At 52.2% G+C, this 122,016-nt stretch overlaps 6 protein-coding genes across 22 annotated transcripts; 2 read left to right on the forward strand and 4 right to left on the reverse strand.

Moving 5' to 3' along the window:
* Nucleotides 1–2,233: 2,233 nt before the first annotated feature.
* Nucleotides 2,234–17,957, reverse strand: Med25 (mediator complex subunit 25). 8 transcript variants are annotated; one of them, XM_075953292.1, is made up of 17 exons: nt 17,760–17,957; nt 17,639–17,684; nt 17,380–17,504; nt 10,985–11,083; nt 10,596–10,716; nt 10,169–10,331; nt 9,934–10,064; nt 9,459–9,740; nt 9,016–9,144; nt 8,019–8,104; nt 7,891–7,948; nt 7,680–7,787; nt 6,256–6,444; nt 5,911–5,982; nt 5,591–5,809; nt 5,307–5,481; nt 2,234–3,746 (listed from the first exon to the last, which is right to left on the reverse strand). In XM_075953292.1, the coding sequence occupies exons 1-17, from the start codon at nt 17,891–17,893 to the stop codon at nt 3,481–3,483; spliced, it is 2,403 nt and encodes an 800-aa protein (XP_075809407.1). In that variant the 5' UTR covers nt 17,894–17,957; the 3' UTR covers nt 2,234–3,480. The 8 variants fall into 8 exon arrangements, with proteins under 8 accessions (XP_075809407.1, XP_075809409.1, XP_075809408.1 ...); XM_075953291.1 differs by having other exon boundaries at nt 3,344–3,746; nt 9,016–9,147; XM_075953296.1 differs by lacking the exon at nt 2,234–3,746 and adding an exon at nt 4,781–4,909.
* A 4,293-nt stretch (nt 17,958–22,250) lies between these two features.
* On the forward strand, nt 22,251–26,296 carry Fuz (fuzzy planar cell polarity protein). Of its 3 annotated transcripts, XM_075953131.1 has the most exons (11): nt 22,251–22,703; nt 22,905–23,026; nt 23,129–23,213; nt 23,371–23,439; nt 23,596–23,700; nt 24,394–24,591; nt 24,682–24,777; nt 24,922–25,028; nt 25,096–25,160; nt 25,234–25,308; nt 26,042–26,296. In XM_075953131.1, exons 1-11 carry the CDS (start codon nt 22,593–22,595, stop codon nt 26,254–26,256), a joined length of 1,248 nt encoding a protein of 415 aa, XP_075809246.1. In that variant the 5' UTR covers nt 22,251–22,592; the 3' UTR covers nt 26,257–26,296. The 3 variants fall into 3 exon arrangements, 1 of the variants encoding a protein (XP_075809246.1); XR_012908343.1 differs by lacking the exon at nt 25,096–25,160 and having other exon boundaries at nt 22,254–22,703; XR_012908344.1 differs by lacking the exons at nt 24,922–25,028; nt 25,096–25,160; nt 25,234–25,308; nt 26,042–26,296 and having other exon boundaries at nt 22,252–22,703; nt 24,083–24,591.
* Nucleotides 26,297–26,306: 10 nt separating this feature from the next.
* Nucleotides 26,307–59,465, reverse strand: Ap2a1 (adaptor related protein complex 2 subunit alpha 1). Of its 3 annotated transcripts, XM_075953129.1 has the most exons (24): nt 59,257–59,460; nt 44,037–44,105; nt 43,809–43,951; nt 43,477–43,670; nt 36,731–36,860; nt 36,216–36,317; nt 33,983–34,091; nt 33,153–33,303; nt 32,684–32,852; nt 32,449–32,586; nt 31,997–32,179; nt 31,185–31,282; nt 30,825–31,056; nt 30,581–30,748; nt 30,336–30,496; nt 30,039–30,104; nt 29,717–29,773; nt 29,462–29,544; nt 29,245–29,334; nt 27,506–27,629; nt 27,300–27,416; nt 27,137–27,206; nt 26,877–27,011; nt 26,307–26,724 (listed from the first exon to the last, which is right to left on the reverse strand). In XM_075953129.1, the coding sequence occupies exons 1-24, from the start codon at nt 59,321–59,323 to the stop codon at nt 26,647–26,649; spliced, it is 2,934 nt and encodes a 977-aa protein (XP_075809244.1). In that variant the 5' UTR covers nt 59,324–59,460; the 3' UTR covers nt 26,307–26,646. The 3 variants fall into 3 exon arrangements, with proteins under 3 accessions (XP_075809244.1, XP_075809245.1, XP_075809243.1); XM_075953130.1 differs by lacking the exon at nt 30,039–30,104; XM_075953128.1 differs by lacking the exons at nt 26,307–26,724; nt 26,877–27,011; nt 27,137–27,206; ... (1 more) ...; nt 27,506–27,629; nt 30,039–30,104 and having other exon boundaries at nt 29,051–29,334; nt 59,257–59,465.
* Nucleotides 59,466–65,366: 5,901 nt separating this feature from the next.
* Nucleotides 65,367–91,408, forward strand: Tsks (testis specific serine kinase substrate). 3 transcript variants are annotated; one of them, XM_075952422.1, is made up of 11 exons: nt 65,367–65,536; nt 65,840–66,050; nt 81,614–81,709; nt 81,887–81,970; nt 82,743–82,853; nt 83,384–83,670; nt 84,407–84,601; nt 85,027–85,200; nt 89,484–89,619; nt 90,533–90,657; nt 91,085–91,408. In XM_075952422.1, exons 1-11 carry the CDS (start codon nt 65,367–65,369, stop codon nt 91,239–91,241), a joined length of 1,746 nt encoding a protein of 581 aa, XP_075808537.1. In that variant the 3' UTR covers nt 91,242–91,408. The 3 variants fall into 3 exon arrangements, with proteins under 3 accessions (XP_075808537.1, XP_075808538.1, XP_075808539.1); XM_075952423.1 differs by having other exon boundaries at nt 82,770–82,853; XM_075952424.1 differs by having other exon boundaries at nt 82,770–82,853; nt 90,490–90,657; nt 91,085–91,240.
* Nucleotides 91,409–91,742: 334 nt separating this feature from the next.
* Nucleotides 91,743–108,937, reverse strand: Cpt1c (carnitine palmitoyltransferase 1C). Of its 2 annotated transcripts, XR_012908276.1 has the most exons (20): nt 108,717–108,937; nt 107,933–108,087; nt 107,221–107,360; nt 104,496–104,667; nt 104,086–104,187; nt 103,868–104,005; nt 100,557–100,634; nt 100,287–100,394; nt 100,122–100,206; nt 98,571–98,766; nt 98,287–98,469; nt 97,421–97,526; nt 96,545–96,661; nt 95,905–96,069; nt 95,337–95,471; nt 94,748–94,900; nt 94,080–94,193; nt 93,883–93,975; nt 92,320–93,309; nt 91,743–91,798 (listed from the first exon to the last, which is right to left on the reverse strand). XR_012908276.1 is itself a non-coding variant. In XM_075952553.1 (19 exons), the coding sequence occupies exons 2-19, from the start codon at nt 108,071–108,073 to the stop codon at nt 93,127–93,129; spliced, it is 2,409 nt and encodes an 802-aa protein (XP_075808668.1). In that variant the 5' UTR covers nt 108,074–108,087; nt 108,717–108,937; the 3' UTR covers nt 91,743–93,126. The 2 variants fall into 2 exon arrangements, 1 of the variants encoding a protein (XP_075808668.1); XM_075952553.1 differs by having other exon boundaries at nt 91,743–93,309.
* Nucleotides 108,938–109,153: 216 nt separating this feature from the next.
* Nucleotides 109,154–118,852, reverse strand: Prmt1 (protein arginine methyltransferase 1). Of its 3 annotated transcripts, XM_075952639.1 has the most exons (11): nt 118,624–118,747; nt 116,463–116,516; nt 115,900–116,001; nt 114,502–114,657; nt 114,338–114,401; nt 112,618–112,760; nt 112,141–112,228; nt 111,935–112,050; nt 111,223–111,373; nt 110,660–110,781; nt 109,154–110,174 (listed from the first exon to the last, which is right to left on the reverse strand). In XM_075952639.1, exons 1-11 carry the CDS (start codon nt 118,657–118,659, stop codon nt 110,091–110,093), a joined length of 1,116 nt encoding a protein of 371 aa, XP_075808754.1. In that variant the 5' UTR covers nt 118,660–118,747; the 3' UTR covers nt 109,154–110,090. The 3 variants fall into 3 exon arrangements, with proteins under 3 accessions (XP_075808754.1, XP_075808755.1, XP_075808756.1); XM_075952640.1 differs by lacking the exon at nt 116,463–116,516 and having other exon boundaries at nt 118,624–118,852; XM_075952641.1 differs by lacking the exons at nt 116,463–116,516; nt 118,624–118,747 and adding an exon at nt 116,156–116,248 and having other exon boundaries at nt 109,948–110,174.
* Nucleotides 118,853–122,016: the final 3,164 nt, after the last annotated feature.

Below are 122,016 nucleotides of genomic sequence, written 5' to 3' on the forward strand. Positions count from 1 at the left end.
ACCTCACACGTGCACACAAAAGCAGAGCAGGGGCTGGAAATCAGGTAACAGTAATTCATTAGCATGCAGGAATTCTGGGTTCCTTGTGAGCATAGCAGGAACCAGGCGCGGTCGCGCAGGCCTGTAACCCCATATCCAGAAAAGTTTCATATCTAAGGCAGTGGTGGTGCACGCCTTTAATCCCAGCACTTGGGAGGCAGAGGCAGGCCTTTTTTCGGGTGGTGGGAGTTTGAGACAGGAACTCGCTCTGTAGACCAGGCTGGCCTCGAACTCACAGAGATCCACCTGCCTCTGCCTCACAAATCGTGGGATTAAAGGCGTGCGCCACCACTGCCTGAAGTGGCTGTCACTTCTTTGTTTTCAGAAGATTTTCTAATTTTGCATTTCTGTGACTGTGAATGAATCTATGCGAGTATGCAGTGCTCTGGGGAGCCAGAAGAGGGAGCGGGTGATCTGGCTGACATGGACGCTGGGAAATGAATCCAGGCCCTCTCTTCTTAACCTCTGATCCATTTGTTGGCGGCCAATGTCATCTCTGCTTTATAAACAGATTCTGACTGACAGTGTTGTTTGTGGCACTGAGCCCCCAAAGCTGGACAAGCACTCTACACACTAACGACAGATTGTCTTTGTTTTGGTTTTGAACTTGGTCTTGCTATCTGTCTGTCTTGTGTTGGAACTGAGAAGACCAGGCTGGCCTTGAACTCCTGTAGTTCCTGCCTCGACCTCCTGAGTATCCTCTTCCAGGTGAGAAAAAAAAACAAAAAAAAACAAAAAACCCTGGCTGCTCTCTTTTCTCTCTAATTTTTCTGTCCTCGGCTTGTGCCTGGCCTGCTCCTTTGGCAAGCTGAATTCCTGTCCTCCCCCTGGTCAAGGCTGTAATGCTTCTGGACACGGTGGCACACGTTTGGTTTGGGTTTGTTTGTTTGTTTTGAGGCAGAGTTTCTCTGTGTAGCTCTGGCTGTCCTGGAACTCACTCAGTAGACCAGGCTGGCTTTGAATTCACAAAGATCCTCTGGTCTCTCCCTCACAAGCGCTGGGTCTAAAGGTGTACACAGCCATGGCTGGCCTGTGACACTCACTTCAGGAGGCACTGAAGGTCAAGGTCAGTCTGGTCTACTACAGGGCGCGACCACCTCCAAACAAACCAGTGCTGAGCTCTCTGCCGGGCTCCCTCTCCCATCCGACTGTCCATGTGAGCTGGCTGGTTTGTGTTGTAAGGTTTGGCCACATTTTGCTTTGAGTGTGCTTTGGTTAGTGACCACAACCCCTCCTGCATGCTGCACAAGGCTTCATGCCTTTAGAATCCAGGCCAGGGCAACACTGACCCACGGGGAAGGTGAAGCGGAGAGGCCAGCCTGTTGAGCAGCTGGGACGACAAATCTGTGTCTCAACCATCCTTTCTTTGTGAGATCTATTTTTAATTCTGTGTATGCATGTGTGCAGGTGTCCTTAGAGGCCAGAGGAGTCATTTCCTCCTGGAACTGAACGTTCTTGGTCCAATTTGGCACCACTACCTGACAGGAGACACTACAATGATCACTCATAAATACAGCAAAGTGTGCTTCCAGAAGAGTGCAGGCACAGTGAGCACACAGGCGTCCGTGAGTCACATGACCTGGCTGCTGGCCACTGAACTCAGATCCTCTGCAAGAGCAGTCAGTACCCATTCTTACCTGCCAAGCCCACCACAACCATTCTCAACCAATCCCTTCTGAGAGCAAACCCAGTTTCCCCGGAACTTCTGCCCAGTGCCTCCCTGTACCGATCGCTTCTTCGCTTTCAGAAACCTACCTGCTTCTCCCAGCTTCCTGTTCCCTGCCCACCCCTCACACACGGGATCTCATTCTTCTAGAGGTCACAAATGGTGGCCTGGTGGTCTCCTGAGACTCACAGCAGATTTTGTTTGGTCCTCAGTGTGTGTGGTTTTGGTTTAAAGGCCGCCAGGCGGGGCAAGCGCTCTCCAGGTTCGCCACAGTCCCTAGCATCCCATGTCTCAGAGCCACGGGCACACAATGGCTGCGTGGCCAAGTCACCACCTTGCCTTCACGTCTTCAGCTGCCACCTGGGTCCCCTATTCTCTTTCAGTTTGTGAGAATCACCCGGGAAAGGGCCCTCCCAGCCCCTCCCAGCCAGACCCCAGGGCAGGTGCAGAAGCTCCCCGGCTAGCAGGGCCAGGCTGTCCCAGGAGGGGGTGGGTCAGTCAAAGAGAAGGAAAGCCCATGGCCAGAAGGATAATCAAATTGGATCTTTACTGATCTACGGTGAACGCATGGAACACAACACAAACATGTATGATACTAGAGTCCATACTTTAAATTCAAAATTGAAAAAATACAAATTGAAAAATAGAAATATTTAATTATTAAAATTTCTCTCTTGTAATTCTCTTGTGCCTTTGAGAAGAGGCTAAAAGGTTGACACCTGCCCTTCTACACCCAGATATCAGTGCTGGGCCTTGCATGGGGCAGAGAAACAGGCAGATGAGAATTCAACCTTGATCCGTAAAATGGAGTTTTTGATTTAGGTCTGTAATGAAAACAGTGACTGTCACAAGTGTGGGCAGCCAGACATTTGGGACACTGCTGGGCGAGGCTGAGGACCCTCGCCATCCCGCAGAATTGCAAGCACCCTGGAGCACTGCAACTTGCACTGGGGTCTGCGTTCACACAACCATTAAGAGCGAGTTAGCCAGTGCTAGCTCAGGATCAAGTAGAGCACGGCCCTTGGGGGGACTTGGTCTTGGGTCTCACAGTGTAAGGGGCTGGTCCTGGCACCTCTCATTTCAGACACAGCTGCAACGAGGTGAGCAGTCCACTGTTCCCCGGCAGTGGCATCTGTCTGCCAGGACCACAGCTGTCATACATTCAGGAGCTGTTTGTGAACATCCCTGCTGAGACACATTCAGTGTTCAACACAAGTTTCTGACCTCCAGGGAACAAGCATGGCTCTGCACACTTTGAAATGAACCAGGCATGCTGGTTTGGATTTCCTGCATGTCCTGGTCTCAGAAGGTTGGCTCAGTTCAAGCACAGGAATGCCAGAGTCAAGCTGTCGTGCATCTGAATTCCTGGTAATTGAGGCGAGGACCTGATCCAGGTCCTTGACAAACAGTGTCACTTGGGATCGAGGTATGGGATGGCCCCTCATGATGGACGACCCGATCACCGTGATGGGGCTGTAGTTGTGCTTATGAATTCTGATGTGTGTGCCTGCACAAGAGTAAGTCACTTCAAAGCAAGGAGCTGGCGAGGGGCCGCCTCACAGACTTCAGCTGTATGGAGATCACCGCCACCTCAAATAAATAAAGCTAACCGTGTGGTCAGAGTTTCCGCACAGCCATGGATCAGGCCGCTGGACCCCAGAAGGCCTCCGACTCCTGAGTTTCAGCCTGCGAAAGCTTGTCAGACCCACAGGCCAACCTTGAGGATGCAGTTCTGTTCAGGACACGCGAGTTCTTTCCACGTCACTCCATGGCTCCTATTCCTGGCTCTCTAGAGCCTCGCTGGCTCGGAGGGCCCTCTTCAGCTCCTGCAGGAGCATGTCGCGGCTCTGCGCTGTGTACTGGTCGTAGCTCTTACTGTGCTGGGACTCATAGTGACGCTTCAGGTTGTACTCTTTCAGGACTGACACATTTTTTTTGCATATTAAGCACGTAGGCATGCTCTTCACTTCCACAAAGAAATAGTCTCGCTCCCACTTTTCTCGAAACACGCGGCCCTCTCCTTCTTTCTTTCGTTTGGCCACTTTTGAAGGAGACATGGGTACAAGAAAGATTTCACTTTTCTCTGAATGCTACCACAGAACCACCACGGTGCCAGCCTCGTGACTGAGGCAGGGCCCTTGCCTCACCATGGAAGAGCAAGAGAGAGTGGTGGGGACTGTGGCGAACCCAAGAGCATGAGCCCCATTGATGGGGCAGACCCAGCTACTACTGCCAGGCAAAAGGGTGGCCCCGGGTGTCAAGAGGAGCATGTGTGTGAATTTCACTTGAGTTTCACAGCTAACTGGAAGGAAGAAAGTGGCAGATGCTAACACAGGGAAGGCCAAACAAAACTCAACTGTGGTGTCCACTGCCACTAGACTGCGGCCTCTCTCCTGGGATGGGTGGGTGACCTGCACGTGACAAATACCTCACGCCATCTCCAGGGGACACCCTGCAGGACACAGGCTTCCCCACTTATCCACCTCCAACTGGAACCAGTGCCTACTCTGTGCATAACCTTGACGGCTATGTCTTCAAGCACAGCATACACTGTCCCAAAGGGACATCCTGACTTCCTGGTGTGGCACATGTCACCTGAACAGGCCCGTGACTTTGCTTCCTGCCTACCCTGCTCCTACATATCAGCGAGCCTTTCTGACACTAGCCCTCTGGCAGTCTCTGGGGTCCAACATCCCCAGGACGAATCTCAAGCATTTCAGCCTGGACTCCACCTCTGGCTCGTGTTCCAGGAGCACCCACCTCCTGACCCTGCATGTCCCTTTTCTGTGGCTTTGGCTATCTGAACCTAGGTCCCTCCTGGCTCCCAACTGCTGCTTCTCCTTCCAGGCTCCTCGGAACCCTGGCTGGGTCAGAGGCATTCTGGGCTCTGTAACCCCTTGAGTGCACATGAGCCGTGCACTACCTGCCCACCTGCCTCTGAGTCTCCCAGAACCAGGCCACACCATGCTGCCTCCAACTCACCCCGTGGCCCAGCATCACCCAGCCGGGGCCTTGGGGAGTCTGCAAGGCGAGAGCAAAGACAGCCCTAGGGGCGTCAGTGACGGGAGCCGGGCATTGTTAAAAGGAACTTTATTGGGTGTTGGGTTCAGATGAGGTCCATGAGGATGTCGTCCTCCATGACGCTGGGCTGCAGGCCCGGCTGGGGGACCGGGCCTCGGGGACCCCCGCTCAGCAGCATCTGACCTGGGGGGCAGTGGGAAGGGACTGCATCTCCCAGTGGTCCCTGGGGCCATTGAGGACCCCGAGTCTCTCATCCCACCTCTTCTGGAGACCCAAGGTAGTCAAGTTTCTAGTAAGCTCCAGGGACCGCCAGAGCCAGAGATCCTTCTAAGCCCAACTGGATGCACACTTTCCTTTGACCCTTTGGGAGCCCTTCCCCCAACAGCTTCACTGACCCTAAGACATCTTCTAGCAGCCCAGGACAGCAGGGAAGGATTGTGGGATGTCTCACTCACTGAGGCCTTGCTCCCATGGCTGAACTTCCCCTCTAGAGCTATGGGAGGCCCTTTGGTAATGGGGTCCTTGCCCGTAGCTGTAGGGACTCCCAGTCTAGACCCCTGCCCTCCCTGAACACCCTTACCTGGCAGTGGAGCCCGCTGGGGAAGCTGTGCAGGCCAAGACTGGGCAGGCGGAGGGTGCAGGAGTTGCGGCCCCAGCTGGGGTTGCCCCAGGCTCTGATGTGGTGGTGGAAGCAGAGCAGGGGCCCCTGGAGGCTGCAGGTGGTGAAGGGAGGCCTGGGGTGGGGGTACCCCAGTCTGGAGTTGGAGAAGACAAAGAATGGCTCAGAGGAAGGCCATACTGGTACAGCCCACCTCTTCCTCCCAGAGACTCTGGGTGAGAACCTGCAACCCCCTGCTGCCTCACCGGTGCCGGGTTAAGGAGCAGGCTCCGCAACTGGGGATTGGCTCCAGGGTTCTGGGGACGAAGGATGGGTCCAGAAGGAGGTGGGCCAGGGGCTGTTCCTGGAGGACCCTGGGGAGCCCCTGTGGGGGCCTGGGTAGTGCCTTGGGGCGGGGGCTGCCCTGTAGCCACAGAGGCCCCCACAGCACCTTGAGGCTGGGACTGTGGCGCCCGGAGCTGGAGCTGGGGAACAGACAGCATGAGGAAGGACAGACAGTAGGTGGCTGCCCCAACTCCACCCAACCCCCAGCCCCAACCCCACCAGTCCCCACCCGAGTCCTCACTAGATTCTGCGGGGGCCTCGCTTGGTCCTCCAGAATGGGGCCCAGGCCTGGAGGTGCCTGCTGTGCCCCCATCTGCACGGGGACAGAGAGGACAGGTCAGTGGTGAGGGAAGGCTGTCTGAGGCCATCGGAGGACCTGGCGTGTAGGAATAGGGTGCTATCCTCTAGGGACACCACGTAGGAGGTGCATCCCACCTGCCTGGTCACTGTGGAGGGACCAACGCTGCTTTGCTGGGACACAAGGGACACATGGACGGAGACGACCTATCTTGGCACTAGAGATGAGGCCATGACGACTGGGCTCTGGGGTGATGAGAGGACACTGGCTGGCCGCCAGCACACTCACCCCTCGCTGCTGCTCCAGCTTCTGCTGCTGGACCTGCTTGTGGTTGGTGATGACCTGGCGGATGCCGTTGACAAAGCCACTCTGGTCGTAGGGGATGAGGCCCATGAAGATCTTCTTCTTGGATGAGTACAGGAGCATGAGCACGCGCACCTCGCATGGGGCTGTGTGTGGGAAGTGCACGCAGCCCGCCTGTGGACAGAGACTCTTCAGAAGCAGCCTACCAGAGAGGCACAAGATACCCACCTCATCCTACAAAATTCTACAAGCCCTATGGGCAAGAAGTAGGGAGGTCTCACTGCATAAGGCCAGGGAGGGCAGGCTGGCTCGGCAGCTGCCCTGGAAACAAAAGACTGAGAGTGACGGCACTCAAGGGCACCAGCTGCCCACCGAGGAAAGACAACAGGCGACCCTGAGTGCCTCCGCCTCACGTCTCTGTGCAGTGCCGGGCTAACTCCCCAAGTCACCCTGGGGAGGATGCCAGGAAGTCGGGGCTAGACCCTTGAGGACGGGTCTATCTCTCTGCCAGTGCCCACCAGCATGGACTAGAGAATGGCAACATCACAGGGCAGCTATCCTGGGAGTCAGAGTGTCCCCAGAGTGGCTTTGGCTGCCTAGGTGACTTCTCAGAACCTGCAGCTGGCGCCCATCCACATAAACCCCTCTCCTTTCATAGTGCACCCAGACCAGGCAGCGCCGCTCAGGCCAGGGTACTGGTGAGTGCCCTCCGTACAGGGGTGCAGCCTAGGGACCCAATTCTGACTCAGGTAAAAGGAAGGGAATTACAGTCATTGTCTTAAAGCACCCAGAGGCTGGGGTGATGTCACTGTGCCTATGAGAGGCTGGGGATTGATGTCACTGAGCTCCCCCTCTGGGTTCTGCTCTACAGCAAAAACATTAGTTCTTGCTACTCAGTCTTGAAACATGCCCCCAGAATTCAGTGTTTGCACTGAGGAAGCCAGAGATGAGCCCCACAAGAGGATCCTGGGTCCAGCTGAGCTTCCTGACAACAGCCCCGACAGAATCGCTGTGTGCTGGGGCCACAGACACGAGAGAGTGCAGCAGGCCACAATGTCAGCTGAGGCTGATTCCCCCAACACAAGCGCCAACCCACTAGCACCCAGGAAGGTGGGCCTCCAAAGATGGGACAGGCCCAATGCCACAGAATGGGAACAGAGATAAGAACAGGGCAGGAGAAGCTAGCCCTCCGGAGCCTGACACAGGAGGATGTCCAGGTGGAAGTCTTACCTTGTCTCAGATCAACAACAACAACAAAAACAAGCACCATGGGACAGGAATGCGGCAGGGGCCAGAACATGTGGTCAGGCGAGGCCTAGGCTTATCTGCAGCCTCAGGGCCCGGGGTTTCTCACCAAGTCAGCAGAGAAGGGGATAGAAGTTAGTGCCCACCCCCTGCCCGCCACTCACAAAGCCATTGCCCATGATGCGGTAGAGGCCTTTGAGGGACTCCAGGTCCTTGTTGGTGAAGTGGAACTGAACCATTCTTGAGTTCCGGAACAGCGGCCCCAGGGTGGTCTGGAAACATGCAGGCGTCACATGGGGGCAATACATGGTAAGGGGAAGCATTATGTGGGGAACGAGGGCAGGGTCAGGCAGGCCTTGGCCTGGCAGGACGTACCAGCAGCTGCTGAGGGATGAGCTGCATGATCAGTTTCTGGGGCCACTGCTCAGTCTTCCTGCGGGAGAAAGAGAGGAGAATCAGGAGAGGCCAGGCTGAACCTGCCCCCACCCCTGACAAATACCTACAGGTTTTCTCCATGGTTCACATAGACCTGGCAAGGCAGAGACCTTGTCAGCTTGGTGTTGGCATCCACGGATGCAGGCTTTGGCTTCTGAAGGAGAAAGGGTGATCAGCCAGAGCCTCCTTTCTCACCTCCACAGCCCCTGCAGCCCCACATCTCCTCTACGTCCCAGCAGCCTCACACCCATGCTCCCAAAGTTCACAAATACTGCCCCCCTCTGGGCCCCAAATCTTATAATCGCTATCCCTCAGAAGCCACAATACCTAAGGCCCTGCTGGGAGGCCAAATTCTAGGTTTTGCTGCATGCACACTGCATGCACATGTGCATGTGTGTGCGAACAAGCAAGGGGGGGAGGCTGGGGATGGAGGCCTTGTGCCTGGCAGGTAACTGTTCAACTACTGACCTTCAACATACATTTTTTGTAGTTGTTTTTCTGAGATAGGATCTCACTATATATCTCTCTCTGGCTGTGGCTGTCCTGGAACTCACTACATAGACCAGGCTGGCCTTGAACTTAGAGAGATCCACCTGCCTCTGCCTCCCAAGCATTGAGATTGAAGGTGTGTGCCACTACGCCTGGCTTCAACATAATTTTTATTTGTTTGTTTTTTGAGACAGGGTTTCTCTGTGTAAAAGAGACCAGGCTGGCCTCGAACTCACAGATCCACTTGCCTCTGCCCCACAAGTGCTGGGATTAAAGGCGTGTGCCACCACTGCCCAGCTCAACATAATTGTTCTTAAAACCCAGGTGTGGCACTTGTGTGCACTTGTGAAGTAGAGGCAAGTGGATCTTTGTGAGTTCGAGGTTACAAAGTGAGTTCCAGAACAGGTTCCAAAGCTACACAGAGAAACCCTGTCTCAAAAAACCCAAAAACCAAAACAAAAAAACCCAAAAACCCAACTGCGATACCTGGTTCACAAATCCTAGCCTTCTTCTGGACCAGCTCTTCTGGGAGCTACCCACTTCCCACATACCCAACAAGTGCTCAGACCCCCTCACCTCCTGCCACTCGAGAACCCCACTCCAGGCCAGGAGCTTGTTCGACACTGACTGTTGTCCACCAAGTGCAGGAGCCCCAAGCTGGGCCGGTGAAGGACCACTGACCCCACCTGGAGCTACCGTGCTTGCCTGCTGAGGAGAACACATAGCAATGAGGGGACCATACCATCTCAGGGAGTGGCTACCCTAAAAGGGGCAAGACAAAGACCCCTTCCTTTACACTACCACCACCACCAGGTGTACCAGGGACCATTAAGTCATTCATGAGAAACCAGACCCCAGAAACTACAGGCATCTCAGAACAGCTTGAAGCCCACACTCCTGCTCCAGAGCTGCAGAGCACAGCTGTGAGCTTTGCTGTTGCTCCTCCCTGTGCAGGAGGCATGTACTTCCCATCCACCATGAACAGGGAACAGGGCTAGGTGCTAGAACACACCACCTACCATAGATGGAGCCCCAGGCTGGGGAGTGGGTGCCAGACCTGGTCCAGGGGCCACAGTGGAGACTAGGCTAGGCTGGGAAGCAGGAGGTGGCTTGGGGGCTCCAGGAGGCCCAGGAGCCAATGGGGGTGCTGGGGCCTGGCTGAAGGGGGGCCCCACTCCTGAAGCAGCTTGCTGGAGAGGGTTGATGGGTGAGAAGCGTGGGCCCAGCCCAGCCTTCTGGCTCTTGGCGGCCTCCACAGCATTCTGTGCAGCCACCTGAGCAGCGCTGAGGTTCCCAGGGACCTGTCACAAGGGGAGAAGACCACACACCCCTACAGCTATGTACTTGTAGCCCCACGAGGCCAACCACAACCCCCTCGTGACCCAGGAGCTCCAGCCCCCATCGCCACAAAGGCCACTGACTTGGGGGGCCCCTCACATTGTAACCCCAAAGTTTATCTGCGTGGCTCTGCGTGGCTCCTGGTAACATCCTTACCTGGTACTGTGGTGGGACAGGGGGCAGAGCCTGCTGGGGGGCTGCAGAGAGTGTGCTGGCGGAGGATGGAGCTGGAGGCAGGGGGACTGTTTGCTTGGGCTGCAGAGGGCCTGGGGCTGAGCTGCCACCAACTGAGACAGGAGAGACAGGGTTGAGAGTAGAGAGAGGGACATCCAAATCCATGTGAAGAGTGTGCTAAAGAGTGCCCCCTCCGTGCACCGCACCCGGGCCTCACCAGGCAGTACGAGCCCACGCACTAGCACCATGTGCCGCGGGTCCTGGCTCACATCTGCTGGAGGCTGCAAGGGCTCCAGCAGGGCCGGAGGAGCCGCCTTCTCAAACAGAAGCCGAAGGGCGGGCAGCTTTCTTGGAGAAACAATGGAGAAGTGGATCCCACGCTACAGGAAGGGTAAGGCAGGAATGGGGCTTCCAGAAGCGAGTGGGGCTAGCCCCTTCCCCACTACATGGAGGGACGGTCTGGCCCTCCGACCACAACTTTCATCAAAACGGATGGCAAAACAGGGCATTTGGGTCCGGGAGGATTCTGACAATCCTAAGTAGGCATAGAGTTCTTGCCTATTTTTTTGACTCAGGTTTTCAGACCCCAGCCTGTTTCCTAGGACCCAGAGGTGCAGGCCCTCCCATTCAGCACCCCAGCTCACCTCCCCTATCTTCTGCACTAGGCTCTCGGTTGTACAGCCAGAGTACGTGGTGCTCTCCACGGCAGGCAGCAGGTATGGGGGCGAGTTGCAGATGAGGAGGCAGACTCTGTGCGTCTGGCCACTGCAGGGACACAGTCAAGCAATGGAGCAGGCACCTGCTAGCAGCAGCTCAAGATCATGCTCTCACCAGCTAGGACCCTTTGCAGTTGGCAACACTGAGGCTCAGGCTGAGTGACAGTTTTAAGTCACCTACTGGACAAGGGGCACAGGAGGGAGGTCCCAGCTAGTGTCGGGTCAGAGGGCGCTGGCCTACTCTGGCCTGCACAGGGCCCCTGCTCCTCTCCAGCTCCAGCCTGAGGACTGAGGAGGGCTCAGGAGGGTGCACTCACATCTGTTCCCGCATCTTCTTGAAGTCATCGAACAGCTGCAGGGCAGTGCTCAGGCCTTCCGCAATGAGGCTGCAGCTTTCACCACCGCCGCCCATGAACCTGCGGGACAGTTAGTCAGGCACAGTGCACCTGCACAGGCACTTGGCACTGTTCCCTCCCATCTCACACTGCACTGCGCCTTAGATGGACACCATCTCAGAGTCCTCAGAGATCTACTCGTGACAAAGCAGCACTGGGCAGGGGGAAAGGCAGGGAGAGGATCAGAAGAGGGAAGAGAAGGGCCCAGGACACGGAGGCCAGCTTCTGTGCTCTTCAGTCCTGGGGTGCCCAATGCCCAGCCATCCTCCTGCTGCCCTTTCCGGACTGGGCCATCTGCTTCACTGGTTTGTTCCCCTTCTCTCTCTTCTCACTGTGTAGCTCTGGCTGTCCTGGAACTCACTTGGAACTAAACCAGGCTGACCTTGAAGTCACAGACCATCTTGCCTCTGCCTCACAGGTGCTGGGATTAAAGGTGTGCATCACTGTGCCTAGCTTTCGCTGGATTTTGTTTGTATTTTATGTGTATGATGTTTTGCCTGGATGTCTGTACACCACGCACATCCTCAGGCTTTGAGCTTGCTCCATGCTTCTCTCCAGGGACCTTCCCTGCTCGGCTCCTTCACCACCCACTCCCTCACCCTCTTAGTCCTCAGAAGCAAGGATTTTTATTGTTACCTTTAGAGTTTTGAGACTGGGTTTAGGTGGCCCAAAGTGGCCTGAACTCTAGCTTAGGCTGGCCTGGAACTCCTCCTGAGTGAAGGCACAAGCTACCACATCCAGGTGCAGCAGAAAGTGGACGGCCACAGAGCTGGAGCCCAGCCACATCAGGTCCAAGAGAAGTCTCCATAAAATACCACCAGTCGCCCATAAAATTCTTCAAAGACCTCGAAAGAATAGTACTCAACTTCATTTGGAAAAGCAAAAAACCCAGGATAGCCAAAACAATAAAAGAACTTCTGGAGGCATCACAATCCCTGACTTCAAACTCTAATACAGAGCCACAGTACTGAAAACAGCCTGGTACTGGCATAAGAACAGACAGGAGGACCAATGGAACCGAAAAGAAGACCCGAATGTCAATCCATACATCTTCGAACACCTGATATTTGATAAAGAAGCAAAAAATATCAAATGGAAAAAAGAAAGAATATTTAACAAGTGGTGCTGGCATAACTGGATATCAACATGTAGAAAAATGAAAATAGACCCATATCTATCATCATGCACAAAACTCAAGTCTAAATGGATCAAAGACCTCTACATAAAGCCAAGCCACACTGAACCTTATAGAACAGAAAGTGGGAAGTACACTTGAACGCATTGGCATAGGGAACCACTTCCTAAATAGAACCCCAGTAGCACAGACACTGAGAGAAACAATTTATAAATGGGACCTCCTGAAACTGAAAAGCTTCTTTCTGTAAAGCAAACAACACGGTCAACAAGACAAAACGACAGTCTACAGAATGGGAAAAGATCTTCACTAACCCCACATCAGACAGAGGACTGATCTCCAAAATATACAAAGAACAAGAAAAGATCACATAATCCAATAAAGAAACTGGAGTACAGACCTAAACAGAGAACTCTCAACAGAGGAATCTAAAATGGCTGAAAGACACTTAAGAAAATGTTCAACATCCTTAGTCATCAGAGAAATGCAAATCAAAACAACTCTGAGATTCCATCTTACAACCTGAAAGAATGGCCAAGATCAAAAACACTGATGAGGGCTGGAGAGATGGCTCAGGGGTTGAGAACACTGGCTGCTGCTTTTTCAGAGGACCTGAGTTCAATTCCCAGCAACCACATGGTGGCTCACAACCATCTATAATGAGATCTGGTACTCTCTTCTGGTGTGTGTATATGTAATAAATAAATAAATCTTTAAAAAAAAAAAAGAAAAACAAAAACACTGATGACAACTTATGCTGGAGAGGTTGTGGGGAAAAGGAAACACTTCTGCATTGCTGGTGGGACTGCAAGCTGGTACAACCCCTTTGGATGTCAGTGTGGCAATTTCTCAGGAAATTAGGAAACAACCTTCCTCAAGATCCAATAATACCAGTTTTAGGTATATATCCAAAGGATGCTCAATCGTGCCACAAGGACATGTGCTCAACTATATTCATAGTAGCTTTGTTTGTCATAGCCAGAACCTGGAAACAGTCTAAATGCCCCTCGATCGAAGAATGGATAAAAAAATGTGGTACATTTACACAATGGAGTACTACACAGCAGAAAAAAATAAAACATCTTGAATTTTGCAGGAAAATGGATGAAGCTAGAAAACACTGAGAGAGGTAACCCAGACACAGAAAGACAATTATCGCATGTACTCACTCATAAGTGGTTTTTAAACATAAAGCAAAGAAAGCCAGCTTACAAACCACAATCCCAGGGAATTTAGACAGCAATGGGGACACTAACAGAGCCTTAGATAGATCTAATCTACATGGGAAGTAGAAAGTAGAAAAAGACAAGATCTCCTGAGTAAATTGGGAGTATGGGGACTTTGGGGGAGGGTTGAAGGGGGAGGGGAGAGCCAGGGAGGGGAGCAGAGAAAAACATAGAGCTCAATAACATGGAAAAGAAAAAAGAAAAAAATTACCACCAGTCACATATACAATAAGCAAGAGGGTTTTATTAATTTCACCATGTTGGGGTGGCACATGGCGACAGCCCAAGAGGCTCACAGACCTCCTTTAAACCGGGTTAGGAGAATCCCAGCGAGGGGAGGTTAGTTTTTGGGCTGATTGGTGGGTTTAAACAGTTCACAGTTGCTACAGGATTTGTTGGTGGCTCAAAGGTTAGGCCTTTCCAGCTGCAGGGTGGGAGAAGCTCTCTTTAGTTCTCTGAAGCTTGCACAAGGCTGCAGGGCACCCTCTGACTGGTTGCCCCTGGGTTATGGCTTTCCCAAGAACGGCCTGCTCAGCTCCAGCTAGTCCCAGTAAACTGAAGCTAAGGCCTAGTCCCTGGCAGGGGCTATCAAACACCTGTCATGGCTCTGGTCTGGCTCCCTGATCCTCTCATCATGCACCAAGACAACCCTACATCCAGTCCTGCTACCTAGCTTCCTGCTACGGGAGAAACCAAGCCATAAGTTTCTCAGCCTCTCTGAGACCTGCCTGAGGCAGGGGCACCAGGAAACAGCTACAGGCGGTGACAGGAATGTTGCGAGGTAGCAGAGGGAGCACTCGCCTGGCAGTGTGCCAGCACTGGAGGCTGCACAACTGTCTGCTGAACATGGCCATCCAGTGCTGCCAGCTACACGTTAGTTAAGAAAAATAACTCAGCCTTTAATCTCAGCACTCGGGAGGAGAGGCAGGCGGATCTCTGTGAGTTCGAGGCTAGCCTGGTCTACAAAGTGAGTTCCAGGACAGCCAGGGCTACACAGAAGAAACCCTGCCTTGAAAAACAAACAACAGGGGCTGGAGAGATGGCTCAGAGGTTAAGAGCATTGCCTGCTCTTCCAAAGGTCCTGAGTTCAATTCCCAGCAACCACATGTTGGCTCACAACCATCTATAATGGGGTCTGGTGCCCTCTTCTGGCCTGCAGGCATACACACAGACAGAATATTGTGTACATAATAAAAAAATAAATAAAAAAAAGAAAAACAAACAACAACCAAACAAAGAAGCCCAGAGCAAGGCTGTTCCTAACCACACTGTACTCCTTGTCTCCGAGCAGCAACAACGGAAGGGGACACTTCCCAAGCAGGGCCAAGCCCTGCTGATTCCCATTCCAGCCCTGCTCAGAACATCTTGGGAATGGGTCACAGGCCTTGATCAAAAGGGTGATCCTGGGAGAGTTAAGCAATGCTGAAATGCCTAGTGTAACTGAGGCCACCCAAATGGGGACACTTGTGTTTCCAGGGTCCTAATGTAGAACTGTCCAGATAGTATCTCCCTCTATCTTCAAGCGCCTAAGGGAGGGGTGGTCTGTGTCTTTGAGTCAGACCCTACTTGGAAGTAGTCCAGAGGAGAAACAGCAGGCACCTGAACTTCCACAGGGGTCCAGAAGTAGAGGCAGGGACAGGGAAACAGAGGACAACTGACGGGTAACAAAAGTCACAGAAGTTCCTCGCACAGACGTGTGCCCAGGAGGCTTAGCAGCCAAGCAGGCGTTGACGAGAACAGGGCACTGCTCTCAGATTCCCGGCTAAGCAACGGAAAGGAGGTCTCACAAGCATCCGGATCAACCCTGGGCTCCTCAGAATTCCAATGGCTGTTCCTCAAGGCTCACCTCCATCTAGCCCCGAGGTCTTAGATAAGGCGTCCTCTGGCCTTTAAGAGACAACTTTCCGCCTGGCGGTGGTGGCGCACGCCTTTAATCCCAGCACTCGGGAGGCAGAGGCAGGCGGATCTCTGTGAGTTCGAGACCAGCCTGGTCTACAAGAGCTAGTTCTAGGACAGGCTCCAAAACCACAGAGAAACCCTGCCTCGAAAAACCAAAAAAAAAAAAAAAGAGGGAGACAACTTTCCAGGGGTGCCACTGCCAGCTGGCAGGGAAATTTCAGGGCCGTTGTTAACATTCTCATGGAGGCAGAGCACCTGCCTAGCGTGGACAAAGCCCTGGGTTCCACTCCCAGCAGCGTGCACACACACACAAATCCCAACTTTCCACAGCACCCAGGACAGGCTTCACAACAAAGAATTATCTATTTTCAGGACCTAGAGAGATGGCTCATCAGTTAAGAACACTGGCTGTTCTTCCAGAGAACCCAGATTCAATTCCCTACACTCACATGGCAGCTCACAACTGTCTGTAACCAGTTCCAGAGGACCTGGCACCCCTGAACAGACATACAGGTAAAACCTCAATGCACATAAAATAAAAGATCTTTAAAAAAAAAAAAGATCTAGTCCAAGCCAGGTGTAGCGGCTCAAAGACCTAGACGGAAGCAGCCGAGGAAGGAGGATGAACAGGCAAAGGCCAGCTCTTGCCACACAAGGACTTTGTGGCTAGCCTGGAAAACCTGATAAGACACCGTCTCCAATTTAAAAATGGACTAGAGGCTGGAGAAATGGCCACGCTAAGAGAGCATGGCTGCTCCCTCAGAGGACACAGATTGGGCTCCCAGCACCCACATGGCAGCTCACGCTGTCTAACTCCAGTTCCAAAGAATCCTATTCCCTCTTTTGGCCTCCAAGGTCACCAGGCACACAAGTGATACACAGACATGCATGTAGGCACAACACTTGTACACCTTAAGCAAAAAGAAATCAGTCTTTTTTAAAAACTTGAGTGCCAAGTGTCAACGATGCCTAGAACAGGAAGCCAAGCTGTCAAGTGGAGTGTAAGGCCAGCTCTCCATCCGTCTACTATGTGTTTGCCCGACACACACACAACCGAACACGGCGGACATGCAAAGCAAACCTGCTTCACCACGGCAGGAAGGCAAGAATCAGCATTGTCCAATGAACCCCGACCACAGCCAGACTGTGGATTTCCCGCAGGACGATTAGCTCGAGAGACCTCCCTCCCAGCATCCAGCAGTCTACACTGCTGCTCATATGCAAACCAAGCACAAGAACAGGGCAAGCAGTGAGCGGCCACTCGCTCGTCGCTTACTGTATACCCTACACCAGCACCTGTAGGATATGCTGGTCTGCCCCAGGGATCCCACCGCCTACCAAACAGGTGGTAACAAAAGCTGCTGTTGTGTCACTTGGTCATCAGAAATCTCTTTGCCCTCTGGGTTCAACCATTCACTCTGAGCAGAGAAAGCTGCCAGTCTGGGCACCAAAGCACCACATGTGAGGGCCTGGAGACAAAAGTGAGGCTCTGTTGACAGTCACAGAGCAAGCCGCTCTGCATGTGGCTCTCCCCGATACCCACAGCCCTCGGAGACCAGACCAAACACACAGCTGAGCTTATCCTTCTGAGTTCCTGACTAAGGATGCAACTGTTCCATCTGAAGTCTTTATTGGGGGAACCGGTTATGCGGCAATAGACACCCAATAGCACAAAGAACACATGCAGGGCCCACAGACTTCTCCAGCTCAGAAGGAACAGGCAGGCAGCACGAAGTAGCCTGGGAACCTGTGGTCAGAGAGTTGTGTCTGAAGTCACCGTGACTACTTCAGGCTGCCGAGCTCCACAAACTAGCCATGGTGGCACAAGTCTGTAATCCCAGCAACTAGAAAGTGGAGGCAGGAAGATGAGGAATCCAAGGCTAGCCTCGGCTACACTGTAAGCTATGATACACCCTACAGAAGGACGCTCCGGGACCCAGGTGCACCCTGCAACTGCTCTGGAATAGCAGGAGGAAAGAGGGGGAGAAGGGCAAGCTGACCAAGCATACTCAGACACCGACTCTGTTCTGCGGACCACAAATGGAGGAAAAGCTCACTTGATGCCATCCAGCCAGGTGACAAACTCATAGGCACTGCTGGTTGGAGCGTGACATTGTACGTAGGACTCTGGAGCGCAGTCCACTGTGTTGAACACCACAAGGCTGTACTGGGTTCCACCATACTGGGAGAACAGGACAAAAGAACTTTGAAACTCAAGCCTTAGGCAGGGAACTTCAGATCAGGTCCGTACCCAGCTTCCTCCCTCGGCCTCAGAGGTCTACCGGCCTCCTCCCAGGGACGCGGCCGCACACTCACGTCTCCACCGAAGTCCGTCTCTGCGGGCGGTCCCCCGTTGAAGTACCTAGAAAGACAGGAGACGCGCCGTCGGCACGAGCCGTAGGTACAGCAGAGGGAGGCGACGTGGGCCCTCACTCACTCGATGGCGGGCAGCAGGTAGTGCTTGCGGAGTCCCTCGAAGTACGGCCCCAGGTTTGCTGTGCCCTCGATCACAAACACCACATCGGCCACGAGGCCCCCGGCCCGAGCCGGGCCCTCGGACCCGGGGACCATGCCCCGCGCCGCCGCCGCCAGCGCCGCCGCCGCCGTTGCCGTCCCAGGACGAGCAGAAGTGCGCTTGCGCGATGCGCGCACCCGCGCCGGACGTCTGGAAGCCTCTGTTGATGCTAATGCGGCCATGTTTGTGCCGGGCACAAACGGGGAGTGGCGGTTTTATCTCTACCCTAGCGCTGCGGACACCAGAAACTCTCAGAATTGGCACAACGCGCCCCTTTAGGGGCCTCTTGAGATCGAACAAACTTTTGTCCACAATATCAAGCACGAAATAAATCGGAAAACAGCACATCCGGCCACCATCTTGGAGACGGTCTCGAGTTTCCGACTCCGAGCTGAAGGGGAGGTTTGGGGAACCAGATTGCTTTGCTAGGCAACGCGTGCCCAGCCGTTGTTTTCTCACACAGAGATTAAGTTAATAAATTCTAGTCTTTCTGACCGGGGACAAATGGAAGAGAGCGGTCCAATCACATCTTCGGAAACGACGTTGCCAGGCAACACTGTAAAGTTGCAGACGACTTGGAAGCCGGGGCAGTTGTTTTTCGCTCGAAAAGAAGCGAATTCCAATTTAAGTGGCGGTTGCTAGGCAACACCTGATCCTTGTTTTCTGGGAAAGAATCCAGTAACTGGCTCAAAGCAAATACATTAGATAGATAGATAGATAGATAGATAGATAGATAGATAGATAGATAGATAGATAGATAGATAGATAGGTAGGTAGGTAGGTAGGTAGGTAGGTAGGTAGGTAGGTAGGTAGGTAGGTAGGTAGATAGATAGATAGATAGATAATAGATAGATAAAGAATAATGAAGAAATAAAATAAAAATAAATAAAATAGTGTCCTAGGAATGCGTGGTATACTTGGGGGAAAACTTAATCTCAGCATTGCAGCCAATAGCATGAATATAAAATGACCTAGAAAATTACTGTAAAATCTGTGAACAGAAACTTAATAAATAACTCTTACTAATAGAAAGATACAAAGCCAGGATGGAGGGGAGAGGTGATGTCACAGAAACAAGCAGATCTCTGAGTCTGAGGCCAGCCCAGTCTACAGAAAATATCAGGACAGCGCTACACAGAGAAACATTGTCTCAAAAAAAATAAAACAAGAAAAGGAAAAGAGCCCAGCCTGGTTGTATATGCTTTTAATCCCAGCATTTACAAAGCAGAGGCAGGTGGATCTCTGAGTTCAAAGCCATCCTGGTAAACAGAGTGAGTTCCAGGATAGCCAAGGCTACATTGAGAAACTGACACAAACCCATTTTTAAATGCGGGTGGTGGGAATATGAACTCAGACCCTCGGCTCGCACTAAACCATTTCCCAGATCCTGGTTTTAGTTGGGGTTTTGTCTTTCTTAGGGTCTGCAAGAAATCCCATAAAAGATCACCAGCCACATTGCAATCAGCAAGAGCACTTTATTAAAATTCTAACCTGTTGGGTGACACATGGTGACAGCCAGTGAGCCCCCAAGACTTCTTTTAAGCAAGATTGGGGGAATTCCAGGGAGGCAAACTTAGTCTGGGGGCTGATCAGTGGGTTTAAACAGTTCACAGTTGCTATAGGATTGGTTGGTGACTCAGAGGTTAGGCCTTTCCAGCTGCAGGCTGGGAGAAGCTCTCTCTAGTTCTCTGTAGCTTGCACAAGGCTGCAGGGCGCCCTCTGACTGGTTGCCCCTGGGTTGTGGCTTTCCCAAGAATGGCCTGCTCAGCTCCAGCCAGTTCCAGCAAACTGAAGCTAAGGCCTAGTCCCTGGGAAGGCTTCTAGCAGGGCCTGTCATGGCCCTCGTCTGGCTCCCCTGGCCCTCTCTTTTCGTTTGTTTTTGTTGTTTCCTTATCCCATCACCCCACCCCAAAAACAGGGTTTCCCTGTGTAGTTCTGGCTGCCCTAAAACTTGCATGCCACCATACCTGGCTTTGTATTTGAGTTTTAAGATTTATTTTTGTTTTATGTGTATGAGTGTCTCTCTGCACACATATCACATGTACCATATGCTTGCAGTACCCATGGACACCAGAGGTCAGAACGGGAGCTAAAGGAGATTGTGAGCCATCATATGGGTGCTGAAAATTGAACCTGGTTCTTTGAAAAGAGCAGAAAGTACTCTTAATAACTGAGCCATCTCTCCAGCCTCACTTAAAATAAAAGTGAGCAGAGTGCTAAGCCTACCTGGACTGTAAGGCAAGCTCCAAGACAGCCAGGACTGTTACCTCTCTGAAAACAAAACAAAACAACCATTGTGTGTATCTGCTCCTTCCATCATGTGCGGAGTTAATAAAGAAGCCAGCTGGCCAATAGTTGGACAGGTAGAGGTTAGGAGGGACCTGTAGACACAAAGAGGAAGAAGGGGAGTCTGAGAATCTCAAGGAGACTTGGAGAGAAGGAGACGAACTAAGAAAAGGTACCAGGCCACGTGACAGAGTGTAGATAAGAAAGAATAACCAGCCTGAGCTATTGGCCAAGCATTTATAATTAACGGTAAATCTCTGAATGGTTGTCTGGGTGCAATTACTGAGACACAGAGAAACTCTGCCTACAATTATTCCTTATGAACTACAGGAAATAAAATCCAGGCTGAAAACATGGGTTCTCTGCTGTCCTGTCTCCCTGCCATGCGCTCGGCCACCCGAGATCATCACTTTTAATAAAACGATGGGCATTTTGATTTGGTGTGATCTGACCTAATTGGATTTCTTGTGCCATGCAAACCTGAAGACTGAAAACCACATGTTTCTCCTCTAGGAGCTCAGTTAAATACCCTGTGGGACTGCTCACTCCCAACTTAACAGAAACGACATCCGTCTGGAAAAACAACAGTTGGGAGCACCGGCTACTCTTCCAGAGCACTGGGGTTCAATTCCCAGCACCCACACGGCAGCTCACAATTGTTTGTAACTCCAGGTCCAGGGCATCCAACACCTCTCACAGACATACATTCAGGCAAGATACCAATGCAATAAAATAAAAATAAATAAATAAATCATGAAAAATGTTGTTTTGCAGTATATTTAATAAATGAGAGCAATTGCTCTCAAACATACAGTAACCAAGCTGCTAAATGTGTTAAGCTAGAAGATGTTCAGAGGGGTGCTGGAGAGATGGCTCAGCGGTTAAGAGCACTGACTCTTCTTCCAGAGGTCCTGAGTTCAATTCCCAGCAACCACATGGTGGCTCACAGCCATCTGTGATGAGATCTGGTGCCCTCTTCTGGGGTGCAGGGACACATGCAGGCAGAATACTGTATATGTAATAAATAAATAATCTTAAAAAAATATGAACAAGGCTTGGACTTACTTTAATTATTAAATAAAAAAAAAAGAAGATGTTCAGAGCCAGGGGTGTATGATAACACTGGGGAGCTGGGACCAGAGGGTCACTGGTCACACAAGGAGATGCTGTTTAAAAAAAAAAATCTATTATTTTATTGTATCACTTGAAACACACCAGAAGTAATATAACATTTATCAAAGGAAGATTGAGGGCCAAGGAAATGTTGGAAGGAGGAGCCGAAGGTCAAGTAAGCTTTGGCTACACAACATTCCAGGTCTGCATGGACTACGTGAGGCCCTGTCTCAATTTTTCTTTTTTTTATTTTTTGAGAAAGGGTTTCTCTGTTTAGCTCTAGCTGTCCTGGAACTCACTCTGTAGACCAAACTGGCCTCGAGCTCACAGAGATCTGCCTGCCTCTGCTTCCCAAGTGCGTGGGAATAAAAGCATGTACCACCACCGCCTGGCTACTATTTTTAATTTTTAAAAAGTGGCATTTTCTATTGTGCAGAGTGTGCTATGGCGTGTGTCTGGAGATCAGGTTTGCAGAGTTCCAGGACTGCAGGCTCAGCAGCCCTTCATGCCAAGTGCTGTGGTCCCACCAAGGGCCCCCAGTCATCCTTTTGATGGGGAAAACTATGAAGATGATAGTACAATAATCATATTTGTAACAATCTGTCCTTATCCTTGGTGCTCACTTCTATTGTTTCATGGAATGAGGTTTTCAGTACTTTGACTTTTTTCTACGCGATACACCATCACGAGCATGAATTCATTACAGAAATAATGTGGTTTTTATGACTTTGGAAAAGAAAGGCTTTCTTTTCTTTGCTTCTTCTTTTTTTTTTTTTTAATAGCAAAAACAGCCAGTTCGTTTCGTGGTTACTAGGCAACACTGCCCGGATCAAACCACTCTGAAAAAGGGAGAGGGAGATGCACATTATTCTGAATGGTAGTCGCTAGGCAATGCCTGAACATACCGCCATCTTTGATTGGGGCAAGGTATGCACTACGGAATGAAAAAGCCACTCAGACTGTGGTTGCCAGGCAATGTCTTAGCACTGTCGTCATCTTCAACCTGCTTGTTGTTTGGAAAAAAAAATAGCATGTAAATTATTACAGCACACATGAAGATTGGCACCATCACCATCTTCAAGCTATCGTCTTCTTTCTCGTTATACAAAGGATGTGATGCTGTCCAGGAGCAATTTGAGCGCTTGGCAAGCACTGCTTGTCGCCATCTTTGTTAGGGTCAGGATGACTTCCGACTAGCGCGGAATACACTCTAACCCGGTTGGTGAGCCTGAGTTGAGAAAGGCGGGAGTTTGGTCACCTCGCTTCGCCCTCTGGCGGCTCCAGCCAGCGGGTCGGTCGGCTTTAGTAGCGCAGGCTCCCGGACCCACACCGAAGACCCCCGGGGGTGGCTTCCAAATGGGGGAGGAGGGGCCGGGAAGCACGGTTCACCTGCTGTGCCTCGCGGCCTCCAGCGGGGTCCCCCTGTTCTGCAGGAGCAGCGGTGGCGGCGCCCCCTCCCGTCAACAGGTGGGGCGTTGAACTCCTGCACCTAACTAGGGGTTTGGGAAGCTGGGACTGCACACCTCGCAGGGAGTAGATGCCGGGGGCCTTCAGCCTGATTTCCCACAGGAGGACTTTGGGGGCGTGTGGGGGAGGCTGCAGAGCGGGACACCGGGTGTCAGGCGGGAGGGATTCGGCGGTCCTACCGTGTTTCCCACTCCTTCTCAGCTTCCTTTCTCTGTCATCGGCTCCCTCAATGGAGTCCACATGTTCGGGCAGAATCTGGACGTGCAGCTGAACTCTGCGAGAACGGAAGGCACAACTGTGGTGTGGAAGAGCTTCCATGACAGGTCCCTTGTTCCGTCTTGTTCCATGATCCTGTCCGCAGTGCAGACAGAGCTGGCCGACTCCGCGGTCCTGGGCTCATTCTCGTTTCTCCGTTCACCCCACAGCATCACCCTCATCCTTCTGTCATCTGAGGAGGGCACCTCCGAGCTGAGGCTAGAAAGAACGCTCCACATGGTGTTTGGGGCCATGGTGAGACGCGAGAGCTGCTCTCAGCCCCTTTCCCTCCGTACAAACCTGGGTGTCCAGGTGCCAGGGAACCAGCAGCCCCTACTTCACACACGGGATCCCAGGCCTGATCCTCCTCTCTCCTGTACTAAGGTCCCGTTCTCCCACGTGACTCTTCTAGGTTCTCATTGTGGGACTTGAGGAGCTGACCAACATCCGGAACGTAGAGAGATTGAAGAAAGAACTGAGGGTGAGGCTGTGGGACGTGAGTGCAGTCAGATCCCTAAATCGTGCCTGTTTGTCTGGGACTAATCCCCAGTAGGCCCTAGGACATCTTGGGGAGCTTGGTGTTCCACCCTGGGGCTGGCCCCGCTGGGTCCTAGATTTACCCCTTTCCCCCTGCCAGGCCAGCTACTGCCTCATCGACAGCTTCCTGGGGAACGCGGAGCTCATTGGGGACCTGACCCAGTGTGTGGACTGTGCCATTCCTCCCGAGGGCTCCCTCATGCAGGTACTGGAGCGGCTACGGCTACAGACGAATGTCTCCGCGGTTCTGGACAACACCCAGCTCCCTCTTACCACTCTGGGGCTTTACCTGGAGCTTTACCTGGAGCTCCTAAGAGAACTTTCTTCACCAGACTCCATCCTGACCACCCCCCTTCTACTCCCTCTAGACAAGCTCCCTTCTCCTCGGCCTAGTGTCCCAAGGTTCGCTGGTGGTCGCCAAATCGTGGTGACCTCCATAAGTCAGTTTTAACATCCTCAAGGGTTTCAAGCAGCCTCCAACTTCCCAGGTCCCAACCTCGAAGGGACCAGATTCCAGTCTCCCTCCTGCCAGGTGGCCTGACCTCTCTCAGCTTCCACAGGTCATGAACTGGGCCTTGTCTCTGCAGGTAATGGGGATCAAACGGTAGCTGTTGTTGAAATGATGACAGAGGAGCCTGTCAGCCCAGCTCCTCTGGAGGCTGAGAAAGAAGATGCACAGTTGGAGGGCAGCCTGGGCAACAGTGTGGCTTGGCTGTGCTGAGCAACATGCCCAGGGCCTTAAGTTACTTTTCCATTACTGAGGACAGAGGTGTGTGACTCAGGAGCTTGCTGGCCTGACATACTGGAGTCCACTGGTCCGGTGGCTGCTCTTCCACTCCAGGCCCAGGTCGAGAGGTCCCTCCTTGCTTTATGACTCCTAGTCTACTCCCCTCACCAGGAAACCCTCTTAGGGTTCGCGGAGGCCACTGGCACGGCCTTTGTCAGTCTGTTGGTATCAGGCCGAGTGGTGGCAGCGACCGAGAGCTGGTGGCGCCTGGGCATGCCAGAAGCTGTGCTGCTCCCTTGGTTGGTGGCGTCCCTGCCACCTCAGACCGCTCGCGACTACCCGGTGTACCTGCCCCATGGGAGCCCCAAGGTGAGTGAGGGGGGGCGGGGGCGGGGCTGAGGCGGTGCCTCCAGCGGGCGGGGCCGGGCCGTGTTTAGCTCCACCTTGCACCTTCTGCAGGTCCCGCATAGGCTGTTGACCTTAACGCTGCTGAAGGGTCTGGAGCTGTGTCTGCTGTGTGGGCCGCGCCCGCCCCTCGGCCAGCTGGATCCACAGGTGAGGACAGTTGAGCTGCTGCCCCCAGCACGAGCCTTCCTGAGCGCCATGCCACCTGCTGCAGTCCCTCGCCAACCAGGCTCCACTAGGTATGGAGTCCTCCCCACCCCTAGCCCCACCTCACACTGCTCACGCCTCCTGCAGCTGTTGGAACGCTGGTGGCAGCCGCTGTTGGAGCCCCTCCGGGCCTGCCTGCCACTGGGCCCTAGGGCGCTGCCCGAAGGGTTCCCGCTGCACAGTGACATCCTTGGGTAAGGCTCGGTGGTGGGGTGCAGGGTGGAGTGGGCGGGCCATTGGCCTGATAGTGCCTTTCCCCAGCCTGCTGTTGCTCCACTTGGAACTGAGACGCTGCCTCTTCACTGTGGCGCCTTCACCAGATAAAGGTGCACAGGGAAGCGGCGGGTGAGAGGGCCGTGAGCCAGGGGCCACCTAGTCACGTCGCTCATTTTTCTCTAGAGCCTTCCCCTGAGCAGCGCCGGCGCCTCCTTCGAAACTTCTACACTCTGGTGGCTACCACACACTTCCCACCAGGTAGGCATGGATCCCACATGGTGGACTCGCCCTGAAGCAGAGAACCCAGCATACGCCTGAACTGCCCTGGTCGGTCTTAGTACTGAATTCTGGGCCCTTCTCCAGTCAGCTTTCACAGGAAGGCCTGGTTCTGACCGGGCATTTGTCCCACATATGCCATTTCAGCCCCGGGTGGGCCAGGACAGGACAGCCGTGAGTCTGCAGCTGCTGGCCTGTGCTGTAGTGCCTCAGAAACGAGGACGCAGGGCTTCATCCTACAGCAGGGCCATCACCAGTTCTGTTGATCCCAGTGCAAGCAAGGCCAAATGGCAGCACTCAATCAGCCATTCCTGTCACCCTCCGCGGTGCCGGGCAGAACTCTGCTCAAGCTGAAGGGAGTAAGGATCCTGCAGACTCCACACTGGGAAGTTGTCCCAGGTCCCTAAAGCCCCAAGGGACAGAAGCAGGGGCTGATGGTGCCCAGCAGATAAAGATTTCTCAAGTGTGCACACTAGGAGGCCTACACTGGGGAGAGTGGGCTGCGATCCTCAGGAGGGTGACAGCGGTGTCTCTGATGTCAACTAATGTTAGAACTGTCTGGGCTCACACGCAAACCGGAGGAAAGCAGCCAGGCTAGGTGGGAAGAGGATGATCTGGGAAGGAATGTGCTGGCTGAGGCGCGCTGGGCGCTCTGAACTGTGGCTTCCAAGCCTGTAGCTGTGCTGCTCACCCAGCCCTCCCCTTCCTTTCCCAGAACCAGGGCCTGCAGAGAAAGAAGAGGATGCAGCCCACCCAGCCCAGAGGCCCAGAGCTTGCTACCTTGTGCTAGGGCCAGGCATGGGGTGGCAGCTGGTGGCTCTGCAGCTAGGGCTGCGGCTGCTACTGTTGATGCTGTCTCCCCAGAGCCCCACCCATGGGCTGCGAAACCTTGCCACCCACACTCTACAAGCCCTTACCCCGTTCCTTTGATCACGCAGGGGGTGGGCAGTCAATAGATGGGGTAATATTAGCGTCTCTCTGTTTATTCTCTCACAATAATACACGCCCCAGATGGGGAGAGGGAGGGAGGGTGGGCAACAATGGGGGGGAGGGGAGGAGGTACCCACTTCTCTGGCTCCTCTCCCCTCTGTGCTCCGGGGGACAAGGGAGGGAGGGTGCTTCCCTTGACCCCCCCCAGAATGTAAACAGCAGCAGATGAACAAAACTAAAAATACAAAAGGCCAGAGGAAGCTCAGGCAGGCCTCCACCCCTGGGGTCTTCGCTGTCACCACTGGAGGTCTCCTCGCTGCCCCCTCCACCACAGCTGCCTCCATCCCAGGGCTGCCTGGCACTGGCCACATCCCAGAGCAAGTCCAGGGCTCAGAACTGCTGGGCCAGCAGCTCACACAAGTGACGGGAGACAGGCTCTTTGCTGGTGCGCAGGGTCAGGCGGTACATCTGTGTGGAGATGGCAGCCATGAGATGAGGGCGCCCAAGAAGAGGGTCAGAGAAGTCAGGTCGGTGAAGATGGAAGACAAGTGAGAGGCACAGGAAGGAGGGTTGGGTACAAGGAATGTGGGGGCACAGCGAGGTCCTCCTTCATCACTCACTTGGGCCTGGGCATTGGGCTCCAGCCGAAGCAGACACCCCACCTGCAGGGCTTTCGTCTGGATGATTCCAGCACCCACGAAGTTCTCAGGGTTAGGGTCCACATTGTCCAGTAGAGCAGAGCCAAACCCCAGAAGCTAAAGAGGGATGGGTATTGAAGCAGAGCGGAGAAGCCTCTAGGCTACCCCAGATCAAACCCTCATGGGGGAAAACTGGTCTATCCAGTGGCCAGCACCCAGTAAATGCCCTGCCTCTCTCTCACCTTGGCCTTAGTAACTTCAGCATCCATAGGGTGGTTGGCTTTGAATATTTTCTGTGCTTCCTGCAGGGGGCTGGCAGGTTGAAAGCACCGTCAGGCCCAGGAGACTCTGCCCGGCCCCACCCCACCCCTCAGCCCCTCTCCACCTTTCAACCCCGCCCCTCACAGGCTCAGCTGCTTCCAGCGCTGGAAAAAGTCTTGGGCAGCCATCTCTGTGGGCTGGAAGAATTTGTTGATGGTCACTGGTAGCTTCAGAGTGAGGGACTGGGCGGTGCCACCGTACCTGAACAGATGAGAGCAGCTCACCAGGCCCCATCCCTGAAGACCCGCCTCACTGCCCCCCACCCCCACACTTTGCTCCCTCCCACTCACCGGAAGCGCACCGACAGCAGCGGAGGTGTCAGGAAGTCTCGCAGACACTCGATGTTGAGCACCTGCTGCACCTGGGCGCCACCGTCCACTTGCGCGGCCACACGCTTCGTCTGCACCACCAGCTGTGGCCACGGAGTTAAGGAGGCCAGGGACAAGGGTGGCTCAGAGGGTCAACCGCAGACGCACAGACTTCCTCCTGTGACATCTGGGACACCCAGGGATCTCCAGTGGGTGACAAACCACACGGATCATGGTGGGCAAGATAGGATTTTCTTAGCCTCAGGTGCAAACCAGGTACATGTAAGATGTCCTGAGGAGCTGAGAGACCACCCACCGTTAGAACATGTGTCTTAGTAGCAGTGGTCACACACCCAGATGGAAGTAATCAGTGTCACCTCTGTGCTCAGGCCTGACTTCACGTCAACAACATGTACAAGGTTGGCTGGTACCTACACCCTGCCCGCCCTGCCCTACTTCAGACATAAAACTGTCTGCCCTGGGTTCTGGAAAGGCTGGTCAACAAAGCAGAGGGTGATGAACTAGCTGTTCTGGTCTCACACATGTGGACTGAGGACAATATAGAAAAAGAGGGGGGCTGGATCTGCCATACACCTTCCAGAACATCCCAACTGCTCTTTCAAAATGGCGCAGGAAGCCAGGTTTGCTGGTGCACACCTATAATCCCAGCACTTGGCAGGCACAGGCAGGGCCAGTTCAATCTGTAGAGTAAGCGGAGGCCACCCTAGGCTACACAAACAGCTTCAAAAACAACCATCGGTCCTCCTAGCAGAAGGAAGGAGAGCTACTTTTCCTGGAGGAAGGTTAGGAGGCAGGTCACGCAGCTGAGGTGCTGCGGGCCGGCAGAGTGCGGCATTCTTGGTTAACCTGACTGCAGGAGCCTCTAGCCCCATGGCACATGCCACACACAGACATCAGCAAAGGTAAGGTGCTGGCAGGGTAGCTGGGGTGTTGGAAGTCATATGTTCTCTACAGTGGGTTACAGGGTAGCTGGGGTGTTGGAAGTCATTATGTTCTCTACAGTGGGTTACAGGGTAGCTGGGGTGTTGGAAGTCATTATGTTCTCTACAGTGGGTTACAGGGTAACTGGGGTGTTGGAAGTCATATGTTCTCTACAGTGGGTTACAGGGTAGCTGGGGTGTTGGAAGTCATTATGTTCTCTACAGTGGGTTACAGGGTAGCTGGGGTGTTGGAAGTCATTATGTTCTCTACAGTGGGTTACAGGGTAGCTGGGGTGTTGGAAGTCATTATGTTCTCTACAGTGGGTTACAGGGTAGCTGGGGTGTTGGAAGTCATTATGTTCTCTACAGTGGGTTACAGGGTAACTGGGGTGTTGGAAGTCATATGTTCTCTACAGTGGGTTACAGGGTAGCTGGGGTGTTGGAAGTCATTATGTTCTCTACAGTGGGTTACAGGGTAGCTGGGGTGTTGGAAGTCATTATGTTCTCTACAGTGGGTTACAGGGTAGCTGGGGTGTTGGAAGTCATTATGTTCTCTACAGTGGGTTACAGGGTAACTGGGGTGTTGGAAGTCATATGTTCTCTACAGTGGGTTACTGTCATTTGTCCCTGGGCAGAGAGGCCTACCTACTATGCAAACAGTCTTAAAGTGACATGTGCCTAACTCCGAGTGACGGGCTGAACAGGCATGGAGCCGAGTGTCGCTTCCCAGAGGACTACAGGGGTGGGGTGGGCACTCTCTGGGCCAAGAGCAGAGGATATGAGTCTGCAGGTCTCCGGGGTGCACCACAGTGGGCGAGAAGTTCTGGAACTGCACCGAAGTCTTGTTACCATAGAACAGGTACATCCGGCCTGCAGCGGGTGGGTGAAGGCTCCATCCAAGCTCCCCTGTTTCCATACCCTGCCACCAGCCCAGCCAGGGGGTGCTGCCAAAAACCCACCCCTCCAGTACCCTCCCCTCCGGGCCACCAGGACACACCCAGGTTCTGCCGGAACTCGGACTTGACTCCAATCTGCAGCAGCTGGTTCTCAAACAAGACCCCACTATTCTTACACACGAACCTGGCGGGGTGGCGGGAGTCAGGATGGCAGGGTGGGGGAGTCAGGATGGCAGGGTGGGGGAGTCAGGACGGCAGGGTGGGGGAGTCAGGACACCAGTGTGGGGGAGTCAGGATGGCAGGGCTCCTGGCCGCCCAGCTCTCCCTACTCCCCTTCCCACTTCTCCAGGACTCACTTGTTGAGCAGTTCATCGGCTTCTGGGATGGGAGGGCCTATGTCCTCAGGACCTGGGCTGGGGAGAGGAAGAAGTGGCACGCACAGGGGCTTGGGGGCCTGAGGTAATCAGGCTAGGCAACACTCTCTTGGAAGGTAGATTCCCCAGAACCCACAGGCCGAGCTTTCCCCAGAGACCCTCAAGAATGGGAGTGGGACCCTGGCAGAGGGATCTCCCAAGGACCCCAACTTCCACTGTTTTCTAACCTCTGCCAGTCATCAGAAACCCCTGAAGCCCGCCCTGGGGACCTCCATCAACCCCATAGCCAGAGGCCACCCCTTACTCAGCAGCTGGAGCTGGGTCAGCCAACAAAGCCATGGGGCTCTCAGGGGCAGGGGGCTCCAGCTCGCTGGGCCATCCAATCCCAGAGCAGACAGAGAAGACAGGTGTGGCAGGCAGCCAATCCCAGAGAGGCAGCAAGAGGGCCAGGGAAAGAGAGGCAAGAGGGTTCAGAAGGAAGAGTGGGCTGAGACTCAGCTACGGGGAAAGGACAGCACAGGGCAGCTAGGGCAGCAAAGTCCAGAGTGGCAGGCAGAGGCTGGGGACAGCAGGGAGACGGAAGGACAAGGACAGGAGGTACCTGAGGAAGGCCTCCTCAGGGGTAGGCCCCAGGCTGGGCTGTGCAGTGGGGCCATCAGAGAAGACATCCACCAGCAGGTTCCCACCTACAGGAACTGAAGGTGCAGCAGGGGGAGGGGCTGCCCGCAGCCCCAAGAGGTCCGCGGAGGGGGAGGGCGTGGACTGCAATTAAGGCAAGAGAGGGTTAGGTGACAGGACAAGGGGCAGGGGACCCAACCTAGCCATGTGGACCATAGCTGGACTCACCACGGTACTGGGGGTGGGTTCCACACCCCCATTGATGTCATTGTTGCTGGTGTCCCTACGACTGTCATCCAGGGCACTGGCTGCCCCAGGGCCCTTCTTGCGCTTCAGCTTGGCCAGGATGGATGACTCACGCTCGGGAAATGGGGGCATTTCTTCCAGCACAGTAGCCTGTGGGCAGGATGGGAGGTTAGGGGCACTTACGGCCCAAGAGGGTGGTCCCAGGGCGTGGGGCATGGGCTCTGACCAGAACATCGGTGCTGGCGACTGAGCTGAGGGTGAGGTACTCCACCGCCCGCTGCTGGAGCTCCACGTCGGCATTGCGCAGCTGGGAGCCGGCACGCAGCACGCCCTGGATGGTGGCCTTGGTCTCGGGGAAAAGGTTGATGAACTTGATGTAGGTGGACAGCAGCAGGGCACGGGTGGCCACGCTGCACAGGTGGAACTTGGAGTGCAGCAGCGAGAACTGCACAGGCGGGCTGTGGAGAGGTGAAGTCAGCACACACGCCCCGTCACCCGTCTCCCAGGTGGACAACTGAAACGCGCTGCGAGGGTTCCTAGGAACCTCATCATTCCTAAGAGGTCCCCCAGAATAAGGCTTCCTCACCTGGAGCGTGGGTCCCCAGCAATCAAGTTCCCAAACTCCCCAAGGATGTAGCCACCAACCTTCACCATGTTCTCATGGCACGCTGGGGCCTGGAGGGCCTGTGAAGGAACAGGGAGAGGAGCATGAGGACAAGGACAGAGGCCTGTGGGCAGTTAAGGGACAAGCCTGAACTCAGTGTCACAGTGTGACTCAGACCTCCCCCACACACTATGGTTTAGTGCGTGAACCCCAGTTGCTGATGCTGTTTGAGGAGGTCCTAGAAACTGTGGGAGGTGGAACTACCTGGAGAAGAGAGGGTAACAGGAAGTATGTTATCCTTGATTACTTCTTGCACAGCCATGATCAGCCTCCACACCAGGTTCTGTGTGTGCTCATGTGTACACAGGAGTTCAAGCCCGTGTCAGGCATCAGTCACTCTCCACCCTGAGACACAATCCTCTCACTGAACCTACAGTTCCTATCTGGGCTAGACTAGCTGGCCGGCAAACCCCAAGAACCTGCCTGTCTCTGTCCCATAGTGCTGGAGTTACAGCCACACACAGCCGCGTCAGCTTAAGTCAGACTCTCCTGACTGCACAGCAGGCGCCCACCCAGCCCTAGCCACACGTCTGCGGCCACACATGCCTTCCTGTCGTGACTGAACCCTCTGACCCTGTGGAGCACTGCACAGTGAGGGCCTGCTCTCCTATGATGTGTCCTCTGCACACCAGGAAGGTCCAGGGTTGCAGGTCCCTTCTGGTGGGGAATATTAATGCCTAGGTGCTTTTGACTGGCAGTTGAGTTCCATCATGGTCAAAGTGAAGAATGCTAACCTCAAACACTGTCTTGGCAGCATAACCCTGGACATCGTCACGGTTGGTGACGATCTGCAGCACTCGGTACCACACCTCCTCGCTCACATAGTCGCCCGCGATGCGGATGAGGTTGAGGATGGTGTCCACATACCAGCTGTAGTCCACTGCATACTTCTCGGCCAGGATGGCCACCTTCAGCACCTGTGGCAGAGGGAACGTGTGACTGGACGCCGATGCCCGCAGGAGGGTGACTACTGCCATTCCTGGAGCTCTGACCACTGTTGACCAAAGCCCCTCCCCAGTCTCATCCCTCAGACTTGGGATTCCTAACCTTAGTCTTCTTCTCTAAGCCCCAGAGGTCCTCCTTCCTTCTAAGGGGTCAGACCCCGGCCCTCCTCCCTTAGATTCTGTGGTCCAGGTCCTGGCTACTCCCTCACATCCAGGTGCCCAACCCTGGTCCCCAGACTCACAATCTCTTCTCGAATGGCATAGTCAGCAGTCTCCAGGTACCGCAGCATCTCTGACACAATTTGCTTGGCATTGCTCCGGTCACACATGGCATATAGGAGGTCGGCCGCCCTCTGCCTCACGCTGACATCCCGCTCCGTCTGAGAAGAGCAGGACCAAGCTGGGGTCTAAACTGCACTGGGCCCATTGTAGGGCCACCAAGCACCTGGCCACTCTGAGTGGGGCAGGGGGCCGCACCTTGAGGGCATTAATGACGGTATCAATGTGGGTCTTGACAGCCTCATGGGAGAACTCAGAGCTGGCCAGCGTGCACATGCTCTCCAGGGCCAGGTATCGCAGGTTCGTCTCCCGGTGCTGCAGGAACTGGCCCAGCTGGTTACAGGCGCGAACCAGGAGGTTGGGCTCACTGCCAAGCACAAGTGAAGTACAGATGGAGATGGGACATGAACTGCTCCATCTCAGAGCTCCCTGAGGATCCAGGACCTCCCTTCTGCTCACTCCAACATCCTGTTCTGACCCTCCTAGACATCTGGGCTCATCTGCACTCCAGTGGGGAACACAGTCAGCAGGAACTACCCTGGGTTTCAACTGCAGGAGTGAACCCACAAGATAAGCAGCAACTCTGCACACACCTCAGGAGCATTTCACACCTCTGTCCCCTTCCGAGCAAGGATCCCAGGCCCCAGTCTCTTCCCCACCCACGCACCTGTCGTAGTGGATGATGAGGCTGATGGTCTCAAAGAGGATGGCGTTCTTGGCGTTGGAGTGCTGCACCTTCTTGGACTTGGGGGGCTCCTGGGCTTTGTTGAGCACAGTCTCGAGACACTCCACTAGCCGCCCTTTCACAGCCGCGTCCTCTGGGGAAGGGGGGGTAAGTGGCTGAGCTGCTCTCTGCCCAGTGGTCCCCAAGTCTGCAGCCTGCTCCAGCCCTCACCTCTGTGGGAGGGGTCCAGCTACCTTTAAACTGTGCAGTCCCAGGCTGGGCCTTTGCCTTCTATCTATTTCCAGGTCTAGGCTCCACCCACCCACACTGACCCTGCTGGGAATGAGCCTGTTTCCTCTTCAGCTGCACTGATGCTCCTAAATTTCACACGCACCAGGGGTTATGAGGGTTTGAGGTTTTTCTTTGTTTGGCTTTTCTTTTTTTTGGGGGGGGGGACAGTGTTTCTCTGTGTAGTTCTGACTGTTCAGGAACTCACTTTGTAGACCAGGCTGGCCTTGAACTCAGAGTGTTGGGATTAAAGGCTTGGGCTACCACCGCCCAGCTCAAAGATTACGTGAGTTTAACAGAAACAAAACTGATCAGCATCCCATGCTGTGGTAGAGGGACGCTAGCCAGACGACAGCTGCATGAAACAGTTGCCAGGGATTCTAGTGGGGCACCCCGGGCCAGCTCTGGCCGTGATCCTCTCCTCTGCAAAGCACGCATGGTACCTAGCATGAGAGAGGGCTACGAGAAGGAAATGGGCCCAGTTGTGCCACCCAGGGCACCAGGCCGTCACCCCCACAGCCTCGCTGGCAGCCCACAGGCCTCACCTGGCGGTGGGTAGCACTGCAGTAGCCGCAGCAGCTTCACAGAGAGCCAGGGCGCAGGAACGAAGTAATAGGTGTAGTCCTGGAGGTCGGTGGAGGCGGAGGAGACGATCTGCAGAAGGGGATAGTGGGTGGGACAAGGAGGGACATGCTCACACAGGGCACCATGAGAGCCAGGTTTTACAGAAGGGGAGACCAAGGCTTGGATAGAGTGTGGCCTGAGGGTGAGGTCAGAACTAAGCCTGAGATTGGTGAACCTTTGTTTTTGAACTAGAGTTCCACTAAATAGCCCAGGCTGGTCTCATGCAAGACCCCCAGCATGCTTGCATTGTGCTCCAATATCTGACTCTGAATGTTCCAAGTAATGCTGGTGGCAGTGGATGGTGGTGACAGTGGATGGTGGTGACGTGGATGGTGGTGACAGTGGATGGTGGTGACAGTGGATGGTGGTGATGTGGCTGGTGGTGACGTGGATGGTGGTGACGTGGATGGTGGTGACGTGGCTGGTGGTGACGTGGCTGGTGGTGACGTGGCTGGTGGTGACGTGGATAATGGTGACGTGGATGGTGGTGACGTGGATGGTGGTGACGTGGATGGTGGTGACGTGGATAATGGTGACGTGGATGGTGGTGACGTGGATGGTGGTGACGTGGATGGTGGTGACAGTGGATGGTGGTAACAGTGGATGGTGGTGACGTGGATGGTGGTGACAGTGGATGGTGGTGGCACAGTAAGTGGTAGTGAGGTGGATGGTGGTGACAGTGGATGGTGGTGACGTGGATGGTGGTGGCAGTAAGTGGTAGTGAGGTGGATGGTGGTGGCAGTGGATGGTGGTGACGTGGATGGTGGTGGCAGTAAGTGGTAGTGAGGTGGATGGTGGTGGCAGTGGATGGTGGTGACGTGGATGGTGGTGACAGTGGATGGTGGTGACAGTGGATGGTGGTAACAGTGGATGGTGGTGACGTGGATGGTGGTGACAGTGGATGGTGGTGGCACAGTAAGTGGTAGTGAGGTGGATGGTGGTGACAGTGGATGGTGGTGACGTGGATGGTGGTGGCAGTAAGTGGTAGTGAGGTGGATGGTGGTGGCAGTGTGTAACAGTCCCAAGGGCAGGTCAGAGCCTCTCCTGACTTATTCCTGGGCTCTACCTCCTCCATCAGCCCTTACTACCCTGGTTCCTGCATCATGAGTACCGTGGGAAACTACTGAAGAGTCTGGAGCTGGGTCTGATCCTTCCTAGGCCCCTGGTCCAACACAGGTCAGAAAGGGACACAGTGAAAGATCAAAAGATTGTATGACTGTTTCTCCTCAGGGTGACCTCCTATTCCACCTTGAAAATCCTTCTCCAAGCAGCTGGGCAGTGGTGGCGCACACCTTTAATCCCAGCACCCACCCCTGGGTGGCAGAGGCACACAGGTCTCTGTGAGTTTGAGGCCAACCTGGTCTACAGAGTGAGTTTTAGGACAGCCAGAGCTACAGAGAGAAACCCTGTCTGGGGCAATGGGACAAAACAATCAAACAAAGACCTCCTCTAGGAAGTCTTCCCCACAGCACTCTGTGCAACAGCATGACCATGTCTCCTCATCTCTGCTCCCTCTTGGGCCTGGCACCTGGCACATTCACATGTGTGGGAAATGAGGGGCTGGGGACAAAGTGAATGGTGGCACAGGTGTTCCTTTGCCCAAGGGTCTGAGATACTTCTGACCTCCCAGACAATATTTTGATTTTTCTGGTTGCCACCTGAGAAGCTCTCCCGGCTCCCAGATTGGGCTAGGACCCCTCTCAGAAACCCATGATGCTGAGCTTCCTCCATGACACACAGCCTTCCTGGCAGCCGGTCACTGAGACACCATCCCTGTCATGTTCTCCCCTCCCAGCAGGATGGCCCCTTCAGGTCTGATTCAGACACAGAAAGGCCCAGGGTGCTTTGAGGACAGTGAGGTGGCAAGAAGAAAAGAAAGAACAGGAAGACAAAGAGAAAAGAGCAGACGGCTTTGGGATGCTTGGCGGCTCCAGCTCCTGCTCTCAACACCTCAGCCACAGCAGCCAAGCTGCACACAGCACTGGTGTCAGCCCCCGCAGCATGGAGGAAAAGCTGAGAAGTGAAGGCATTTGACTGCAGCTGCAGTCTGGATGAAGCCAATGCAGACAAGCGCAGGCTGATTGCCTTCTGGGGAAAGGAGGAGGGACAGAGGTGGCCCTCCCACAGCAATGTGAGAGCACAGAGCACACTCACCCGGCTCAGGCGAGACACAGCCAGGGAGATACAGGTCTTAAAGTCGTCTGGATTCTTCTTACAGAGACAGGTGATAAGGCTGACAGCGGCTGTGACCACTCCCTGCAGAGAGCACAGGCATGAGGGCCAGGATGGGGATGGGCAAACACAAGGACACTCAGGTAGGGGCAAGAAGTGTACAAGGGTGACTGTGCTTCAGGTGAAGGGTAAAGAGATCTCACAGAACAGATTCACTGGGAGTCACTGTGAAGGCCCTGGCATCAGGGTAAGTCAGGAGTAAGGAGCACAGTCAGGGTATTGGGAATCTCAGGTGGCGCAAGAGTCAGGCCTTTCATAGAGGCAAGTAATGGGCCTTGCTAGGGCTCAGAGATGGGGACAGTCCCTGGCAGCGAAGGAGATGTCGGGGAGGTAGGAAGGTTTCTAGAAAACTGGGCAGGTGACAGGCTCTGGGGACACAGCACCAGGGAAGAGAGCAGGGCAGGGGCTGCAGGCACTCGGGGCACCGGGCGCCTTACCATGTGCTGGTCGTTGAGCAAGTGCACTACACGCGCTGTCCACTCGCCCATGGGCACCAGGTCAGGAGACGCCTTGTAGAGCCGAAGCAGGCACAGGGCTGCACTTTGCTTCACGCTGTCCATGCTGTCTCTGTGGGGACAGCACAGAGATTTGCCTACCTCCACCTCCCAAATACTGGGGTAAAGGCGTGTGACTCCACGGCCTGGCTGGGTCAGCTCAGGACCCTTCTCTACATCCTGACTGATGAGGGGCACCACCACCTCGTTTCTACGACCCTGCGGATGGGAACAGTGTGGTGGGCGCTAGGTGAACACCCTGCCATGGAGTTCATCCCCAGCCTGCTTCCATGTATCCACACCACACGTGACTGAAGGATTCCCTTGCCCTGCCCAGTTCCTGCCCAGACAGAAGACAGACCAAGGCACAGGCTCGGTGCAAACTGCACCACACACAGATGCAGCCAGGTAGAAAAGATGCGTACAGATGTAAGTCCAGACCCAGCCGACTTCGGGGGAGCAGGGAAAGGGGGAGTCAGAGGACAGGGAATGGCTTCCGTGGTGTCCTGCACATATCTGGTGCACATAAATTCACACAAGCACACACACACATAAAAATTGAATAAATAGCTGGGCGGTGGTGGCGCACTCCTTTAATCCCAGCACTCGGGAGGCAAAGCTACAGGGAAACCCTGTCTCGAAACACCAAAAAAAAAAAAAAAAAAAAAAAGTTCTAAATGCACAACAACCAAGATTTTAAAAAAATGAATAAATAAATATATTTAAAGGAGTGATAAGCTGTGGCTGGTGACACACACTTGCCATCCTAGCCCTAAGGAGGCTGAGGCAAGATGACAATAAATTCAAGACCAGTCTATAAACTACATAGTGAGTTCAAGGTCAGGCTGGTAATTGAACAGTACCTCCTCGCTCCTTCTTTTGAGACAGTCTCTCATCATGTAGCTCTGGCTAGCCTAGAACTCAGTAGGTATATTAGAGTAGCCTCAGATTCACATAAACCTGTCTGCCCTGTGGCCTGTGAGCTGGGAAAAACAGCACATGCCACGATGCCTGCAAGACAGGAGGCAAGAAAGGCGGTGGCTCAGTGGTTAGCAAACACTGCTCAGGATCCCAGTTCGCTCCCAGCCACCTTACTCCTGCTTCAGACTTCTGAGGACCTCTACTCAAGTACACAGAGACATATGTAAGATCCAGAACAAAACAACTCTGGAGATGTGTTTGGTAACTCACCCAAGTAATCCTAACATTTGTGAGACTGAACAGGAAGATTAGAAGTTTAAGGATAGCCGGGTGGTGGTGAATCCCAGCACTCGGGAGGCAGAGGCAGGTGGATCTCTGTGAGTTCAATGCCAGCCTGGTCTACAAGAGCTAGTTCCGGGACAGGCTCCAAAGCTACAGAGAAACCTTGTCTCAAAAAACAAAAAAAAAAAAAAAAAAAAAGGAGAAGAAGAAGTTTAAGGACAATTTGGGCTAAACAGGTCAGCCTATGACGGCTCTATGAGACTGTGTCCCCCAAAACAAACAAAGAAACAAACAAAATTCTGTCTCAAAACAACAATCAACCCAGCAGTTTGACTCCTAGGAACCAACACAAGAGCACTTCAGACAGCACTCAGATGAGAATAGCACATCTGCCAAAAGGTAGAGTTTGTGACAACCAATAAAACATGCTTTGTCCGGCGTGTGTGTGTGTGATGTGTGTGTAGTATAGTGTGTGTATGCGTGCGTGTGCATGTACACACCAGGGTGCATGCATGTGAGGACCAGAGGTCAACGCTGGCTAACCTCCTCCAGCGCTCAACCTTATTTCTCTGCTAGGTCTCTCACTGAGCCTGAGGCTCACTGATAAGGCTGGGCGCGCCCTTCTGTCCTGGCACAGCACGCCGCGGTTGGAGCTATAGAAGTGATGCTCAGCTATTTACATGGGCTTGTGGATTCCGGACGTGAGGTTCATGCTCGCACCACAAGCCCTTTCTCAACTGACCCGTTTCCCCAGCTCCATGCAGAAGTCTGACACCCACTACAGATGGACAAATTCGAAAACACTTTGCCAAGAAAAAGCCACCAGACCTCTTCATACAGACCTATGGGATAGATTAGTGATCTCCAAACGGGCATGGGGTACAGTGTGGAGACATGCTCAGACATTGCTCTCTCTGGCAGTGACTACACTGCTCTGGATTTAGGTAGTGGTGATGGATGCGCCCAAGATTACATTAAAAACCACTGCTCCATGTACAAGCAGCGGATTTGAGCTAGGCATGGTGGTACACGATTGTAGGGGAACCTCAGGAGGAGTGGCAGGATCCCCCAAATTCGACACCAGCTAGGACCACATTCTGAGATCTGCACAAAAGTAAACCAATAACAGGCATGGAATTATGCTGGGCAGCGTAGTGCACCATCACCCCAGTGTTCTAGAGTAGCGCACCATCACCCCAGTGTTCTAGAGCAGCGCACCATCACCCCAGTGTTCTAGAGCAGCGCACCATCACCCCAGTGTTCTAGAACAGCGCGCCATCACCCCAGTGTTCTAGAGCAGCGCACCATCACCCCAGTGTTCTAGAGCAGTGCACCATCACCCCAGTGTTCTAGAGCAGCGCGCCATCACCCCAGTGTTCTAGAGCAGCGCACCATCACCCCAGTGTTCTAGAGTAGCGCACCATCACCCCAGTGTTCTAGAGCAGCGCGCCATCACCCCAGTGTTCTAGAACAGCGCGCCATCACCCCAGTGTTCTAGAGCAGCGCACCATCACCCCAGTGTTCTAGAGCGGCGTGCCATTACCCCAGTGTTCTAGAGTAGCACACCATCACGGTAGCGCGCCATCACCCCAGTGTTCTAGAGCGGCGCACCATCACCCCAGTGTTCTAGAGCGGCACACCATCACCCCAGTGTTCTAGAGCGGCGCACCATCACCCCAGTGTTCTAGAGCAGTGCGCCATCACCCCAGTGTTCTAGAGCAGCGCGCCATCACCCCAGTGTTCTAGAGCAGCGCGCCATCACCCCCAGTGTTCTAGAGCAGCGCACCATCACCCCAGTGTTCTAGAGCAGTGCGCCATCACCCCAGTGTTCTAGAGCAGCGCACCATCACCCCAGTGTTCTAGAGCAGCGCACCATCACCCCAGTGTTCTAGAGTAGCGCACCATCACCCCAGTGTTCTAGAGCAGCGCGCCATCACCCCAGTGTTCTAGAACAGCGCGCCATCACCCCAGTGTTCTAGAGCAGCACACCATCACCCCAGTGTTCTAGAGCGGCACACCATCACCCCAGTGTTCTACAGTACCGCACCATCACCCCAGTGTTCTAGAGCAGCGCACCATCACCCCAGTGTTCTAGAGCACCGCACCATCACCCCAGTGTTCTAGAGGCGAAGAGCAGGAAGACTAGTCTAAGGTCATACTCAGCTACACACAGTGAGCTCAAGGCCAGCCTGGACTACAGTGGACCATTTAAAAAAAAAAAAGCAAATCAAACCAAAAGCAAAGAAGCGGTCATCCTGGGTTCCCTGTCTCAAACTTTTTTTGAGGTTAAAATTTTTTATGTTTATTTTTCGAGACAGGGTTTCTCTATGTAACAGTCTTGGCTGTACTGGAAATGAGTTTGTAGACCAGGCTGGCCTTTTTTGGTTTTTAAAGACAGGATTTCTTTGTATAGTCCTGGCTATCCTGGAACACACTCTGTAGACAAGGCTGGCCTCCAACTCACCTGCCTCTGCCTCCTTGGTGCTAGGATTAAAGGTGTGCGCCACCACCGACCAGTGCGGTTAAATTACTAACTAATCAATTAGGAGTCAGACAGGATCTGGCTACGCTGCTCAAGACAGGGTTGCTCTGTAGACCAGGCTAGCCTCAAACTCAGAGACTGCCTGGCTCTGCCTCCTGAGTGCTGGGATTAAAGGTGTGCACCACCACTGCCCAGCTATGGCCTTGAATTCTTAATCATCCTGCCTCAGTTTTCCAATGCTGGACAGCAGGTCTGCACCCGGACAGGACTTTCATCCTTTTCCGATTGTATGCCAGACCAAATACTGGCCCTGCCTGGACAAACCCACACTGGGACCCTCAGGACCCGCCTTCAGGCTACTTCTCTCCTTGGGCACTGCACACACACGGGATACACACATACAGGCAGAACACTCACACACAGAACAGCAGTACTAAGTCTTGGAGTGACCCTGAGACAGTGCTCAGTCTTGCCTGGCCTGCATCATTTCACAGGTGCAGCGGTCATACCTGCAATCTCAGCTTTAAGGAGGTGGGAGCTGGAGGATCAGTTCAAGACCAAGCTGGGCTACATGAAGTCCTGTTTCAAACAAACAAACAAACAAACAAACAAAAAACCAGGCTGGCAGCCAGCCTTGACTGCTGTATGCCAAGGATGAAGACAGGTAATTCTGCACACAGTTCCCAGGGGTGTTTATTTCTAGGTCACCCACACTTTGATGTGTGGCTTCCCACAGCTTCTACTAAGACAAGCTTTTCTCTGCTCCCAGAGGCTACATAGCTCCCCCAGATCCCTGCCTGAGCCCAGGTTTGTCAGGGTCGGCTGCTCCTGGCTGGCCTGTGTGGGCCTGTGCAGGCCTCATTAACTGACCAGTTCAAGACGCCATTAACCAATATGCTCTTGCTCCCTCATCCAAACTAAAGTCTTTTTCTTGTTTTGGGTTTTTGTTTGTGTTTTTTGAAACTAAGTTTCTCTGCACTTTTATATGGCTGTACTGGAAATGTGTTCCTCCAGGAACACTGCACTCACGTGCACACACTCAGCATCTGTAGCTTTAGATAGAGCTTGTCCTGGAACTCTCTCTGTAGATCAGGCTGGCCTAGAAATCAGAGATCTGCCTGCCTCTCCTTCTGGGATTAAAGGTGTGCACCACCACCATCCAGCCCCCCCCCTTTTTAAACAGAGTCTTAGACTGGCCTTAGGCTTCTCCAGTTCTTCTGCCTCCTGCAGGGTCCACTCCACCTAGATCAGCCACACTTGTCAAGAACATCAGGGGCGCTTGTCTATATTGCCAGAAACAGAGCTCTCACCTCTAGATACAGCAGCCACGGTGACTTTCTCAAAGACAACATTGCTCTCGCTGTTCACCTGCCTGACATACCAATCACCCCCACTTCCATGGGAAGCAGAGGCAGACTCCCCAAAGTCTCTCTCATGCTCACTACATCCCATCCAGAGACTCCCTGGTGAGCACCGCCCCTTTGTGGAAGGCACCCACATCCTCCATGATCACTGGCTCCTGACTGTTGCAGTGCATGGCTCCTGGGGAGCCCACCTTGTAATGGAAGCACTCGCTGCTCCTCCGTTCCCAGGTCCTCCATCAGTGGATCGCACCCTCCTGAGACTCCACCTCCAGAGAACCCCATGCCTCTGGCCTCCAGGAACACTACACTCACGTGCACACACCCAGCCACAGACACACCTACACATGATTTAAAATAAAAACACTGACTGCTCTTCAGAGGACCTGGGTTCAATTCCCAGCACCCACAAGGCAGCTCACAGCTGTCTATAACTCCAGTTCCAGGAGACTCGACACCCCCTGACACACACATTCTCCCCCGACACATGTAGGCAATACACCAATCAATAGTGATAAAATAAACATAAATAAATTACTTAAAAAACAAAGAAAAAAAGAAAAGAAAGACCCAGGTAAAGCTACTTTTCACCCACCCTCTGGTATGCTCACTACCCCGTGTATTTTTTCTTTTACTAGGAAAAAACAAACAAGTAAAATATTGTCTTGGGCTAGAGCACTGGCTGCAGGGCAGCAGTGGCGTACACCTTTAATCCCAGCACTCGGGAGACAGAGGCAGGTGGAGCTCTGAGTTCGAGGCCAGCCTGGTCTACAAAGAGAGTTCCAGGACAGTCAGGGCTGTCACATAGAGAAATGATCTCAAAAAATCAAAAACCAATAACAGAGAGAGAGAGAGAGGAGAGAGAGAGAGAGAGAGAGAGAGAGAGAGAGAGAGAGAGAGAGAGAGAGAGAGAGAGAGAGAAAAATGAGAATTAGTCTTGAAACAGAGTCTCATATAGCCCAGGCTGGCTTTGAACTCCCTAAGTGTCAGAAGATGACTTTGAACTTCTCCTCTTGCCTCCATACCCAACTTCCAAGGGTCCCAGGGTCTGGTGTGGGCTAGGCAAGCATGCTCCCAGCAGAGCTCCAGCCCTGCCCACCGTGCATCTTCTTCAGGGGCTCTGGCACTTGGGAACACAGGTCTACCTGCACTGCTGCCTTGGAAGTCGGAGTCAGGTCACACACGGATGTGGACTGCTCAGGAAAGGAGGCCAAGAAGCTCGCTGCAGCAGTCAGGGCTCATGGCCACAGCTGGCGCAGCTAGTCTGGCTGGAACACTGAGACTGTCCACCTCTGGTGGTGGCACTACTTGTCACCCATCAGTGCTGCAGGCACAGGGCAGATGCTGTCTCGTGAATGAGGTGAGGGAGTAAACCACCACTTCATGGGAGACACTAATGCTGTGTCTCAGACACACATCCACCAGGTGGGGATGGGTCCTTACACCCAGGCAGCCTGGTGATGCGAGACAGACACACATCCACCAGGTGGGGATGGGTCCTTACACCCAGGCAGCCTGGTGATACGAGACAGACAGAGCCACTGTGGTCGACAGCCCAGGTGGGAGAATTTAGGCAGGTGTCACAAGCAAAGCTGGCTCTCGGTTCTGTTTCTGCCCTTTTGCTGTGGTCCCCAGTGCCTCACCCAGCCACCAGGATTCGGGGAATGTCAGCGGCAAAGGCCTCGCCCATCTCACGGCTGCCCACATTGGCGATACAGTGCAAGGCCAGGCACATGAAGGTGGGGTTGCGGCTGGCCAGGTCATTCTTGATGGCGTTGTTAATGAGCCGGATCAGCTCTGAGTTCGAGTTCACCAGGACTGAGATGAACAGGTACCCCTAGGGGGTAGAGAGAGGACAGCTGAGAGCCTGTGGCTAAAAGGCACTAGACTAACTCTAACATGTAGCAGTATAGGCCCCAAGATTCCTTCCCTCAAACCCAGGGATCCCACGCACCCTGGTCCCCCCAGCACTCACTATCTGCTTTTCTGTGTACTTGTTGGAGCTTAGCAGGTTCACAGCCTCCATGTGTCCAAAGTCAATGTCATGGCCAAGCAGGAAGATGAAGAGCAGCTTGCACACATACTTCTTCTTGCTGTAGCCATCTAAGGCCTTGTCTCCTGAGGCAGAGGAGGGAAAAGGAGCCCTGTGAGGAAGACTCTGGAACACTGGTTCCCTCCCCCAGGGCTTTGGGTCACAGCCTGCCTTTGAACTTGGAGCGGATGTTGGCCAGTTCCTTGTTGATCCTCTTGATTTCAGCCTCTTTGCTCTTGCCTGTGGAGAGAGGACGAGGCACATGAGGCTGCAGTAGACCAGCTGCCATCACCCACACCTCACTGGGAGCTTGCTCATCAGCACCCAGTGCGAGGTTCTACGCTTTCTGCCCTCCTGGTGGCCCGTGAACTACAGGGCTTATATCCCGCACTGGAGCCCAAAGGCCCATCTCTCCTGTCCTGTCCCATCCCTGAGCGCCCCGCGATAGAGCTGTGACCAACAAATGACTGAAAAGCTACACCGGCTCCTGTCCCCTCCCTCAGCAGCAGCACCTGATGGCAGATCTCCCAACACCACTCTCTTCCTTGTGTCCCAGCTCTCTAACCCCTAGGTTCATGCTGTCCCTAAACCTCTGCTATGACAGAGATTCCCTCTGGCCAGGGCTGTCTGATGTTCCATGCACCCTGTTGTGTGTGCTGCCTGTCTTCTGGCCCTAGGGTCACAGCTCCAGATGTCACTACTCACTCAACTCCTCTAAACAGAGCCCCATTCTAAAGTGGGGACCTTCAGAGCATGTCCCTGCACTGTGACACACCAGCACCACCTCACCCAAACATCATCTGCAATCGCTCAGGTTTTTCTGGTGCCTTCTCTGCCTCCCTCCCACCCTCCCCATACTCTGGGCTATATACACTATATACACTGCCTCTGCCTCCAGCCACCTTCAGTGTTCTATTACTGTGGTCTCAGTGCCTGCAACTTCCTTCGAGAGACAATTTCCACTCCCTTCTGTATAAGAAGTTCATTTTTAGAATTATATCTTTCATGTGTAAGAGCATTTTGCCTGTATGTCTATACCACCAGCATGTTTGGGCAAATGGAGGCCAGAAGAGGGCATCGAATCCCCTAGAACTGGAGTTATGTTGGGACTCAAACCCAGGTATTCTCAAAAAGCAACAATTGCTCTGAACCACTGGGCCATCTCTCCAGTCCTATCATTACATCCCGAGAGCCTCATTATATAGACCTAGCTGGCTTTGTACTTAGGATCTTCCTGCCTTAGCCTTCCGAGTGTTGGAACAACAAGCCTATGGCACAATCCCAGTTTTGCTGTTCTAGGACTGAAAATCCCGGGCCTGGGTTTAAGAGCACTGACTGCTCTTGCAGAAGACCCAGGTTCCATTCCCAGCACCCACATGGTAGCTCACAAATCTAATTCCAGCCGGGCGATGGTGGCGCACGCCTTTAATCCCAGCACTCGGGAGGCAGAGGCAGGCGGATCTCTATGAGTTCGAGACCAGCCTGGTCTACAGAGCTAGTTCCAGGACAGGCTCCAAAGCCACAGAGATATCCTGTCTCGAAAAACCAAAAAAAAAAAAAAAAAAAATCTAATTCCAGTCCCAGGTGATCTGAGGGCCTCTTCTGACCTCCTCAGATACCAGGCACAAACATGGTACACAGAAATACATGTAGACAAAACACTTATTCACAGAAATTCAATCTTTAAAGAAAAAAATCCTTGGCTGGGCAGTGGTTGGCACACACCTTTAATCCCAGCACTCAGGAGGCAGAGGCAGGTGGATCTCTGTGAGTTGGAGGCCAACCTTGTCTACAGAGCAAGTTTCAGGACAGCCAGGATACAAAGAGAAACCCTATCTCAAAAAAAAAAAGAAAAAGAAAAAAGAAAACCCCAGACCTTTGTATTCTACCTCACACAGCAAACATCACCCGCACGGGCTCAGGTCGGCTCCCACTTCCTATCCTAAGTAGCTGCAGGAGATGCAGCCAGCGCCTGGCATGCAGCAGCGTTCTACTAACAGCCGGTCAGTTACAGGGTGCATGAGGGAAGAGGAGCATCCATCCATCTTCTTCCACATGCCCCCTCATCTCTGCTCTTAATTCCCAAGCAGTTCCCACAAGCCCCACTCCAGACAGTGCCTCCTCTAGGAAGTCACTGGGGTTAGCACCCTGATCGCAGAGTTGCAGCTTGTGTGGCAGTGGCAGACAGGTGTCCTGAGCATCCAAGCTGAGGCTGCTTCACACGGGGCTGGGATGATGTGGTGTGGCCATCACAGCAGTGACCTGTGACCCCAGCTCTGGGAGACGGAGGCAGTTGGATCGTGAGTATGAGGCCATCCTGGACTACACAGCTAGTGAGACACCTTTCAAAGGATAAACAAAACAAAAAACCAACCAACCCCTGAAGGGCAGTGTGGGCAAGTTTGTCTAGCGGGCGCACCCGACTCCCAGAGCTCCATCACCAGCACTGGAGAAACAGAGAAGGAATATTAAGATACTGACTCCAAGGGCAGCACTGCCGATATGCTGGGTTATAGAAACATTGCTAAAATTAACTTTGGGAGTAGGCGATGGTTCCACGGGTGAACACGAGACCCCGAGGTGAGGAGTCTAGCACCTACAGTGCTGGATATGGAAGCAAGCACACATCTGCATCTCCAATGCTGGCATAGTGGAGGCCAGATCCCGGGGATGTGCTGGCCGGACAGGCTGGCTGAACTGCCAAGCTCCAGGCTCACGGACACCATTTCCATCACTAAGGTGGAGAGCAGCTGACACACACGCAGCACAAGCAGTACACAGAGGTAGGATAAAGTAAGATCTGAACGCGTCTTTCTATTTCAGAAACACGGAGTCACACCAGCAGCAGCTGGCGCTGCCTGTGTTCAGCCCCTGAAGGCAAGGCCAACCTCTTTTCTGCTACACTAGGGCTCAGTAAGGCACCAAGACAGCACTGTCTGCTGCACTGGTATAGACCTGTCATCCAGGTTTTGGTTAGTGTTTTAACAGGGTCTTGGGTAACCCAAGATAGGCTCAAATCAGCTCTGCACCCAAGGATCCCGCACACTTCTCATGCTCCTGCTTTCAGGCTTTCAACTATGGACGAACCCCAGACTTCTTGCATGCTAGACAAGCACTCCACCGAGGCACATACCCAGCCTCCTCCCATTTTGGGGGGAAGTTAAGGCAGAAACCATGTCTTGAAAACACCCCCCCCCAAAAGGAATAAAATTAAAACTAAAAGTGAAAAGGGGCTAGAGAGATGACTCAGTGGGTAGAGCACCATGGCACTCACAGCTCACAGTGACCGAGAATCCCAGCAACAGGTGTCCATGCTCTTCAAAGAGCAAAGGTGCACGCGCACGCACACACACACACACACACACACAACACCCATGCACACACAATAAAAATAAAACTCTCAAAAAAAAGTGAAGCCAGGTGGTGGCGGCACACACAGAGATCCACCTGCCTCTGCCTCCTGAGTACAGGGATTAAAGGCGTGCGCCACCACTGCTTGGCTTTACAGTCTCCTGATAATCTATGGGCCAGGTCCAAAAAGGATGAGCTAGCAGTCCCAAAGCAGACACTCCAGTACTTATCACACGTCCTGGGAACTCCTGACCTGGTAGGGTAGATGGGGAGTCAGCCACACCTGAGTCCAAGAGGCTACCCAGAATCCATCAGATCTGGGTTGAAGCAGCCAGAAGAGGGGACATTTGAGGAGGACCTGGAGATGAGTAAGGTTCAGTCCGGAGGTTTCAGGCAGATCACCAGCCAGAGGTGGGACTGAGCCCAAGTAGGGAGCTGCCCATGAAGGTGGCTGAGAGGGTGGACAGCGCCTCCCTCAGGGCCAGAGAATGCTGGTGACTAAGGTGGCTCCAGGTGACCACCAGAGTGCAGATATTTCCATTCCTGACCATGCAGTCTCTTCCTAATGTTATTATGGAGAGGCCAAAAAGGCCAGTGTTTGGGACTGGAGAGATGGCTCAGCAGTTAAGAGTCCACACTGCTCTTCCAGAGGATCTGGGTTCAATTCCCAGCACCCACATGGCAGCCCACACTGTCTGTAACTCCAGTTCCAGGGGATCTGATATCTTCATGCCAATGCACATAAAATAAAGTTAGTAATTTTTAAAAAGACAATTCTTTCCAGATGGCACATCACTCAACAGCTGACTGACAGCCCAGCTTGACTGGGGTCTAGCACTAGGGAGGAAGATCAACTCGGCTGGTCAACTCGGGTTACACAGGCAACCAAAGTACCCAGCTCCACAAAGGAAGGAAAAGGAGCTCTATGGCAGGAATTCACACACCCTTTAAATGTCCCCAAAAAATCCTCTTCGAGGACAGGGAGAGAGCTCAGGGGGTGAAGGGCTTGCTGCTTAAGCATGAGGACTGGAGTTCAGGTCCCCAGAACGCAGTGACACACACCCAGCAGACGGAGGTGAAGAGACGATAATGACACCGGCAAGCGTGGCAGTAAACAGAACCCATCTTAAACAAGGAGGAAGGTGAGGACTCACACCTAAGCTGTCCTCTGACCTCAACACAATCCAGCATGCACATGTGCCTGTACAGACACACAGTGGACTCAGATACATACCTAAGTGTATTCACATGCACTTTGTAGCCCAGGCGGGCCTCGGGGACAACACGCCTGCATCAGCCTCTAAAGTGTTAGAGATATATGCTTGGGCCACAGTAGTTAGAGATACATGCTTGGGCCACAGTGGTTAGAAATATATGCTTGGGCCACAGTAGTTAGAGATATACGCTTGGGCCACAGTAGTTAGAGATATATGCTTGGGCCACAGTAGTTAGAGATACATGCTTGGGCCACAGTGGTTAGAAATATATGCTTGGGCCACAGTAGTTAGAGATATACGCTTGGGCCACAGTAGTTAGAGATATATGCTTGGGCCACAGTAGTTAGAAATATATGCTTGGGCCACAGTAGTTAGAAATATACGCTTGGGCCACAGTAGTTAGAGATATATGCTTGGGCCACAGTAGTTAGAGATATATGCTTGGGCCACAGTAGTTAGAGATATATGCTTGGGCCACAGTAGTTAGAGATATATGCTTGGGCCACAGTAGTTAGAGATATATGCTTGGGCCACAGTAGTTAGAAATATATGCTTGGGCCACAGTAGTTAGAAATATACGCTTGGGCCACAGTAGTTAGAAATATATGCTTGAGCCACAGTAGTTAGAAATATATGCTTGGGCCACAGTAGTTAGAAATATACGCTTGGGCCACAGTAGTTAGAGATATATGCTTGGGCCACAGTAGTTAGAGATATATGCTTGGGCCACAGTAGTTAGAGATATATGCTTGGGCCACAGTAGTTAGAGATATATGCTTGGGCCACAGTAGTTAGAGATATATGCTTGGGCCACAGTAGTTAGAAATATATGCTTGGGCCACAGTGGTTGGCCTCTTCCAATACCCTTTCTTCTCTTTCGTTTTTGTTGTTTGTACGCAAGGTTTCACTATGTAGCCCTGGCTGGCCTCCTGGGTTTAAGGGGTATGCCACCATACCTAGCACCAATCTCACTTCTGTTTTGTGTATGGGTGGGAGTGGAGGCCAGAGGAAGGCATAGGATCCCCTAGAACTGGAGTGAGAACAGTGTGAACTGCCAACTTGAGTGTTGTGATTCCAATTCTACTCCTCATAAATGTTCATCTACTTCTCCCTGTAGCCTACTCAATATCTTTAAATTAATATGTGTGTGTGTGTGTGTGCTCTGCAAAGAGCTGAACCCGGGGCTTGCCCCTAGCCCCTCTACCACTGAGCCACACCCCCAGCCCCTCACCGGACAATGCTAGGCCAGTTCCGCACTGAGCCACACCCCCAGCTCCTCACTGGACAATGCTAGGCCAGCTCCTCACTGAGCCACACCCCCAGCCCCTCACTGGACAATGCTAGGCCAGTTCCTCACTAAGCCACACCCCCAGCCCCTCACTGGACAATGCTAGGCCAGTTCCTCACTAAGCCACACCCCCAGCCCCTCACTGGACAATGCTAGGCTAGCTCCTCACTAAGCCACACCCCCAGCCCCTCACTGGACAATGCTAGGCCAGCTCCTCACTGAGCCACACCCCCAGCCCCTCACTGGACAATGCTAGGCTAGCTCCTCACTAAGCCACACCCCCAGCCCCTCACTGGACAATGCTAGGCCAGCTCCTCACTAAGCCACACCCCCAGCCCCTCACTGGACAATGCTAGGCCAGCTCCTCACTAAGCCACACCCCCAGCCCCTCACTGGACAATGCTAGGCCAGCTCCTCACTGAGCCACACCCCCAGCCCCTCACTGGACAATGCTAGGCCAGCTCCTCACTAAGCCACACCCCCAGCCCCTCACTGGACAATGCTAGGCCAGCTCCTCACTAAGCCACACCCCCAGCCCCTCACTGGACAATGCTAGGCCAGCTCCTCACTAAGCCACACCCCCAGCCCCTCACTGGACAATGCTAGGCCAGCTCCTCACTGCTTCACTCTATATCCTTAGCACCACACAATTTGGCAAGGAAGAGGAGTTTTTGTGTCTGTAACAGGTTGAAACCCCAGACCTGAACTCACCGATACAGAGAGAGTCATCTATCCAAGTGAGCGTGTGTGCTTCTTTAGTCTTTAAACTGTCCACATCTATCAGACAGTAGCTTGGCATAACTGATAACTCGGTTATAAAAAAGAACTCAGAGGGGCTGGAGAGATGGTTCAATGGTCAAGAACACTGCTGCTCTTTCTGAGGATCCAGGTTCAGGTCCCAGAATCCACAGGGTGGCTCACAATCATCTGTAACTCCAGTTCCAGGCACCAGACATGCACATTGTGCTCATATTTACATGAAGGAAAACCATTTATAAACATAAAGATAAATCACCTACTGGGACTGATGGTACACTCCTTTAATCTCAGAGGCAGAGGTAGGCGGACCTCTTTGAGTTTGAGACCAGCCTGGTCTACACAGTAAGGTCCAGGACAGTCAGGGCTACATAGATAAACCCTGCCTCAAACAAAGATAAATACATTTTTAATTTGAAATAATAGAAGGAGGAGCTGGAGAGGGTCAGCAGTTAAAAGCACTGACTGCTCTTCCAGAGGATCTGGGTTCAATTTCCAGCACCAACATGGTAGCTCATAACCATCTGTAACTATTCCGAAGCCCAAAGGCACATAAGTGCTGCATATACACACAAGCAGGCAAAACATCCAGACATGGCTGGGCAGTGGTGAGCACGCCTTTAATCCCAGCACTCAGGAGGCAGAGGCAGGTGATCTGTGAGTTCAAGACCAGCCTGGTCTACAGAGCAAGTTCCAGGTCACACTCCCAAGCTACACAGAGAAACCATGTCTCAAAATATAAAAACAAAAATCTCTCTCTCTCTCTCTCTCTCTCTCTCTCTCTCTCTCTCTCTCTCTCTCTCTCTCTCTCTCTCACACACACACACACACACACACACACACACACTTTAATTTAAAAACCGAAGTATAAAGTCTGCAAATGAGAAAACAAAAGCCAGGCATGGATGGAGTTACTTGGGAGACTTGAGTGCAGGAAATCACAAGTTCAAGGCCAACATGGGCCAGAGTGGGTTCAAGGCTAGCCTGTGCTACTTAGTGAGGCTCTATCTCAAGATGAAAAGTGAAAGAGCTGAAGCTGGCGGTGAAAGCTGCAGCCTATAAACCAGCACTCTGGAGGCCGAGGCAGGACAGATACATTCTAGGTTAGTCCTAGATAACTAGGACTACAGAATGAAACTATTTCAAAAACTTAAAAACAAAGTTAGGAGTGTAGCTCAACTGGTAGAATGCTTGCCTAGCACATAGACTCCGGGTTCGATCCCAGCACTGCACAGACTCGGTGCAGCACACCTGGAATCCCTAACACTGCAAGTGGAGACAGGAGGATCAGGAGTTTAAGGTCATCATGGCTAAGTCTGGGCGGCATGAGACCCTGTCAGAGAGTGGGAGTGAGAGAAAGAGAGAGAGAACACAACTGAGTGCAATTGGGCAAGGCTTAGTAGAGATCCCTTGCATGAGGTCCTGGTTTCCATTCCCAGTACTAAGGGAGAAGAAAGGCAAAGGCAGACCTACAAAGAGTTCGGGGGCTGGGGACAGTGCTCTGGGACTGTGCCAGAGGCCACTAGACAGACTGCACACTGGTAAGCGTGACTGTGCAGCACTAAGGACAGACCTACCCATCACAGGCAGCATGCAAGGGTGTCAGTCACGGAGTCTTAAAGCAATTCCCTCGTTCATAAAGAGTCTTCCTCCTCCCTCCCTCCCCGCTTCCTGACGGTGCATGGGAGGGTGCCAGCTATGTGGTCTTGGCTCTGCTGGGACAACTCTGTAAAGGAGGCTAGCTTCAAACTCAGAAAGATCTGCCTGCCCCTCCCTCCCAGGTGCCACTGCTGGTATAAGGAATTTCTCCTGTCCTGCTCTGGTGGAGTTCTGGTTTGGAGGAGAGGGACACAGGGACAGCGGTGAGTGCTTTGACAGAGGCAAGCCTTGTGGAGGCTGGAACTGCAACAGGGGACAACGGCTTCCTAGTTAGGATCAGAGATGAGGCAATGGAAGAAGCAGGCAGAAAGGCTTGGTGGGGACCAGGCAGGCAGCTGGGAGGGTGGGAAGCAGGAGAATGGGGACTGAGTTCAAGCCACTCAAGGGTTCGAATATGAAGAGAGGAGGGTCAGGAGTGGCAGGGCCATCTCCCAGGAGGGGCCGCCTGAGGTTTTTGTCCTTCCTGATGGAGGTCTGCTTGTGGTCCAGCTTAGACGTATGGGGTGATGCCTTCCCTAAGTGGCTAAACAGGCAACAGCATCGGAGTGCGTCTGTAATTACCCTCAAAGGGATCTGGGCCAGCCTGGCCCTGCCCTGGAGGACCCTGGGCACCTTCATGGAGAAAATGCGAAAGCCTGGGCCCTGCCCAAAGCCATTCAGTGCTTCCAGATTCTGGATTGCCATAAAAAATCTCATTGTTTTGACTCCTCCATGGCCAAAATATGGCCATGTGCCATGTGGCTGTGAGGCACTAGAAACAGAGCTATCTGTGTGTGCACACACGCACACACTCACAGTAGGTGTACCCACGGACTACTCCGTGGACTTAGTTCTCTCCTCTCCTTCACCTTTATGAGAACCCAGGACAGAACTCTGGTCTCCATGTTTGCACAGCAAGGGCCTCTACTGCTGAGCCTCCTCACCAGCCCCACTTTATTCTGTCTGTGGGAGACAGGAACTCGTGAAGCCCAGGCTTTCACTGGACTTGATTTTAGCTGTGGCTGACCTGGGACATCTGATGACCCCTGCCTTTACTTCTCAGTTCCCAATAGTCCCTCTTGATCCCCAGTATGGAGGGGAGAAAGAAGGACTGGCTTGTTTGTTTACCCAGACACTTCCAGCTTCACCAAATGCCTGCTAAGGCCTCCCAAGGGCCAGAACCTGCAGAAGGCAGAGCTGAGGATGAGCAGGGTGAAGCCCAGGCCTGGATCCCAGGACCGAGGCAAAGGTCACTACCACAATGACTCTGATGTGGGGCAGGGCAGAGGGAGTCAGCACTCCAGCTCCAAGGTCTTCTTCAGGAACCTGCTCCAAAAGAACAGGGATTTGATAGGAGATAAGGCTTCCCTGCTCTGGAGGGCAGGACCATCTGTTTTCCCTGGAATCTGCACTTCCTGTTCACAGCATTTGCTGAGCTCCCTGGTGTCCTGGACAGAGGGCTCCCTCCCTCCCAAACCTGAACCCAACCTTTAATGTTGTTATTATTATTATTTGCTTTTTCAAGACAGGGTTTCTCTGTAGGTTTTGGAGCCTGTCTCTGTAGAACAGGCTGGCCTCGAACTCACATAGATCTGATCTGCCTATCTCTGCCTCCCAAGTGCTGGAATTAAAGGCCTGAGCCACCACCACCTGGCTCCATCCTTATTTTAAGCTAAGATACATGTGCACCTGTTATCAGCCCAGTGGGGGAGAGGGTTCTGGGGGTTGTGCAGTGAGATGTAGAGAGGTATGAATCAAGACACGGTGGTGCAACCCTGAGGTCAGGGGTTGTGGGGAGAGGTCAGCCTGCTCTCCAGGACAGCCAAGGCTATACAGAGAAGCCCTGTTTTTAAAAAAACACCAAAAAATAAAAATAAATAAGAAACAAACAAAAAGCTTCACATCGTGAACTCACCCTATTAATTTCTTTGCTCATAGAATTGTGCAACCCTCGCCAGTGTCTAATCCCAAAATAATCTTTCACACAAAAAAAGACAGTATGCTCGAGCAATCGCTCTCCATCCATCCTGACCCCACAGCCCCAATCTTCTCGGCTTCCTCTGTGGTCCAGCCTCTTCTAACATTCCACCCACACAGAACCCTAGGTCTGGCTGTTCTACTTGGTAAAGTATCATCGATGTCCACCCTTTGAATTTATTATGTGTATGATGCGTGCGTGGGCACACCGTGGAGGTCGGAGGACAGTTTGTGCCGGTCAGTTCTCTCCCCCTACAAAGTGGTTCCCAGGTCCTCAGACATGGCGATAGGCACCTTTACCCACTGAGCCAGCTTGCCCACCCTGTTATGGTTTTGTTTGTTTGTTTTTGAGACAGGGTTTCTCTGTAGCTTTGGAGCCTGTCCTGGAACTCACTCTGTAAACCAGGCTGGCCTCGAACTCACAGAGATCCACCTGTCTCTGGGATTAGAAGTGCGTGCCACCACCGCCCAGCTGTTTGGTTTTTTTTTAAATGTTTATTTATTTATTTATTATGCATACAATATTCTGTCTGTATGTCTGCAGGCCAGAAGATGGCACCAGACATCATTACAGATGGTTGTGAGCCACCATGTGGTTGCCGAGAATTGAACTCAGGACCTTTGGAAGAGCAGGCAATGCTCTTAACCACTGAGCCATCTCTCCAGCCCCCCCCCCAGGTGTTTGTTTTAAGGCAAGTTCTTGCTGTGTAGTTTAGGCTGTGTCCTGCCTCAGTGATGACAAGTGTGAGCCATCATGGCTCTGGAGATGGAACTCGGGAGTCACATATGCTAGGAAAGTACTCTCTACCTCTCAACTACGCACCTAAACCTTCTATTTACTTGTTTCTTTGACTGATGGTTTACTGATGGGGTTTCTCTGTGTAGCCCTGGCTGTCCTGGAACTCATTATCTGGAGTTGTCTCAAACTCACAGAGATCCGCCTGCCTCTGCCTCCTGAGTTCTGGGACTAATGGCGTGTGTCACCACTCCTGGCTGTACATGTATGAGTGTTTTGCCTGCATGTATGTCTGTGTGCCATATGCGTGTAGTGCCTACAGAGGCCAGAAGGAGTCAGAGGCCCTGGAATGAGAGTTACAGATGTTTGTGAGCTGCCATGTGGTGCTAGGAATCAAAGCCAGGCTCTCTGGAAGAGCAGCCATTGCTCTTACCTGCTAAGCAATCTCTCTAGACGCCCCACCCACTGCAGACAAGGTTTCTCTGTGTAGTCCTTGAACTTTCTCTGTAGACCACACTGGCTTTGAACTCAGAGATCCACTTGTCTCTGACTCCAATGCTGGAACTACAGTTGTGAGCCACCACCTGCCTCAGACCCTACCTTTTATTTTAGGACAGGATGTCTTCACGTTGCTCAAGCTGGTTTTGGACTCACTCTATAACACAAGGTGACTTTTTACATCATGATTACATTCACTTGTATGTGCATATGTATAGGTATGCATGTGGCGTTACATTTGTATGTGCATATGTATAGGTATGCATGTGGCGTCATATTTGTATGTGCATATGTATAGGTATGCATGTGGCGTCACATTTGTATGTGCATATGTATAGGTATGCATGTAGCGTCACATTTGTATGTGCATATGCATAGGTATGCATGTGGCGTCACATTTGTATGTGCATATGTATAGGTATGCATGTGGCGTTATATTTGTATGTGCATATGCATAGGTATGCATGTGGCGTCACATTTGTATGTGCATATGCATAGGTATGCATGTGGCGTCACATTTGTATGTGCATATGTATAGGTATGCATGTGGCGTCACATTTGTATGTGCATATGTATAGGTATGCATGTGGCGTCACATTTGTATGTGCATATGTATAGGTATGCATGTGGCGTCACATTTGTATGTGCATATGTATAGGTATGCATGTGGCGTCACATTTGTATGTGCATATGTATAGGTATGCATGTGGCGTCACATTTGTATGTGCATATGTATAGGTATGCATGTGGCGTCATATTTGTATGTGCATATGTATAGGTATGCATGTGGCGGCAGAAGACAACTTGTAGTTCTCCCCTTCCACCACGTGACTCCAAGAATTGAACCCATGTCAGGCTTGGCAGCAAGTGCCTTTACCTCCTGAGACATATAGTCAGGCCAAGGCTGACCGTAAATTTGAAATCCTCCTGCCTCAGCCTCTGGAATAGCTGGTATGACAGATGTGAGCTCCAGCCCAGCTGTTTGCATTTCTTGTCTGACGTGGCTCAGACCATACAGACACATTCATCCGTGAGGACAGCTGTGATCTGCTCGAAGGCCCTTCTCTCTTTGGGGTCACAGCTGCACAGGCGCACACACTCATTTGTCTTATTTGTCACTGCACCCCAGAGCTGTCTGTCACAGGGCTTGAAACACACCAGCCACTCAGCACATGGCTGACCTAAACCTGACCAATCCTTTTGTTGGTGGTCTTATGTGTGTGCCTGGACATATGGATGCATGTGTCCTTGCAGATAGACCAGAAAGTGCGAAATTCCCTGGAACTGGATATAGGCAGTTGTAACCCACCTCATGTGGGTACTAGGAACCAAACCCACCAGTTCTCTACAAGTGTTAACTGCTGGACCATCTCTCCAGCCCCCTGGGGTTGCTTTGTTTTGTTTTTCTTTTTGTTTTTTTGAGCCACATCTTGCTGTGATCCTTGTCCTCACCATCCCGGTGTTGCAGCCTGGCAGATGCTAGGTTGGCAGGTGTACCACGCCAGTGCTTTGCTCTGCCCACATCTCAGCAGTCCCTTTCTCACTCCTTTGGCCACTTCTTGAGCCCAGAGGCCTGTGACACCTTTGATTTGGTTCCTGGCTGCGACCCTAACTTCTCAAGTCTACTCTCACAGCAGCCAGAACAGTAATTCAACAGTTTTGATTTTCTTCGTGAGACATGGTCATGCCTGAGCCAGCCTCCTCCTGAACTCAGCACCCTCATGCCAGAACATTCCCACCATGCACACCATGCCTGTTCTAGAGGAATTAAGTGAGCCACTGCCCTTCTCCGCTCAAAAGCATCATAAAGCTCTCAGGCCAGCCACAGAAGTGCCACAGTGCTCAGCGTCCCTCAGTGCTTGCTCATGTCCTGTGCACCTGGTCTAAGCATGCTGCAACCTCAAGACCTTTGACCACATTATCTCCCTGCATGGACCCTATTTCTCTAGAACACAGTACTTACTCCTTGCTCCTCATTGTTTCAGTCCATTCAAACGCAAGCCACCATTTGCACCTTTTCCATCCCAACACTCCTTCTCCACAGCACCAGCCATGGGCAGACGACACTGTGTCCCTTCTGTGTACTTTCTATCCCTTTTGAATGTGGATTTTTGGGTTATTTTGTCTTGTGGTGCTAGGGATGGAACCCAGGAGCTTGTTCCCACTAGGCCGGTGCTGGACTATCAAGCTATGCCCTCAGCTCTTCACTGGGAGCTGCTGGGCAGGTGCTCTACTGCTGAGCCACAGTCCAAGACTGGAGTTCTACATAGCTGTAACCCCAGCACTTCAAATAGGGACATATACACAGGAGCAATCAAAGGCATTTGTCAAATAAAGGAATAAGCAAATCTCTGCAGGCCACATTCCTAACAAGGAATGGAGCTCAGACACACAAACTAAGTCCCAAAGGGTGCAGAGGGCTATGCTCCCAATAGTTATCAGAGATAAAGCACACCCATTTACATATAATTTATTGTTACTTCATATTATGTTCTGCCTGCATGTATGTCTGTGTGAGGCTGTCAGAGGCTCTGGAGTTAGGCATGATCTGCCATGTCGGTGCTGTCATGTGCAGACTGGTCCTCTGCAAGAGCAGTGCTCTTAACTGCTGAGCCTTCTCTCCAGCCCCAAGTACACCCATTTTTAGCAGGTACCCATGCCAAAATCTATAATCCTTCCCGACTCTACCTCTTTTCCCTGGGTCCGAAGCATCTCTCATCTAAGGGAATCCACAGCTTCCCACTTGCTGGCAGCTCCTGTGCTCACGATCCTCCCCTGAGCAGCGTGAAGGAGCAGTTCTTTAGGTGCTCCTAAAGCTGACAGCAACTACCAGGGCCTCGCCTAGGACCTCATAGTGTGGGCCTCGCGCTCCAGCAGCCCAGACACCCCTTATGAAGAAGCCATTAGCAGCCTCTCCTGACAGATGAAGAAACTGACAAGTGAAGTCCCTTATTCAAGGTCACATAGTGATGGGGGTGAGCTTCAAACGCAAAGCCAGGTCTGGACTACCACATCTGTGGATGGGGTGTCTGAAGGCTCCTGGCAGCTCCAGACACCAACATCTGCTCCCAGCAGCCAGCTCAGCCCATCATTACAACACTTCCTAGAAGGGATCATGGCCCCCATATTGCTATGATAAACCAAAGCAAGCTCGAATCCAGGCCTGCCCTGTTCCCTGACCCCTTTCCTTCGCAGGGCACGTACTTCACCCACCCCCAGAGCTTCCAGATGCCTTGCCCTCCTCCTAGGGGTCTGCCTCTATCATGAACACCATTCCTTCCCAGGCCCTGCTGATGTCTTGGGTTTCCCCAAGTCTACAACTATACTCCCTCTTTCCCGTATGTAGGCTCTCAAATGCCTTCCATGTCTCCTAAGCAATCTTCCCATTGGAGTTTTTTCATACCTCACCTTCTGCTGTCCCCCATTTCCACCTCTGGTCCTCTGCCCCCTCCCCCCACCATCTCTGTGCTGTTCCTCTGTGTTTCCCACCTTATCATCTATAGGCCGTATGGTGTCACCCCCCACTTATCATATCTGGTTCCTCTGCAGTCCCCCCACTTCCATCACTGGTCCTTCTGTCCCCTCACCTTCCTCTCTGTCCCGTTGCCCGCCCCCCCCCCCCGCAGTTCTATTTCTGACTCCTCTGGTATCTCCCACTGTATCATCTCTGGTCCCGAGGCTGTTCCCCAACTTCTAGCCCCTGGCCGTGGGTGGTCGCCGGCCTCCCCCTTCTTTAGCGTCCCTGATTTTCTCCACACAGGCTCGGGATAGCACTGAATGACCTACCTAGCCCGCTGCCCTATCCCCTCCACCTCCGCCCGCCACGTCCGCCCGCGCCGCCCCGGTTCTTCCCGCTAGGACACCCCCGCGCTTCCCCGCTCCCTCCGCCCGGTACCCGCGTGACCCCCCAGGCCCCGGTCGTGAGCTCACAGTTCCGGATGTCGGAGATGAACACGGCGAGCCCGCGCATGCCATCGCCCTTGGATACAGCCGGCATGATGGCGGAGAACTCGGCTCTAGGCCTGGCCGAACGGGCACGGGGCTGGCGGGCGGCACCGGGCGGAAAGGACCCCAGGCGGCGCCGAGGAGCCGGCCGGGGGAGGGCGGGCTGGCGGCGGGCTGGCTGCAGGCCGACGCCCCGCCTCGGACCCGCCCCTGCGGGCTGTCATCCGGGAACCGCCGCCGCTTGCTGGCTGAGCGCCCTGCCGCTCACAATAGAACGCCCTCCCTCCTCCCGTTCTTATTGGAGAACTAGTAAAGACACATGGTGCTGATTGGTGCAGGACCGGGCTATTTCCGTTCGGAGCAGGGCGGCGGGAGGCGTTGCCCTAGAGACTCTGGACCCGCCCCCCGCAGGGCAGAGACTAACGCTAATTGGATGGACAGTCTTCTCCCCGACAGCAGGGCGGGGAGTAAGAAGAGGCTGGGGAACGCGCCGGAGGAGGCGGAACCTCGAGCAAAGAAGACCAATGGGTGAGGAGATTGAGCTCCGCAAGGCTATGCGGATTCGCCGGACGATTTATACTTCCGCCCTCGAAGGGGCGGCTGTGAGGGGATGGGCAGAGGGCAACGGCCTATAGAAAAGGAAGGAGAAAGAGGAGCTGTCAGGCAGCCGAGCTGCGATAGGTGGAGCGCTGCCTGCAATTCCCTGCTGCAGAGAGGGGCTGGGCGAGGCGATGGACTATGAGGTGTCCACTACGCAGGCGCCCCCTTCTTCCCGGCCCCTCTCCGCCTCTGCATCCCGGACTGCTTCAGTCCCTCTTCCTTCCCTAAAAACACCCCCTGGAGCCCAGCGGTCACCACCTTTAATTCCAGCACTCGGGAGGCAGAGGCGGGTGGATCTCTGTGAGTTCGTTCAAGGCCAGCCAGAGCTACACAGAGAAACCCTATCTCGAAAAACCAGAATAAATAAATAAATAAATCACCTGGAAAATGACTTGTCTGGAAACCTATCATCCATGAGAGAAGGGACTGCCCCTAAAGGTTCGTCCCATTAAACACTGAGGTCCAGAGAGGTTGAAGGGCTTGCCCAAGACTACACAGCTCAGAGGAAGAAAACTGTGGAATTACTATTTTAGTTTTTAAACATTTTTAAATATAGGTTGATTTTTTTTGTTTGTTTTGTTTTTTGAGACAGGGTTTCTCTGTGGCTTTGGAGCCTGTCCTGGAACTAGCTCTGTAGACCTGATCTTTTTTTTTTCCCTCCCTGAACCACAGTGCCTAAGACAGTCTGCATTAAGTGGTCATAAAGTAAAAATTGCTTCCTCCATCAGTTCTGGAAGTCACCCAGGCAAAAACCAGTTACCACCACAGCTGAGGACTGATTGCAAAAAAGCTACGAAGAAACCCTGTCTCGAAAAATCCAAAAAAAAAAAAACAAAAAACAAAACAAGAAAGAAAAGCCGCCCAATCGCTATTGAGAATTTTGTGGCGAAGGGAATTCGAAGGGTCCATTTCTGTTCTCGTCACGAGCAAAACGCCAACCCAGACAGGCTTTTCTAATCTCCAACAAGCCCAGAATGGGTCTAGGAGATAAGTCCTGTGACTTCGGAAGGGGCAACGCCCAGTCCTGGGCAACACGCAATTCTCTGAGTTCAAGGCTAGCTTGAACAGTTCCAGGACTTGTCAAGTTTACAAAGAGAGTCCCTGTCTCAAAAACAGAGAGAGAGAGAGAGAGAGAGAGAGAGGGAGGGAGGGAGGGAGGGAGGGAGGGAGGGGGAGAAGGAAGGAAGGAAGGAAGGAAGGAAGGAAGGAAGGAAGGAAGGAAGGAAGGAAGGAAAGAAGAAAGAAAGAATAAGAATGTAGCCTTGAATCTCCCAGAGAGGGACTGGGGGTGTGGCTTAGGGGTAGAGCTTCTGCCTGGAAATCCCAAGTGGTTGGGGTGTGGTCGGAGATAGAGCCCCTGCCTTGCAGTGGTGGTGGTGGTGGTGCGTGCCTTTAATCCCAGCACTCGGGAGGAGAGGCAGGCAGATCTCTGTGAGTTCGAGGCCAGCCTGGTCCACAAGAGCTAGTTCCAGGACAGGCTCCAAAGCTACAGAGAAACCTTGTCCCAAAAAACAAAACAAAACCAAAACAAAAAAAAACCTAAAAAACAAACAAACAAAAGTCCCTGCCTAGAATCCCCCAGTGAGGGGCTGGGGGTGTGTTTCAGTGGTAGAGCACTTGCCTAATACACCAAATGCTGGGTTCAATCCCCAGTATTGCCAAAAAAAGAACAATTCAGAATGTCTGTTTTCTGGAGAGCTTCTAAATACTAAAGGCACGTAAGATGAGCAGTGGAAACTGAACTAATCCTCCATGGAAGTGTGTGAAGAGGGAACATAAAGTGTCCCAAGAATATCCGAAACCTGTCCCTAGTTAGCTAGTAGAATATCGCTTCTGGTAGCCTGGTAGAGGCAAGTGGAGTGACTGAGTTCTGGGTATAAAGAAAGGCCTTCCTGATTCCAGGGTCCCTCCAGGGTAGACGGGAGCACACAGCCGCAGAGACAGAGCCGCTAGTACACCAGGCGGGCGTGGAATCACAGAGATCCATCCACCTCTGCCTCCCGAGTGCCTCCACTCCCAGCTCACAGGCTCGCCTTCTGAGGCCCAGCAGGCGTCAGGGTAAGGAGCCCGGTAGGCTTTCTACCAAACCCAGCAGCGCCATCTATCGGAAGCACAGCTTAGAGTCAGCGTTGAGAAACGAGGCCCATTCTTCAACAGAAGAAATGAATAATGCCCGATCTCTGGAATGTTGAAGTGATGTCGTCAAAAAACCCTGTGTGGTTAGGAGCCATCCTCCACCAATATCCTGGGCTTTCTCTCTCAGTGAACAGAACACATCCCTATGAAATAGGTCCCATGTGCTTTGCATTCTCCACCAGCAGAATCTATTCTTACAATTACCCTTATCAGCTCAGGCCCTAGCCAGGAGAACCCTTTATTGGGGGAGGAGTCGAGACAGGGTTTCCTCTGTACAGCCCCGGCTGTCCTAGAACTCACTCTCTAGCCCTTGCTGTCCGGAACTCACTCTGTAGCTCTTGCTATCCGGAACTCACTCTGTAGACCAGGCTGGCCTTGAACTCAGAGGTCCTCCTCTTCTGCCTCCTTAGTGCTGGGATTAAAAGGGTGCACCACCACCACCCTGCTTAAAGTTCATTCTTCTTTTTTTCTTTCTCCTTTTTTTTTGGTTTTATTTTGTTTTTGTTTTTCAAGGCAGGGTTTCTCTGTGTGTAGCCCTGGCTGTACTGGAACTCGATTTGTAGACCAGGCTGCCCTCAAACTCAGAGATCCATTGCCTCTGCCTCCAGAGTACTGGGATTAAAGGTGTGTGCCACCCTATCCAGGCAGAATTCATTCTTATTGTAAAGATCACAGGTTTTTGCTACTTTGAAAGGGAATTTCGGTGTAGCTAAATCATGAAATCAGTCCCTGGATGGCCTGGGTCAGCACCTGAAAATATGGTACTGTCTTGAGTTTTTGTAAATGCAAATTTCTGTCCCACCCAATCCCATAGTCATTCAGTCGTCCCTCCCCCCAAAGAACCCACAGAGGCTTATATTAATTATAAACTGTTCAGTCTACTAGCTCAGGCTTATTATTAACTAGATCTTACAACTTAAACCCATAATTCTTGTCTATGTTTAGCCACGTGGTTAGTACCTTTTACCAGTAAGCCATTCTCATCTTGGTTCCTCTGCATCTGGTTGGTGACTGCGTGCCTGCTTTTTCTCTTCCCAGAATTCTCCTAGTCTGGTTGCCCCACCTATACTTTCTGCCTGGCTACTGGCCAATCAACGTTTTATTAAACCAATACTAGTGACAACTCTTTACAGTGTACAAAAAACATTTCCCACTGCAAATTCTATTCTTCACCCCTCACAGATCATCTCTCTCCTGGCCACGAAGGCTGGGGTGGATGGTCCCTGACAGTCATCCTCAGAATTGGCCTATGTACCTGTTGCAAGGATTCATTGTCACCCATGAGTGATAGTAGGGATGTCCACTGGAAGTAGAATGGGAGGGACTCATGTAATTTCTATGTATACCTGCCAAATTTTCAACAAAATAACAAGAAACAGGTGGAATATCCTTTGGTAATACGGGTGTCCCTATGAACACTGGAAATCCTTTGGGAAGGCATCAGGGTACTGTACCATCCCAGAGCAGTCACTCTACATACTGGTTGACCCCTCCAGATGGTGGAGTTGCAGGAAACAGCCAGAGAGGCTCTCGGGCCTGGGAATGACCTAAACTCAAAATTCCAAGTACAGTTAGTTGTGGTAGGACCGTCCCATCTTCTCAGCTGCTCAGAAAACTGGCAAAAAGATTGCCATGAGTTTGATTCCATCTTCAACTGTGTAATAAGACCTTGTCTCAGAACAAACTGGCCAGCAAGGTGGCTTAGCAGGTAGTCAGGTGCTTGTTGACAAGTGCAATCACCTGTGTTTGACCCCTGGAACCTACAGAGTACAAGAAGGAAAACGAGTTCCCACTAGCTGTCCTCTGGCCCCCACAGCATGGACGAATGTGCACACATAATAGATATATTTTAAGGGATTTATCTTTATTTTTATTTTATACGTGTGTCAGTGTTTTGACTACATGTATGTCTGTGTATGGGTGTTGGATCCCCTGGAATTGGAGTTACAGTGGTGACGTGTAGGTTCTGGGAATTGAACCCAGGTGGTCTGGAAGAGCACCCAGTGCTCTCAACTGCTAAGCCATCTTTTCAGCCTCATAAATAAAAAATTTAAAACCCAGAAAAGACTAGGCATGATGGCACACACCTTTAAACTCAGCACTTTGGAGGCAAAGACAGGCATATCTTTGTAAATTTGAAGCCAGCCAGGATTATATAATGGGAGCCTGTCTTTAAAAAATCAAGCAAATGGGCTGGAGAGATGGCTCAGTGGTTAAGAGCACTGACTGCTCATCCAGGGGGCAAAACTGTCTATAATTCCAGTCCTAGGGGCTGACACCCTTGCACAGACATGCATGCAGGCAAAGCACCAATACACATAAACAAAACAAAACAAGGGGTTTGGAGAGCGAGCAGTGAAAAGCACTGGCTGCTCTTCCAGACGACTGGGGCTCCGTTCCCAGCACCCACATGGTGGCTCACAACCATCTATAACAAGATCTGATGCCTTCTTCTGGCCTGTAGGCATATGTGCAGACAGAATACTGTGTACAAAATTAAATAAATCTTTAAAAAACAAAACAAAAAACTAGAGCATTCTCACAAGGACCCTCCTCGCACTTTATTTCACTCTGAGTACTCAAATAGTATCATCCCCAAATCTTCGTACTGGTTGGCTTCAAACTATGTAGCTGAGGATGATCCTAAACTCATGATCTTGCTGCCTCCAGCTCTCCAGTGCTGGGGTGGAACCCAGCTCTTCATGAGAGTGCCCGAGCAGGTATTCTAACCCTGTAGACCAGGTCGGCCTTGAACTTAGATACATCTGCCTCTGCTTCTGGAGTGCTGGGATTAAAGGCATACGCCGCCATTGCCTGGCTTGGGTTCTTTTTTGACAGGTAAAATTCACACACAGTATGAATCCCCTAAAACACAGGCTGAGGAGTTGTGACATATGCCATGACTTCTCTTGACTCTCCCTGCGACACTTCCGGAGCTGGTATCTTTTTCTTGGGGTTTTCTCTTCCCAACTCTGCCTCCCAGACCTCCACAGAACACCAAGTCGTCCAGGGAAGGCCTTGGAAATGATCCCGTTATGTCTCTCAGATTTCAGGCAAGGCATGAAGCAGGATAGGACCTGATTCTGGGTCCCAGAGCTGGTTGCAGGGTTTCCAGCCCACTGGGTGCTCTGGACCCGAATGAGGGAGCTTTAGAACCAGAACCCGACCTGGAAGAGTCCACTGAGGTTTGCAGGGTCACCCTGAGTCAACACCTGTTCTCCCTCATGCCCCTCCCTGTGACACAGTGGTTAGGCCCTTTGTGACCCAGGCCAGGAGCTAGGGGACCCTGAGCGCCGGGGATGGGGGGCGGGCACAGTAGATGGTGAGTCTCCCCCTGGGAGCAGGCCCCCCCCCGCGCCATGGCAAGTGTGGTGGTGAAGACTATCTGGCAATCCAAAGAAATCCATGAGGCGGGGGACCCACCTGCGGGGGTCGAGAGCTGCGCCCAGCTGGTTCCTGAGGCTCCAGGGGGAGTGACCAGCCCTACCAAGGGGATCACGAAGAAAAAGAAGGCCGTGTCCTTCCATGGGTGGGTTTCCTGCACCCTGTTGGTGATAGGCCTACTGCCCAACGCTGCCTACAGCAAAGCATGGGTGCTGGAGGGAAAGGCGAGGCAAGGAAGAGGGACGGGAAGGCAGTGGGTTGAAGGGAGCATCAGGAGGAGAGGGCGGAGTGATGGAAGAACACAGGCAATGGGGACTGAGCAGGAAGTGAAAGCGGGCAGCAGGGCGACAGTAGCTGAAAGAAGCAGGGGGTCCGGTGGCCTCAGTGGACATAAGCCCCGCTCCTCCCTCCGGCACCCAATCCCCACCATCTCCTGGGTCACCTGCAGGGTGGAGCCCCGGATGTCCCACTGGTGCCTGAACCTCAAGCGGTCCTCAGCCTGCACCAACGTGTCCTTGCTCAACCTGACTGCTATGGAGCCCGACTCGTCAGGCACAGACTCTACCACAGAGGACAGTGGTCCACTGGCTCTGCCAGGGCCACCTTCTTCCCCTACAACACCCTGGGCTCCCGAGGACCCTGACATCACAGAACTTCTGGTGAGCAGCTCACATGGGGAGGGCCGGGGTCTACTCAATGGAGGCAGGGAGCTGATCTGGTTTTGAGTGAGACGCTCTAGTCACGGAGGCCAGAAGACAGGCCTCAATGACAGCATCAAGAAGAGACTTCTGGGGGAGGGAGAAGCTCAAGGCTAGAGCAAGGCACGGGTCTCATCCTAAGCAACACAGAGAATACATTGAGCCACACCCCAGCCCCTCACTGGGGGATTCTAGGCAGGGCTCCACCACTGAGCCACATCCTAGCCCCCACTGGGGGATTCTAGGCAGGGGCTCTACCACTGAGCCACACCCAGCCCCCCACTGGGGGATTCTAGGCAAGGGCTCTACCACTGAGCCACACCCCAGCCCCCCACTGGGGGATTCTAGGCAGGGCTCTACCACTGGGCCACACCCCAGCCCCCCACTGGGGGATTCTAGGCAGGGCTCCACCACTGAGCCACACCCTAGCCCCCACTGGGGGATTCTAGGCAGGGGCTCTACCACTGAGCCACACCCAGCCCCCCACTGGGGGATTCTAGGCAGGGGCTCTACCACTGAGCCACACCCAAGCCCCCCACTGGGGGATTCTAGGCAGGGGCTCTACCACTGGGCCACACCCCAGCCCCTCACTGGGGGATTCTAGGCAGGGCTCCACCACTGAGCCACACCTGAGCTCTTTTACTTTTGAGACAGGTCTTAGTCCTTCGTCCAAGCTGGCCAACCTGCAGTCCTTCCAAGTAGCTGGGATGACAGGCTTGAGCCCATGCTCCCAGCTTCCGGGAAATATTCCCCTTGAAAGCCAAAGATGAGATGTCAAGAGTATGGGACAGAGACACAAGGCCAAGCTGTCACCCTCAGCAGCTTGAGCCTTTCCTTTTATTGTTGAATTTGTGTTTGAGACAGCATCTCACTGTGTAGCCCCGTTTGGTCTGGAACTCTCTATGTAGACCAGGCTAGCCTCAAACTCACAGCATCCTCCTGCCACCACGCCGCTCTCTAGAATTAAAGACACACAACACCACCCCCAGACTGAGGCATTAGCGTCACCTCGCAGCGACCTGCACTGGGACCCAACAGGGGTTGGTGGCTTCCATGAAGAAAAGAATTTGGGCTTATAAACCAGAGCTAGAGATTTCATGAAAGATGTTTTAATATAGACTTGAAACAGGTCACTGAGGAGAGGCGCTCAGTGGGAAACAGGACCCATGCAAGGGTGACGACTTAGCAAGGGAGAGGCCGGGATGTGTGTGTGTGAGCATCAGCCTTATGCACCACTGGGTGGCTCTCCTTACAGCTCCAAAGGTTTGTGTAGAAACTGGAGGTCACAGGATAACTTGGAGGAGTGGGTTCTCTCCTGACACCAGGTGGAACCCAAAGACAGAACTCAGGTTCTTGGCGGTACTGCCTTTCCCTACCGAGCCTGCTCACTGCCCTTCACTCATTTGGATAACCGAGTTTATAGACTGGTTCTGGTGGGGACTTGGATGAGATTATAACCTATAAGGAAAAGGAAAAAAAAACCAACCAACCAAACAAACAAACAAAAACCCAGAAAGCCACTAAGGTTGTACATGGGTTTCTGGTGAGAAAAACTACAGACTTTTGACTAGGAAAAGAGAGAGGCCTAGGCAGTTAACTGTTTGGTTGGTTTTTGGCTTTTTGAGACAGGGTTTCCTCTGTCTATCCCTGACTGTCCTGGGATTCACTCTGTAGATCAGGCTGGCCTCATGAAGATCTGCCTGCCTCTGTCTCCTGACTGCTGGGATTAAAGTTGAGGGCCACTGCCACCCAGCCTGTGCTAGAATTTTTTAAAAAAGGAATTTATTTTTATTTTATGAGTGTCCTTCCCACCTGTGTGTAAGAGCACTGTATACATGTTTGGTGCCCAAGGAAGCCAGAGGAGGGTGTCAGATCCCCTGAAACTGGAGTTCCAGATAATTTTAAGTTGCTATGTGGATTCTGGGAACTGAACCTGGGTTTGCTGCAAAAACAGCCAATACTCTTAACTGATGAGCCTTTTTTCCAGCTTCTTTTTTTTTTTAATTAGTTTTTATGTGAGATGGAAAACAAGTGCTTCAGCACATATGAGTGACACCTCCCTTGACTGAGAGGATCTGGGGATCAGACTCCAGTCGTCTGACTTGGGAGCAAATGCCTTCACCCAAGAAGCCATTTCGTTGTGCTATGGAATATTTGTTTAACTATGGGAAGATGTGTTGCTCTTTCACCTTGCCTGCCTAAGGTACCTGGTTAGTCTAATAAAAAGCTGAATTTCCAATAGCGAAGAAGGAGGTATAGGCAGGACTTCTGGGTAGGGAGAGTAAAAAATAGGAGAATTTAGGCTTGGCAGAAGAAAAGAAAAGAGATGGCAACGGTGGTGGAGAGATCAGAGGCTTAAAAGAAACCCTGCACTAGCTCAGAACCGAGAGATGGATATTTAGATGGTTATTTACTTAGGGGAAAACTTACAAATCAGGATTCTCTGCTTGAACAGTGGATGGAGATGGGATCCAAACAATCCAAAGGAGCAAACGGGAATCAGGAGGGAGGAGAGAAGGGCCTGGGTAAATAGTCTATGAGGCCACGCCCCAGAAGGCGGGTAGTTACTAGCTGTAAACCTTTCTGCAGCACCTCCCTCTTTTGTTTAAATAAGAGAGTTCTAAACCTAATACAAAATTATATACAATAAGAACAAATATCCTATTCTGACTTATTTAAGTCTTGTATAATAAATCACTTGGCCAAGTCATGAGAGGAAAGGTAACTACATTTATCTAGTCTTCGACCCCATTGAAGATCCGAGAAGGGAAATAATGTTACCTGAGTGAGTAAGAAGAACAATCAACTTCCAAAACATGCAACAAATCACAGAGACAACTGGCTACCTGGACAATCATCCAAAGTCACATTTGCAACATTGAAGCAACCAACTTTGGCTAAGGCCTAGAATAACCGACAGACTATTTTCAAAGGCAAGAAAATTTTCAAAACCGTCTTACCCTGTCTTGGCAAGATTTGACAGTCCTGCTTATCCATGTCTGGATACTATATATCTTGTCAGTGGATGAGGCATGGGCATTGCTTTGCCCAAAGGCCAGTTTTTCCAAGAAGAAAACAAGCTGCAAGTGGAGTGTCTTCAGTGCTCAACATTCCCTTGGTGCTGCCAGGAGCAATTGTGTCTCACTTCAACAGAACTCTAAGTTATTTAAATGCTATTTTCTACAGCTCTTTGTAGTGGTTGAAGATTGCCTATCTATACAGAATATAATCTCTATGTATCTAAAGAACCTGATTAGTCTAACTATAAGTATGACAAACATAGATGACTAGTGATCTATAATTCTTAATACCGATCTAACTTAAAGACTAAGACAATAAACAACTGTGCAATAAATGAGGACAATGACCTCCAAATGTAATCAATGTATGAGTATCTTGAACAGAGGTAGAAATGTACACTGCAATATGGTAAATATATATATATCAATACATAAAAGATGTTTTAAACAGAAGTAGAAGCATGCATGCATACAATATTCAATATAATTTAACTTTATATCAATACACAATATCTATATCAATGTAATTGTCTATAAATAATAACTCACAAACCAATCTATTATCCTATCCAATTTTCCCTTTTTTTATTGATATTTATTGAGCTCTACATTATTCTCTGCTCCCCTCCCTGCCTCTCCCCTCCACCTTTCAACCCTCCCCCAAGCTCCCCATGCTCCCAATTTACTCAGGAGATCTTGTTTTTTTCTACTTTCCATGTAGATTAGATCTATGTAAGTCTCTCTCTTTTTTTAAAAAATATTTATTTATTTATTATGTATACAATATTCTGTGTGTATGCCTGAAGGCCAGAAGAGGGCGCCAGACCTCTTTACAGATGGTTGTGAGCCACCATGTGGTTGCTGGGAATTGAACTCAGGACCTTTGTAAGAGCAGGCAATGCTCTTAACCACTGAGCCATCTCTCCAGCCCCTATGTAAGTCTCTCTTAGTGTCCCCATTGCTGTCTAAATTCCCTGGGATTATGGTTTATAAGCTGGCTTTCTTTGCTTTATGTTTAAAAACCACTTATGAGTGAGTACATGCGATAATTGTCTTTCTGTGTCTGGGTTACCTCTCTCAAAATAATGTTTTCTAGTTCCATCCATTTTCCTGCAAATTTCAAGATGTTTTATTTTTTCTCTGTGTAGTACTCCATTGTGTAAATGTACCACATTTTCCTTATTCATTCTTCAGTCGAGGGCCATTTAGGTTGTTTCCAGGTTCTGGCTATGACAAACAAAGCTGCTATGAACATAGTTGAGCACATGTCCTTGTGGCACGATTCAGCATCCTTTGGATATATATCCAAAAGTGGTATTACTGGGTCTTGAGAAAGGTTGTTTCCTAATTTTCTGAGAAATTGCCACACTGACATCCAAAGGGGTTGTACCAGCTTGCATTCCCACTAGCAAGGCAGAAGTGTTTCCTTTTTCCCATAACCTCTCCAGCATAAGTTGTCATCAGTGTTTTTGATCTTGGCCATTCTTTCAGGTGTAAGATGGAATCTCAGAGTTGTTTTGATTTGCATTTCTCTGATGACTAAGGATGTTGAACATTTTCTTAAGTGTCTTTCAGCCATTTTAGATTCCTCTGTTGAGAGTTCTCTGTTTAGGTCTGTACTCCAGTTTTTTTGTTTTTTGTTTTGGATTATGTGATCTTTTGGTGTCCAATTTCTTGAGTTCTTTGTATATTTTGGAAATCAGATCTCTGCTAATGTGGGGTTAGTGAAGATCTTTTCCCATTCTGTAGACTGTCGTTTTGTCTTGTTGACCGTGTTGTTTGCTTTACAGAAAGAAGCTTTTCAGTTTCAGGAGGTCCCATTTATGAATTGTTTCTCTCAGTGTCTGTGCTACTGGGGTTCTATTTAGGAAGTGGTTCCCTGTGCCAATGCATTCAAGTGTACTTCCCACTTTCTCTTCTATGAGGTTCAGTGTGGCTGGCTTTATGTTGAGGTCTTTGATCCATTTGGACTTGAGTTTTGTGCATGGTGATAGATCAGGTCTATTTTCATTCTTCTGCATGTTGATATCCAGTTATGCCAGCACCACTTGTTAAATATGCTTTCTTTTTTCCATTTGATTTTTTTTTGCTTCCTTGTCAAAGATCAGGTGTTCGAGGATGTGTGGATTTATATCCGGGTCTTCTATTTGGTTCCATTGGTCCTCCTGTCTGTTCTTATGCCGATACCAGGCTGTTTTCGGTACTGTAGCTCTGTAGTAGAGTTTGAAGTCAGGGATTGTGATGCCTCCAGAAGTTCTTTTATTGCCCAGGATTATTTTGGCTATCCTGGGTTTTTTGCTTTTCCAAATGAAGTTAGTATCGTTCTTTCAAGGTCTTTGAAGAATTTTGTTGGGATTTTGATGGGCATTGTGTTGAATCTGCCTTTTTTTTTTAACAAAAAGATGCCTGAGCTTATAAAATTTCCCCCCAACCCTTAATTGTATACCAGTTATAATCAATCCCTAAATGATGTCCCTAACCCTAAAGACAAACTTTGCTGGGAGAGGGGACATCATCTTCTAGAATTACTTCCAGCTGTCATGGGGGCAACGTTCATTCTACAGGATCCTGTGAAAGTAAGATGATGGTTACGTTTCAAGATTAATGTCTGGTAAGATTGCAAACAGTGTCTGAGTGTTTTGTGGAGGTCTGGCCAGAATGGTGTAAAAGTTGTGCACCATTCAGCTAGCAAGTTGGAACCATCTTGAGCTGCTGGTACCCAAAACAGGTCTTGTAGTAGCACTATCAGTATCATGACATCATATCGATGGTGGACTTGTTGTGGGGCCCCATCTTCTTCCTGGAAACTTCAAAGTTTATTGCAGAAAAAAATTCATTGTTCATTGTAGAAAACTTATGCATTATTTATATAGACATATACAGACATATATATTCAATGAAAGGTATGATAAAGACAAAAATAGATATGAAGAAAAGTAAAGACTTTTTCTAAGTTCTTTTTTCTTTCTGTCCCATCATGGCTCCTGACATGAGACAGAAACTCTGGGCTTTTCCCTTAACAACAGGTTTGGAATTAGAGAGGGACTGAGTCAGGGTCCGACTCCAAAACCAGCTCTATATATTTATAAATACATACATACATATGTGTATATATAAACGTATATTCTCTATATTTATGCTTAGGAACACATTCGGTTTCCTTGATGATCCTTATTGAGTAGTTATTTTTCCAACTGTCAGTAGTCAAACATCCAGGGTCCCTTGAATTTTTTTTTTTTTTTTTTGGTTTTTCGAGATAGGGTTTCTCTGTGGCTTTGGAGCCTGTCCTGGAACTAGCTCTGTAGACCAGGCTGGCCTCGAACTCACAGAGATCTGCCTACCTCTGCCTCCCGAGTGCTGGGATTAAAGGCATGCGCCACCATCGCCCGGCTTCCCTTGAATTTTTTTGAAGATGAGTGTTTTCCTGCAAAGATAAGAACAGAACCCTGCCACATCCTATATGTTTTTCTTACCACCAATATGATTATCATTGTGAATGAGCTGTCATTTCTCCTTTCCAGAGATTTCTCCTCTTCAAACTGAATCTTTATTAATTTCGATGGTATCCACAATTTTTCTTCTCCTGTGGAAACAAGAGCAAAACCCCTTCCCCAATGCAGCACATCTCCTGTCTTCCATTACGAGGTCAGCACATCCTTGAAATAAACCGGTTGATTTAATTCAGCAGACTTTTCCATTATCCAATGTCTTTCTGCTGCTGTCGTTCCTTTTCTCATTAGCATTAAGAAAATTCAAGGTTAATAAAGCATTATGTAATCTATTTTGGGGGCATTTTCTACCCCTTTCTGTTTAACATATCCTTAATAGTTCAATTTGATCTTTCTATAACTGCTTGACCTGTAGGATTGTGCGGTATAACTGTAATATACTTAATATTATAATAAGCAAAAAAATCATTTCATTTTTCTAGAGACGTAAGCTGGACCATTATCTGTCTTTATTTGTGCAGGTATACCCATGATGGCCATAACTTCTAATAAATGTGTGATTACTGAATCAGCTTTTTCTGAGCTTAAAGCAGTTGCCCACTGAAAGCCTGAATAAGTGTCAATGGTGTGATGTACATATTTTAATTTCCCAAATTCTGCTAAGTGGAGCACATCCATCTGCCAGATTTTATTCCTTTGAGTACCTTTTGGATTAGCCCCTGCAGGCAACGGTGTTTGATTATAGAAAGAACAAGTAGGACATCTCTTTATAATGTCCTTAGCTTGTTGTTATATAATAGAAAACTCTTTCTTTAAACCTTTGCTATTGACATGATGTTTTTTATGAAATTCTGAGACCTGCAACGCGCTTCCAATCAACAATTGCTCAATTTCTGCATTACCTTGTGCAAGAGACCCTGGCAGACCCGTATGGGACCGGATGTGTGTTATGTACATCGGACAAAGCCTGTTCCTGATTATGTTTTGCACAATGAAGTCAACTCTGTATCATCTGGTATAAATTCAATGGTTTCGATATGCAAGATAACTTTCTGCATATTGTGAATCAGTAACTATATTAAGGGGTTCTTTAAAATCCTTTAGTACCATAATAATGGCATATAATTCTGCCTTCTGGACAGAATTATAAGGGCTTTGTTTCACCTTACTCAATTCATCTGATTTGTAACCTGCCTTCCCTGATTTATTTGCATCAGTATAAAATGTACAGGCTCCAGTTAATGGAACATCACATACAATTCAAAGAAGAATCCAAGAAGTTCTCTTTATAAGGTTAAGTCTATCGATTTTGGGATAGTTGCTATTAATTTCTCCAAAAAAATTAGCAAAGCTCTTTGGCATGGTTCATTGTCTTCCCATAACTTATTTCATCAGCAGTGAAAGGCACTATAATTTCTGCTGGGTCTATGCCTGATAGTTGACGAAGTCTCAGCTTACCTTTTATAATTAACTCAGAGACTTTTTCCACATAAGTTTTTATTTTTTTGCTTGGTTCATGTGGTAAAAAGATTCATTCTAAAATATCATCCCTCTGCATTATATTCCCACAGGAGAAATTCTGGAAGGCAATATGACAAGGATACAACTAAGATTTGTATTCACCCTGTCCACATGTGCCTCCTGTAATTTTTCCTCAACCATTGTCAGTTCCTTTTCTGTTTCAGCTGTTATTTCTCTGGGACTATTCAAAACTTTATCACCATCTAAGGTTATTTTTAATGAATTGTTAGATCAGGTGTTATCCCAACAGCCACTCATAGACTGGGAATGTCTCTAACAATCTTTGAAAGTCATTAAGAGTCTGTAACCAGCCGGGCGGTGGTGGCGCACGCCTTTAATCCCAGCACTCGGGAGGCAGAGGCAGGCGGATCTCTGTGAGTTCGAGACCAGCCTGGTCTACAAGAGCTAGTTCCAGGACAGGCTCCAAAACCACAAAGAAACCCTGTCTTGAAAAACCAAAAAAAAAAAAAAAAGAGTCTGTAACCAATCTCTCCTATTTTGTGCCTTTTGTGCCCTAATTTTTTGTAAATCTATTTTATAACCTAGATAATTGACAGAATCTCCTCTCTGTATTTTTTTCAGGAGCAATCTATAATCCCCATTTAGGTGAAACTATCTTTACTTCTTCAAATATTCTTTCTAAAGTATCTATATTTGAATCAGATAACAAAATGTCATCCATGTAATGATAAATTATAGACTTAGGAAATTGCTTACATATTTCCAGTGGCTTACTTACAAATTATTGGCACAATGTGGGACTATTGAGCACCCTCTGTGGGAGGACAGTCCATTGATACCTCCTAGTAGGCTGAGAATTATTATAAGTAGGCACTGTAAAGGCAAATTTTTCTCTATCCCTTTCTTGTAGAGGTATAGTGAAGAAACAATCTTTCAAATCAATAACTATAAGAGGACATCTTATAGGGATGGCAGAGGATTTCCAGATTGTAGGGGCCCAAACGTTGAATTACCTTGTTGACAGCCCTTAGATCTGTCACCATTCTCCATTTACCAGATTTCTTTTTTACAACAAACACAAGAGAATTCCAAGGGCTAGTTGACTCCTCAATATGTCAAGCATCTAATTGCTCCTGTACCAATCGTTCTAAAGCCTGCAATTTATCTTCAGCTAGAGGCCATTGCTTAACCCATCTTGGCTTCTCAGTTAGCCGTCTTAAAGGCAGGACTGTTGGTACCTCTAAAGGTTGTTAGTTGCTTTGTGTTCTTGTACAGCCTGAAAGTCTGGTGACCTTTGTTCATAGTACCTTATTACATCCTTCCCAGAATTATGAGTTCCTGGAACTGCAGGAATATTAATCTGGGTATTCCATTGCTGTAGCAGGTCATGGCCTCATAAATTTATTGCAATATCAGGTACATATGGCCCAGCTTTCCTCTTTGACTTTCTAGCCCAATACAGTCAACCCATCTTGTGCTTTGTTTAACTCAAGATATGGTTCCAATTCCTATTAATTGCACACCTCCCTCTTGAAGAGGCCAATTTGGATGCCACGATCCTGGAGTGATGATCCTCACATCCGCTCCTGTGTCTATCAAGCCAACAATCACAATTCCATTTATACGCACTCTCAGCTTTGGCCTCTGATCATTTATAGAAGTTTTCCATAATATATGCTTCTTATTTCCTATTTGAATTTTTGACTTATCTCCCAAATTCGTGCCATCATTTAGAACATTATGGTCTTGCACAGAAGGTTCTGGATTTTTTTTAAATTTTCCTCATGTGACATGTTCTCCACGGTTACTGGGAACAACTGGGCCACTTTTGGCTTGAGGGCTTGGGAGAGGCCCCTCAGGGAATTTCAAGATGGTATTGGGTTGCCTTGATTGTCTGTTGCTGATTCTCATTCATGGTCCATTTGTTGTCCTTTGCCATACCTTTTATATACCTGAAGGCCGAGGTCTCCTATTTTTGCCATTCCCAGATGAAATATTATTCCTAGAAATTCCTTGCCTGACATCCCTTTGCAGATGTCCTATTTTACCACAATTAAAACATTTGGGAGTTTGATGTCTCCTCATTGCTTTGGAAATCACTTCTCCTACCCAAGATTCATCATTACAGTCAAACGTCTCAACATTCATTGTATGCAGAATCCATTCATCTATAGGTGCTGATCTAGACCTTAAAGGCCTAATTATCTTTTTGCATTCTAAGTTTGCATTTTCAAAAGCCAGATATTCAGGTTCATATTAGAATTATTCGTCTAGCTTCTGGGTCTGTTACTCCTATTTGTAGAGCCTTAATTAATCTTTGTAAGAAGTCAGTAAAGGGTTCTCTCTGTCCCTGCCTAACCCTGGTAATGATTCAATCTTTTCCCTGATTCTTGAATTCTATCGCAAGCATTCAACACTGCTTTGTGGCATAATGGCAATACTTCTTCATTGTAAAGAGCTTGGACCTGTGGCTCAGCATATGGTCCTTTACCAAGAATTTGATCTTGGGAAACCTCCAGACTTTTTGCTCTTCCCTGTTGTTCCCTATTTTTGGATTCCTCCCTGAAATAAATTCCAAACATCAAGGAAGGTCCACCATCCAGGACTGCTGACACTAACTGAGGGAAATCATGGGGGTAGCTCTGACGTTAGATGCCCAGGTTTTTATCATCTTCTCAACAAATGCGGAATGCAAGCCATAAGTAGGGACAGCTTGCTTAATTTCTTTTAGAGCATGCGTTCCTATTGGCGTTCATCTACCTTTTTTGGCTCCCTTCAAGCCTTTAGAACTTGATACTTTGTCAGAGTAAATTACAGGGCTTTACCTGAGTAAACCAGTTCTGACAGCCAGTGGTGACGTTGTATCTTGTCCTTGTGCCTTCTTTCCCTGTTCATCAGCTCCAATAATTTCCTCAATCGTTTCAAATCTTTTTATCATTGTCTCTCATAACGCCCGAATCTCCTGACCTGCACATGTTTCTAGTGATTTCACTAAAGTACCAATTTTCCGATCCTCATTCTGCACCTATGATTCTAAGGTTTTAATGTTCCCCCTTTAAAGATAACATCTCCTCTTTGAACATTTTTTGGATATCGTGTAGATTCCCATCCTGGAGGTACATTCTGGTTTTATTTTGTTTTTTGTGTTTTTGTTTTTTTCTAGACAGGGTTTCTCTGTAGCTTTGGTGCCTGTCCCGGAACTAGCTCTTGTAGACCAGGCTGGCCTCGAACTCCCAGAGATCCGCCTGCCTCTGCCTCCCGAGTGCTGGGATTAAAGGCGTGCGCCACCACCGCCCGGCTGAGGTACATTCTGTTAACTTATCTAAACTTTGTGATAACTTCTGAACATCAAATTCAACAGCATGAACCCTTTCAGACAACTTCCTAGTACCCTTAGATAGGGAGCCAATTCTGCCTATCATATCACTTGTTGAGATAACCTCTGATTTTTGATTATATTAATCCTGTCAACTAGTGCCATATTCTTCTTTAATGATAGAATTTGGAGAAGAAAACTGAAACCTAATAACCAGTAAACTGAGGTATTCCCATAGTCATATAAGCTTCGCATGATACCATCCAGAGAGTGACAAAAAAGGAAGTAAAGGTAGCAATGGAAACGAAATCTGCCATTACTATAAACCTGTTACCTGGCCGGGCAGTGGTGGCGCACGCCTTTAATCCCAGCACTCGGGAGGCAGAGGCAGGCGAATCTCTGTGAGTTCGAGGCCAGCCTGGTCTAGAAGAGCTAGTTCCAGGACAGGAACCAAAAGCTATGGAGAAACACTGCCTCGAAAATCAAAAAAAAAAAAAAAAAAAAAAAAGGATAGTCATCAATCTGACTACAGGGTAAGGCCGGTTCGGGCTCCCTCTCCTCTATTGCTTAGGGTCTTAGCTGGGGTCATCCTTGGGGATTCCTGGGAATTTCTCTAGTTCCAGATTTCTTGCTAGCCCCATAATGGCTTCCTCAATCAAAATATCTGTTTCCTTGTTCTCATTTCTGTCCTTTTTCCATCTTGACTATTCCATTCCCTCAAGTTCTCCCCCCCTCTCCTCCTCCTCCCCTTCCGCCTTCCCTTTTCCCTCCACCTGCATGCTCCCCATTTTTTCAGGAGATCTTGTCTATTTCCTCTTCCCAGGGGGATCTATATATGTTTCTCTGAGGGTTCTCCTTGTTGCTTAGCTTCTCTGGGGTTGTAGACTACGGGCTTCTTGTCCTTTGCTTTACAGCTAGTATCCACTTATGAGTACATATGATAATCAGTATGGCGGTTTCTCATAAAATTGGGAATCAACCTACCTCAGAACCCAGCAATACCACTCTTGGGCATATACCCAAAGGATGCTCAGTCATGTAAGAACATTTGTTCAACTATGTTTATAACAGCACTATTTGTAATAGCCAGAACCTGGAAAGAACCTAGATGCCCCTCAACTGAAGAATGGATAAAGAAAATGTGACACAGTTACACACATTAGAGTTTACTCCGTGGTAAAAGACAATGACAGCTTGAATTTTGCCTGCAAATGGACAGAACTAGAAAAAACCATCCTGAGTGAGGCAACCCAGATCCAGAAAGATGAACGTGGTATGTACCCACTCTTAGTACATTTTCATTTTTTTAAATTTTTTAATAGTTATTTATTTATTTATTATACAATATTCTATCTGTGTGTATGTCTGCAGACCAGAAGAGGGCAGCAGACCTCATTACAGATGGTTGTGAGCCACCATGTGGTTGCCGGGAGTTGAACTCATGACTTTTGAAAGAGCAGGCAATGCTCTTAACCACTGAGCCATCTCTCCAGCTCTTAGTACATTTTTAAAAACATACTGTCCATTTTTAGAGGTTTTCTGTGTCTGAACCTGGCTTCTGTGACCACATGAAACAAATCTTAAACTGCTATATTAGCTGCCACGCTGCTTGGCTCAGTGCATGGCACAGACATATCATGCTGGTTGCATGGCCTGGACAGCAGCCAGTAGCTCTGCCTTTTTACGTCAAGCGCTGGCCCACCCTGAGAGACTGCAGGATATCTGACTCCTTGTCCATACTTTTTAAAAAGAATTCTTTATAATGTTGTGCCTGCACATCAGAAGAGGGTGCCAGATCTAATCATAGATGGTTGTGAGCCACCATGTGGTTGCTGGGAATTGAACTCAGGACCTCTAGAAGAACAGTCAGTGCTCTTAACCTCTGAGCCATCTCTCCAGCCCCGGCCATTTAGCTTTTTATTAAGCTAAAATCATAGCAAATCCTAGCACCCTATCTTTACACAGTGTAATCAATATCTCGCAACAGTAGACATTACATCAGGGGGTGTAGGGTGCAGTCAACTTTTCTGTGAGGACTGTGGCCTCTGTTGGGGAATATTATTTTCAGGTGTGTGAATTTTGTTGATGCTGTTAACTCTGTCAAGCTGTGTTACTGTGCCTGTCTAAAATACCTGATGGTCTTAATAAAGAGTTGAATGGCTTGGGGGCCGGAGAGACTAACTCTTACATCTTAATTTAACCCATTTCTATTGATCTGTGTATCACCACAAGGCTGTGGCTTACTTGCTGGGTAAAGTTCTGACATCTGTCTCCAGCTACATGGCTTCTCCTGATTCTGCCTTCTTTTTCCCAGCATTCAGTGTAGTTTTCCCCACCTAGCTCTGTCCTGCTAAGCCACTGGCTGAAACAGATTCTTTATTAATCAATGGCATTCACAGCATACCGAGGGGAATCCCACCCACATCAGGCAGGTATAGCAAGCAGAGTATAAATAGGAGGAATCCGGGAGGAGAAAGAACTAGGAGAACAAGAGGGGGACATCAGGGACCCAATCACCCAGCCAGCTACACAGTAAGAAGGAAAGTAAGATATACAGAATTAAGAAAGATAAAGGCCCAGAGGCAAAAGGTAGTCAGGATAATTTAAGATAAGAAAAGCTGGCAAGAAGCAAGCCAAATTAAGGCTGGGCATTCATAACAGAATAAGCCTCCATGTGTGATTTATTTGGGATCTGGGTGGTGCCCCCCCCCCAAAAAAATAAAGAATAAAACACCGCACTATGGTCCTCTGATGGGAGGAAGTCAGCATTGTGCTTACAGCTGTGTTCATCAGATGGCCCTACCAAGACATTGCACCCTGTGGGTGCTTCACTCCTTTCTGACCTTTGGCTAGAGACCTAGGCTCCCCTCCTGGTCACACGGCCTTCTTCTCCATAGGGAAATGTCGTTGACATGGCAGCCAGCATTCCCCAGAGCATCACCTCCCAAGTGCCAGGATAACAGAAGTGTGCGGCCATACCTGGCCCATTGTATCCTCAGTTTCTAGAGAGCAGAAGAGCACCTCAGAGTGTTTCTGCTTTGTTAGTCTGCTTATGGAAGTGTGGGATTTTAGAATTCATCCACTGCCATTTTGCTGATAATCTTTGGTTTTATTTATTATTTATTTATTTTTCAGACAGTGGTTCTGTTATAAAAGGAGCAATGAAATGCTACTTGCCGCCTGGCTCCCGGCTACTGGCTAGCTTTACCCAAAATAATTACACAGAAACTGTATTCATTTAAACACTGCCTGGCCCAGTAGTTCCAGCCTCTTGTTGGCTAATTCTCACATCTTGATTAACTCATTTCTATTAATCTGTGTAGCACCATGAGGTGATGGCTTACCAGGAAGATTCTAATCTATGTCCATCCTGGGCCAGATTCTGCTTTCTTTCTCCCAACATTCTGTTCGGTCTACTCCGCCTATCTGAATTCTGCCCTATCAAAAAGCCAAGGCAGTTTCTTTATTAACCAATGAAAGTAACACATAGAAGGCCCACCTACTCCAGGTTTCTCTATGTAACTGTTCTGACTGTCCTGGAACTCTCTCTCTAGAACAGGCTGGCTTTGAACTCAGAGATACACCTGCCTCCCAAGAACTGGAATTAAAGGTGTGAGCCATCCCTGCCCAGTTGAGACTGTCTTCAAAGTGGAGACAGCTGGGCACAGTGTTCTTGCCGGTTATCCCAATAAGTAGGAAGCTGAGGCAGGGATATCTCCAGGACAGCCAGAGCTACATAGTGAGACCCTGTCTCAAAAACAAAACAAAAAAGAATGAAGCAGGTTGACTAGACAGAGGTGCTGAGGAGGCTGAAGACACATAGTTGGGAAACAAATCTCAGTGTCTGTGTGATGATCCAAGATGTTGATTTTACTCCAGAGAGTAAAGAGAAAGGAGGAGGGCTTTTATGAATACATATTTGTGGCTCGAACCCAAGATCTTGTGCATGCTGGGCAAGTACTCTACCACTGAGTCACACCCCAGCCCCTCACTGGGGTATCCTAGCAGAGGCTCCACCACTGAGTTATACCCCATCCCCAACAGGGAGATTCACAGGCATTTGCCTCAAGGTTTTTGAACTGTCTTCCCGTTGTACTTTCCTTGAGCACAGTCAAGAATATCAGTCTGCCTCTGGCTTTCCCACACAAGGAAACTAAGTCCAAGGGTGCCATCCTTTAGCAAAGCCACATACCCTTCCAGAGCAAAACCCAAGCTGATTTCTTGGTATTGGACTACACGTCTCCCACTCTTTTCCAGAGTGGGGTCAACAGTGGATTGGTGCGTGCCAAAGACTCCATCACCAGCTTGAAGGAAAAGACTACAAGAGTTAATCGGCACATTCAGACCCTGCAGGTGTGAGGCTGGAGAATCCCTGTACCCCACCACCCCGCACCCCTGTGTGGCCTCTTCCTCCAGTGCTAAGTTCCCACCTTGGAGCCTTCTTTCCCCTTAGTGCATGCCCAGCCCCGCGGAGGATAAGCCCCTGCTCCCCCTGTAACCTTCCCCCACTGCCTCCCTTCCATGGTCAAGAGTGAGTGCTCTGTGCTCAGTGAGAATCTGGAGCGGCGGCGGCAGGAGGCAGAAGAGTTGGAGGGTTACTGCAGTCAGTTGAAGGTGAGCGGCTGTAGGAGGATTGGGCTTGGGGAGAGGAGGAAGGGAGCGTGGGGGCTCCGGGTGTGGCTCAGGCGGTAGAGCGCTCGCTTAGCATGCAGGAAGGCCTGGGTTCAATCCCGGCATGCCATTAAACTGAATGTGGTACACACCTATAACTGCATTCGGAAGCTGGGCTCTAGGACTCAGGAGGTCAAGACTCTTTCCAGCTATATAAGGACTTGGAGGCCAGCGGTAAGTGAGATCTTCTCAGTGCTCTTTCGGTTTCCATGGGCACTGCATGCATGTTGGACACACACATATGCACATACACACATGAAGACAAAACACGCATACACGGGAAGAACACAAGAATTTTTTTTCTTCTTTTTTTTCTTCTTGTTATTTTTGAGACAGGGCTTTTCTGTGTAACCCTAGCTGTCCTGGAACTCACTCTGTAGACCAGGCTGGCCTTGAACTCAGAGATCCACCTGCTTCCAGAGTGCTGGGATTAAAGACATACACCACTATTGCCCCGCTCAAGAAATTTTTTTTTTAATCTTTTAAATCTTAAAACTTAAGACAAAAGGAGCGCAGGAGTAGTGGGACGGTGGAAGGGTTAGGCCAGGACCGGAAGGGTTAGGCCAGGACGGGAAGGGTTAGGCCAGGACGGGAAGGGTTAGCACAGGTTGGCTAGGGAGGAAGAGGGGCTGGGAAGGAGTTGCATCCCACGCGGGGCAGGTGCTATGCAAACAGCGAGGCTGATGGTGGGGGCAGAACCGGAATGGGAAGGTAGGGCCCCCGCCCTGATGTCCTGACCCAGGAGAATTGCCGCAAGGTGACCCGCTCAGTGGAAGACGCTGAAATCAAAACCAACGTCCTGAAGCAGAACTCTGCCTTGCTGGAGGTAAGAGGGCTGAGGAGTGGGTCCCAAACTAGGAAAAAGTTTGGGTGGAGCCTAGGGATGGGGGTTAGTGGAGCTGGGGAGGGCAGGGACAGGAGTGCAGAGCGTCCAGAGCTGCCGAAGCTGAGGCGGCTTGGACTGGAGGACCCACAGGAGGAGCCAAAGAGGGGTTGGTGGGAGGGACCAGAGTGGAGCCTCAGGAAGTTAAGTAAGCGTGGAGCATGAAGCCCTGGTGGGTGGGCTCTAGGATGAAACGTCCCAGCTTACTGCCCAACAAAACGCCGAGAAAGCCTGTTGTGGTCTCGAAAGGCTGATTTTTGACAGGTAGAAGATGGGGGTAGGCTGGTTGCAGTCTTAGGGTTTAGAGTGAACGGTCTCTCCCGCAATGACAGCAATGAGGCCAGTTAGACGGCAAGCGTGCTTCCCAGTTTCCTCTTCCCACACTACTTTGCAGTCTTGTGAATCCCTGGGGTGCAGGTGACTAAGGGTGACAAGGTGCCGGACACCCTGATTCATTGTCCTCTCCTGCCCAGGAGAAGCTAAGGTACCTCCAGCAGCAACTGCAGGATGAGACGCCGCGGAGGCAAGAAGCCGAACTGCAGGAGTTGGAGCAAAAGCTGGAGGCCGGCCTCTCCCGGCGTGGCCTGAGCTCTGCCACTCCAAGTCAGGGGTGCTCCGGCCCGCCCGGCAGCCCCGAGGAACCCCCGCGGCAGCGAGGCCTGACCTCTAGTAGCTGGGGCATGGCACTCCGGGCAGCGGAGGGACATTCGCTGACAGAGCAGCAGTTGCAGAAGGTGTCCACCGGCCTGGAGGAGCTGAGGTGGGCGGGGGCTGAAGGAGGTGGGTGGACCAGGCCTCAGGTTAAACAAAGGGTGGGACCTCCGTGGAACGTGGAGGCTGGGGTTTGGATGAGAGAGGGAGGGACAACGTGGATCAGAGGGGTTGCGGTAGGTGAGGGAGGACTGGAAAAGCTTGATATGGGAGGGACTTGGAGGCTGAAGTGGGTGGGGCTTAGAGGAGCTAGGCGAGTGAGGACAGCAACAGAACCTAGAAGAGAATTTGGGTGATGGCATCAGTGACACGGGGCTAAACTAGCACACACATAGAAAAGAAAACGACGGAGCATAGTGGCGCACACCTTTAGTCCCAGCACGGGGAGGAAGAGGCTGGAGGATCTATGTGAGTTCCATACCAGCCTGGTCTACATAGAGTTCAGAACAACCAGGACTGCGTAGAGAGACCATGTCTCAAAAAGAATAAAAAAGTCCCAGCACTTGGGAGGCAGAGCAGGTGGATCTCTATGATTGCAAGGCCAGCCTGATTTACAAAGCAAGTTCTAGAACAACTAGGGCTATTCGGAGAAACCCTGTCTAAAAAAAAAAAGAAAGAAAAGAAAAGAAAAAAGAAGAAGAAAAGGAAGGAAGGAAGGAAGGAAGGAAGGAAGGAAGGAAGGAAGGAAGGAAGGGAATAACTGGGTGATCTGTTTGGGGTGAAGTCACTGGGGGCATGCCTGGTCAGATCTATACCCATCTTTTCTCCCTCTCTGATTCCCGCAGGAGGGAGGTGTCCTCACTGGCAGCCCGGTGGCATCAGGAGGAGGGGGCAGTGCAGGAAGCCCTGCGGTTGCTGGGTGGCCTAGGTGGCCGGCTGGATGGCTTTCTGGGCCAGTGGGAACGGGCACAGCGGGAGCAGGCACAGTCTGCGCGGGGCTTGCAGGAGCTGCGAGGACGGGCAGATGAGCTGTGCACCATGTAAGGGCTCAGCAGGTGTTGGAGGGGACGTGGGGTCCATGGGAAAGTGGAACCAACCTAAGGATTGACCAGTCTGCTGGGGCTAAGTGACCCATACCAAGAGGTAGAACCTGCCTAGAATCCCCAGTGAGGGTTTGGAAGTGTGACTCAGTGGTAGAACCCCTGCCTAAAATACCCCTGCTATGGATTAAGGGCGTGGCTTTGGGGTAGAGTCCCTGCTTGTGATCCACCAGTAAGGAATGAGAGCATGATTTGGCAGTAGTCCATTTGCCTAGCAGAAGCCCTAGCTCCTACTCCTAGAGGAGACGGAGGACCCCACTGGAGTAGAGGACAGGCAGGTCTATAGTATCGAAAGGCGGCCTCTCGGGATCAGGGCTAATATTGGACATTGCAAGCTACCCACATTGCTTGCTCTCCCATCTCAGGGTGGAGAGATCAGCCGCGTCTATGGCTTCACTGAGGAGCGAACTAGAGGTTCTGGGACCAGTGAAGCCAATTCTGGAGGAGCTGGGGCGGCAACTTCAGAACTCCCGAAGGGGAGCTGACCATGTCTTGAACTTGGATCGGTCTACCCAAGGCCTCTGTGCCCGCTGTGCCAGGTATGGGGAGGGGTAAAGCCCTCATCGTGGGTCACACATTGCCATTGTGAGATGTATCTCTGTGGGTTGCAGAGTGAGAATTCTATTACATTGTGGGAACAACTTTTCTACCCTTCCCACATGGTAAGAATTGGCTTCTGTGGAAAGCGAAAATCGTGTGCACTTCCAGCACATTATGGGAAGGTTAGCATGTCATGAGGGTGGGCTCTCAGTGACCTGCAACATAATACCAGGGACACGAGAGAGAACTCAGTCAGAAAAGTGTTTGCCTTGCAAGCAGCTGGGAGAATCCCTGTACCAGCCAGTCGAGCTGAATCTAGGAACTCCAGGGTTAAAGACCCTGTCTTTAAAAATAAGGCAGAAAACAAGCAAATAAATAAGGTTGAGAGCTAGAAGGCCGTTAAGAACACTGGCTGCTCTTATGACTCAATTCCCAACACCCACGTGGTAGGTCACAACCATCTGTAATTGTAGTTCCGTGGAATCTGATGCCCTCTTCTGATGTGCAAACCTACTTGTAGACAAAACAGCCATTTACATAAACAAATAAATCTTAAAAAAAATAGAATAGGCAGGGCTGGATATGGCTATGTGTGCCTTTAATCCCAGCACCTGGACTCAGAGACAGGTGGATTGTGGTGTATATGAGACCAGCCCTGGATACATAGCAAATTCCAGGCCAACCAGGGCTACATAGATAGATTTTATTTTTTTTTTGTTGTTGTTGGTTTTTCGAGACAAGGTTTCTTTGTAGCTTTGGTGCCCGTCCCGGAACTAGCTCTTGTAGACCAGGTTGGCCTCAAACTCCCAGAGATCCGCCTGCCTCTGCCTCCCGAGTGCTGGGATTAAAGGCGTGCGCCACCACTGCCCGGCCTGATAAATTCTATTTTTAAAAAAGGAAAGAAGGCCGGGCGGTGGTGGCGCACGCCTTTAATCCCAGCACTCGGGAGGCAGAGGCAGGCGGATCTCTGTGAGTTCGAGACCAGCCTGGTCTACAAGAGCTAGTTCCAGGAGAGGCTCCAAAGCCACAGAGAAAACCTGTCTCGGAAAAAAAAAAAAAAAAAAGGAAAGAAAACGAAAATACAACGGGGTCAGAGAGGTGGCTGAGAGGATAAAGTGTGTGCTCTGACAGCCACACCTCTGCCCCTGTGGAAGGGGGAGAACCCACCCACGCTGGCTGTCCTCCGCCCTCCACACCCGCATGCCCACCCACCCACCCACGCTGGCTGTCCTCTGCCCTCCACACCCGCGTGCCCACCCACCCACCCACGCTGGCTGTCCTCCGCCCTCCACACCCGCATGCCCCCCCCCCCACGCTGGCTGTCCTCTCCACACCCGCGTGCCCACCCACCCACGCTGGCTGTCCTCTCCACACCCGCATGCCCACCCACCCACCCACGCTGGCTGTCCTCTCCACACCCGCGTGCCCACCCACCCACGCTGGCTGTCCTCTCCACACCCGCATGCCCACCCACCCACGCTGGCTGTCCTCTCCACACCCGCGTGCCCACCCACCCACGCTAGCTGTCCTCTCCACACCCGCATGCCCACCCACCCACGCTAGCTGTCCTCTCCACACCCGCGTGCCCACCCACCCACGCTGGCTGTCCTCTCCACACCCGCATGCCCACCCACCCACGCTGGCTGTCCTCTCCACACCCGCGTGCCCACCCACCCACGCTGGCTGTCCTCTCCACACCCGCGTGCCCCCCCACCCACGCTGGCTGTCCTCTGCCCTCCACACCCGCGTGCCCACCCACCCACGCTGGCTGTCCTCTCCACACCCGCGTGCCCACCCACCCACGCTGGCTGTCCTCTGCCCTCCACACCCGCGTGCCCACCCACCCACGCTGGCTGTCCTCTCCACACCCGCGTGCCCACCCACCCACGCTGGCTGTCCTCTCCACACCCGCATGCCCCCCCACCCACGCTGGCTGTCCTCTCCACACCCGCGTGCCCACCCACCCACGCTGGCTGTCCTCTCCACACCCGCGTGCCCCCCCACCCACGCTGGCTTTCCCCTCCACACCCGCATGCCCCCCCACCCACGCTGGCTGTCCTCTCCACACCCACATGCCCACCCACCCACGCTGGCTGTCCCCTCCACACCCGCATGCCCACCCACCCACCCACGCTGGCTGTCCCCTCCACACCCGCATGCCCACCCACCCACCCACGCTGGCTGTCCCCTCCACACCCGCATGCCCCCCTACCCACGCTGGCTGTCCTCCGCCCTCCACACCCGCATGCCCCCCTACCCACGCTGGCTGTCCTCTCCACACCCGCGTGCCCACCCACCCACCCACCCACGCTGGCTGTCCTCTCCACACCCGCATGCCCCCCCACCCACGCTGGCTGTCTTCTCCACACCCGCATGCCCACCCACCCACCCACCCACGCTGGCTGTCCTCTCCACACCCGCATGCCCCCCCACCCACGCTGGCTGTCTTCTCCACACCCGCATGCCCACCCCCCCACCCACCCACGCTGGCTGTCCTCTCCACACCCGCATGCCCCCCCCATCCACGCTGGCTGTCCTCTCCACACCCGCATGCCCCCCCACCCACGCTGGCTGTCTTCTCCACACCCGCATGCCTACCCACCCACCCACCCACGCTGGCTGTCCTCTCCACACCCGCATGCCCCCCCCACCCACGCTGGCTGTCCTCTCCACACCCGCATGCCCCCCCACCCACGCTGGCTGTCTTCTCCACACCCGCATGCCTACCCACCCACCCACCCACGCTGGCTGTCCTCTCCACACCCGCATGCCCCCCCACCCACGCTGGCTGTCTTCTCCACACCCGCATGCCCACCCACCCACGCTGGCTGTCCTCTCCACACCCGCATGCCCACCCACCCACGCTGGCTGTCCTCCGCCCTCCACACCCACATGCCCACCCACCCACGCTGGCTGTCCTCTCCACACCCGCATGCCCACCCACCCACGCTGGCTGTCCTCTCCACACCCGCATACCCACCCACCCACGCTGGCTGTCCTCCGCCCTCCACACCCACCCACCCACCCACCCACGCTGGCTGTCCTCTCCACACCCGCATGCCCACCCACCCACGCTGGCTGTCCTCAGCCCTCCACACCCGCATGCCCACCCACCCACCCACCCACGCTGGCTGTCCTCCGCCCTCCACACCCACATGCCCACCCACCCACGCTGGCTGTCCCCTCCACACCCGCATGCCCACCCACCCACGCTGGCTGTCCTCAGCCCTCCATACCCGCATGCCCACCCACCCACGCTGGCTGTCCTCTCCACACCCGCATGCCCACCCACCCACACACCCACGCTGGCTGTCCTCCGCCCTCCACACCCACATGCCCACCCACCCACGCTGGCTGTCCTCTCCACACCCGCATGCCCACCCACCCACGCTGGCTGTCCTCCACCCTCCACACCCGCATGCCCACATTCTCTGGAGGGGCTGGAGAGATGGCCCAGGGGTTAAGAGCACTGACTGCTCTTCCAGAGGACCCAGGTGACATTCCCAGCTCCCACATGGTGGCTCCCAGCATCTCCAGTTCCAGGAGATGCAGCACCCTCTTCTGGCCCCTGTCTGTACATATGGGGCATGCAGGCACACAAAGTAAGGGGCTGGAGAGATGACTTAGAAGATTAAGAGCCCACATTGCTCTTTCAGAGGACCCACAGAAGGACACTCAAAATCACCTGTAACTCTATCTGAAGGAATCCGGTTCCACTGGCCTCTCCTGGCACATACGCATACCTACACATGCATAGATTAAAATAATAAAATCAAAGTGGAGATCGATTAAGGAAGACACTCATTGACTTTTGACCCCATTCATGCACACACTGAGACCTCCATGTGCTGTGGAGAGCAGGAAGTGGGTTTCCAGTCATGCGTAACTGTGCACTGCCGACATCTGGCAGGTTACGCAAGGTCCCTAAAGAAACAAGGCCAGACTTGGTGGTTTATGACTTTTTGTTGTTTTTTTTGAGACAGGGTTTCTCTGGTGACCAGGCTGGCCTTGAGCAGAGATCCGCCTGCCTCTGCCTCCCAAGTACTGGGCTTAAAGGCGAGAACCACCAGCCAAGCAGTGGTAGCACATGTCTTTAATCCCAGCACTCGGGAGGTAGAGGCAGGCAGATCTGTGAGTTCGAAGCTAGATGGGTCTCTATAGTGAGTTCCAGGATAGCCAGAGCTATGTAAAAAAGACGTTGTCTCAACAAACACAAAAGCAAAAGGAAAGAGCTGATGCAGCCTAACCAGGGCATCACCCATCACTGACTCCCCCTTCACAGCCAGGGGCAGCAGTTGTCCACAGAGTCCCTGCGGCAGCTTCTGGAACGTGCGCTGGCCCCGCTTGTGGATGAGGTGAAGCAAAAAGGCCTGGCTCCTGCCTGCCCCAGCTGCCAGAGGCTACACAAGAAGATTCTGGTACCAGAAACCATGGGTTGCCATGACACAAGTTGTGTTTAGCAGGGTGTGGGCAGCCCTGCTCAGGAGCCCTGCTGGCCTGCGGCAGGAACAGACGCCCAGGCAGTCATTCTGCTGCCTACGGTGACAGGTTCTGCCCGAAGCATACTAATGCACTGGGCTGGGAGAGCACGGGGAGCAGATTCCTCTCTGTAGCTCTGAATCATGGGCCTGATTTTCTGTGGCCCTTCGGGGAGGTCCCTGGACACAGAGGGACCCACTTCCACAAGTCACAGCCTTCTAGCTGTTAGAGCTTGAGGTCTGGTGCATTGTGGGACATAGAGAGCGAGTGCATATTGGCCTGCGGGATATACATTAGAGAGAGTAGTTGTAGGGATGCATGAGGTCATGGCCTGGCGCATCGTAGATACTGAGGTCAGTGCACGATGGGATGCCGGCCTAGGGGATGACGGGATACGAATTGTAAGGAGAGCTGCAGCCCTAATCCACAGACATTCACAGGGCGTGGTGAACTGTGGGATACGGAGCACTGTAATGCTAGGAACCATTCTCGTGACAGAGGAACTTAAGAATTATGGGATGTGCAAGGGCACCATGCCATCCGGGATACACACAGTATGGGGCAGTTCCTAGGCATTAGGGGCACAGTGTTTGAGTGGTGACTCAGCTTGCTGAGACACAGGCCAGTGCATCGAGAACATCCAGGACGCTCACGGGCTTCCTGTGAGATGCAGCTGGGGAGACAGGCGGATTATGGGATTCCAGGGTTATCCCCAAGCTCAAGGCCTGATGGGTTACTTTGGGTGGTGTGTGGGCTCCATGGGACCCTACCCCTTACCCTCCGCGACCCAGCTCCCCCTCCACCCCCAGCCCAGTTCAGCAAGCCCAGCCGCGCCTACACTCCTCTCCCCAGGAGCTGGAGCACCAGGCCTTGGCCAAACAAGTCAGGGCAGAGGCCCTGAGCTTCACCCTTCGGCTGGCCCAAGACGAAGCCGTTCGGGCCAAGAACCTACTGCTGACGGACAAGATGAAGCCGGAGTGAGGACTGAGGCGGAGGGCATGGGAGGGCATGGGAGGAGGGTGAGGCCACCTGCCCTGGCCCCCACTGGGCCTTCCCAGGGCTGACCCCGCTGTCACTGCAGGGAGAAGGTGGCCACTTTGGGCTTCCCAGGGCTGACCCCCGCTGACTGTCACTGCAGGGAGAAGGTGGCCACTTTGGGCAGGGCTGACCCCGCTGACTGTCACTGCAGGGAGAAGGTGGCCACTTTGGGCAGGGCTGACCCCGCTGGCTGTCACTGCAGGGAGAAGGTGGCCACTTTGGGCTTCCCAGGGCTGACCCCGCTGACTGTCATTGCAGGGAGAAGGTGGCCACTTTGGACTTCCCAGGGCTGACCCCCGCTGACTGTCACTGCAGGGAGAAGGTGGCCACTTTGGGCAGGGCTGACCCCGCTGACTGTCACTGCAGGGAGAAGGTGGCCACTTTGGACTATATGCATTTGAAGATGTGCTCTCTCCACGACCAGCTCAACCACCTGCCACTTGAGGGGTCCACGGGGGCAGTGGGAGGAGGAAGCACTGGAGGGGCTCCCCCTAAACGTGGGAGCCCAGCCTCTGAACAATAAATGGCTTCTCACGCTGGCATGAATCCTGACTCTTGAGTTGGCACTGAAAAGTAGTCGTCAGGTGTGACTTTTGAGTCAGGACCGCCATGGGATCTGGGACAGCCTAGTTACACAGTGACATCTTTTCTCAAAAACAAAACAGAAGGGATACAGCTGGAAACATAGAGCACTTGCTGAGCTGGCTTGAAGTTCTGGGGTCATCCGGACCAACCAGGTTCAGGTGCCCACCTGTCAACTCTAGACTAGTCTACACAGGAAATGCCAAGACAGCCTGTTACCTGAGAACAGAGCAGGGCTGGAGAGGAGGCTCAGTGCCTAAGAGCAGTTACTGTTCAAAGAACCAGAGTTCAAGTCCAAGCTCCCACCTGGTGGCTCACAACCATCTGTAACTCCAGTTCCAGGGAACCTGGCACCCTCTGCTGGCACTTCCTGTACACAGTGCACACAACACACATACACACACACACACACACACACTGATGATACAGATAAAACTTTTAAAAATTTTAAAAAGAGAGAGGTGGTGGCACATGCCTTTAATCCCAGCACAGCCAAGGCTACACAGAGAAACCCTGTCTCAAAAAACAAGAACGAGAGAGAGGGAGAGAGAGAGAGAGAAAGAGGAGAGAAGAGGAGGAAGAGAAGGGAGGAGACAGAGGCAATCACCTTGGCAGAGGGCCCTGGTCTGTCGCCCTCAGTCTCTCAGGTCCCAGGACAGCCCAGCCCTTCAATACATTTTGCAAATGAGGTTAATAAAATGATGACCCACCAAATCCCGGAGGCATTTGGTTAAGAGTAAAGTCCTGGGGCTGGAGAGATGGCTCAGAGGTTAAGAGCACTGGATGTTCTTCCAGAGGTCCTGAGTTCAATTCCCAGCAACCACATGGTGGCTCACAACCATCTGTAATGAGATCTGGTGCCCTCTTCTTGTCTGCAGTGACACATGCAGACAGAACACTATATTCATAATAAATAAAATAAATCTTAAAAAAAAAGTAAAGCCCTGTTAATGCTTTGTTTTGCTTTGTTTTGAGACAGGGTTTCTCTGTGTAACAGCCCTGGCTGTGCTGGAACTCACCTCAGACTCACAGAGATCCCCTTGCCTCTGCTACCCGAGCACTGGGACTAAAGGTGTGACATCCTCCCCCGTATGAGACTGGGCGTTGCTATGTACCTCAGGCTAGCCCACCTCTGACTTGATTTTCAATAGGGGGACACAGTGACACACACACCTGCCACCCCGCCCCTGGGAGGCAGAAACAGGAAGATCAAGAGTTCGTGGGGTTGGAGAGATGGCTCAGTGGTTAAGAGTACTGACTGCTCTTCCAGAGGACCCGGGTTCAATTCCCAGCACCCACATGGCAGCTCACAACTGTCTGAAGATCCAGTTGCAGGGGATCTAACACCTTCACACCAATAAGCAATAAAAAATATTAAAAAAAAAAAGAGTTCGTGACCACCCTCTGTTACCCCGAAGCTCCAGAGCAGCCTGCCTGGACTCTGATGCCATCTCCATCCTTCCTCCCACAGGAAAGAAATGCGGCTCAGACCTCAGTCTGGAGACGGCCTAACAGAGTTTTTGTCCTGGGGGGCAGGAGTAGGTTCAGAGTGTGAAGAGCTGATTGGGTTGGTCTGGCCAGGGAGCTTCTTAGAGTGAAACCTGCCTGGGTAGTGGTGTGGGCTGCGGTGACAGTGGGGACAACGGGGAGGGAAGCTGGGGTCGGAAGGGTGCACACCCTGCACAGGAGCACAGTGGAGGCCACACCCAACTTACGTATCTTTATTACCAGGTGGCTGTGGGGGTCCCCATACCCCCGTCTGTGCCAGCCGAGCCCTGGGAACAGCACACTCCTTCCTAAGGGAGACCAGCTCCCTGCTGAGGAGCTCAAAAGTTGGTGGAGGTTGTGGGGACCTTGGGGTCCACAGGCTTACTGGAGAGAAAGCCATGTCTGTATCCCGAGTTCCCCCCAAGTGCCCTGAACCGGCTCTTGAGATGCTGCCCAGCCTGGAACAGGGTGGCTACATCCAGCAGGGCATCCTCGATGTGCCGCCCCAGCCGCTGCGAGTCCTGCAGAGAAGCAAACAAGGAGCTAGGGAGGCCTGGGAGGTCCGAGGGAGGAGGACTGGGAGGTCCGAGGGAGGAGGCCTGGGAGGTCCGAGGGAGGAGGACTGGGAGGTCCGAGGGAGGAGGCCTGGGAGGTCCGAGGGAGGAGGCCTGGGAGGTCCGAGGGAGGAGGACTGGGAGGTCCGAGGGAGGAGGACTGGGAGGTCCGAGGGAGGAGGCTGGGAGGTCCGAGGGAGGAGGCTGGGAGGTCCGAGGGAGGAGGACTGGGAGGTCCGAGGGAGGAGGACTGGGAGGTCCGAGGGAGGAGGACTGGGAGGTCCGAGGGAGGAGGCTGGGAGGTCCGAGGGAGGAGGACTGGGAGGTCCGAGGGAGGAGGACTGGGAGGTCCGAGGGAGGAGGCTGGGAGGTCCGAGGGAGGAGGACTGGGAGGTCCGAGGGAGGAGGCTGGGAGGTCCGAGGGAGGAGGCTGGGGCCTACACCCCTGCACTAATGGAGGAGGCTAGGCCAGGGACCCTGGAGTCTGAGTGACTCCATCCCAGATTTAGGAGGGTACGGAAGGCACTCAGTTCATCTCACTGTTTCTGTGCTCGACTTCTTGCTGGAGATATGGAAGGTGATCATGTTTTCTCCCGTGAAGATATAGGCGATGCCATACCCATGGTCGCTGGCCTGGAGTGGGGAGAGGGAAGCAAGCCAGTAGCCCAGCCCCTCGTCCACACCCCCAGGGCACCAATGCCCGCCCCTCCGACCCGGCTGGACCACAGCTCACTCACAGGCCCAAATCCACCTCCAGAGGAGACATAATCCGGGTAATTGTGGACGTCAAACATGTGCACTTGCTGCACAGGGATCTGGCTGGTGGACAGCAGCCACTGCTGTGACTGGACCTGGGGAACAGGCCCTCACATGAGCAGAAAAGATCCTCTTTGCTCCACCGCAAGCCAGACTTCCTCCTACGCCAATCCCTCCAAAGTCCATGACTGTCCTCTGACAAGGCCCCCTTCGTCCCTAACCACATCCATCTCCCTGACCCCCACCTCGCCCTTCTGTTTGCCCCTTTTCCACTGCACTCCTTCTTCTCTGATGGTGCTGGGGATTAGCTAGCTAGGCAAGGGGCTCTACCACTGAGCCACACCCCAATCCCTCACTAGGAGATTCTAGGCAGGGGCTCTACCACTGAGCCACACTCCAGCCCCTCACTAGGAGATTCTAGGCAAGGGGCTCTACCACTGAGCCACACCCCAACCCCTCACTGGGGGATCCTAGGCAGGGTTCCACCACTGAGGCACACCCCTGCCCTTGACGGATTCTGGACCGCTGTTCTACTGCTGAACCCCACTCTGCCCTCAGCCCGTCTCTCGCTTGGCTGTCTCTACAAATGTCCCGCTCGTTCTTTCAGCATCTCCCTCCTTGCTCACTTCTTCCCTTCTCCAGCGCCCACCTGGGTCAGGAAGGGCGACGGCATGTGGAGGAATCGGGACGTGATGTAGAGCGCGAAGAGGTGGCGGTCGGTCCCCTGCCCGCTCATCGCTGCCTTCAGTAGAGCCCGGTGCTTGTCCACGGCTACTCGGAACAGGGCCAGGCGCTGCTGGTCCTGGGTCCCTCGGGCAGACAGAGGTCATGAAAAGACAGAATCACACAGCTAGGGAGAACGCTGCGTGCCTGACTTTAGGACATTTAAACCCTTTAGAGAGCCACAGTATCTCACTCACAGGTAAGGGAGCAGGCTTTGGGGACAGGCGGAGGGAGGGCGGAAGTTGTTTAGAGGCTATAAGTAAGTTAAGGCATGGTGTAGAGGTCATGGTCACATTGCTTCAAAGTAGCTAAAGTGAGGAGACCAAGAGAGTAGAAGGGGTTCTCTGTGAAGTCGTCCTCTAGTGCTGAGTGTCCCCCCCCCCATCAGAGCCCCCCACACTCCTGGCCTGACGCTACTCCCTCATGCAGGGCTTTGGATTAGTCCCTTGTTGCAGGTGCCCCTCCCGGATCCTTGTGAGCACAGGTGACAGGGACCTCAGCGAGGTCACACTCACTGTCTTCTCCTTGTCTTCCATCGCTCTCACAAAGTGGCAGGCCTCCCTGGTACAGCACCTCACCGTCTCTGTTCTGCCTTCCAGGAACAGTCGGGTCATGGCTGACTCATACGTCAGGCAGAACTGACCCCTGTCCTGGGGAAAAAGAGAAGAGCCTGTGAGCTGGCCTCAGGCTGTCTTTGTAGCTTTGACCCCCTTTGGTCCTGACCTCCAACCAACCTCCTTCTGCTTAAAAACACATAGAAGGATCCATACGGCTGACCCCCACAGGAGGAACGATACAGAATAAGATGGCTGATTGACAACGAGATGATCAACCTACAACAAGATAACTGACCTACCAGACTCGGTGGTGCACGCCTTTAATTCTAGCACTTGGTAGGTAGAGGCAGGTGGATCTCTGTGAGTTTGAGGCCAGCAAGGGATACACGGTGAAATGAATGAATGACCCGTGATGGATGAACAGATGACTCGCAATGACAAAACACAAGGACACTGGAAGAGACAGGTGTTGAGGTTTGGAGGGGCTAGAGCCCTAAGGGAGCAGGCACCGCGAATGCCAACTGACCCGGAAGTGAGCCAGCTGCAGGACCAGTTGGACGAAACTGTCCGAAGAGACATGGCAACTTTTGATGAAGTTCTTGCCGAAGTGGGGAAAGGGGAAGACGTGGCAGTCGATGTTGCCGGATAAGATCTTAGCTCCCCTCAGGGCCAGAGAGATGGACGGCTGGAGCTGCCAGAGAAGGAGGTGGGAGAAATGACTGGCATTACCCTCAGGGCAGAGGTAGAGCTGGGCATGGGTCTGGGAGGGAAGATGGAGATGTGGTCAGGTGGGGTGGGGCGGAAAGTAAAGGAAGGAAGGGTTAAGACGGGGCAAGAGTGCTAGTGATGGACTGGGTACAGTTGGGATGGGTTTGAACAGGCTTGAAGGGACCAGGACTGGCATTCGGGTGGGGCTATGGGTGCTGGGACAGCCCGGCTTGGGAGAGAAGGTGTGGAGAATAGAAGCGAGGGGCGGGAATAGGGCTGGGATTAAGGATGGGATGGGTGGTGGGCACAGAGTTCAGGGTGAGGTTGGTGTTGGTGGATAGTGTGGGACTTAAGAGGGTGGATATGTCTGACATGATCAGAAGGTTGGGGCAGTGGGGTGGGGATGAGTTCAGGGCAAAGGCAAGGGACTTAGAGGGGAGATCAGAGTCCAGCTTCACCTGCTCTGGAAGGTCCCACTGCAGGCGCTGGGGCTGTGGCAGAGTGGGGTCAGGCTGCCCCTTACAGTGGCCATCTGCTGCATACCCCAACTGGAAGCAATCTGTGGCCAGGGTAAACTGTGGATAAAACTGTCAGTCATCCCCCACTGGCGGGAGAGGCCCGGCAGAGTGAGGGTCTCTGTAACCAGGGTTGTGGAATGTTTTAAGTTTGCACTGACGAGCGTCTGCTGCTCCACCTTCTGGGTCCACGCTTCTATCTCTCTCAGCTGTCTTATAAAGATGGGGAATCAGAGGACCCATTTTTGCTTCATTTTGAAACAGGGTCTAATGTAGCCTAGGCAGACCTTGAACTTAGTGTTGCTGAGGATGATCCTGAACTATGATCCTCCTGCCTCCAGCTCCTGTGTGCTGGAATGGCAGGCAACACCACGACAGCCATCTTATGTGCAGCTGCCGTGGAATCCAGGGCTTCAGGAGCAATGGGCCAGCTGAGCCCAAAGCCAGCTCTGCTTCATTCTGCAACATGGTCTCACCCTGTAGCCCAGACTGGCTGAGACTAAAATACTTTCTAAGTATTTGGATTACAGACATGTGCTCCAACATCTCATGATTGTGTGTGTGTGTCTGTCTGTGCGTGTGCATGGGGGGGACGGGGGAGGCGTGTCACAGGCTCTAGGTTAACACCGTCACTGTGCCTTCTTGCTGTGAGACCCTGGAATTTAGTTCCCTTCTCCGAGCCCCAGTGACCCACGCAGGTCAACATGGCAGACCCACTTCTTTGCTAGGCTTTTCTCTGCCTGTCTCTGAGCCTATGTCTCCAGTCTAAGGTTCTTCAGGGTTCGTCTCTGGATACGGTACCCAGCCTTAGGAACGCACCTCCCACATATGTCCTGAGACAGGGCAGTCAGCCCAGGAGTGTTCCACGCTGAGGCCCAGCTTCCCATTGGAGAAGACGATGAGGGTGAAGGATTTGTCAAACCAGCTGCAGAAGAAGTTCGGATGGGTCATCAAGAGCCATGGCAGGGAGGAGAATGTGGGCACCTGTAGAACTTATAGTGGGGTGCGCTTCGGGGTGAGGTGAGCAGGGAAATCAGAGGGGTGGCAGCTCTGAGGGCCTCTAGAAGTGCTTCCATGTATAGAGGTGATTCCAGACAGTCTCCACATGGATATAAAAATTTAGGAGTTTTTGTTTGTTTGTTTTCCTAGGCTCTCTTTGAGGCATTGGAAGTTCCTAGGAAAAGACCCACAATCTTGGGTCTACTTTTATGGTTAAATAATCCTCCATCATGGAACCACACTCAGTGGAGAAGTTGATCTTGACCAGTGCTATGCTGTCCTCAGGCTATGGTGCACTACACAGCTGGGCTCAGTGACACAAATGAGCCATTAAGATACAGAGTCTGGGTCTTAATCCGGGTGGTGGTGGCGCATACCTTTAATCCCAGCACTCAGGAGGCAGAGGCAGGCGGATCTCTGTGAGTTCGAGGCCAGCCTGGTCGACAAGAGCTAGTTCCAGGACAGGCTCCAAAGCTACAGAGAAACCCTGTCTCAAAAAACCAAACAAACAAACAAACAAAAGAGTCTGCAGTCTTGGGTAGATGGGTTCTCTGGGGTTAGAAGTCTCCTTGTTCTACTGAACTGAGTTTGGGCTTGCCAGATATGAGTGACCCCTGGGTCTAGTTGCTGAGGTGTCTGGCTGTCTCCACCGGAGTGTGGGAAGGTTGGTAGAGGGATAGACTTACCGGTCATCACCTCGGCCAGCCAACAGAGCATGGGCGTAGGCATCCAAGGAAGCTGCCGGATCCTCCCTGGTCAGTCCCGCGGGCTCAGAATCAAGGGACACGAAGAAGGCGGCCCCTTCCACGGCCTCCAGGGCAGTGGCAGCATGAGTCTTCACTGACTCTCGAGCCTGGGCCCACATACTCCTGTCCAAGTGGGATGGGCCTGAGCCCAACTGGCCTCTCCCTTGCCCAGCCTGCTCCCCGGAGCCCAGCGCATCCCTGTAACTCAGGCCACTGGCTCTTACCTGGGAGCAGCAGTCAGAGCTGCTAGATGTTCCTCAAGGGGACAAGCTGGGGATGGGTCATCTAGGATTTGCTGGAACTGTTGCTCTAGAGCCCGTGGGGACAGCAGGTCATTGGAACAGTGGGTCCTGACACGAAAGAATCGGCCCCGGTGGAGGACAGTCACATGTCGGCTGTCCTGGACGTGACGGAGGTAGTCTGGAGAAGTATGGGCAGAATATGAAGGTCATAAGAACCACACCACTGACTAATCATGTGCTCTGCCCCTTTGTTATTTCTGACAGTTGTGTAGTATTCCACAGCCTGAGTGTAGCCCAGGTTAGATTCTAATAGCAATGTAGCAGAGGATGGCCATGAACTCTTGCTCCTCATGCCCCCACCTTCCCAGTGCTGGGGTGACAGGTATATGCCACCACACCTCGTTTACCTGGTGTTTGGAATGGAACCAAGGACCTCCTGCATGGTAGGCAAGAAGTCTGCTAGGGCCTGGAGAGACAGCTCAGTGGTTAAGAACACTTTCTGTGTTTCCAGAGGACCCAGCACCCAGAGAGCTGCTCATAAACATTGCGACTCTAGTCCCATCTGATGCCCTCTTCTGGTCTCAACAGGAACTGCACACACATGGTGCACAGACATACATGCATGCACAGCACTCATACACATAAAATATAACTAAAGAACACGAGGTTCAGGGCTGGAGAGGTGGCTCAGAGGTTAAGAGCACTGACTGCTTTCCCAGATGTCCTGAGTTCAATTCCCAGCAACCACATGGTGGCTCACAACCATCTGTAATGAGATCTGGTGCCCTCTTCTGGCCCGCAGGCAGAACACAGTATACATACAAATATATCTGAAAAAAGAAAAAGTCCAGCTGGAGCCATACTCAGGAGGCAGATGCAGACAGATCTCTAAGTTCGAGGCCAGCCTGATCTACAAAACAAGTTCCAGGACAGCCAGGACTGTTACACAGAGAAACCCTGTCTTGAAACACCAAACAACAACAAAAGAAAATAACCAAAGGTCAGGAGTTTGAGAGGGTATGGGTAGGGGGCATGGGAAGGGTTGGAGGAAGGAAAGTGAAGAGGGCAATGATGTAATTCTTCCATATTTAAAAACTGAAAAAAAAAATAAAATTTAAAAACTAATGAGAGCCGGGCGGTGGTGGCACACGCCTTTAATCCCAGCACTCGGGAGGCAGAGGCAGGCGGATCTCTGTGAGTTCGAGGCCAGCCTGGTCTAGAAGAGCTAGTTCCAGGACAGGAACCAACAGCTACGGAGAAACACTGTCTCGAAAATCAAAAAAAAAAAAAACTCTAATGAGAAATTTTCTGGCTTGTCACACATTAAACTATTTTTAAATTTGGACCACCTCAGTTCATTATTATTCCATTTCACAGTTGAGGAAAGTAAGGTTCAGAGAGGACAACGATTTGCCTGAGGCCACGAAGAAAGCATCACAAACAGGACAGAGACCCAAACAGGCTGGCTAACTTCTCTCAGCCACAGTCATTGTGGCAGGAAGGGACAAGGACTGGGTGGGGGAGCGTCCTCACCTTTTTCCAGCCCTGGCACCCGTGTGGTGTTGAATATCCTCTCGAACTGGGCAGAACACAAGGGCCGCATTCCCATCAGCAGTGTCTGCGGGAGGCCAAGGGCTCCTGAGCCGGGCCCTGTGTGCTCCTGGCACCTCCAGCCCCAATCCAAGAGGTCTGCCTTACCGGTGGGATCTCCTGCTGGTTCAGAAGGTGGCGGTACAGAAGCAGGGCATGGGCGGCATTGCCTGCGCGGGCAGCCTGCAGTGGTGTGGGCGTGACATACAGGAAATCCTGCTTGGTGGCAAAGGGAAGGGACACAAAATGCATTGAGACCTTGCTTGTCCGATAGGGACCCTGACATCCGGACGGGCTAGCGGCTCCAGTGTTCTGGACTCCTACCATGGCCACCATGGCCACAAGGCCCCTGCCTCCCACAGCCGGTCCCCTTCTCACCATCAAGTAGTAGTTGCTGTTGACCAACAGCGAGCCTCGGGAGCGCAGGTACACAAACTCCTCCCACCAGTCACTCACCTAGGAGAATCAGAGATGCTCAGCTGTGGTGGCTGAGACCTTGAGGGGGTGGATGGTGTCACCAGGGAGGCCACAGACTCCCCTGTGTTACAGGGGCAGAAAGGATCTCAGTGCAGCAAGTGGGTATGAGCAACTAGTAATAACTTACAGATGAAGGACTAGTTAACGATGGAGTGTTTGTTAGTAACCATTAGATGAAGGACGAGTTAACAATGGAGTGTTAGTAATCATTAAAGAGATGAAGGACTAGTTAACAATGGAGTGTTAGTAACCATTAAAGAGATGAAGAACTACTTAACGATGGAGTGTTAGTAACCATTAAAGAGATGAAGGACTAGTTAACGATGGAGTGTTAGTAACCATTAAACAGATGAAGGACTAGTTAACGATGGAGTGTTAGTAACCATTAAACAGATGAAGGATGAGTTAATGATGGAGTGTTAGTAACCATTAAACAGATGAAGGATGAGTTAATGATGGAGTGTTAGTAACCATTAAAGAGATGAAGGACTAGTTAACGATGGAGTGTTAGTAACCACTAAACAGATGAAGGACTAGTTAACGATGGAGTGTTAGTAACCATTAAACAGATGAAGGATGAGTTAATGATGGAGTGTTAGTAACCATTAAACAGATGAAGGATGAGTTAATGATGGAGTGTTAGTAACCATTAAACAGATGAAGGACGAGTTAACGATGGAGTGTTAGTAACCATTAAACAGAACAAGGAAACTGCAGCAGTAACTCCGGTGGCGAGTGCCTGAGTTCAAGCCTCGGGGCACACAAAAAGGCCAGGTAGAGTTCTTCACACTTTAATCTCAGGGCTGCAGAGGTAGATTTTGCTGAGGCCACTAGCCACACAACCCAGCCTGCCGCTGGCCACACAACCCAGCGTGCCGCTGGCCACACAACCCAGCCTGCCGCTGGCCACACAACCCAGCGTGCCGCTGGCCACACAACCCAGCCTGCCGCTGGCCACACAACCCAGCCTGCCGCTGGCCACACAACCCAGCCTGCCGCTGGCCACACAACCCAGCCTGCCGCTGGCCACACAACCCAGCCTGCCGCTGGCCACACAACCCAGCCTGCCGCTGGCCACACAACCCAGCCTGCCGCTGGCCACACAACCCAGCCTGCCGCTGGCCACACAACCCAGCCTGCCGCTGGCCACACAACCCAGCCTGCCGCTGGCCACACAACCCAGCCTGCCGCTGGCCACACAACCCAGCCTGCCGCTGGCCACACAACCCAGCCTGCCGCTGGCCACACAACCCAGCCTGCCGCTGGCCACACAACCCAGCCTGCCGCTGGCCACACAACCCAGCCTGCCGCTGGCCACACAACCCAGCCTGCCGCTGGCCACACAACCCAGCCTGCCGCTGGCCACACAACCCAGCCTGCCGCTGGCCACACAACCCAGCCTGCCGCTGGCCACACAACCCAGCCTGCCGCTGGCCACACAACCCAGCCTGCCGCTGGCCACACAACCCAGCCTGCCGCTGGCCACACAACCCAGCCTGCCGCTGGCCACACAACCAGCCTGCCGCTGGCCACACAACCCAGCCTGCCGCTGGCCACACAACCCAGCCTGCCGCTGGCCACACAACCCAGCCTGCCGCTGGCCACACAACCCAGCCTGCCGCTGGCCACACAACCCAGCCTGCCGCTGGCCACACAACCCAGCTTGCCGCTGGCCACACAACCCAGCCTGCCGCTGGCCACACAACCCAGCGTGCCGCTGGCCACACAACCAGCCCAATCAGCAGGCCCTATATCTCAGAGATGGACGCTGTATCAATAACTAAGATGGAGCTGGGGAGATGGCTCAGCACCCAAGAGCACTTGCTGCTCTTGTAGAGGACCTGGGTTTGGTTCCTCGCACCTACCTGGTAGCTCACAACTGCACAAAACTCCAGCTCCAGGGGATCTGCCACCATTTTCTGACCTCCATAGGTACTGCATGTATGCAACACACCCACACATACAAACATGCACACACTCATACACATAAAAACAAAAAATTAGCCAGGCATGGTGATGCATGCCTTTAATCCTAGCGCTCAGGAGGCTAGGATCTCTATGAGTTCAAGGCCAGCCTGGTCTACAAGAACTAGTTCCAGGGCAGGCTCCAAAGCTACAGAGAAACCCTGTCTCTGTCCCAGACCCTTCTTCACACTCACAGATATCCTTCTGCCTCTTCTCCCTAGTGCTGAGATTAGAAACATGTGCCCAATGCTTAGATTAACTAAAGTGTCTGTTAGCTGTCTCTGTATCCCCTCAACCTTCCATCTCTAGGCCTTCTGTCCCACAGTTCCAAGTCTTCCCAGAACTCCCTAGCTCCTTCCTGAGAGAGCCTCACTCTAGACTTCCCATTCTTGCATTCAACCAAAGTGAGGCCCCCTTTCAGCCCTCGCTGATGCTTGCCCTAAGTCCCTAAGGCCAACCAGACAGGCTCAGTTCCCGGGCAGGCTCTTCGCCTGCCTCTGAGGTATTTAGAGCCCATCGTTCCGCACCACCCCTCACACGCACCTCTCTGCCTGTCACCTGGCTCCATTTTCCTACAGAAGACAAGGCTCTCTGCCTCGGTTTCACAGCTTAACTCAAAGTGCAGCCAAGGGCCGAGCTCCTACACTAGCTCTTCACCCATCTAGGAAGCTGTCCTGGAAGCGCTAGACAGGGTCATGTGGGAATTCTGGTGCTAATACAAGTGGTGGGACGGAAGCTCTATAAGTAATTCTAGTATTTGGGACACGTCTTTAAGCTCAGCATTTGGGAGCAGAGGCAGGCGGATCTCTAAGTTCAAAGCCAGCCTGGGGGCTGGAGAGATGGTTAAGAGCATTGCTTGCTATTCCAAAGGTCCTGAGTTCAATTCCCAGCATGGTGGCTCACAACCATCTGTAGTGAGGTCTGGTGCCCTCTTCTGGCCTGCAGGCATATATTGTATACATAATAAATAAATTGAAAAAAAAAAAAAGGCAGCTTGGTCTACACAGCTAGTTCCCGGACAGCCAGGGCTACACAGAGAAACCCGGTCTCCTGTCTTGGGGGGCAGAGGCGGGAAGCTGAGCTTAGGTGGGGCTTAAGGGCTGCGCAAGGGGCGGGACTACTGAGCAAGGGACTTACTGAAGTTCCATTATCCAGCAAATCCAGGGCTTGGATAGGCCAATCGTGGCAGGGGCATGGCTAGGGCAGGCCAATCACCACAGGGCTGGGCTAGGGTCCCCTGAACTCACGTAGTTGGAAGCACACCAGGACTTGAGGCGCAGATAGCGCTGCAGCCGTGGCGCCTGCAGCCTCAGGAAGTCGCTTGCCAGAGCAGCAGCGCGGTCAAAGGCGTCGTCTCCAAGCACCGGGCGTACCGACTCCAGGTACTGCATGCAGAAGTGGAGCCGAAAGTCCGTCAGAGCTCCTGCTGGTCTCCCGGAACCACCCCACCCCGGGACACGCCCACCTTGCGCACGGACTCCTGCGCTGTGGGCACTGGCTGTCGCGGCAGGGCCCGTTGGAAGCTAAACAGCCTTGGGTGTCTCCCGGAGAAGATTCGGACCAGTGCCTGCCAAACAGAGGAGAGAACCGGGCTGGGGGAGGGGAGACGAAGATGATGTGGAGAGCGGGAGGAAGGAGATGGAGGGGTAAGGATGGAAGAAAGAGATGGTGCAGCAGAGACGACGGAGATGAAGGAGGAGGGGAAATGGAGATGATGGAGAAGAATGAGGGAGGACAAGATTATGGATAGGGGAGGGAGAAGGGAGATTATGGGGACCAAGAGGACACAGTTGATGTGCAGAGAGGGAGCTAATGAGAGGGAAGCCAATTGGGAGACAAAGACCAAGAGGGACGAGTCTGGATCCTCTCACATACCAGCCAGGTCTTCGTGGGTGAGGACATGGTGCCATGAGGTTCCAGGAGCCAGCCATGGTGGGACAGAAGCAGCCTCAGAGCCACATGAAGTGTGAAGATCAGGGCTCCCCACAGACACGAGGCAAACAGCGCTGCTGCCAGAAGCCCCCGGAGTTGATAGTGCTGCCCACCCCTAGGAGAGAAAAAATAAAGGGTGCCCTTGAAGCCGTGCAGTCGACTGGAGCTTCAGGATGGGGGTTGGGGACAACACACTTGACAGACACGTAAAGTGGGTGTGTCCCCCTGCTGCCCATGACCAGCCTTACAGAGGCACCAAGCTTCTCAAAATCACTTTCCTGGGGTCAGGGATATCCCATAATAATAGAGTGCTTGCTTAGCATGCAGATGCCCTGGGTGCCTGGGTGGGGGCACAAGCTAAAATCCCAGCACTGGAGAAGCAGGTAGATGAGCTAAAGTATATCCTCAGCTACACAGTGACATCCAGGACAACCTCGTCTATGTGAGATCCTGCCACAAAGAAATCCATACATAAAGTCATGAGTTTTAGCAAGGTATGGGAATACTTTAGCACCTAGGAGGCTGAGGCAGGAGGATTTCTGGGAGTTCCAGGACAGACTGAGCTACAGAATGATTTTTTTAAAAATATTTATTTATTTATTATGTATACAATATTCTGTCTGTGTGTATGCCTGCAGGCCAGAAGAGGGCACCAGACCCCATACAGATGGTTGTGAGCCACCATGTGGTTGCTGGGAATTGAACTCAGGACCTTTGGAAGAGCAGGCAGTGCTCTTAACCTCTGAGCTATCTCTCCAGCCCCGAGCTACAGAATGATTGATACCCCATCTTAGAAAAGAAAGTAAAAGCTGGATGGTGGTGGCGCACGCCTTTAATCCTAGCACCCAGGAGGCAGAGGCAGGCGGATCTGAGTTTGAGGCCACCTGGTCTACAGGGCTATACAAAGAAACTGTCTTAAAATACAAAACAAACAAGCAAACAGAAAAGGATAAGGGCATGTCAGTGCGTCTCGTCCACAGCATTCCCTTCAGTTAGGAGGGGATGCTCATCTGGAACACTCAGGATACATCATCTCTGGACTGCATCGTGAATATGTCCTTTCTAGGGGTTTCTGTGTCTAACCTGGGCTCTGCCTTCTTTAGAAAATCTGCACCACCTCCTCTGGTCCCTGATGTGATAAGAGACAGCAAGCCTGATGTGGTGGCACTCTCGGGTCTCGGGAGGGGGAGGCAGGTGGATCTCTGTGAGTTCGAGGCCAGCCTGGTCTACAGAGCTAGTTCCAGGACAGCTAGGGCTCCATCAAAAACAAGAACAACTAAAAAAACTAAACCAGGCTAAAGAGATGGCTTGGTGGTTAAGAGCACTTGTAGAAGACATAGGTTAGATTCTCAGCTCAAAACCATTTGACTTTAGCTGTGGGGGACCCAATACCTTCTTCTGGCTTCCTCTGGCACTGTAAACATGTACACAGACATACATGCATATATATATATATATATATATATATATATATATATATATATATATGTGGGCTGGAGAGGTGGCTCAGTGGTTAAGAGCATTGCCTGCTCTTCCAAAGGTCCTGAGTTCAAATCCCAGCATCTGTAATGGGGTCTGGTGCCCTCTTTTGGCCTATAGGCATACACACAGAGAGAATATTGTATACATAATAAATAAATAAATATTTAAAACACACACACATATAAGTCAGCTGTTTAAGAGTCCCAGCACAGAGCCAGGCAGCGGTGGTGCACACCTTTAATCCCAGCACTCAGGAGCCAGAGATAGGCGGATCTCTGTGAGTTCGAGGCCAGCGTGGTCTACAAGAGCTAATTCCAGGACAGGCTTCAGAGCTACAGAGAAACCATCTCTAAAAACCAAAATAAATAAATAATAAAAAATAGAGTCCCAGGGCTGGAGAGATGGCTCAGTGGTTAAGAGCACTGCCTGCTCTTCCAGAGGTCCTGAGTTCAATTCCCAGCAACCACATGGTGGTTCACAACCATCTGTAATGAGACCTGGCGCCCTCTTCTGGTGTGCGGGTATACATGGAGGCAGAATGTTGTATACATAATAAATAATAAATCTTAAAAAAAAAATAGAGTCCCAGCACAGCTGGGCAGTGGTGCCGCACGCCTTTAATCCCAGTATTCGAGAGACAAAGGTAAGAGAATCTCTGAGTTCTATGGCTAGCCTGATCCACAGAGAGCCTCTATATAGAGAAAGGTCTCAACATAGAGAGACCCTGTCTCAAAAAACCAAAATAGATAAATAAAGGTATAAAGTGAAAGAGAGGGAGTCCCCCCCCTTTTTGGCTATACCCCTATTAACAGACATAAAGAAAGCTCCAGAAATTACATTTCTTTTTCGTTTGTTTGGTTTTTTGTTTTCTGAGACAAGTTTCTCTGTATAACAGCTCTGGTTATCCTGGAACTCACTTTTTAGACCTGATGGCCCTCAAACTCATAGAGATCTGCCTGCCTCTGCCTCCCGAACACTGGGATTAAAGATGTACACCACCAATCTTGGCTCCCAGAAAATATATATATATATATATTTCATTTTACATACCAACCACAGTTTCCCCTCTCTCCTCTCTTCCTGCTCTCCCATCCCCAAGAAATTATATTTCTTTGACAGGCAAAGCATATGGAGTTTCTTGGTGGGGGGTTAGGGCTGTGACTGGGGTGAAGAGGAAGGTCCTTACCAGTCTGGAAGCAACTCTTTAATCTTCTCCATCAGTCCTAGAGAAGGATCCAGCTGGAGGAACCAAGCAAGCTGGATTGCACTGAAGAGGAAGAGCCAACTGAGGGGGCTTGCAGGGAGCACACCAGTAAGAAAGTCGTTCTGTGGTGAGAAAAGACACCAGCAGTCATATGTTCCCTCTGAGGACATGCGCTGTATCTCTCTCAGTGGCTTGTTGGGACCTGGATGTAGTTGGAGCTCAGGATCCCCATTATTGACTATATCCTGAATATATCTGGAAGGAGGTGGGGGCGTGGCTCCGCGGTAGCACCTTTGCCTTTTCCCTTGTAAGGAGGCTGGGCTTGGGCCTCTTCCTAGAATCAATCACTATAAAGAGCGAGGTGGGGTAGGTGGGGCGGTGGTGGGGGCTCGGTGGTAGGGCACCTTCCTGGAATCCACCATTAAGGGACTGAGGGCATTATTCAAACTAGTTTGTGTGCTAAATTAATGAATTAAACCAAGCTAAGGTGACTTGAGTTGTAGAAGTTGGGGGAGAAGTGTGTGGGGAGGGTAGCAGGGGTGAGTGAAGCGAGTCAAGCACTGAGCAGGGTAGGCCAGTGGGTGGGACAGGGCAGCCCCGGACTGGACATCCCAATCTTCAGCAGTGGGCTTCGGGTACCCCAGAAGCAGGCACCTGGATCCCCAGAACAAAACCAGCCAGTAGCCCTCCTCACCCAGACACGCCAGAGATGCCTTTTCCAGGAGCGCAGGCCTGAGAGGTAAATCTCCTGCCACACCGGGGAGGTGAGCTCTACTTCTGCCCCATCAGAGCTCAGTGCGGACAGCAAGCTAGAGGCCTGCTGTGCTTCAGCCATGTTCCCTGGGATCCCTAGGAGGAAGGTGGAGTCATCCTAGGATCTCAGGGCCTCCTCCCTCAGAACCAGGGGTGCAGACTTTGGGAGGGGGCGTCTAGACCCCAGCTTTCCTTCAGACCGGCTCCCGCCCCCCCCCCCCCCGCTCTAAGACCCCACTCCTCCCTCCCCACAGCAGGACCTCAGGCCTGCTCAGTCAGCCTAAGCATCCGAGGGGTGTTGCAGCTCACAGCTGGAGAGTTAGAGGGGCTTGAGGGCTGGCCCAGCCCCTGGGACCTCGGAATGTAGAGCGGCGGGAGCGCAAGCTGTCTTGCTGAGAAGTCAGTGCTCAGTATTTGGGATGGGGTAGGGAAACTGATCCAGGATTAGTTGCGGGCTTCAAATAAAACACTAGTTTTTGGACCCATAGGAAATGAACATCTGCCGATGGTGGCTCTGCTCTTTCCCATCGCAAGGCAGACGCATGAGGGGTTCTTACACTATGAGATCTGGAGAGGGATGCGAGCGGAAGCACCCTATTGCGCATGCTCAGCAGGGAGGGATGATGGTGATGAGTTAAAGGGTACAAGTGATGGAGAGCCCCACTCGCCTACCCCAATGCAAGGTCCATAGCCCCTCTTGTATCCGTATCCGGCCTGGTACTTACGCTGTTCAGGGGCCGGCAGCTGCGGTTCCTGGGGTCAATCCCATGGACACCTCCTTCCCCCAGGCTCCCTTGTATATATATCCAGTCCCCGTGTAATGAGTCCACGACCTGATAACCCGTTTTCGGATGTCACCTTAAAGCCCAGAGCCACCTCGTGTGCACCTAACTTGGTGTTCAGGTCCCGGGTTTTATCCCCGCCCCCTCTGATCCCTCCGCGTTCTGTCCCTGCTCCTTTCCAATCCCTCCGCGTTCTGTCCCCGCCCCCTCAGAGTCGCAGCATCCAACCCCCTCACCCCAAGGCGCCTGTCTTGGCTTTTTGTTTGACCCACCAGAACTATCCAAGGCAGGTAGGTATAGGGTCTGAAAGACAAGGAAGAGAACCACTGGGACTGGGGACTAGATTAAAGGCACACAATCAGAGGGATGGCAGGCACGAGGTGAGCACAATGAAGTCTGGCTTTATTCCACTCTGCACGTTCATACTTTGTCCACAATGGAGCCGGTGATTCCTTGGGTCTACCCCAAGACAGACAAGCCCACTGTCACCCAGACGAAAGGGCGCTGCCCGAGCCTCTTTACTGCAAACGGTGGAGAGCTGCGGCGGTTCTAAGGCTCATTTTTCCTAGTATTCCCCAGAGGCAGGGCCAACCCACAAGAGCTCAGTAGCAGGACCCAGGACCCTGGTACAGCTGATTAAGAGCCAGCACTAAGTTCTCTCTCTCCCAGGGGCATCCTTAGAGCCTGCTAAGTGAGTTTGGCTTTAGTTACCCAACCCCATTTGGTCATAACACATAGGATCCAAATTCAGTTCCTGTTTCCAGTCCAGGGTGACCCAACTTCCACAAACACCAGTGGATCAGGAGAGCATAAGGGTGAGCCAGCCCACTTAGAAACAGCACAGGAAGGGCAGGACACGGGAGGCCAGGCTCTGGTGGAGGCATAGATTTTACTTCCAAACCACAATCCAGCATGACTAGAAGCCAGGGGAAGATTCCAATAGTCCCAGCTCTCCTGCTGAGGGCGGCCCCCAACCTCAGCTAAAGGGATGAATGTCAGGAGCCGCTATAGGAAGGGAGGCTGAAGGCTGGGCCTGTCCTTACAGGGTCCCGGACAGGCAGAAGAGGTCATGGGGATCCAGGGACTGGGTATAGCCCAGAATCCTATCCCAAGGTACAACCAAGTTCCCAGGAAGTGACAAGCTACCCAGCCACCCCTGCTCCAGGGTAAGAAGTAGATCGGTCAGCTGATGATTTATTGGCGTAAACGCAACCATATAAAAACATAAGTTATGAAAAACACAGTCACGATGTACCCTCCCATCCCCCAAGCCCAGTCCCTAAGCCCCCTTCGGTAGGAGGCCAGCCTGGCGCCACCTCAGCGCATCCGGTAGTCAGTGGAGCAAGAGAGCTCACATAGCTGGCCCTTGAAGTCCAGGTCGATGGTAAAGTCCAAGTCGCGCTGAAGGGGAAAGGTAAAGACAGGGCTCGGGTGTGCCATCAGGCCAAGGCTGAAGTAGTCCACACCCTGCACCCTGACTCAGTGACCACACTATAGGCCATCTTCACCCCGCCGTTTCCCAGCCAGTTTGGGTGAGTTTCCGCATCAAGGGGGTACTACCCAGCACCAGCAAGCACCCCTTTCCCAGAGTCCCACTACTGCTCTAGCCCCCTGCAGCTTCCCCAAACCCCTTGCACCCATGCAACAAGGCTGCTGGGGAGTATTCCCAGCATCCCATGCTCTCTGGTGTCTGCCACTTTAACCTGCATAGGGAGAGTCAGGTGACTTCAGTGGCTCCATCCCTGTGGAAGGGCACTGAGCAAGGATCATCATTGACCCCAGTCACCATGCTGGGGCTTCCTAGGGTACCCTACCCCATGCCACCCAAGCTGACACTGCTCAGCCCTGCTCAGCCCACATATCATGCCCACTTCACCAAGCCTCACATTGTTTTTGGCGTTGGGCCTCATGCCAATGGTGCCAAAGATCTCCTCGCCAGTCTTCACTGTTAGGTAATCCTCCATGTAGAACACAGTCTGCTTCCAGTGTGTGTATGGGGACTCGGGACCTGAAAAGTGGGCATGGTCAATACCAGCCTCTGCCTGCGTGTAGCTCATGCTAAACCCTGGGACCGGCCTGTGCCCCACAAGATCACTGCCAGCCAGGCTGTGAAGGCTGCTGTCCCTGTATTCTGCCTGTGTTTACAGAGCTTTAGGATCAAACTCACTCAATCACTGGCGGCAGAGCCAGGGGGAGAGAGATTCTCAGTGCCCCACTCCCCTTGTTCTTCCCAGGGCCAGAGCAGCACAGCGTTTTACCATTGAGCCATGCCCAGCCCCTCACTGGGGGAGCCTAGGCAGGCTCTCTAAGGCTGCACCTTCAACTAACTGTCTTTTCTGAGATAGGCTATCACCAACTTGCTCGCCCAGGCTGGTTTAAACCGGACAGCTTTCCGCCCTGTTCCCAAGCAGCTCTCTGAGACCCCGGCCCAGCCCCACATGGCCCTCACTGGTAGAAAAGCCGGTCCTCTTGTGGCATCGGGTGAACTCGATGTTGAAGTAGGCCACCAAGGCATGCACGTAGTCATTCCTCTTCACTTGTAGGCAGAAGGGGGAGGTGAAGGTCAGGTCCTCTACCTTGACTGTATAAATGTCCACCTCCTGCAGAACGAGCAAGCCCAGTGCTCAGAACCCATTCCCCACCTGAGAACTGCTGCCTGTGAGGTCCCTCCCCGTTACAGCAAACCCCACCCTATTTCTGAAATAAATCCCACACTGATTCTTAAAAAAAATTATTTAGGGTGCTAGAGAGAGGGCTCAGTGGTTAAGAAAGAACACTGCTGGCTGCTCACCCAGGACTTGGAAGCAAATACTCGGCAGCTCCCAACTGTGTCTAACTAACTCCAGTTCCAGGTCTGATGTCCTCTTCTAGCATGCAGACAACAGGCACACATACTTACCACAGACGAAACAAAACACATCTTTTCAGTCCCAACTCTTGATCCTCAGATCACAGGCATGCAACACAACCATCAAAAGCTCAGCAAGACACCCACCAGCCGAGCCGGTCTGCAAGGCAGCACCCCACCAGCTGAGTGCATTCTACCTGCTTTGCCCTTCTAGCCTGAACTACATACAACCAGGCATGGTGTGGGCCAAACTGTCTTCCCTAAGCCTCTGACAGATAGTAAGGGACTTGGAACCCTTACTGCTGGGAGTTACCTTTATGAGGCAGGCATTAGTGACCAGCTGCTTCGGGTCCACCACGTCCACCAAGGGCTCCTTGATGGCCACGTCTTTGATGCAGGACATATCGAAACCATATACATTCTCCCACCCTGGGTACAGACAGGGTCAAATGAGCCGCAGAACCTGGGTCATGCATCCACCACCCACCCTGCCCTACTCCCCCCCCAGCCTCAGCTCACAGTGGATCTTGTAGTCTTTGTACTGCCGGTCCTCGATGGCCGTCACATAAAGGGTGGCCCGGTCCGGGAAGATGAGGCCATCAGGTGCCTGGGGAAAGAGCCGACGCCACCTGAGCAGGCCCAGCTGTCCTCCCACTATGCTCCCTGGCTGTCACCATCCATTTATGGCTCACCCTCATCTTTGATCTGGTCCCAGGTTGTCCTACAGTCTTTAGGATCCTGCAAACACCCCAGAAGGAAAGCTACCCCCCAACTGTACAGAGTCCTCCTGACCCTCACTGCCCTGTCACCTCCCCACAGCTGCCAAAGACACACTTCTGATACAAGGGCTCTACACTGGCCTTCTTGAGGCCAGCTTCCCTCCCCTCCTCCCCTCAGAAAGCTATGCTCCACCTGAGCAGCTGATGGCTTCTTAACCCGGGGTGCTCACTATATCCCCAGAACACATGCAGCCTTGTGGGGACTCCCCTGCCTCACCAGCCACTTGTCACGGGCATGTAGCACGGTGTTGAGCATGGACTCGTAGAAGAGACAGTAGCCCATCCACTCGCTGATGATGATGTCCACTTTCTCCACAGGCAGCTCCACCTCCTCCACCTTGCCCTTGATGATGGTCACCACTGCAGCCACAGAAATGGCACGGCAGTCAGACACCCCCACACAATGTTGGTCAGGCAGCATCTCCACCTCTTTCAACGGGTCTCGCAGTGCAGCCCTGGCTGGCCTGGAACTCGCTATATAGACCAAGCTGGCCTCAAACCCAGAGACCTGCCTGCCTCAGCCTTCCCAGTGCTAGAATTAAAGGGCTATAAAACCAGACCCAGCTCAGCTGGGCGGTGGTGGTACAGGCCTTTAATCTCAGGAGGGAGAGGCAGGCGAATCTCTGAGAGTTTGAGGCCAGCCTGGTCTACAATAGACAGTTTCCAGGACAGCCAGAGCTACACAGAGAAACTTGGCCTCAAAACAAAACAAGCCAAACCCAGCTCAAGCCACAGAGCTGCAGCAGCAGCTTCATGTTGGAAGCGGCTCGCCCAAGAGCCCGGGTTTAACATCCTGCGGGTCTGGGCTTCCATCACTAGCCATTCTCAGAGCAGACATATTCTCCCATTCAGTAGATTTAAAGCAGTAAGTAATGGTATGGTCACATATTAAAATGAGGGTCAGTGAGATGACTAAATGTTTTAGGGTGCTTGCCACCAATCTGGGGGATCTGAATTCCACCCCTAGGACCCAGAGAATAGACTCCCACTAACTGTCTTCTGGCCTCCACATATTGTCTGCGGCACAACCCTCATAAATAAAGTGCTAAGAACAGACAAACCCACCTATACAGCTAGCCAGACCTGATGGCACAGGCCTGAAAGCTCAAAGCCTGCTTAGATTACAGTAAGAGACCCTGCCTCAAAATACAGAGAAGGTCGTCAGTCTGGCTCGGCAGGAGGGCCTCCGCTGTCCTAGTACTAAGAGGGAGAGAAAGAGTATAGCAAAGACACAGGCGTGGGTAGGTGCAGCATTTTGGGATCTGGGTGACGGTGCCTGCTTTGACAGGTACTTTTGTAGCTGGTTGGCAGTGGTACACCACACACCTTTAATCCCAACATGTGGGAGGCAGAAGCAAGCGGGGATCTCTGTAAATTCAAGGACAGCCTGATCTACATAGTGAGACCCTGCCTCATTATCAAAACCTGATTGGGTGTGAATTAACATGAGCCAGAGGTTACCGTCTAAGGCAAGCTGAAGGCCTTCAACAGACAGTTTAAACAGATGTGTACATTTGAGTATATGAACAAGGCCTTTAACAGAAGGAGCCAGGTGCCCTACCCTGAGGTGGGAAAATGCACACCGCTGCAAACCCAACAGTGCAGTGTGGAGGAATCTGTGGACACGCTGGCAGCAGGTGGGGGATGCTCAGGAAGGCAGTGTCAGTCATGGTCAGAGCGCACTGCTGGGGCCCTGGTCTGACAGCTGAGGGAAGTAGTAGGGGAGCAGAGTTCCTGCCTTACATGCGGGAAGCCCTAAGTTTAATCCTGAGTATTGTCACCCCCCAAAACCAAAGAAACAAAAACCCCAAAACCTAAAGCACCAGGGCCAACACCCCAGCACCCGCAGTACCACCAAACACAAAGGAGCCACTGGCTGCCTACTGAGGCCAAGACACTGGCAGCAGGTGCTCCCCATAGATCTTCCCCTTTCTCACCATGGTCTAACTTGTTGGCTTTGACAATCTTCACAGCATAATCAGAGATGCTTGAACATTCGATCTAAGGCAGGAAGAAAGATGGGTTGAGTTCAGTCCTTGCTCTTCCAGCATCTCCAGGCCCCGTCCAGCCCAAGCCCCAGCAGGCCCTTTCTGAGACTCACCCCAATGACCTTGCGGGCTCCTGCCTTGGCCGCAAACATGCAGAGGATGCCAGTGCCCGAGCCCACGTCCAGCACAACCTTGTCTTTGAAGAGGTGCCGATTGTGAAACATGGAGTTGCGGTATGTGAGGGTGCGCACCTCATCCTTCAGCATCTCCTGGACATGAAGACCAGATCAGAATGAGGGACACGGAAGGGCTGGGTGCTACCACCACACCAAGGGTGAGCAAGGCCAGCGAGAGCCTGTCTCCTCCCCAGAGTCTTTCCGGTTTTATCAGTCCCAAGCCCCAGGGATGAATCAGGAGGCTGAGGCAAGAAGGTCCTGGGTTCAAGGCCAGTCTAGATCACAGAAAGACACCAAGGTGTTGCCTTCACCTTAGCTATTTGGGAAACCCAGGCAGGAGGAGCAAAAGTTTAAGGCGGGCTCAGTTAGAGCAGCGGGAGCAGACACAGGTGGCAGCAAGCGCGCTGCACAGCACGTGCGGCAAGAGGCCAACTCTTGGCCCCACCCCTCAGGCTCCAGCCACCTTATTTTCTGGCAGGGTACATGGGACCTGGTGGCTGCAGCATGCCCCACCCCTGGAGCTGGGGTTGTACAAGCACACTACTATTCTTGTTCTAAAACTACTATGCATACAGAACGTGGAGGTTACTTCCCTACCTAGTCTGAGTTCCAGGGATCAAGTTCAGGCCATGTGCCTAAACCATCTTGTCAGCCCCGTGTCTGGCTTTTTAAGTGGGTTTGGGGATTGAACTCTGCAACTCATGCTTGCATAGCAAGGCCTTCAGAACTGAGGTTCGTCCCCAGACTCCCAAAAGTTTAATTTTGTTTTATGTGTATTTTCCAGTGTTTCGCCCTTATGATGCTGGGGATGGCGGCCAGGGTCCGGCATGCGCGAGAAACTGCTCTACCCTTAGCCACATTTCCAGTGGAACCATTGTTTTAAAAGGCCCATAGAAAAGACGAGAATTCTTGGTTTTTTGAGACAGGGTTTCTCTGTAGCTTTGGAGCCTGTCCTGGAACTAGCTCTGTAGACCAGGCCGCCTCTGCCTCCCGAGTGCTGGGATTAAAGGTGTGCACCACCTGGGCCCAGCACGATGAGGATTCTTTACAATGCCATTTCAGTTGCACTGAACTCCATCAAAAGGGTTGTGGAAAAAGCTAGGGTAGCATGAGCTAAGTCCCACCGCCAGTCACCAGAGGGCGCCAAACACCGGCAAGGCCTGACCTCATCTTGAGGTCTGTGGCAGACAGGCGCAGTACTCCCACCCCAGCCAGAAGACTGGCAGGCAGAGCCCCAGGCCTAAATAACCTATCTCCAAGGACTAGAAGAAGAGCAACAGTGCCCAGGCTACCTTGCGTCCAGCCTTGCAGCTCTTAAGGGACGTCTTCACTTACCTCATGGATGCCAAAGTGGGCATAGGAGTCAAAGTAGTAGTCTTTGGACGTCATGTCCTCAGCGTTGGGCTTCTCACTGCTTTCTGCTTGACCACAGGAAACCTGAGAGCAGGGGAGTAGCAAAAAAGGTCACAGGTGGGATCCCCAGAACCTCCTCAACCTGAGGAAGCCCCTCCAGCATCTTTCTTCCCCAAGGGATGTTCCTGCTTCCAGGACCCACCCAGAGCACCATCCAAGGAGCAGCCGCCTCGCCTACCATCTCTCCAGGCTCTATGCCCGTCTCTAGCTCAGCCCACAGCTGGGGAGGGAGGGAAGGGAGGGCAGAGCCAGGGCAGACACATGGAAAGCCAGGGGAGGGGGGCTGGAGATGGAGTTAAGGAAGCAGCCATGGTTCTGGAGAAGCCAGCGGGGCCAGGAAGGGGTCTGTCCTACGTGTTTAGGGGGCACAGCAGAGGAAACTGGTTTGAAGCAAGAGGACGGTTAGACCTCCTGGGAGCCAGATGTGTATCGGGTATGCTTATATGGAAGTGGGCTGGGTGGGGGTCTCACAAAAGGATATTTACTTCTTCAAGAGGCGGCTGGAGGATCATCCCATTAGCCAAGGTGGCTACAAAATTCTAGGAGAGAGTAACAGGGAAAAAGGATTAGCTACTGGGGTGGCTGGGGAGGGCTCTAGGGCAGTGAGTGTGTGCAGGTCGGCTTTTCCTGGGCATGGGAGTGGTGTAAGCAGAAGCAAGCAATGAGGCTGCAGTTGGGGAGGGAAGGGCTAGGCGTGGGGAGGAAAGGGAAGAGGGTCTCCTATCCCAGCTGTTGGCTGAAGAGATGGTGGCCCACCCCATGTGGTCCCCCTCTGGTGAGGTGACACGTCCCTTATCTAGGCCAGAGGACCCAATAACTGCCAGGCACACGGCCCTGCCAGCTGTTTCTCCCCTTCACCACCTAATCCCCCAGATTAGGTGACATTTCCTGACACACACACCAGGCTCAAGTGCCATGAAAAAACTGGAGAGAGGGGGCTGACAGGCAACAGGTGCTGGGCACCTGGCTGCACCCCCACAATCCTGTCCCCTGGCCTTAGAGAAATGTGGCTGACCACCACACCACACCACAGCAGGTAAGTTCACTCCCCTCCAACTCCACCTGGACGAGGAACACAAAGACCAGCCTCTCTATTTTACCTGCGCCCCTGAAGAGGGTGCCACCCAGGGGTACAACACGTGTTTTGGAAAGGTGGGGTCAACCCCTCCTTTCACAACCCACCTGGGTCCCCACACTGAAACAGCCCTCTCTTTTTTTCTCTGTCCACAAGTGCCAGGCCTAGGGTCATTTCAGTGACCCTGTAGGCCAACTGACCTTCCTCTCCAGAGAACTTGAAGAGGTATGGGCCCCATCAGATTATATCCCATCAATGACTGCTATCCAAGGCTTCCCAAGCGGCCATGACCTACCACACTGAAGTTCCCCACGGCCAATGGGGGGCATTCCAGTGCGGGCCTCTCTTTTACAATTGTCCAGATACCAGCAGGTTAACAACCGACTGAAACCTGAGACTAAGACCTGCCTAACAGGCCTGGTGGTGAAGATCAGTCACCTGAGCTACTCACGAGGCTTAAGGAAATGGAGGTGGCAAGTTCAAGGCCAGCCTGAACTATGGGGCGAGTTCAAGGCCAGAACGACTTTTGCACCAAACTGAGGAAGACAGCTCAGGAGTGGAACACTCAGCTGTAAGCAAATATCAATCAGGTGCTAAAATTTCATTCCTTTTCTTTTTTTCGAGACAGGGTTTCTCTGTAGGTAAGGAGCCTGTCCTGAAACTAGCTCTTGTAGACCAGGCTGGCCTTGAACTCACAGAGATCCTCCTGTCTCTGCCTCCCAAGTGCTGGGATTAAAGGAGTGCGCCACCACCGCCTGGCTCATTCCGTTTTTTGGGGGGAAATTAGGCTAAGGTGAAAATCCTAAAAAAAAACAAACAAACAAACAAAAACTCCTCTCCCACCCTTAAGAAGTCAGGTAGGTGTTAAGGACACTTGGCCATCCGAACTCCTTCTCCCCCAAGACAGACCTCTGACCATCCATCCACCTGAGGGCGCTGCCAGGAGGAGGTGGGCTTTGGGCCACGCCCCATGAAGACGACACCCCTCTCACAAGCCCACAATAACCACGAGGGGGTGCCCGGCGACGGATCCGCATCTCATCGGCGGAGATGCCCCACTATCCTCTCAAAGAGAGGTCACAGGGCTCTGCCCATCCCCCCGCAACCGCACAAGGGTAAAGGGAGGCGAGGGGGTGATGCTCTCGGGCCCCACGAGGGTGCACGGACGCCCACAGCCCAGCCTGGGTGAGCGGCTGGCAGGAAGCAGGTGGCACCCCCAGGACCCCCTGGGTGCAGCGCAGGTCACCGGGCCGGGGGCGGGGCCTTTGTCCCGCACGTGGAGCCCGCGGGGCCCCTCCAGCGGCACACCCCCCGCCCCACGCTACGCTGCGCGACCACGTGCGGCCTGGCAGGACGCGCCCCCGGCCCCCGGCCACGTGCGAGGGCCCTCGACTGGGCTGCGGGGTCCCAGAACCCCGAAAGCTGGGGTCACCCCCATCACGGTCGAACACATCCCTCGATGCGCCCCTACGCGAGGCCCAGCAGACCCAAGGTCCCGTCTCCACAGTTCAGGCCGTGGGCAACCCGTCGCGCGCCGCCCCCTCACGGGCCTAAAGGGCCCCGCTACTCACCTCCATGATGCAGTTCGCGGCCTCGGCTGCCGCCATCTTCACCCAAGTCCTCGGGCCTCCGAGACCCCCCCTTTCTTCTCTCTCCCCCCGACCGGGGACCGCCTTTTACCAGAGGGTCCACCGCCCGGCCCCCGAGACCCCGCCATAAGCTTTTATTGGCCAGCAAAACCATCCATCTGCAAAATTCACACTGCAATTGGATGGAAGATCCGTCGATCAAATATCAAGTGCCCGCCCCTCCTAGCGTTCAAAGGACCACCCCCCTCCTGTGAGCTAGGAAGGGAACAACTGTCTGTCCATCTTCACCAACGCGTCTGGTGATTGGGTAAAGTCCAACAAGGTCTTCCCGCCTCCTTCCGGCCAGCTCCGTCTCGAAGCTTCCCGGCGGGCTCCGCGCTAAGCGGATGTCGAGACCAGATGACCCGCCTCTCTCGTTGCTATTGGGTGAGCAAAGGTGACGCTCAGGTTCCTAGTCCAGTCCCTTCCGTGGCCGGTCAAGAACAACGGGGCTCATTGGCCCACAAGGAAGCGGGCAGCGCCTTGCACAGCAGCGACTGGCTCCTAGGGATGTCAGTCATCACCATTCGGTGGATTCTCCTGCTGGGACGACTTCGGGAGGAACTGGGGCGCGTGGGCGAACTATGGGGAAATCCCGAGTCGCTGGGCTGTAGATGGCGGAGCCTTCTGGTCAAGGGTCCTGAAACCAGCCAGAGGCGTAGTGAGCGTCCGTGCGATGAGCCAAGTTTTGAAGACCTATGGTCTCCTAGTCCTCCGCGGGAAACACCCGTCACCCTTTGTCTAGCCAGCTCCTACCCGTCAGTCATGGGCAACTTGGACGCCACCTCCTCCAGGGAGTTTCCCTGGATCCGCAGAAAGTTACTCCTCCGAGGATGGTTGCCAATTGCTGGGTTTGTGCACCTACCTTTTGTCCTACCAGTACTTGGCCCAAGCCCAGGATCCTTTAAATTCCCAAATGAGCCCCTCTAATCCGGGCCTCCTCATGAGGTATGCCTGCACATCTGACCTGATTCTTTTCGACTCCTAACATTTAATTACTCTGTTAAGTGTGAGTGTCCCTGCGTGTGGGCCGAGACGCATGTCTGTGTTACACCCAGATCCGCGAAGTCCCTCAGGAGACCGAGTTCTGTATGTAGAAGCAAAGAGCTTTTATTCTACACAAGTTTGCAAACTCGAACTCTGCGTGTGTCCAAGGTATTGAAGTGATGGGAGAGCCCCGAGCTCAGTTATAGTTGAGTTTTTATAGTAGCAAAGGTGGGGGTAAGGTATTTCTAAGGTTCAGGACCCCTGATTGGCTGACATTTGTCTAGGTGAATGTCCTGGTGAATGTGTGCTGGCAGGCGATCCTATCTACAGAGGTCAGAACGTTAGGAATGTCCTTAGGATGATTGGTCTGTTCCTGGGTGATGCCTGGGTGGTCTCAGTTTGAGGTCCTTCCTACAACCAGGTATTGCCCCTCAGGGTAAACTACTGAGACTCAGCTCCTGCCTCTATTAAGCCTGTTATGGCTGGGTGATCGTGGTTGGAACGTTAAGAACTTCCTTTGGACAGTCTGTTCCTATTAAGCTTATCAGGGCTGGCTTCTACACTCCGGAGGTCACAAAGCAAACTTTGCAGGAGTCATTTCTTTACACCAGGTAAACGGAAGGACTTGAACTCCAATCACTAGCGATAAGATCTTTTCACGTCTGATTAGACAGTCTACTGTGTAGGCCGCGAGCCTAGAACTTGCAGCGCTGATCAGCCTGCCTGTGTCTCCCAAGTGCTGGGATTTAAGGTGTGGGAAAACCTCTCTCAGCCGCTATGATTTCTTTTTCTTTCTTTTGTTTTTTTTTTGAGACAGGGTTTCTCTTTGTAGCCCTGGCTGTCCTGGAACTTAGAGATCTGCCTGCCTCTGCCTCCTGAGTGCTGGGATTAAAGGCGTGCACCACCTTCACTGGGCTCAATATGATTTCTTGATTGACTCCTACCTGCCCGCTACTATGTTCCAAATCTCAATAGCTCCAGGGCCTTTCCTGCCTACAGTTTACAGTTCTGTCAACCCCAAAGATTCCCCTCCAGCCTTGGTGCTCCAACCTGCTAGCCCCTACAGCTCACCAGCCCCTCTGCCCATGGCCTTTTTAGGCCTCCCAGCACCCCCAAGACCACCTCCGTTCACTTCAGCGTATCTGGAACTCCTGCCACTTCAGGCTTCCATGCCATCTCACATGGCGCCCCACTTTGGGGATGGATTTTCTCTACAGCCAGTGAATATAGGGCATTCTAATACTCAGCCACTCTAATAAGAGATAACTAACCGGGAATCTGCAGCCCATTCAGATCGCTGCCTGGTGCAGACTGGATAGGGGAGTGGTCAGGGCTATGTGCTGGAACGCTGCGGGCTGTGTCTCAATTCAGAAAGGCAAACACGCCGGGCGGTGGTGGAGGGCAGGCTCCACAGCTACAGAGAAACCCTGTCTTGAAAACAAACAAACAAACAAACAAAAAAGACATCACTTATTTATTTATTTAGTTTGAGATAGGGTTTCTTTGTGTAGCCCTAGCAGTACTGGAACTCACTATGTAGCCAGGCTGGCCTCAGACTCAGAGCTCTGCCTGCCTCGGCCACCTGAGTCCTGGGATCAAGGGCATGTTGTCTGAAGAAGGCCTTGGCAAATCTGGAGCCTGCCCACTCAGCAAATGGCAGACTTGAGTACTGGGTTGACATGTGCTCCATGGCTGCTGGGAATGAGCAGGTCTTTATGCTTCGGTGGCAAACACTTTATACTGATAGATCCATTGCTCTAGCCCCAATTTTGTGCTTTTGAAGCAAGGATTCATGTAGCCCACACTATGCCGCCGAGGATGGCCTTGAACCCCTGATCTCCTTAGTGCTGGGATCACAGACCTGCCCCACCATGCACCACACAGCACACAGTACATCTGACACACACCCATGAGTCCTCTGCTCCACCATCGAGCTACTCCCTCCAGCAACCTCAGGGCAGGACATGGAGCTCAGTGGTTCTCAGTCTGGACCGTGACCCCTTCGAGGGTCCAACAGCCCTTTCACAGTGTTGATCTAAGACCACCAGGAAGCATATTTACATTATGATTCATAACAGGTAGCAAAATCACAGTCAGGAAGTGGCTATGGCTGGAGGGGGTCACCACAGCATGAGGAACTGTATAGAAGGGTCACTGCATTAGGAAGGTTGAGAACCACTGGCTTAGCTGAAGGACGTGCCACCCATAGCACCCCCCCCAAAGAAAAAGAAAGAAAGAAAAAGCAGCTGGGCACTGCCAGAGTTGGCTGTGTGCCTGTTTCTTCCAGATTGAGACGTGTGGCGGACGAGGGGAAGCTCCTGAGATTCAGGAATGTACAAGGCTAAGACT

This window comes from Microtus pennsylvanicus, chromosome 18, assembly GCF_037038515.1.
Source record: "Microtus pennsylvanicus isolate mMicPen1 chromosome 18, mMicPen1.hap1, whole genome shotgun sequence".
NCBI classification, from domain to species: domain Eukaryota; kingdom Metazoa; phylum Chordata; class Mammalia; order Rodentia; family Cricetidae; genus Microtus; species Microtus pennsylvanicus.

Coding starts and splice junctions, on each gene's coding strand:
- Med25 (XM_075953291.1), bottom strand. CDS start 17,893: ATGGTCCCCGGGTCCGAGGGCCCGGCTCGGGCCGGGGGCCTCGTGGCC. Junction 11,084..17,379: donor ACCTGGCTGGATGGCATCAA/GTGAGCTTTTCC, acceptor ACTGTCCCGCAG/GTTCATGGGCGGCGGTGGTG. Junction 7,949..8,018: donor GTGAACCATGGAGAAAACCT/GTAGGTATTTGT, acceptor TTTCTCCCGCAG/GAAGACTGAGCAGTGGCCCC.
- Fuz (XM_075953131.1), top strand. CDS start 22,593: ATGGGGGAGGAGGGGCCGGGAAGCACGGTTCACCTGCTGTGCCTCGCG. Junction 23,440..23,595: donor GATTGAAGAAAGAACTGAGG/GTGAGGCTGTGG, acceptor TCCCCCTGCCAG/GCCAGCTACTGCCTCATCGA. Junction 23,701..24,393: donor CCGAGGGCTCCCTCATGCAG/GTACTGGAGCGG, acceptor TCCCCTCACCAG/GAAACCCTCTTAGGGTTCGC.
- Ap2a1 (XM_075953129.1), bottom strand. CDS start 59,323: ATGCCGGCTGTATCCAAGGGCGATGGCATGCGCGGGCTCGCCGTGTTC. Junction 43,671..43,808: donor AGTACACAGAAAAGCAGATA/GTGAGTGCTGGG, acceptor TCTACCCCCTAG/GGGTACCTGTTCATCTCAGT. Junction 32,587..32,683: donor CCGTCATTAATGCCCTCAAG/GTGCGGCCCCCT, acceptor TGCTCTTCTCAG/ACGGAGCGGGATGTCAGCGT.
- Tsks (XM_075952422.1), top strand. CDS start 65,367: ATGGCAAGTGTGGTGGTGAAGACTATCTGGCAATCCAAAGAAATCCAT. Junction 83,671..84,406: donor ACCGGCCTGGAGGAGCTGAG/GTGGGCGGGGGC, acceptor TGATTCCCGCAG/GAGGGAGGTGTCCTCACTGG. Junction 85,201..89,483: donor CTCTGTGCCCGCTGTGCCAG/GTATGGGGAGGG, acceptor CCCCCTTCACAG/CCAGGGGCAGCAGTTGTCCA.
- Cpt1c (XM_075952553.1), bottom strand. CDS start 108,073: ATGGCTGAAGCACAGCAGGCCTCTAGCTTGCTGTCCGCACTGAGCTCT. Junction 97,527..98,286: donor GCTGGCCGAGGTGATGACCG/GTAAGTCTATCC, acceptor CTTCTTCTGCAG/CTGGTTTGACAAATCCTTCA. Junction 94,901..95,336: donor TGGAAGACAAGGAGAAGACA/GTGAGTGTGACC, acceptor CGAGGGACCCAG/GACCAGCAGCGCCTGGCCCT.
- Prmt1 (XM_075952639.1), bottom strand. CDS start 118,659: ATGGCGGCAGCCGAGGCCGCGAACTGCATCATGGAG. Junction 110,782..111,222: donor GAGGACCGGCTTTTCTACCA/GTGAGGGCCATG, acceptor CCCACTTTTCAG/GTCCCGAGTCCCCATACACA. Junction 110,175..110,659: donor GGCCCAACGCCAAAAACAAT/GTGAGGCTTGGT, acceptor TTTCCCCTTCAG/CGCGACTTGGACTTTACCAT.